The sequence below is a fragment of the Molossus molossus genome, unplaced genomic scaffold (genome assembly GCF_014108415.1).
Source record: "Molossus molossus isolate mMolMol1 unplaced genomic scaffold, mMolMol1.p scaffold_m16_p_9, whole genome shotgun sequence".
Classification (NCBI taxonomy): Eukaryota; Metazoa; Chordata; class Mammalia; order Chiroptera; family Molossidae; genus Molossus; species Molossus molossus.
The window spans coordinates 11,760,619-11,880,754 of record NW_023425403.1 but is presented as its reverse complement, the minus strand read 5'-3'; the positions used below and the strand labels follow the sequence as shown (position 1 = coordinate 11,880,754).

The window sequence follows — 120,136 nt, the reverse complement described above, 5'->3', positions numbered from 1 at the left end:
GCTACTCTTCCCTGCTTGAAATGCATGCGTTTGAAAGTTAAAGTCCTGGGCCAGAATGTTATAAACCACAGTAAATGTTAACACTTTGAGTTCCTTAAATTTTCTGTCACTTGGAATGATTACCAATATGGAAAAGATGTTTAATTTAGATTACAAAAATAAATTCTGGCTGGATATAAAATTATATTATTCACATACTTAATACGGAGCAAATTATCAGGACAATAGGAAACTGTCATGAATTGTTGAATCACCAAGATCAAATAAAGTGCACTTAGTTTAAAAGTAGAGTTTTATGAACAAGCATTATCACTTCTTTGTAACTGCCCTCCAGGTCATACAATAGAACATGAAATCATATTAGATGTACTCTTCTACATCTTTCTTAAACTCAACATTATTCCTGCAAAATGACTCTATATTGTAGTGTGCAGTATTTTTCATAGCTGTGTATTATTCCATTGTTTGACTATACCACAATTTATTATCCATTTCATGAGCAATTGTTGTTTCAGATGTCACCTATATATTTCATTTCATATATACACATATATAGCCTATTCTGTTTCTATGGAAAATCTTGACTAATAATAACCATTTTATTAAATTCATTCCTATTATTTGATGTTTTCGAGACTATCATAAGTCATATTTTTATATTTTATTGTCTATTGTTGTTAGTATGTAGAAATGCAAATGGATGTTTATGTTGACCTTGTATTCAATGAGCTTGCTAAAATCACATATTGATTTTTAAGTATATCTATAGACTATTTTGGATTTTCTACCTACACAATGATGTCTTTTGTGAAGAATGGATTGTCTTCTATCTTCCCAATTCTTATGACTCTCTCTATTTTAATCTGGCCCCACTGTGCTGGCTAGGACATGCTGCATGATGATGAAAAGCTTTGGTGGCTAGCAGAAACTTGTTGCATTGCTTCTGATCCTTGTGGGTATAGTTGAATATTACCTATAAGTGTGAAGTTTGCCATAGAGGATTTTTTTTTCCTTCTCTAAATACCCATAATCAAATGATAGTCATTCCCTTCTTTTCCTAGATTACTAGGAAATTTTATAATGAATGCATTTTTTTCAAGGACTTTTTCTCTGATTATTGGGAATATCATATGGTTGTTTTCTTTGACATCATCTGTTCATTGATTATTTTTCACATGGTAGCGCAAACTTGCATTCCTGACATAGATTTAATTTAAATGGTATTTATTACCCAATTCATAGCTAACTAATTTGATGTGCCACTGTCCTGAGTAGGAGTCTATTATCTGTGTTCAGAGATGAGACAGGCTTATAAATTCCTTTATTTTGTAATACCCTTATCAGTTTTTGTATAAAGTTTATGCTAGCCTTACAAAATGACTCTATTTCTTGAAAAACTTTTTAACTTCTTGTTATTGATGCGATTTTTTTCCCCTTAAATATTTGGGAGAATTAACCATGAAAGCCATCAGGACTTAGAGTTCTTTTTGAGAGGATTTTAATTATAGATTTAAGTCTCTAATAGATATAAACCTTTCCAGATTTTCTGTTCTTTGTCTGGTGATACATAATATGTTTCAAGGAGTTAAAGCATTTCATCTGAATTATCAAACCAAATTAGTCATAGTATATTGGTTACATTTTAACATCTGTAAGATCAGTAGTGATATGACCACTTTTATCCCTTGAAAAACTTCTCCGATTCGACTTCAAGGATTCCACATTCTCTTGATTTTGATTCTCCCTCACCAGTCATTATTTTCTCAGTCTGCTTTGCTACTTTCTTTTCACATCCCACACTTTTAGATGTTAAAAGGCTCAGAACTCTTTCCCCCTGCTTCTATACACTCACACCCTTTGTTATTTCATCCATTTCAGTACTTAAATACCATCTATATGTTTAAAATGTAGACTTCCAGTCTATACCTTTTCTCTAAATGCCAGGGGCAGATATCCAAACACCTCAACATCTCCACTTAGGCATCCAACAGGCATCTCAAGCTTAACATGCCCAGCATGCAGCTAAGTGGGCTCCTCTTGCATTCCTTTCAATTCAGTAAATGACTACACCATCTTTCCAAGTATTAAGCTAAGGCCTTGGAGCCAATATTGATTCTTTCTTTAGTTACATTTCACATCCAGTTCTACAACAAATCCCACTGACTTGACTTTCAAAACATATCCAAAGTCTCATGACTTTTTGGCTACATCACTATCATATGACTGAAACATTGTCTTGTGTCAGATTGCATCACTGTCCTCCAAACTGTCCAGTTGCTTCCTATTTCAGATAACTTTCTATTTCCAAGGTTTTCAAAGGGGATCTGAATCACTTCACTCCTATTATGTGTTTATCTCCTGTTATTTAGCCCCTTGCCAATTCCATTTTGTGTCCCTGTGGTCTCTTTGCTGTTCTTCAAACCTCCAGGTATGCTGCTGTTTTAGGCTTGTGTGTTTTTTCCTGTGTCTAGAATTCTCTCTTTCATATCTCCATGGCTTATCTTCTTTGTACCTTTGCTCAAATATTACCTCCACCATAAAGCCTTCCCTGACTCCTCTATCTAAAGTTGGAGCCCTGTTTAGGTTACTTCATAGCATTTATTGCTATCTAACCTTATATTATGTTTTTATTGATTTGTTTATTGTAAACAGTTACAATAAAAATACAGTACCTAAATGGTTTATGGTATTAAAAAATTGATTGTTTCCTCCACTAGACTCCGAGTTCTGTTAGGGCATTTATCTTGTTCAGTAAAAATGAACGGAATCTTAATATAACGTAAGTGCTTGATAAATATTCAATGAAATAATAAATCCATGATGGTCACCAGACAGAAATGTAATCTCCTGAAATAAAGATTAAATGGAGTATTCATAAAAGAAGTAAACCCCTCACAAACACAGATGGATAAATATTTTGAATTCATGGGGGAAAGTTTGCTATGTGGTTAGAAATAAATGAGTGAATAATATGTGTATTAAAAACTGTAGAGAGATATTTACACAAATTATATACAGATTGGGAACCTAAACAAGCTCTTATGAATGTACTACATTTTGAAAACTCTTTCAACACTTTATATTTTATTAAAAATTAAAGAATTAAAAATCCTGAACAATGATTTGAGGTCATAAGAAAACAATGACAATGAAAATATAATACCCAAATAATTTATATTATAAAAATGTACCTCTTAATTGGTATAGTAATTACATTCTAGTTCAGAATAACATCAAAATGGATACTTCTTCTTATGTTAAAATTTAAAAATTTAGCACTTTTTATGGTTTTTATATTATTTTTTAAATTCCTTCATTCCTTTGGTTTTGGATAAATTAACTGATATTTTATTAATGTTGTCACTAACCTTAATTTAAAAGTTGATCTCAGGAATAATTTAGTTTCCCTTTTTCAATTTTTAACAGACAAATTTTAAGATGACTCATCTATTAACAATTATTATAAAAATGCTGCCCTAATTTTTACCTACCAGTTCAAAAAGCACCATCCTTGATATAAGGATTATTTACTAACCTCTAAATTTCAATTAACCTATAAGTAAAACATTACCTTTAATACAGGTGTGAAAACGTGCACTGTGAGCAGGTTTTTTAAAGTCAGGGGCAGAACCAAGTCTTTCTGTTCTGTCTAAAATGGTACTTTATCGTCCAATTGAAAATATTTAGATGTGAATCAAGATCATTGCACTTGCTTCTAATTTCTTTAAGTATTTTTTATCAATAATATGTAAATAATAGGGTTTTTTTGTTGTTGCAAAACTCCAAAGCCAAATAAAATAAAGCTATGGTAAAATTTATCCAGTGGTTCTCTAGTAAAAAAAATAATAATTCATTCTGGATACTCTAATGTTAGAGTAGGATGCATAGCAATCCTTTTCTATTGAAGGATTGGGCTAATTAGGAAGAACTTAGATGGTTCTTGGAAACTGATATAAAATAGCCTGAACGGTTTTGGAAGAGCTGGGTGGATACAGAAATGGCACATTCAGCAGTAACTGTGGACCACAGAGCACCAAACGAGAGACCCTGAGGGACAGGGTCTCCAGACTGTTTACATGTCCAGAAATTCGTCACATTGGACAACTGTGAAATGAAGACTGATATTTTCTTCTTGAAAGTTTTTATAACTAATACTTAGGGACAGTTAGAAAATTATTTGTGCAGGTTGCTGAGCACTGGAGTTATGGAGCTGTGGCCTTCCAGAAAAGCCATCGACACAGTTTGTGTTCTCCTGTCTGCTTCCTAACATGTCCCATCACCACTGAAGTGACGTGGAGCATGTGAAGGAGAAAGTATCAGTCGGGGGCAAGGCTCTGAGGTCAATTCTGTTTTGTCACCCTGTGATCAAAAACAACACTAATTTCAGTCTCAACACACTTATTGTTTCTAGACATCTGTAAGTGGGCCACAGTCCTCTCTTCTTACAACCAGAAATATGCGTGAAAATAATTATATATATATATAGTTTTGGATTAATAAAAATTAAATCGGTAAAATATAATTCTGTGATGGAAATTATGTGCCCTGGCCAGTGTGGCTCAGCAGTTGGAGCATTGGCCTGTGGACCAGAGTCCTGGGTTCGGTTGCCGCTAGGGGCACGTACCAAAAAAAAAAGAAAAAAAAATATGCAAGTTGAGATCTGAGAAGATCGAAATGAGTCTAAGGATCTGAATCATGATAAAGAAAAACAGTGGGGGAAGGGAGGAAAAGAAATGACCCTAGAGCCTTGCTTCCAAGTGATCACGTCTCCTCGCATTCTTTATTCCACCGTGTATATTCATGTCAGGGAGGGACACATGCTCCGGAAAGAAATAGAGCCGGGCAAGAGAATAGGGGGAGGGAGCTGTTGCTGTAGAAAGAGGGCTCGGGAAGCTTTTATGTCCAGAGGTGACATCTGAGAAAAGACCAGGCTGTGATGAAATAAGGAAGATGCCGCTGGTGGACACTTCAACGGTAAACAATAGCGATGAAACCGTATGCGATATATTTTAATTATGTTTATATTCTTAATTAAAACCAATCAATTGATTTTAAAAATCAATAAACTGGGGAGACTGCTAAATAGACCACCTGAATTTGAACATGACAACTAGTAAAACAAAATTGGCTTGGGAGACTTAGCCATGGACATTCCTCAAAGAAGTTCATGACGAAAGCACTTTTTAAAAGGGTATGAAAAGTCAGCACAATGACCAGAGCAACCCACATTTTGGTTAGACTGGCATATTGCACCAAAGATGACTCCGCTATTTTCTAAAGGAAATAATATCTATTAGTGACTAGGATTCTGATGGAACGAGGCACACAAAATACAAAATGGCAAACTACTAAATATATAGTAAGTAGTGGGTGAGTACATACACTAATTGTGTGTGTGTGTGTGTGTGTGTGTGTGTGTGTGTATAATTGATCAAAGGATGGATTTTAAAACACATTAGATTCTTCTGAGCAAAGCCTGAAGAATCCATATAGGAATACTTCCAATAAAGAAGGCTGGTGAATTTGACTTGTATTCTGGTTACAATGCAAAGTGTTGAAAATTAAGTTGTTTATTTGTCTGCATTCTTCTCAGATAGTCTAATATCTCAGACTGTCAGACCAACAGACACATCGTATAATACTTGTTCTTCCATTCTTCGGGTGGTAAGTGGTGTACTGAGGCGCTGCGTGCTCCCGTAAAGTGCTGTCGTCTGGGGATGGAACATCAGGATGCTATCTGGAATCTCTTTCTTAAAGTCAAAGTTGTCCTCTGAAAAGCTTTAGGTGGATACTGAGAGCCTGAAACATCAATCAAAAGTAATTCTCATTAAAATATTAAAAATCCCAGTTCTCAAAAGGATTGTTTTGTCTACTCCACGCACATGATATTTTTTAGAAAAGAACAAAATATATTTTAATGTCTCTTTCACACAAAACAGAAAACAGTCACATACAAAAACTGCCCTTTGGGGTGCCAAGAAGGAAAGGCGCCCCTCCCCCACGAGGCCTAGGAGTTGGCCATGTGTCTGCCCTCCCAGAACCAGCGGGTTTGCAGGGACTTTCTCCCCAGATGTGGACCCCTAAGGCCAGCAAGTTGAGTAGCGAGCTCTGGGGGTAGAAGCAAAGTCAGCTGCCTCCCCACTATTGGGCACACCCCATCAACACCTCCTCTCTTTATTTTCAGCCACAAAAATAATACATTGATAAGTTAATAGCTCTAGATGCTTTTTGACTTGGAAGCAAAGGTAAGAAAGAGACCACAGGCTTGCTTGTCAGAGAAGAAAATAAACCCTTAGAAATCGAGAAACATCTCTTTTAGTGTACCCTCAGTTACTACTATAGAAATAAAAAATGGCCTCCGACCATCAGTACTAATTATTGTCACAAGTCTTTGAGAGGAGACTCCGCTGACTTAGTATTCGCAGAAAAATTGAGAGGGCAGAGTTCAAGCGAATTCAGACCCCAGTTCCGTCTTGGAACCTCCACTCTGGTGTGCCCCCGAGTTCCCTCTCTCAGCACCAGTCACAGAATCCCCTTCATCATCCTTCACTCCTTTCCTTCTCACACACCACGGGGTGTTCCTGCTGATCCTGTGGCTCAGGCCTCCTGGGGAGGGCTCTCTTCCCCTTTGCCCACCCCTCCCGCAGCCCTCACGAGCTTCCCCCCTAGCCTGCATCTTCCTTCAGGCGCCGACCAAAACGTCCTTGGTGCATCTCTGCCCTTAGCACACAGCTGGGCGCAGAGCAGGCGTTAGGACATCATGTCTTCATGAGCAGATGTGCCTGTCTCCTTTCCCCTGGACTGTCTGCAATGATGTTAAGAGCAATACCTGATAAGGTAGCATGGCTTTTAGAGACAAAACTGCTGTCGCTGACGATGACAGCTATACTGATGGGGGATGTATAAGAAAAAAAACAAACAAACAAACAATGAAAAGGTACAGCAGCCTAGAGCTATTCAGCAATGGAGAAAAATGCGAAAGGACTAAAGAATCTTCGACATCATTCTGCTACAGAACCGCAGAAGGGTTGATGTAAGCGGTGATGAACCTGTGTTGCCCCGATGCTTACATTTTGCTAAATTTATTTTAAAATTATAATATGTGAAGTATTTCCCTTAAAACAGCAAATTATCCTTTCCATTTCAGATTATCTGTAATACAAATGTTCATAATTTTTTACCAAACAGTGTCTGTCTGGCATTTAGCTAGGTCCACTCCATACATATTTCCAATACTCATTTTATCCATCCAGCCTGTTATAAAAGAAGAAACTGAGGCCCTAAGAGGTGAGGCAACCCAAAGACTGCTCAGCTCCTAGGTGGTAGAGTCAGGATGGAAAGCAAGCATTTGATGCTAGGGTGGAACATCTCATGACAATGCCATGTGGTCTCCTTGAACAAAAATGTTGGTCACAGTTTCAAAGTTAGAACTCATTGGCTTGAATTCAGAAACTTTATTCTTCAAGGAGTACACTCATCTGTAAAACTTTACATTTAAAAACATTAGAATATATGTATTAATTTTATTATGCATTTTTATAACTAGAGCTTCAGAGAGAATCCAAGATTAGGGTTTCATTTAGGAGAAAAGCATGAAACTCTACAGCTGAAAGAGACACTAACTTCTCATAAGACTTATAAGACAGCTTTTTTCTTTGTTATGAGGGTGAGGAGGGTCTGAGTTAATTAAAAGCATTTCCCTCTTTCCAACCAATAATAGCTTATCTTTGCAGATTTGCTCTTTAGAGAGATTTCCAAGGTCTGGTTATAGACGAAGAATTCTTGGTATTTCCTCTGACATGGTCAAAAACAATCCTATCAAGGTACGTAATCTTCCATCTCTCTTCCAAAACTTGAAACTTAATAAATTACATCATTTTATTTATATATGGAGAGCACTGACCTGTCAGAGAACCTTGACCTGTCCAGGTATGACCAGCAAATTCCATCAATGTCAATGAACCTTTTCGAGGCGTGTCTGACTGTTAGAAGAAAAATAAAATGAAAGATGAGTTTTATTGTTTGAGACTTTTTTTCCTTGTTTGACATTTAATCAAAAGTATATTTTTACATCTGATATTCTTTTGCGTGGTTTCAGGTGTATAGCATAATGGTCAGACAATCATATACTTTACTTTTCCCCGATATTTCCAGTACCCACCTGGCACCATAAATAGACATTACAATATCACTGACTACATTCCCTGTGCTGTATTGTGTATCCCCACGACTATTCTGGAACACCAATCTGTACTTCTCAATCCCTTCACCCTCTCCACCCAGCCTCCCAATCCTCCTCCCCTCTGGCAACCATCAATCTGTTTTCTGTATCTATGAGTCTGTTTCTGTTTTGTTTGTTTATTTTGTTCTTTAGATTCCACATGTAAGTGCAATTATGCTGTTTGTCTTTCTCTGATTGACTTACTTTACTTTGCTTAATACCCTCTAGGTCCATCCATGTTATTGCAAATGGTTAAGATTTCTTTGCTTTTTATGATATATATGTACCACACATTCTTTATCCATTCATCTACTGAGGGTGGATATCTTTTTTAAATATGTTTTTATTGATTTAAGAGAGAGAGGAAGGGAGAGGAGGAGAGAGAGAAACATCAGTCAGCCGCCTCCTGCAGGCCCCCTACTGAGGATCGAGCCCACAACCTGGGCACGTGCCCTGACTGGGGATAGAACTGACAATCTACGGGACAACACCCAACCAACTGAGCCACACTGGCCAGGGCATATAGTATACAGATAATTTATCATGGAGATGTACTTTTGTTTTTTTGTTTTTTTTTCACATCTTTATTGTTGGATGTAAAATGTATTACAGATGTTCCACATTTTTCCCCCATTGACCCCCTCCTCCCCACTCCCGCCCCCCTCCCACCTTTTCCCAAACTATTGTCCGTGTCCATTGGTTATGCATATAAGTTCTTTGGTTTATCTCTTCCCACCCCCCCCCAACCCCTTTCCCTTTGAGGTTTGTCAGTCTAGCAATGAATTTGTGCTTCTTAATCCCTTCACCTTTTTCGCCCATTCCCCCAACCCCCTCCCAACTGGCAACCAACAAAATGTTCTCTGTATCTATGAGAATGTTCCTGTTCTTCCTGTTCAGTTTGTTTGTAGATTCCATTGTTGATAGATATGTATTCATTGCCATTTTGTTTGTTCATACATTTTATCTTTTTCTTTAAAAAGACCCTTCATCATTTCATATAATAACAGTTTGGTAGTGATGAACTCCTTTAACTTTTTCTTGTCTGGGAAAGTTTTTATTTGTCCATCGATTCTAAATGACAGCTTTGCAGGATAGAGTAATTTTGGTTGTAGGTTCTTGGTTTTCATCACTCTGAATATTTCTTGCCACTCCCTTCGGACCTGCAAAGTTTCTTTTGAGAAATCAGCTGACAGCCTAATGGGAACTCCCTTGTAGGTAACTAGCTGCCTTTCTCTTGCTGCTTTTAAGATTCTCTCTTTGTCTTGAACCTTTTGCATTTTGATGATGATGTGTCTTGGTGTGGGCCTCTTGGGGTTCATCTTGTTTGGGACTCTCTGTGCTTCCTGGACTTGTATGTCTGTTTCCTTCACCAAGTTAGGAAAGTTTTCTGCCATTATTGTTTTAAACAGGTTTTCGATGTCTTGTTCTCTCTCTTCCATGGAGATGTACTTTTGAAACCTGTATGATCCTATCAGCCAATGTTACCCAAAAAAATTTAATAAAAAAAAAAAGAAAGCACGGTTAGCAGAGAACCTACCCGGAATGTATGGGTGGTGCTGGGCCTTGAAAACTGTTCCAGGGTTAGGGATCTTTCTCGAAGAGGCGATCGTTCAACACTATCAGGTATTGTACTTGACACACGGTTTTGGGCATGCCTTCCTCTGTACTGAGTGAAAGACACAATGTTCTTGTTTAAATGAAATTGAATCCTTAAAAAATAACAACAAAGAAGTCTAGATATGCTCACTCACTCATTTAGTCATTCATTCACTTGCTTATTTGAAAACTAATTTATGTATTGCTAAGTATAAGGTCTACTAAGCATAAATAACAAGATATCTTTTAATTATGCAATTGTATTATTTAGCCTGATAAAATGGTATTGTCCTAATAAGTAAATAGGAATTAAAAACCATAACCACATCAAATTCTTAACATTAAGTTACAATAAAAATTTAATTCTGCATCTGTGAAGCATCAGACTTTTTTAAAGGTGATATTTGCCTTCTCACATGATTTCATTCTCACCCTCAATATTCTAAGATTGAACATTGAAGCTCCGCCACTCTGGCCTCCTGGGAATGGGCTCTACAGCTGTGCTCAAGGAAGCAGGAAATGCAAGAGAAAATGTCGCCTCCTCATTGTTTGTTCTCTAAGCTGTTATCTCTAAGCCAGGGTCCTTCTGTGTTTTATAAAACAGACACAAGCTCCTTGTATCAGAGCAAAGTGCATGGCATTAGAAAATCCGGTTATGCACATCCCCGGCAGCACAGCTTCCCCAGACCTTATGGGATTGTATGGCTGGGTTGGGCTTGGGTGAGAAGATATTGCCTCCACATTACAGTAAATACGGTAAAGGCAACTGTGGGGGAAAAAAAAACAACAACAAAAAAAAACGAGAGCTGATAGAAATGGCAGGGAACTTGACTGAGCTCTTTATCTGTGCCAGTCATTATCTGACCTCTTACATTCATTTAATTCTTATAGCACTTCTTTGAGGTAGGAATCATGATTGCCCTTTCATAGATGATAAAATTATTTCATAGAGGCTCAGGGAGATTCATTTGTACCCAGTCATAGAGTTTGTGGGGCCAGATTCAAACACAGATCTGCCTGTCTCCTGACCTCAGCTTCATGCCATTTTCTTCAACACACCGTCCTGACCATTAGCTATTTCCTGGACACCTGAACTTTGATTTACTTCAAGCCATGTTTAGTTCACGAAACAGTGAATTAACCCTCCCACCCCCTGTAAATTCTCACAAGCCACTCACTTCCAGGAAGCAGATTATGGAGACGTTTTACGTTAATGATTTCATTTCAAAGTAGCAAGATTGCATGTTCTTTGTTTTCTCATTGACCATCTAAATGGTGCACTTAAATATAATGAAATCTATCTTACAGAAACAGGGCGAGGTCCGGGAAATGCCACGTTCTGCTCAGCAGGCTCGGAGCCTATGGGGGGCAGCCTGCCCCGGGAAGCCTGGGCTGGTGGGGCGGTCACGTGGTCGATGCCAGTTTGCCTGCAAACACAACAGGGGACTGAGCACCCAGGTGCAGAGACAGAGGACAGACCTGAGCTCTTCATCACGGTCTGCCTTCCCAGAGAAATGAGCTGAGTTTCAGGAAGACAGATGTGGGGAGGGGACTGGCCACCAGCTCTGGTCACCTTCTTGCTCAGCAATAGCTGTCAACCTGTATTCCTTGAGTGCCCAGTTATGCTAGCCATGGTGCAGAGCAGAGAGGTAATCGAACATCTAGTTCTAACCTTTAAGGAGTTTATAAATTACTGAAAACACATAAAGGAATTAGAGTACAATGCAATGGGGTTTATAACAACATGCTGTGGTATATGGTTCTGAATATAAAGCACGGTAGAAATTTAGGGAATAGAGTGATCATCGAAAGAAAAAATTAATTATAAATGTGCAGGGCCTGGATTCAGAAAGCTGTAAAACTTTTATGTATGGTCAAAAAAGGAGACACAAATATGTTCTTTCATGGGAAAATGTAATATCGTGAAAACGTCAGTTATTCCTACATTTTCAAAATTTAATACTACGAGGTCCATTGTGATGGTTTAAAAGACAATTGGGGACCAGATTGTATAGTTTATTTGTCAGGATAGGTGAGTAAATTTTAATTTAAAAGAAAGTAATGATGATAGGAGACTTTCCCTACCAGATGTTAACATTGAAAAATTCAATTGTCTGGTCCATGCTCAAAACTACAGAGAGATATTCTAGAAACAAATTTTAATTAATTTATTCATTAATAATGAAGTTATGAACATTAAAAAGGACCATTTGTTGACCTATCAAGTTTTAAAATGCACATACAACTTGAAGTTTGCAGCTGAAGGAAAAAAGATGGACTTGTGTATTATCAATGAGGCTATAAATTGGTAGAACCCTTCTGGGACGAACTTTGAAAAAATGTTGAAGGGTCTTAAACATATCCATAACCTTTAATCTGGTAGCGTTAGTTCTAGGACTGTAGCACCAGGAAGCAATTTGAACACATCCTTACTTAGATTTACATAAAATGATATTTACTGCACATTAAAATAATGGAAAATAGCCCGGCTGGTATGGCTCAGTGGTTGAGCTCTGACCCATGCACCAAGGGTCGCCAGTTCAATTCCTGGTCATGGCACATGCCCAGGTTGTGGGCCCAATCCCCAGTAGGGAGCATGCAGGAGGAGGCCATCAATGTTCTCTCTCATCAGTGTTTCTATCTCTCTCCCTCTCCCTTCCTCTCTCTCTAAAATCAATTAAGGAAAAAAAAAAAAAGGAAATATAGACAAAAAGTCTTGATAATAAAAAAATAATACATTATCACATACCCACATGATTATATTTTAGTCATTTAAATCATGCTTTCAAAAAATATCTACTAGTATAGAAAATATGAATACTGTCAAGTAAAACAGTATATAAAAGAGTGCCACATTCTACAATAGTAAGATAATTTAGTATTAGAAAAAAAGATAATGATAGGAAAAAATGGCAGCGGAGTGAATGGAAGCGACACAGACCATCTCCCAGGACCAAACTGGAATTACAACTAAAACACAGACAAATCGATGGGAAAAAGCAACAGAAAAGCAGCTTGTGAGGATCATATAACCAGGGACACTGACTCGATACTGGTAGGATTGCCGAGGCGCGAGAGAGGGGCTGGGAGCCCACAGACAGCAGTGGACTTAGCTGTGAGCAGCACCCTCAGGTTAAACACCCCAGCGGTTCCACAGCGCAGAGCTGGGACAGACGCTAAAATAACCACAGCCACTCACCTTGGGCTCGGGCAGAGGGAGGGCGGACTGGACTGGAACTGTGTGGGGACACTCGGGATTTGGAGGGGGTTCAGAGCTTTTGCTGAATTGTAGCCACGCAGTACAGTGGCCATATTGCTCCTTCCCAGGGCTCTGGAGAGAGACAGCGGCCCCTCCCTCGGAGATTCAACCCCATTCAGGTGGGCAATTGAAATGCAAATTGAGGCTAACTAACAACCAGCATCTGCCCCACCCTCAGAAAATCCCCTTATGCTGAGCACCTGAGGGGGATTTCATTCAACTGACAACACAAAACTCTTCAAGTAACTGCTACTGATAGCCTCCAGGCAAAAAGCTAGAGGATAACTGTACCATTCCTGGGCTAGCAACTGTAACCAGGAAAGTAAGACTTGACAGTGGTGTTTAATGTGGGTCCTCCCACGCGCATCCAAATCCAGGAGAGGGAGCCACAAACAGCAGAACACCAACACCCACAGGGAAAATTTGACAGGCTCCAAAGCCCACTGTGATAGCCAAAATGGTAAAACACAGAAACAAAAGTCAAATGAAAGAACAAGAGACCTCTACCAAAGATGAGATAAATGTGGAGCACTTAGGCAAATTAACAGAGCTAGATTCAGAGGCATGATCTTGAGGAATTGAGGAAGCTCAACAGCATGAGTAAGGACATAGAGATGTTGAAAATCAAGCAACTGGAAATTAAAAACCACCAAGAAGAAACGAAGAATGATACAGCAGAAATAAAAAACACATTGGAAGGTTTAAACAGCAGAGTAGAGGAAGATGAGGACCAGATCAGTGAATTAGAAGACAGGGTAGAAAAAATCAACCAATCAGAAAACCAAAGGAAAAAAATGATTAAAAAATAGGAGACAGCTTAAAAGAACTGTGGGACAACTGGAAACGTAATAATATTCGCATCATAGGAGTCCCTGAAGAAGAAGAAAATGAGCAAGGGTTAGAGAATATATTCAAAAAAATAGTGAGAGAAAACTTCCCTAATTTGGTGAAGGAAGAAGGCATTCAAGTTCAAAAGCACAGAGAGCCCCAATTAAGAAGAACCCAAACAGGCACACACCAAGACACATAATAATTAAAATGCCAAAAATTAAAGACAAAGAGAGAATCCTAAAAGCAGCAAGAGATAAGCAACAAGTTACCTACACAGGAACACCCATAAGGTTCTCAGCTGACTTCTCACAAGAAACACTACAGGCCACAAAGAAATGGAATAAAGTAATCAAGGACCTGAATCCAAGACTACTCTACCCAGCAAGGCTGTCTTTCAAAATAGAAGGTCAAATAAAGAGCTTCCCAGACCAAAAAAAAAAGGCTAAGGGAATACATTAACATTAAACCAGCACTGCAAGAAATGTTAAAAGGACTGCTGTAATTAGTAGAAGAAATAGGAAGAAAAATATAACCAAACTAAACAAAAATGGCAATAAATAAGTACATATCAATAATCACCTTAAATGCAAATGGACTGAATGCTCTGATAAAAAGACACAGAGTAGCTGATTGAATAAAAAAGCATGACTCATCTATATGTTGTTTACAAGAGACCCACCTCACAACAAAAGACTCACATAGGTTGAAAGTGAAGGGATAGAAAAAAATCTTCCAAGCAAATGGAAAGGAAAAAGAAGCTGGGGTAGCAATACTCATCTGATAAAATAGATTTCAAAATGAAGGTCATAACTAGAGACAAAGAAGGCCACTACATAATATTGAAAGGATCTATCCAACAGGAAAATATAACCTTGATAAACATATCTGCACCCAATATAGGAGCACCAAAATATATTAAAAAATCTTCTGGAGGACTTCAGAGGAGAAATTGACAGTAACACAATCATAGCAGGGGACTTCAACACCTCGTTGACATCATTGGATAGATTCTCTAGACAAAAAATTAGCAAGGAAACAGAGAATCTAAATGAAGCACTAGACCAAATGGATTTAATAGATATCTACAGAGAATTACACCCCAAAACGACAGAATACACATTCTTCTCAAGGGCACATGGGACATTCTCAAAGATAGACCACATGATAGGACACAAACTAAATCTCTACAAGTTCAAGAAGATTGAAATCATATGAAGCATCTTCTCAGATCACAATGGCATGAAACTAGAACTCAATTGCAACAAGAACATGCAAAGACATTTTAATACATACAGGCTAAATAGCATGTTATTAAACAATAATGGGTTACCATGGTGATCATGGAAGAAATTAAAAACTTCCTGGAAACCAGGAACACACAACGACACAAAATCTATGGGATGCCGCAAAAGCAGTTCTGAGAGGGAAGTTCAAAGCACTACAGGCCTACCTCAAGAAACAAGAAAAATTTCTAATTGACTGTCTAAACTCACAATTTAAAGAATTAGAAAAGGAAACCCGAGAGCAAGTAGAAGGAAGGAAATAGTAAAGATCAGAGCAGAAATAAATGACACAGAGGCCAAAGAAACAATTTAAAGGATCAATGAAACAAAGAGCTGGTTTGTCGACAAGATAAACAAGATTGATGGATACTTAGCTAGACTCACCAAGAAACAAAGACCCTCCCAGCAAACAAAAGCCCAGGCCCCGATGGCTTCACGGGGGAGTTTTACCAAACATTCAAAAAAGAACTAACACCAATTCTCCTCAAACTATTTCAAAAAATTCAAGAAGAAAAAAGACTTCCAAACTCGTTTTATGAGGCCAGCATAATTCTAATTCCAAAGCCAGAAAAAGACACTACAAAGAAAGAAAACTACAGGCCAATATCCCTGATTAATATAGATGCCACAATCCTCAACAAAATACTAGCAAATCGGATCCAGCAATACATCAAAAAAATTATTCACCATGACCAAGTGTGATTCACCCCAGGGATGCAAGGCTGGTACAGTATTGGCAAATCAATAAATGTGATACACTACATAAATAAAATGAAGAATAAAAACCACATTATCATATCAATAGATGCTGAAAAATCCTTTGACAAAATCCAGCATCCACTTCTGATGAAAATGCTCAGCAATGTGGGAATAGAGGGATCATATCTAGACATAATAAAGGCCATATATGGCCATAATAAAGGCCATAATAAAGACCTACAGCCAACATCATACTCAATGGGCAAAAACTAAAAACATTTCTCTTAAGAACAGGAACAAGATAGGGATGCCCATTTTTGCCACTCTTATTTAACATAGTACTGGAAGTCTTAGCCACAGCAATCAGACAGGAAGAAATAATAAAAGGGATCCAAATTGGAAAGGAGGAAGTGAAACTGCCATTATTTGCAGATGACATGATATTATACATAGAAAACCCTAAAGACTCCATCAAAAGTCTACTAGACTTAAAAAATGAATTTGGCAAAGTAGCAGGATACAAAATTAATGTCAAGAAATCGACGGCATTCTTATATACCAATGATGAACTCACAGAAAGAGAAACTAAGAAAACAATTCCATTTACCATCAAAGCAAAGAAAGTAAGATAACCAGGAATAAACTTAACCAAAGAAGTAAAGGACCTATTCACAGAAAACTACAGGTCATTGAAAAAAGAAATAGAGGAAGATGTAAAAAAGTGGAAGCACATACCTTGTTCATGGATTAGAAGAACTGACATCATTAATAGGTCCATATTACCCAAAGCAATCTATTGATTCAATGCAATCCCCATCAAGATACCAACGACATACTTCACAGAACTAGAACAAATACTTCAAAAGTTCATATCGAACCAAAAAAGACCCAGAATAGCCACAGCAATCTTGAAAAAGAAGGACAAAATAGGTGGGATCACAATACCAGATAACAGGTTATACTACAAAGCGACTTTAATCAAAACAGCCTGGTTCTGGCACAAGAACAGGCATATAGACCAGTGGAACAAAATAGAGAACCCAGAAATGGACCCAAGGCAATATGCTCAATTAAAATTTGATAAAGGTGGCAAGAACATACAGTGGAGTAAAGACAGCCTCTTTCATAAACGGTGTTGGGAATATTGGACAGGTACATGCAAAAAAATGAAACCAGACTGTCAACTTATACTATACACAAAAATAAACTTAAAATGGATAAAAGACTTAAATGTGACTCAGGAATCCATAAAAATCCTAGAAGAAACTGTAGGCAACAAAATTTCAGATATCATACACAGCAGAATTTTCACTGATACAACACCTAAGGCAACAGAAACAAAGGAGAAAATGAACACATGGGACTACATCAAACAAAAGCTTCTGCACAGCAAAAGAAGCAACCATCAAAGTGAAAAGGCAACCCACTGTATGGGAGAACATCATTGCCAATGATACATCAGATATTTTAATTTCCAAAATATATAGAGTACTCATACAACTCAACAAAAGGAAGACAAAGAACCCAATTAAAAAATGGGCAGAGGAGCTGAATAGACACCTCTCCAAACAGGGCATACAAACAGCCAAGAGACATATGAAGAAAATCTCAACATCACTAATCATCAGAGAGATGCAAATTAAAACAACAATGAGGTATCACCTCACACCTGTCAGAATGGCTGCCATCAACAACAAATCATCAAACAACAAGTGTTGGCGAGGGTATGGAGAAAAGGGGACTCTAGTACACTGCTGGTGGGAATGCAGACTGATGCAGCCACTTTGGAAAACAATATGGTGTTACCTCAAAAAATTAAAAATTGAACTTCCATCTGACCCAGTGATCCCATTTCTAGGAATATACTCTAAGAAGCCTGAAACACCAATCAGAAAGAGTACATGTACCCCCATGTTCGTAGCAGCACTATTTACAATAGCCAAGATCTGGAAAGAGCCCAAGTGTCCATCAGTAACGAGTGGATAAAAAGCTGTGGTACATATACACAATGGAGTACTATGCAGCTGTAAGAAAGAAAGATCTCTTATCCTTTGAGATAACATGGAGGGACCTGGAAAGCATTATCCTAAGTGAAACAAGCCAAGCAGAAAAAGACAAATACTACATATTCTCACTTATTTATGGAATATAATGAACATAACAGTATGAGGAATAGGGTAGACCCAGAAACATGGAAGTTTGGTATAGACTGACAACCCTCAGAAGAGGGGGTGGTCGGGGAAGGGAAGAGATAAATCACAGAACTTATATGCATGTATGTATAACTAATGGACATGAACAACAAAGCCGGGGATGGGGCGGGGAGGATGGGGAGGAGGGTGTCAACGGAGTAAAAAAGAAGAAACATCTGTAACAAAAATAAAATTAAAAACGAATAAATAAATAAATAGAAAAAAAGGTCATGGAAAGAAAAGAAATGAAGAAATGTAGCTACAGACAAAATTGGCAGGAAATCTACCAAGAGTTGTCATTTTTATATTTCTGCGTGTTGAGAATACAGGTGATCTTTGATTTCTACTCATATTTTTGGCATTGTCCTAATATTCCACATTGAACTTTTATTACGTTGATAATTAGGAAAAAAATGTTATTACAATCAAAGTGATGACAGAGCGTGAGAAATACCATGGAAGTGAGACTATGCACAGCTGGTGTGTCTGTGGGTCGGAGAGAAGACAAGGCTGACCAGAATCAAGGTGGGTGATGAGAAGTAATGGGAAACAGGTATGCATAATCAAAGACTGTGCTATTGGCCCCGACGGACAAACACTGGTTCTTGGTGGGACCAAAAAATAATCTTACTCTTGTAATGCATAAAAAAGTACAAAAACTGTAGAGTATACTTGTGGGATATTAAAAGTCCACAGGTCGGGGAGGAGTTAGGACAGAGTGTAAAAGGGCCCCTGAGCATGGCCATGATAAAAAAAATACTGGAAAACGTGTCTGCAGAAAGGGAGGAGCCAGAACAAAAAGGGACTGGATGGTGGGGATGTCCAAATTCATTTCAGTAGGAAATAGAAAAGGTTTTGAGAGTGGAGCCCAGGTAGGCTGGGAGGAAGGAGAGAGAACCCGTAGTGGGCTTCTGACATGAGAATGGATGAAGAATGGGTCCCAGGCATTCACGGTGAGAATGGCAGAGGGAGAAAGATCTTGAAAGAATTGACAGGGCAGACCCACATAAAGCTGGAGATTTCAGTTCCAAATTGTGAAAGGAACACTGACCTATCAAAAAGCTGAGAGTGGTGCTATGGAACGCATCAGGAAGGCGTCCAGTTACTGGTTAAGCAGTGGCAGGTGCTTCTGCCTCCCTCCCTTGCAGGGGAGCTTAGTAAACTCCTCCCTTGCTGCAGAAAGCCTGTGCGTGGAGGCCCAGGCGGTGACTCCAAAGTGAGACAGCACAGTGGGGGTGCTGATAAGTTATATACACAGTGGAGTAAACTGCTGAAATAAAATGCATGTGAAATACTCATATGTTAAATTTTCAATGTATGTTAATATTCAAATGCATAAAGTACTTCGAAAAGTGTCCGCAGAAATCTGATAGAGCATGTTTTGTCTGTAATAATCCACGGGCCCTAAGTGAGAAGGGTCTCTGTCCTTGTGCTATGACGAGCCAGCGAGACTATCAGAGACGCACGGCCGAATTGTAAGTGAGAGGAGCACTTTATTCACCGGCGGGCTGTGGGGGCATAGTTTCCCAAATCAACAGCCCCAAACATTCTTGCAGTTCGTTTATAAAGACTAAAACCACATCCTCTCGATGCCGCCTTGGCGTCATTAAGGGGAAACTGATACAGATAGGGGGCATGCGGAGCTGTTACAAAGGTCAGGGCAATCATTAATCTCTTTATTTTTATGATTTTTCTGGGTTTCCCAAGGTAATCATTCATCTCTTTATTATTAAGGTTCTGTTCCCTAAGGCCATGGTATTGAAATGAGTCAGGGTGTGTATGCGTAGCAACTGCTGGTCAGAATAGAGTTACTTAAGTTAAGTAGTCTAGTTCACTTGCTGATCTTTTATTTACCATGAGAAAAACAAGACTCACAGTTTTGTTCCCCTGAGAACCTCATTGCTGTCTACACTGGGGGTTTTCATTCTCTGTGCATCCGAAGTAAGAGAGGGCAGCCTCCTGTGCGCCTGTGTTCTCTTCGTAGGAGTGTGCAGTCCGGGGGTGTCTGGGATCCGTCCCAGACGGGAGCGCGCTGCAGAAATCGCGCTGGCCCCCGCACTCAGCGACTGGTCCTCCTGTTCATTCCTAGGGAAGGACATCAAGTTAATTACACAGACATGAGCTCTGCGGGAACAGGGGACATTTGCCCCAAACCAGACACTGTCCAGAACAGTGCCTGGCTCATAGAAGATACTCCTAACAGTTTGGTGAAAAAAATATACAGATTATCATTTCCGACTCAGTTGCCATTTCAATGAAGAATCATTGACAGGGAAACAAGATCCCAGTTTCCTACTGTTTATGAACACATGGTGTAGCTCATCAGATGAAGAATTCACAGCGGCAGTGCCTTTTCCTTCCCTGCCCCCACCTCCCAGTAATCCTTCGCGGTGGCTATCTGAATGGATGTTTCTATTCTCACACATTGGCTGGTCCTGCCCGAGGGTGATTCTCATCCTCTGGTGCCCTCCATAGTCTTGGTGCTCACGTGTAACCAGCACAGGGAGGAGACGGGGGGATTATTTCTTATACGTACTGTGTCCTATCTGCAAAATACGTAGGTCTCTGCTGAAGTGGTTTTGCTTGAATTGTCATCACACCGTTTAAATCACTATAAAAATTGTTGGAGAAGCGATGAATCTGAGAAAAGTAAAAACAGGGCAAGTTCACAAGCAAACACTCAGTGCCATTGCTGTCGCAAACGCCTGTCGAGAATGCCCCAGCAACAATGGCACGCTCAGCCTGGCTAATCTGAGGAGGACTTGACAAAGGATCTAATTAATAATGAACAGCTTTATTTCCCAAGTCCTGTGGGGACACACGCCCACACTCGGGCCTGGAGATGCATGAAGAAATGCCACCCACACGCTGGGACCTGGCAGTCAGGGGAGAGGCAAAATCAGGTCTCATTAGCTCAGCTCTCAATAGCTGCTGGACAAGAGAGCTAGCTAATGCAGCCAGGGTAACCCAGGGTGAGAAGAAATAGTGGACGTGGAGAAGCAGAGCAAAGGTCCCCAGCTCCTCACCAGTCAGCTTGCCCGGGACCTCTCCTTCCCTGTCGCTCACAGCGTCCCCCTTAGCTTCTCAGGAGCAGCAGCAAAGCCAGGGAAAATAGAAGCACTGAGGCCTCAGTCTGAACCCAGTTCTAACTGCTTCCTGGTTGGTGATCTTGGGAAGAGACTTTGGCGTTTCAAGTTCCTCATTTTTAAGTTGGGAATAATGACACCTACTTCAGAGAATTATTATGGGAATTAAATTGGACAACAATGGTGAAAGCATAACATGACGGCTCAATTATCAGTTCTTCATTCAATCCCTTGATATGTCCAACAAGGATTCAAAATTATCTTTAATCCTCGCCTGAGAGTTTCCATTTATCTTCAGATAGAGTGGGAGGGGAAGAGAAAGAGAGAGAAACATCTAGGTGAGAGAGACACATCGATTGGTTGCCTCCTGCATGGCCGTGACCAGGGCCTGGGACTGTACCGCCCTTGACCGGAATCAAAGCCAGGACTTTTGGTCTGTTGGCTGATGCTCTAACTGCTAAGCCAAACCAGCCAGGGCCAAAATAATATTTAGATCTAGAGAAACAAAATATCTGAAACTAGAATTCTAGTCTAGTTCAGGAATAGACATAACAACCACAGTCACATTTTCCTCATGTTGAATAAATCTAAAAAGAAATGTTAGAGGAACAAACTAAGACCTATTGTAATTACCACCAGAATGCTTTTACTATTTCAAAATACGTTCTATTAGTATTTATTTTGACTTTTAACTGTGTTGTCCGTTAATTTCCTTTTGGCATTTATCCAAAAGAAAACCTCAAAACAGATCTAGAAAACATTCTTTTAAAACCATAAAGGCTACAAAACCATAAAATATCTGTAAACAAAACTGCTTAGATATCAAGCAACATAAATAAACTTGAGAAATAGGAACATTTTTGAAATTTCCTATTTCTCAAGTTTATTTATGTTGCCTGATATTTAGCAGTTCTGCCTATGTTCCTTTTTATGCAATTCGCACTGCGTATTATTTTTAAAGTACATTTTCATAGATTTTTTTTTTTTTTTGAGAAAGAGAAAGGGAGAGAGAGATAGAAACATTGATGTGAGAGAGAAACATTCATCGGCTGCCTCCTGCCCTCCCCCCACTGGTGATGGAGCCTGCAGCCTGGGCATGTGTCCTGACTGGGAATCGAACTGGGACTTCTCAGTCCCTGGGACAACACTCAGTCCACTGAGCCACACCAGCTGGGCTGTACTGCATATTTTAATATGTAAAGTGGGAAATACTGTTGAACTCATCAGGGTAGTTTCAAGAGACCAAAAACGACAACAAGCCAGTAACAATTCCCAAAGTTTGTTTTGAACAGCAAAAACGAAGAAGACACACTGTAAAGCCTTTACACTGGAGAGTAAAGCGATCCTATTCGATATTTCTGTTTCAAACCACTGCTCGCGGAACTGCAGGCCCCGGTCAAACCCGAGTCCTTTCAACCTTACGAAGACCCTGTGATCTGCCGGGAGCATGCTTCTGCCTCTGCTAGCCCCTCTTTCTTTTTCAGCTCACCAGATCTTGCCTATTGTTTAAGACTTGGTTAAGGTCTTACTCTACTTTGTGAAGGGTAAGCTGTTTTGCCTTTGAGCCCTACATCATTTAGGAGCTAAAGGACATCTAATTATTATAATATAATGTAACACAATATATTATATAATATGATATGATGTATAACTAGCATCTAATTGTCATAGTAAAACTAACACTTATTGAGTGCCTGCTCTATGCCACACAACATCTTGTCTCCTTTCATTTTTACAGGTTCCTGCCTCATAAATCCCACAGATAATGAAACAGGTTTTGAGAGAAAGGGACTGATTAAAGATCACAAAGCTAATTAATCATGATGTCCGGCTCCAAACTTGTAGTCTCCACCCAAAGCTCGAGCTCCCGTCTCAATCCGTCTACGAGATTGCCTCATCTTGTGTGTGTGCATGTGTGTGCAGATTGTTTGGCGTGACTGTGCTCCCTCCAACTAAACGACGTGAGCTGTGAGACCGGGAGCCCCCTCTTAGCCCTCTGCTCTGCTACAAATGACGGGCCTTGCGAAACATCAGGTCCCAGCTCCTTGGCACCACTGAAGGTCTCCCATGAACGAGCTTTGCGTGCCACTAGGTCTTTGAGTAAGAACACAATTCAAAAACACTCTTTCTGAGTTAATTACCAGGTTCTGTGTTAGTAACTCTCACATATTTACATGATCACAATCCCTTGGACAACATATTATTATCCTCCTTCTGTAGATAAGGAAACTAAAGGTTAGAGAAGTTAAATCAACATGTCCAAAATAATTCCTCTTATAGTTCTCTGCATTCCAAATGCGCTGGACCAGCCACAGTGGCCCTGATGGGCTCAGTGTCCCTTCAACCCAAAGTCCAAGCCTCGTTTCCTAAGCTCCCGCCCCCACATCCGGTCTTTCATTCCTCTGTGCCTTTGCTGGGCCTGAAACGACCCACACAGACTTCCTACTCCCACAACAGCTGTTTTGCACACTGTTGACAGAATGTTCTACATCTGACTTATCTGATACTTCTTACTGGGTCAGGGGATAGGCATTCTCCATCTCCATGTCCTTCAAACACCTAACAGTTCACTTCATACAAACTCAAGACATGTTGAATGAACCTAATGTATACTCATTGACTGATCCTTTTACCACTTCAATGGGAGGAGAAAACACGTGTAACCTGCAGGATGGCTAGAAACGTTGAGGGGAACTTTTTTTCTTTTCAAAAATACGAAAACAGCTCCAAGCTGACAGGAAGCTTCAAACCGGAGTGTCCCCACTCTGTTAAAGAACATGGTGATTCTATTCAACTCCACGAAATAATTCCTTTTAAATATTAGTCTTACTGGCAAACAGACCTAAATACCTTAACAAAATGTAATCGTAGAGCAATCTTGACAAACCGAAGCCAAAGATATAAGAACTGAAGGAGAGAGAGAGAGACTGGGAAAAGCATTACCTGGGGGGAATTAAAATGAGAAGCCAGGGAGATGTTTCGAGTTTCTGAACTTCTCGATGGGGGAACACTGGACAGATCGGTGTTAACACGGGACATGAGAACATGTGGAGACTTAGTCTCAGCTACTTTCGCTCTTTCTTTCTGTTGTTTTCTTCCTGTGTCAACAGAAAATACAATATTATTAAGAAACATGTTATCTAATATATGCACTTAAAATTCACTGTCTGCCCAGCCAGTGTGGCTCAGTGGCTGAACATCAACCCATGCACCCAGAGGTCACCGGTTTGATTCCTGGTCAGGGCACATGCCCAGGTTGTGGGCCAGATGGTTGTGGGGGGCATGCAGGAGGCAGCCAATCGATGTTCTCTCTCCTCGATGTTTCTATCTCTCTCTCCTTCTCCTTTCCTCTCTCTCTAAAATCAATAAAGAAAAAAAATTAAAAAAAAATTCACTGTTCAACGAAAATCCTTGTTTTTGAGTTGCTGTGAGCCTGCTGTGGCCTCTAACCTTGCTATAGAGAGCAGAGGCCTCACAGAGCAACTGGCTGACACAGCCCTTTCCCGAGAGCAATAATGAAATGCCTACCGTTTCAGTGTTAGGCAATAAAAGAGGGATTATGTAGTGAAGCAAGAAAGATTCTTGGTATTTTATAATACCTGAACTAATCCCCTTGGTTGGAAAATAATAATATTTAAATTAGCATGACTATTACCTGCTGTACAAATTGATTACCTAACACTAGTCCCACCACGAACATTCCTATAATTTGCTTCTGCTCAATTTCAAGTTCTTCAGAAAACACTGTATAAGATTAAATAAAGTGATTATCACACTATTGATGTTTACATTTTACTTTACAAATAATGTCATAATTAAAAACCAATGTCCCATTATCAGAGATTAGTAGGTAAGGTTTGGTTTTGTTTTTCCACCACAATACATTTTTTAAAATATGACCTCTAGCTTCTTTCTTGTGTATTCTGTGGATTTTTTTTCAGAGTACACACATATTATTTTTACAACTCAAAAAGAACTTGTGAATAACGGCAGAAAATCCATTTCCTTCCCACCCTGATCGTGCCCTAGGTATGTCAGGCGGGGGCGAGGGGGGGGGGGGATGCGGAGAAACAAGGCCTTTTTTTCCTTTTCATTAGACCAAGTTCTATAAATAAGTACCTGTGAGTGTCGTTTCCCAGTTTTTCCTAATCAGCTCTTCCAATATCTCTACCGCGCTTGCCCAGATGTGATCGAATACGGCTGCAGCCACGGCGTCTTTGATGCAGTCGTGGGGGGACACAGGAGGAAGTCCCTGGTGACGCCGTGTCCTGCGATGGTGAGCTGATTTCTGGTCAAGGTGTTCATCGTCACTAAGAACAAAACCCATTCGTATTACTAAAAGAAGCAATGGTTACAGGTAAACAATGCCACCCATCTAACGTGCGTACATAGTGCACATTATATACATATAAACAAACATACATTCTTTTTAAAACACACTGTCATATTTTTACTGTACCAGTTTTCCATCACAATGCAAGTTTTTATTCTATAACATTTGTAACTTTTGTCTAAGAACCAAATACGCCTTTAGTGCAGAGACCGGACTGTCCCCTTTGCCCCCTGGGCTGCCAGGTGTCAGGCACCAGGAGCTCCTGGACACCAGGTCCACTGGTGGCCGGTCCGCGTTCACCAGCACAATTCTTACTTTCCATCTGTGCCGTGTTGTCAGAAAGAAAGGGAAACAACTCCTCTAGCACCAACATTTTCTGCTGGGAAACCTTCAGACTGTTGAGAACACATTACTCTCCAAAGGGTGGAAAACCTTCTGGATAAGTGAAATATACACAAAACACTAACTGGACATGTAACCAAAATAAATACCAAATACATTAATATTATTAAACTATTAAGTCAATAGCAAATAAAATTCTATTCACTCTTCCTTTCTGTCGAAAGCAAAATACTCTTCAATCTGTCCATCCACATCATAGACCTCTTCTTGCAAGGATGAACATGCCGGTAGGTCGGCCACCCCTGTGCAGTAGGGACCTGGCAGGGCCGGGGCTGCAAGCGTTACTGGGAGTATTTGAGAGCCAGAGATGCACAACCTACGGGAAAAACAGATTCTCCATGAGAGCTTGGAGGACGTCAAGAACACAATGTCTGCGTGACTATGGTAGGTCTTCAAATTATCCATAAAGCACAGAGCCCTAAATTGAAGAATTACTAAATATTACATTAAACAAAAGTCATATCCTTAGAAACAACATTTTTTAACGTTGATAAACATTTTAAGGGCTCCTTGAAAGCCTAAATTATTCTATGAGTTTGTATCCTTTTTGCTGTAATGAAAGGTTGTCATGGAACCATCCCAAATATGTGTGACTGGTATAGAGGGATTTATCAAAATCTGTTAGTGAACAAAAGAAAACGGATGGAGCTTTATTTCCGCTGCTGCTACTGCTTTGGGGCTTAGGATCCATCAGTTTTTATTTCACATCTAGCTTACCTTTCGGAGATACTTTGAAACAAAAGTTGAAAAGTTAACTCCCTTGATATCCGTGTTACACTCATCATCATCATCATCAACATCATCAATTTAGAATCAGAAACATCTTGTGAAAATAGTGCTCTGGACCTGCCCTTCGCTGAAACCTGAACTTCCAAAGTGGTGGAGCTGAGGCTCATGGCTGAGACAGACCTGAAAAAGTATAACTAAAATGCAATTAAAAATAGCTTTTGAAAGCAACTTGTAGAAACTTACTGTCTGATGTTGGTGCATTCACGGGCATCCAAGGAGGGTTCGTGAACTGCAGAACGAGGCTCCCTGTCTTGGAAGTGGCGGACCCCTTCATCAGTTGGCAGGATGATCTGTCTTCCTAATACTCTGGAAGGTTTTAAAAAAAAGAGAGAGAAAAGTAATAATTTTTAGTGGAAAAGGAGAAAATGTTTTTGCAATTTGTTGTTGTTGATGTTGTTAATCCTCACGGGAGGTTATTTTTTCCATTGATTTTTAGAGAGAGTGGAAGGGAGGGAGGGAGTAGGGGGGGGAGAGAGAGAGAGAGAAACATTGATGTGAGAGAGATGCACTGACTGGTTGCTTCCCAAATGTGCTCGCTTCAGACAGGAATGGAACCTGCAACCCAGGTACGTGCCCCTGACCAGGAATTAAACCGAGACCCTTGGGTGTGCGGGTTGACACTCTAACCACTGAGAACACTAGCCAGGGCCTGTTTTGCAAATTTAAAGGTCAAATAAAATACTATTTTGAAGAAATACATGTGACGCAATAAGCACTGTGGCGTCACAGAACATCTCTAGGCTTGAAGAGAGAGGACAGGCTGTTTCTTTGAAGGATGAAGTGATCTGAGGCGAAGCTCTCTGGCTCCGAGCCACTGATTACCTTTGTTAGACAGTGTGAGCAATAAAGAATAACAACAGTCACCCAGAGGTCAAGTCTATCAGATCCGTACATCTAGGGCAATGGTTTCAACCTTTTTCATCTCATGGCACACATAAACTAATTATTAAAATTCTGCGGCACACCAAAAAACACGTTTTCTGTAGATCTGACAAAAAATTGTAAGTATAATTTTGAATCATGCACACCGGACAGCTATGTTATGTTGGCTATTGTCATTTTTTTATTTGACACTCTAAAGTTGTTACAATCTAAGAGAAAAGAGGTCGGTGCCCCTGACGACATAGGAAGGTATTGCCACAAGGATGTTTAAAACATGCCATACTGTTCTGGCCGGTTTGGTCAGTGGTTAGTGTGTCAGCCTGCGGTCCAGAGAGACCCGGGTTTGGTTCCCACTAAGGGCACGTACCTCGGTTGCAGTTTGTCCCAGCCCTGGTTGGGTCGGGCAGGAGGCAGCCACTGAATATGTCCCCTTCATGTCCATGTTTCTCTCTCTCTCTTCCTCTCTCTCCCTCCCACTCTATCTGAACAAAAAAATGTCCTCGGGTGATTTTTAAAAATAAATAAATAAAACATGCTAAACCTTTGTAGTCAGGAGCACTGACCTCTTCCCCCTTAGACTGTCAAAGAAAAAAATGACAACAGCCAATACTGTATTGAACACAACAGCCATCAGTTGTGAATAGTTTTAAATTATACATTTTTTGTCAGATCGGCAAAAATCTAATACCTTTTTGATGTGCCGCAGAATTTTAGTAATTAGTTTATGTGTGCCCTGGAATGAAAAAAAGGTTTGAATCACTGATCCGGGGTAATGCTGGGCACAGAGAAGTTCTCTAGAAATGTTAACTGATAGCAACATAGTGAATAGAAATGTGTAGACTTGGCTTGTTCCCTGCAATCTTTTCTTTCCCATCTTTCCCTCCTTATATTTTTTATCTTATCTCTGAGTTAACAGGTCCGAGCTCCTGACATTTTAGTAGGTTCACAGGCCTAGAAAAGTAAGCACCCACAATTAATACCTAGTGGATATACTACATTCTCCAGGGCAGGAAGCTGATGAAGGACTAAAAGGAAAAGATAAAAACCTACTTAGTCAAGATTTTTCTAAAGGCGCCTTGTCGAGGTCACCAGGAGACCCACCATCTGTATGAAGACTCTCCTTCATCTCCCCAGATGTAATATAGGGGAACTTCGGGTAACCTATATGGAGTTTTCTCCGAAGTAGTTTGGCTGAGTAATTGACAGAAGAAAAGCTTCCCTTCATATTCAAACTATATTCTCCATCTTCGATGTAAACAACAACAAATGATCCTTCTTGCGTAAGGGACCTCGGGGCAGTGGTTAGGTTCCTCTATCCAGTCATTCAGCAAAGAATTACTCTGTCCCTCCCCACCGCCACCTGTGCCTGCTCCCGGCACTGAGGATACACATGTTGCTCACATACTGGAAAAGCTGACGTCTACCACTCTTGCACTTGTTATGCGTGGAATGCCTTTCCGAGCAATAAATGTGCTGCTCACTTCTGAAGATGCCCTTGAGTACTGGGTTGTCCCACTACTTCCTCAATGCCAGCCCAAAGCATGCGATTTCTCAGTCAAGGGCATGTGTTCTGGATACATTTTTTGACCAGGCAAGTGCTTCAGTTAAAATGTACTCATTATGTAAAGCAAGTCAGGAGCGTGCAGTTCCCAAACCCATTCTGGTGAATTACTAAGAACGACTTCCCTGCCCTGGCCGGTTTGGCTCAGCGGTTAGAGCGTCGGCCTGCGGTCCGGAGAGACCCGGGTTCGGTTCCCGCTAAGGGCGCGTACCTCGGTTGCAGTTTGTCCCCGGCCCTGGTCGGTCGTGCGGGTGGCAGCCACTCGATGTGTTCCTTTCACATCGATGTTTCTCTCTCTCTCTGTTCCTCTCTCTCCCTCCCACTCTACCTGAACAAAAAATGAAAAAATGTCCTCGGGTGAGGATAAAAACAAACAAACAAACAAATAAAAAAAAAAAAAAGAACGACCTCCCTACCTCAGGTGGACGGATCGTCCGGCCCACTCACTGCACTCAGCCATGAGGTTCTGGGTCTGAGGGCTCACTTTCCCCTCGAACAACATTTCCTCGACCTCCCAGAATAACTGCTGCACCTTCTGCGCACTGCTTTGGTCAAACTCCTACAAGAGAATTGCACATTGAGCTGTAAGACTGAGAAGCTGTAGAAAGATAGGCTCCATGGTCAATGGTATTCACATATTTAAAGCACCCGTTGTGACAGATAGAAACAAGTGGACGCTGTGGTCAGACACATCAGTGCTGCAATTTTCATTCTGACACACTGCATCTAACTCTGAACCTCAGTGATTTTAACTGTTAGGTAGAGATCACCTACCACCTGAGTTATGAGACATATTTGAGATTTTACATGGATATAGTTATCGGTACACATATCGGCACAGACTGATATAGATACTTAGACACACATAATTATGTATCTATGCACAAACACACGTGTATATATGCAGATCTATGTTTCCTCATGTGGCTGAGTGAGACACACCCTAAGCACATCTGCAAAATTCAAACTAATTTTTCTTTTTATTAAAAAAAAAAATATCTTTATAGTTGAAAGTATTACAGATGTCCCTCCTTCTTCCCCCATTGACACCCTCCTCCACAATCCCACTGTTATCTGTGTCCACTGGTTGTGCATATATGCATGTAAGTTTTCTGGTTTATCGCTCCCCCCCCCCCTTTCCCTTAGGGCTGTCAGTCTGTTCCCTACTTCCATGTCTCTGGATCTATTTTGTTTGTCTGCTTATTTTGTTCATTATATTCCACAAATAAGTGAGATCATGTGGTACAAACTTCTTTTTTTTTTTTATGACACCACTGAAAAGGAAAATTGATTTTATAGAAAGGGACATTTATATTCTTTCAATCAAGTAAAAAAAAAAAATCCGGAGGGGTGGTTATTAGGGTGAGGCCAGAGTATTAATTTTTCCTGCCTGACCTAAACAGGTTCTTGGACTGTGGCTGCAGTGAGATGTGGGTAAGAAAACCTTTCGACCTTTCTGTGCGTTCTCAGTGGTTGGGACGCAACAGTCCTACAGCCCTCAGTACCAACGAGGAGAACCTGAACATTACCACAACTGGGAGAACAAACACTGACCTGGCAGCCCCCCGGGCAAGAGCCCTGGTTGTCTTTTCTTCCAGGGATGTGTGAACCTGAAATCTAATCCACATCAAGGCAACAAAGTACATGTTCAGTCTGATGTACCTGATCCAAATGGTATACTCAGGTTGATTTTTATAGAATGCTATTCAATTTTTTCTGTGTGACTTCTTCCCTTCAGTTGATAATAAACTCGATACCCAGGTTGCAGGGGAGTTGAATTATCTTTTAAAATGAAAATAAGGAGAAAATTTATTTATAAATTTTAATATAAGCCATATAAATAATAATATATGCCTCTTAGGAGGGGACTGGGTAGTTGTGACCAGGAAGAGGGCTTACTTTCAATATTCTCTCTTTTGCATTTGGTTGCTTTTGTAAGTATTACCTATCAAAAAGTAAATAAAAGTGTTTGAAAGCAACTGTAGGTTCTGAAGTAATGTAATTCTGTCAACGAAGGTCAGAGTCTCTCTGGGTAATGACATGAAAACATGTAATCCTTTAGTAATCCCAGCATTTGGACTGGATGAAGCAACGATTCTCAGCCTTCTTCCCACCTGTATACTCATGAGCCAAGAGTGTGAGTAGGGGTGGCAGGGAGTGGGCGTGAAGTGAGGGCTGTTTATCAGAAATGAGAGTCACGTATATATTTGTGTGTGTGTGTGTGTGGTACATGCCCCTAGCAGGAACCGAACCCGGGACTCTGGTCCGCAGGCCAACGCTCAACTGCTGAGCCAAACTGGCCAGGGCAAGTCACGTATAATTTGATGAGTGATTCAGAGCTGACTGCCTTGCGGCGACCCCTCCCGCACTTGGAGATCACAGCTGTGAGACGTGTCCGTGACCCGCAGGAGCAAGAGGAGCCGGCAGAGCACGGCTTGTGGAGAGCAAAGGAAAACAGAACATAAGCAAAGAGCAGGAGTGGGAACACCAAGTGCTGTGGTGGAGGCCCCCGGCCACAAGGGCTTCGCAGAGGGCCGTGTCCCGGATTCTCAGGGGCTGAAGAGGCAGGAGCCCGGGCGACCCGCAGACGAAAAGCCCTCCCAGCTAGAAATCCCACTCCCGAAAAGAACAAATAAAGGGTTCAACTTAACAGTTTCCACAAGAGTTAGAAATTCTCTAATCATGGTGCTATTTTAGTTTATACGTCTCCCAAACGTTCCTCTTGCGTTCCCACGCTCAGCACAGTCCTGAATTTCCAGCCGTGGAGCTCCTACAAGCAGCTAAATGGAACACAGCGAGGGGGTGGGGCAAGCCGGGAAAACAAAGCTGTCAGTAGCAAAAACTTTGAATTATGGGAACATGAGTGATTTTGATTTTTCCTGCTATTTTCAAGTTCCTATGTGTGACTTGTAAATGATTTTACATGTATGGCTATGTATGTGTGTAATAGGTAATGCTTTTAAAATTGATAAAAAGACTTTTTTTTTTTTTTTTTTTTTTAAATAAGAAAGCAACTCTTCGCCATACATTGTAATCACGGGATTATCCAAAGTATTCTGAGACATACGTCATCTCTCCACGAGTAAACGGAGCTCCTCTCCGTAGACAAGCCAGTGGCCGAGCTCTGCGTCCCCGACCCACACCAAGAGCTGTGGGCTTCCGTGGGTGTAGAGTTTCCACTGGATGAAAGTGATGATGTGGACACACTGCAGGAACAAACACAAGTAACATAATGATATTTCCTGGGAAGAGGTTGGACTGGGAAGTGGCTTTACTTCCCCGAGCCATTTCCTCTTATTTCTTTAGGTATATTTGTCCATTTTACAGCCCATCAAATTTTTAAATATTTATGCAGTGTAACATTTCACTAATTTTAGTTTTATTGAAAATAAACCTGCTTTAAAATATGTTTTTTTCTTTTATTGATTTTTTTTTTTTTTTTTTTTTTTTAAGAGAGACAGGAAGGGAGAGAGAGAGAAACATCGATGATTGGTTAGCTGCCTCCTGCATGCCCCCCACTGGGGATTTGGCCCACAACCTGGGCATGTGCCCTGACCAGGAATCCAACCAGTGATCTCTTGGTGCATGGGTCAATGCTCAATCACTGAACCACACCGGCCGGGCTGCTCTTTTACTTTTAGAAATTCATGACCAGTCACAGATTTTGTTTCCCATATTCATTATCAGCATGTTTTGGTTTTGTAGTCAGAAGCATTTCACAGGTTAATTCTTACCAGGTATATTTATCAATGGCTTTCTGCACTTTTCTTGTAAAATGTGTAGGTAAAGGATCTTTACTTTTCACAGCAAAATTGTGTTTTCCAGATCCTTCTGACAGTCCTCTTCTGAAAAATAAAATAAAATATTAAAAGTCTCTCTAATGTAATAATGTAATTTTATTAAGGCTTTTGAAATTTCCTTTTGCATGAAGTTGATCCCTCCCTCCTGCCATGTCTCCCTAAATCCACACCTGTGGGCTCACACACCACATATCCTCAAGAACTGACTGAGACCCAGGACCTTATCATTTTTTTTAATCCTCATCCGAGGACATTTTTTGCATTTATCTTCAGATAGAGCAGGAGGGAGAGAAGGAGGAAGAGAGAGAGAGAAACATTGATGTGAGAGAGACACATTGAGTGGTTGCTACCCACACAACCCCAACCGGGGCCGGGGACAAACTGCAACCAAAGTATGTGCCCTTAGCAGGAACCGAACCTGGGACTCTCTGGTCCGTGGGCCGATGCTATAACCACTGAGCCAGACTGGCCAGGACCTGCTTTTATTTTCTTAGAATGAAGGTTGCCATCAACCTACATGCAACTTAATTTAAACTGGATGAAAACCGGCAACTTTTGGTGATTTAGACAGACTGGTAAACATTTCCCAGAACTCTGGACAGAGACAGCCTCACTTGCCATAAGACTGGGCAAATAAACATGACCTAGATTCAGGTCCTGACACCTGTCTCTTGAACAGGTGTCTTCGTGTTTCCCAAAGCCAATGAGCATTCCAGGAAATGAATCAATAATCCCATGTACTTCTGAAACACATCACATGCTCAAAATCACTAACCACATTAATTGGAATACTAAACAAAAGAAATTTCTAAATTTTGAATAAGGTTTGACACCGGCTGGTGAAGCCCAGTTAGTGTAAACCATTAAAAGACCATTTTGATGAACCTCCTAAAACATTTGTTACACTCAAGTCAAAATAGCTTCCTAATGTTTAACAGTACACAACCTCTATTTTTTATAGAAATATTTTCTCAAACAAGTAAGTTATGTTTATATTAATTTAAGATATGAGTGATTTGGAGGAGAGGGGAATGCTAATTTCCCTATTTCTAACAGGGACATCACTCTAGCATTCATGAAAATAAAACTGCTCTCGCTTCTGATTTTAACAGTACGTAATTTTCAACATTTGTATTTCTGAGTATAAATAGAGTTTTAAGAACTACTCATGTAAGAACAAATTCTGCCATTAGTTATGTAATTACAGGTACTCTTCAACAATGGGGATTTTAAAAACAAATTAACAGCTATAAACAGAGGGTTAGCAAGAATCTCTACCTTCAAAAAATGTCTTGTACAAAAGAGAATAGCATTATATGACTTTTTCTCTCCTTATTGCTTATATGTCTTAAGTATAGCCAAGCAATTCTTTGGATAAAGCTGTTGAAAGACGAGTACCAGAGAAAAGACTACAGACAAGCATTCATGCTAATAAAATGCTTAACCATTAGCCCTGTTCGGTTGTTTTAAAACAATCATTTACCATTTATAATTTATATATGACTCAATAATTCTTCAGATAAAGATAAAACACTTAAAACATAAAAGAGACAAAATTACATCAAACAGATCTGCTTTGGACATTAAGAAATATATACTGGTATATGAATTCATTGACTATTATTGAAAAATCATTTTAAACCTCAGGGTGGTGAATCCTATAAAACATTCCTTTATAATATCTTCGTAATAATGGTGATGGGTTCGACTCTTGCTCTGCCATTGACAGGGCTGTGCCTTGAGCAAGTAATTTCTCCTCTCCTGGCCTCAGTATCCACATCTGTGAAACAGTGACAACACTCTTAACTGCTTGGTACAGTTGTGAGACTAAATTAGATAAAGTGTGTGAAGTGTCTGCAAAATCAGTGCTGAATTTATGTGCTAGACTGGAGATCTTCAACTGGGGCACCGCAAGAATTTGTAAAACACGCAACACTTGACTATTAGTCAAAGCACTGACCTCTTTTACCTGCGATCGGCAAGTAAAAAAACGACAATAGCCCTGGCTGGTTTGGCTCAGCGGTTAGAGCGTAGGTCTGCGGTCCGGAGAGACCCGGGTTCGGTTCCCGCTAAGGGCATGTACCTCGGTTGCAGTTTGTCCCCGGCCCTGGTTGGTTGTGCGGGTGGCAGCCACTCGATGTGTTCCTTTCACATCGATGTTTCTCTCTCTCTCTCTCTCTCTGTTCCTCTCTCTCCCTCCCACTCTACCTGAACAAAAAATGGAAAGGTGTCCTCGGGTGAGGATTAAAAACAAACAAACAAACAAACAAAAAACAATAGCCAACACAACAAAGGCAGTCCAGTGTGAATAAATCAAAATCATACTGATTTTTTTTTGTCAGAGCAGCAAAATACGTATCTTTGTGTTGTGCTGCAGAATTTTAGTAATTAGTTTATGTGTGCCATGAGATGAAAAAGGTCGAACATTGTAGAGGTAGGTGTAGCAGGTTGATCTTGCTCACTGCTACTATTAGTAGCAAACGCTACCCCGTGAAGACTGTGTTCTCGAACCTCCCACAGCCCTTCTTCCTACATAGCTTTTTGTTTTGTTTTTATTTCTTTTAAAACTTTAAACATTTTCGATTACAGTTGATATTCAATATTATATTCATTTCAGGTATACAGCATGGCGGTTAGACATTTATGTACCTTACAGAGTGATCCCGGAGTGATCCCCCCAATCAGTCTAGTACCCACCCAGCACCATACATAGTTATTACAATATTATTGACTACATTCCCTATGCTGGTCCTTTTTTTTTTTTTAGGTGGGACTTTTTTGTACGTCTTAATCCATTTACCTTTTTCACCCAGTCCCCCAACCCACCTCCCATCTGGCAACCGTAAGTTTTTCTCTGCAGGAGGCTATTTCTGTCTGTCCATTTATTTATCTCTTTAGAGTACACATATAAGTGGAATCATATGGTATTTGTCTTTTGCTCTCTGACTTCTTTCACTTAGCATAGTACCCTCTAGGGCCGTCCATGTTGTCGTAAATGGTAGGATTTCACTCCTTTTTATGAACAAGTAATAAATATTCCATTATATATATACCACACCTTCTTCACTCAACTATGGATGGGCATTTAGGCTGCTTACAGCTTTTTCAATATTTAGCTTTTTAGTATGAAGATCTTGACACTTTATTAGTTTTCTTTATCTGTAGCACCTAAATCAACGCCTGTCACATAGAGATTTCTGTTTGTTGAAAAAAATCACCAGGCAGAGATTAAATTAGTGTCTCTAAAGAACAGATTTTTGCTCTATACTTACTCTGAAAATTCATGCTTACTTTACAAGATTATACTGTGACCAGACCCAAGAACATTCTCCAAATTCAAGACATTTCTGGAGAATCTTTTATCCTTTATAGAGAAAGAAAGTGCACAGCTCTTACAGTGGCTGATGTCTGAGAAAACAGAGACTCAACCGAATGGGGTCCCTGCCTCACCCTCTCTACTGCTCCTGCTCCCAGCGCCCCTTCTCCTTCTGGGCCACTTCAACATGCATACCCATTTGTTTGCTTTATTTCCAATGAAATAAGTTCTTCTTCCAGAAAATTCACCCTTTTTCTGATGGCCTGGGGGGTGGGTGGGAGGGAGTTCAAACTGAGAAGAAAATGATTTATAAAATGGAAGAACTAGTCTCTCTGTTCACATTACACCATATCCTCGCCAAGATGAACAGCCCTGCTGGCTTCAAAGTGTGGGGAGGACAGGTGACCCCCAAAATGCAGGGGTGGAAGGATTACTATAACATGGACGCCTTGAAACTACTTCTACACCATTTCTCCAACTTTGTCTTCTCTGCTCTTGCCCACTTCTTCAAAGTCTCTAGACTTCTGGGCAACTTCTTGAGCTTCAGACTTCAGTGTAATGACACATACACTTGACCATAGAATTCAGAAGAATTCTGACGAGGAACTTGAGCCCATCCACTCAATGACCTCCCAGTCACAAGGACGACAGGGAGAGAGCTGTCCCAGGACCCAGGCCATTTAACCTGCATGCCTTTCCATGAACCACAGGCCACCAACATTGAGAACGAAAACCAGAATCTATAAAAATGTACCTTTTCTTTTTCTTTTTGATTCTTTGGTTTCTCTGTCTTCCAACCATGCATTATTGTTCTGTTCTTTCATGCAAAATATTGGTCCTCTTTAATTCCCTGTAAATTATCAACTCCTATGTAAGCCATAAAGTCTAGGAAAGTATACACAACTTACAAGATGTGTCCTACAAATACAGTGGAGTCTTGGTTCTCAAACTTCATTTGTTCCAGAGGCTGTTTGAGAAGTGACTTGTTCAAAAACTGAATCATTTTACCCCCCACTAGAAATCATGTAAATTGAGTCAATCTCTTCCAGACCCCCAAACGATTCCCTATTTTAACCTTTCTTATATACAGTATATATCTAATGTACTGTTTAATCTATAAACAAACCCTTCTTTTCTTAAATTTATTGAGCCACCCCCTAATAGCCTTTAAAGAATCACTTTCAGTACTCGGTCCAGGGGTGCCTTTCCGGAGGTCAGTAGGGGGCCTCTTCACTTTTTCACATATCACTGCTTACAAAATGCTGTCACACTGCTTCCAAAATGCTGTCATCGAATCACCAACAGATTTTCTACCTCTTCAATTACCTGTGACCATTGTTTGGTGAACACTTTTACACCCCTAGCAACCTCAGCATGCTTGATGGCCTCTTTATGTTTAAAATTGTGCTAATCAGTCATTTCACCAGCAACAAAAGCTAAAACACACAACAATGTTCACAGCACAATTTCCTGAGATGTTAACAAGGAACAATCTCTCATTTGTGTGTGGCCTGAGGGATGCTCTTTGTCATGTTGATGTATCAGCAGGTTCAGACCTGTAAGTTTTGTTGGACAACCAAGACATTTTTCCTTGAACAACCTGGTCAAGAACTGGCTGTTCGAGATGGGTTTCACTTGAGTGTGGTGGAACATTAGCTTTTATTGCATATCACATAGACATATAACAACTGTATACTAGTTGCTTACATTTTAGAGATGAAAAAATTCGTCCTAGCCAGCACATCTAAGGCTGTTCACTTGGAAACAGGACCTAGTTTTTAGTGTAGACTTAAGTGCAACAACTGAACAATGTTGTATTGATTTGTTGCTGTATCAAAGTTAAGGCCGAGTCCCAATCTCCATGAATAACTCCTTTCTAGTTGTCAAGGAAATGACCAGACCATCTATTTTTACTTTGAAAAAGCTGCCCCTTGATAGCCCACAAATTTCTGTCCGTAAAAATTCAAGCATTCAGTAGTAATCACAGCTTTCGATTGGAATGTCTGCTTTCAAAGGCTGTCTGAAATGAGCACTGTACTCCGAACGCGCGGAAACGCAGGCTGCTCTTCTAGATGCAGTGGCCACCTGGAAGCTGCCCCTCCCTGCAGAGCACCGAGGCTGCCCTAGAAGTAAGCTAGGTCCAGGGATGGCCGAGAAGTCGCCTGGGATGTCAGGGACGCTTCTCAGAGGGCGTGAGCAACTTCACCTGGGAGGGCCCAATGCTGTCAGCACCAGAGACCTCAGGAATGGATGCAAAGAAACCGGCCAGATGGATTTCAGCTTTGCAGGCAGGAAAAACAAACAAACAAACAAACAAACAAACAAACAAACAAACAAACACCTCACCCACAAGACACAAACTGATGCCACGACCTAGAGTTCGCCCACCTCCCTTCCCAGATCAAGACTTACCCAATCACAATCAGCCCCAGGCCTGCGCTCGCGTCCCCGGGGCCGGGCCCTGCGCGTCCAGGCCCGGGCGCTGCGGGGCGCCGACACCCCTCGCGGGCGCCCTGCAGGCGGAGGGAGGCCGCGCGCCCGCGCGCCCCAGGGGCCTCGGCTCCCCGCGCGCCCCGCGCCGCGCCCCTGGCCCGGCTAAGCCCGCACATGCGGCCGAGTCGCGTCCGGGCACCGCGAGCCGCGGGCGGCGCGGCCCATGGGCGAGGCTTCTCTCCGGGCGCGCAGGGCTGCGTCCCCCGCCAGATCCGCAGGCCCCGCAAGGGCCAGATTTCCGTGCGGCCGGGCCCTTTGTCCCCTCCGCGCACGCTCTTGCCTCCGCCCGGTCACGGCGCCCTCCGCGGAGGTCGGGCTGGGCAGGAGGCGGGTCCCCAGCGCCCCCCTTCCCAAACCTGGCGCTCCCCGCCCCCTCCGCCTTCTTCCTGCCCTCTCCGCCGCTCTCTTTCCCGGGACCCTGGCCTCCGAAGAGCGCGGTTCCCCTTCCCGCAGCCAGCGGCCAGATTTCACATTCCGGTGACCGAGCTTTGGCCAAGGTCACTCAGCCTCTTGGCACCCGCCTCACCGCCCCCTCTTAGCCGTCAGTGAGCAAGGGTCAGGCCTTCCCACTTCTTCCCAGTGCTGGGGGAGGGGGGGGTGTGTCTGTCCAGACAGGTGTTTACTGCTCTTCCTTCTTTCACCTGGAATTTCTGAGACCTGGTCCATGCAAGATGCTCTTCCGATGCCCAGGAACGCTAGGCTTAATTATGCACCAAAGATCTGTTGTCTTTCCTATCTCCTCTCTACATATTCAAACAGATGCTTTATCCCGCACAGTCCAACAGCTTGTCCACAAACCAGAGAGCATGCCTGTGTTTCGGTTTAATAACATGCGCTTGTTTCAATCCTGGAGGCATACAGGTGTACCAGGACCAAGTCGTGGACGCTAGGTTGTGAGACAGCAGTACCACCCGGTCACCATTGTCATAACCAAGACAAAGAGCAGTGAGTTACCTGAGGTCAAGCACATTTCTAAAGCGCGGTGTAAAAGGTGGACAATACCTATGGCGTGCCTTTCCTCATTAAAAGAGTTTTAATAATTATAACTAATCACATGAAGCGGTGCACTGTTGGGCCTGCCCTCTGTAGCCATGGTACTTTGAGATGGGAGGCCTTTGAAATCTGAGCAGCTACCCCTCTTCCTGCTGCTCAGTGCCCTGCACTTACAGCGCTAACGCCGTCTGTTCCATGTAGTAGTCAAAACTGCTGTTCGCTTATTTTGAATCTCTTTTAAGGGACAATGCTATGATGATAAGAAACCACAACCAACAACCAATTATCTATTTCTTGAACTAAGGATGGTAGCATCCTCACCATGTTTACAAATGATCAGTAAGCCCTGGTCAGTTTGGCTCAGTGGTTAGAGTGTCGGCCCACGGACCAGAGAGTCCCGGGTTCGGTTCTCGCTAAGGGCATATACCTCGGTTGCAGTTTGGCCCCAGCCCTGGTTTGGGTCGTGTGGGTGGCAACCACTTTATGTGTCTCTCTCACATGGATGTTTCTCTCTCTCTCTCTCCCTCCTGCTCTATCTGAAGATAAATCCAAAGAATGTCCAAAAAATGTCCTCAGGTGAGGATAAAAACAAAAACAAATCCCAAATGGCCCTGGCCAGTTTGGCAGTTTTCTCAGTGGTTAGAGCATTGGCCTGTGGTCCAGAGAGACATGGGTTCGGTTCCCGCTAAGGGCATGTACCTCAGTTGCAGTTTGTCCCCGGCCCTGGCTGGGTTGTGCGGGTGGCAACCACTCGATGTGTCCCTTTCATGTTGATGTTTCTCTCTCTCTCCCGCCCCCCCCCCCCCCGACTCTATCTGAACAAAAAATGGAAAAATGTCCTCAGGTGAGGATTAAAAATCAAACAAACCCAAATGATCAGGTTACACATTCTAAAATGAATGAGATTTTAAATCCTGACAAATACATATGTGTACACATGCAGGGTCTGTGTGTATGTTGACCAGGAAAACTGATGGTATCTGAAGTAAGCACACACACCCCTGCTAATACTATTTGTATGTAAAGGAATCTGTGACGGAAACAAAGAAGAACATTATGATCCAAGCATATGGTAGCTGCTTTATGCATCCGCTATTTTGTTCAGTTGTTTAAAATCCAAACCTGGTAGATACTATTATCCAGTTTACTGATAAAAACACTGAAGGCAGAGGTCTCAAGTAACATGTTCAGGGTCACTCAACTAGGATGTGGCTTGGGTGTGTATGTCCTGGGTATCTATTACTGCATAATGCACCACCCCAAACTTAGTGGGTTAAAACAACTATCATTTTGTTATGCTCACAACCCACAGAATTCAGGAAGTCTTGCCTGGGTGACTCCTCTGCTCCATGTGGCATTGACTGGTTTAGGCAATGGTATTCAGCCGGACTCTGGGCTGGGCTGGGGGGTCCAGTAAGGCTCCACCCACCACATATCAGCACTTTGAGGTAAGGGGTTGGCTGGAGGTGGATATAGCTGGGCCTTTCTCCCATGTAGTCTCAAGATCTCCCCAAGTGTCTCTGCAGCAGGGTAGTCATAATTCCCACATGGCAGCTCAGGACTCTAAGAAACCAAAGCAGAAGCTGTCCGTTCTATTAAAGGCAGCGCCACCTCCATTGTACTCCATTATGGAAGCAGTCACAGACTCAGAGGGTTGGAAAATAGAACCTTGCTCTCAAGAGGAAGACCGTCAAAGAATTTGCAGACATTTTACTCTGCCATAGTCCACCTAAAATGTCATCATCTCAGTCATGTTCAAGTGAGAATGCAGAGGCTTCTGCTGGGGACATTTCCTCTGGACATGAAGACCTGTGAACTAAACTCGCTGGCAGCCCCCCCCCCCCCCAGGCCAAACAAGCAACGATGAGACAGAGACCAGATGACTGCAAGGGACGCCTGGGCACACAGCAGTCGCCGGTCTGCGGCTGTCTGTAATCTAAGCAGGCTCAGGTGGCCTTGGTTGGGACCCACTTCTGCTCTTTGGCTTCTTCCCAGCTCTTAGCTCTGCCTTCTGGGCTCTCGCTTCACCCTCTGAGTCATCTCCATGAACATGAAATGGTCCAGGTTTGCAACTGAGGATGCTCTCAGCCTGCTGCCTTCCTGAGAAGATCGGGAGGGGGGAAGCAACGTTGCTGTCCTTCTAGTCCCAGCTGGTAGTGCCTCCACCACTGCACCAATCTCATACACTTTGTGCTTTTCTTTAATTTATTTTTTATCCTCACCTGAGGATAAAGTGGGAGGGAGAGAGGGCGAAAGAGACAGAGAGAAACATTGATGAGTGGTCGCCACCCACACGACCCCAACCGGGGCCAAGGACAAACTGCAACCGAGGTATGTGCCCTTAGTGGGAACCGACCCTGGGACTCTCTGGTCCGCGGGCCGATGCTCTAACCACTGAGCAAACCAGCCAGGGTGTTTCCTTATTATATTTTTTCAGAGTTCACTCCATTAGTCCTAAGACATACTGACCTTTCTTTCTGGGACAGAAATAGATTTTATTCAATCCAATGTATCTGAAATATGATCATGTCAACATTTAATCATAAAAATGGTTGAGATATTTTAAATTACTACATATTTTAGACTTACCAGGCCTCCACAATCATGTGAGCTAATTTCTTAAAATAAATATTTTTTAAATTTCTCTACCTCTTTCTCTATGTCTACCTGTAAGAATATATCCCTCTATATAAATCTATAAGTAGGGTAAAGATGTTGATGTAGACATAGATATAAGATGTAGCCCGTTGGTTCTGTTTCTCTGGAGAACGCTGACAAATACACTGGTGAAACTGGAATAAATTACTGAGTTTAATTAATAATAATGGATCATTGTTGGTTCATTAATTGACAAATGTACTACAATATTATGAAATGATAATACGAAGCAACGTCTCTGCAAATTTAAAATTTTTCTAAAATAAAAAACTACTATTTAAAAATGCATTGATATGAACATAGGGGTACATATGTTCTTTCTGATTGGTGTTTCAGGCTTCTTAGTGTATATTCCTAGAAGTGGGATCACTGGGTCAAATGGAAGTTCGATTTTTAACTTTTTGAGGTAACACCATACTGTTTTCTATAGTGGCTGCACCAGTCTGCATTCCCACCAGCAGTGTACTAGAGTCCCCTTTTCTCCACACCCTCGCCAGAACTTGTTTGATGATTTGTTGATGGTGGCCATTCTGACAGGTGTGAAGTGATACCTCATTGTTGTTTTAATTTTCATCTCTTTGATGATTAGTGACATTGAGCATTTTTTCATATGTCTCTTGGCCATTTGTATATCCTGTTTGGAGCGGTGTTTCTTTAGGTCCTCTGCCCATTTTTAAATTGGGTTTTTTGTCTTCCTTTTGTTGAGTTGTGTGAGTACTCTCTATATATTGGAAATTAACCCCTTATCTGATGTATCATTGGCAATTATGCTCTCCCATACAGTGGAAAGGGCAATTATGTTCTCCTTTTCCATTTTGATGGTTGTTTCTTTTGCTGTGCAGAAGCTTTTTAGTTTGATGGAGCACTATTTACAATAGCTAAGATCTGGAAAGAGCCCAAGTGTCCATCAATAGACGAGTGGATAAAAAGCTGTGATACATACACACAATGGAGTACTATGCAGCTGTAAGAAAGAAAGATTTCTTTGAGACGACATGGAGGGACCTGGAAAGTATTATCCTAAGCAAAACAAATGAAGCAGAGAAAGACAAATACCACATGATCTCACTTATTTCTGGAATATAATGAACTAAACAAACTGATGAACAAAATAGACCCAGAGTCATAGAAGTAGGGTACAGACTGACAATCCTCAGAAGAGGGAGTGGTGGGTGAGGGAAGGGATAAACCACAGAACTTATCTGCATCTATGATAGACATAGACAACGAATCTGGAGACGGGGTGGGGGGGTGGGGAGGAGGATGTCACTGGGGGGAAAAGGAGAAACATCTGTAACAAAAATAAATTAATAAAAAAAAAATAAAAAATAAAGTGCAAGTGTACTTAAAAAAATAAAAAAAAAAAATGTATTGAACTCCTCTACACATTTAAATGCATTTTACAAGTTAGTAACTACTTTTCAAGAAGACCAATAAAACAATATCATGTTTTCTTATTTTAATGTGAATAGTATAATAATCTTAGAAAGTGCTAGGTAACCTTTGAAGTTCACAGCTTATGTGAAATTATAGAAAAATATAGAATATATGATTTAACATAAAAATAAAAAATATTACCTAGGTGGCAAAATTTATAAGGGCATTATTTTTAAATGATTACCACAGATTTCAATAGTTATATTTTATAAATAATATCATAAATTTGCTTTATGTGAAATTTTTCTGAGAACAGCCTGTGGAAAGCAAAATACAATTGTGTACTTGATCCGCTTCGGATTAGCACGTTTCTATGCAATACTGCTAGAATGCCGCTAGATGCTAACCTTTCCCGTCTTTTGCACTTTGAAAACAATGCCGGAGGATTCTCATGTTTGTTTTTGTAACAAAATTTAGGATTTACGTAGTGACAATTCATTGCAGTGCAGAGGTAGAATCCTGTTTAGATCAGAAATCACTTCTGCAGCGAGCAATACCGAGTGTATGCAGCCAACAGAAAGTGTCCCGGTGCTAACACGCACCTGGATGAGCGCTTGCGCACCTGCAGGCAAATAGGGTCCAGGCCTGCGTACCTTACTTCTCAACCTCACCGCAACCTGGAACGTGGCTGCTTTTGCAGAAAAGCAATATTAGGTAAATTACCAATATTAAGTAAAACTGGGTAAACAGTTTTATCCAGATCTGTCCAGTCTGACTTCAAAAGCATACTCCCCTTTTTAAAAATTGTTGACAGATTTACAGATGTCTCCCATGTTCTGTCTTTTTGCTCCCCTCCACCCGACCCCCGCCCACCCCAGGCCTTCCCCATACTCTTGTCTGTGTCCATGGGTTATGCATGTATGCATATATGTTCTTTGGTCCTTTTAAAGATTTATCTCAGATCTAATTTGCAGATTTCTGTTCAAGTTTCTTTTTCATAGGTGTTCTATGAACATCTATTATAGATATATCAAATACGTTCTCTAACAATATTCACTAACGTTTCTTTAATACTTGCCACATCCCAGGCTGTTTTAAACACTTGGTATATATGTTAGTGCGTTTAAGCTACACAATAATTCTTTGGAGGGGGGATACTGTTAGTACCACTCTGCAGATTTGTAAACGGAGGCACAAAGAAGCTGACGGTGTGGCAGAGCCACATTCTAGCCTGGTGACAAAGCTTCCACCTACTCCTGTGTAGGGCACCCCCTCCAACGCCCCCTGCAAATAACTCCGGGAAGCTAAAGCTCACTCCGTTTAACAAAGACTAAAACATAGTCTAAAAATTTAGAGGAATGCTATATCTAAAAAGAGCAGAAGGAAAAAATTATCAAATGTTTAGAATGAAAAGTAAAAAAGTAGAGTCCTAAGTAATCTATGAGGCCTAGGGCTTATATAAAATTTTAGAAGGATATAGAATTAGTATACCATTCAAAACAAAACACCTATATTGATTACTTAGAAATCTAACAACTTCAAACTGAGTACTGAAATCTATCAAGGACAATAACTATTAGGTAAGATCATACAAAGTTGCCAGTAGTATATTGTTTTGAACCAGAAAAACAGAAATTTTGTTTCAATCTTATACACTGGATAAATGGGTTCAATAGCATTTATTAATATCCAATATTTTTTCTTACTTTTAAGCATTTACTTTATGATACATTTACCAGTAGAAAGTGAAAGAAAGAGCAAATAACCCCCTAAAAAAGAACAATCCAAAAACTGTTTTATAAACATTTTTATAAAGAATTCATCAGGCTTTCATAAATATATTCTATGAAGAGTTCAATTTCCCAAACTGCAACATCAAAATAGTCAAATTTAATGCCCCCAAATGTTTTTTACTATTTGATTTTATTTATGTTTTTAATTAGTAGAGCAGAAAACTGAGACTTTGTAATAATTTTGTTTCAGTTTATTTTATGGGTTAAAGTTTACTAGGTCGGATATTATAAAAGCTATGCCAACTTTCTTTTCATTAGAGTTTGTGTGAACAAACATGTCATTCACAAATGTATATTCAACATTCCTGTATTCTTACATTTAAACTGTCTTCAATAAGCAATATAAAGTTGTTGCCTACAGTTTACATTCAGAGGGGATTACATTTGCCCCTACCAGACCTGGCTGGGGGCTTTAGCTATCCAAAGCACCCTAATCCAATCAAAATTAAGAAGATTGAAATCTGGGGTTCAGTCTCTGTTACACAGGTCTATTTCCATCGCATCCTAACTCCTGGGTGGTTTCTGTTTATTGTCTAGTTTTTCCAGATTCACTAATGCTTTTTGGTGAAAATAGGGTTGCATCTTGTTTTATGGTCAGTCTGAGACAAAAACAGAGGTTTCCAACAGGGACAAGTATGTGGATTAGAAGTGTATTTGGAACATGTGTGTGCACACACAATATGCTTGACTAGTTCAGCCCTCAAATTCTAAAACTAGAATTTATCTTGAGCAAGGTCATCTACTGTCACTATTTTGCATAAAAAGGTGGTTTCACAACAAAAGAAAATTGTCACATATTTGCTATTATATAATTCTTTGTAATCCCAGTGTGAGAAATTCATTAGTGATTAATTTAAAAATTGTCACTTTGATGAATCTTTAAAACAAATATCTCATTAGATTTTTTTAGATAATCAAAATTATATCATTTATGTTAGAAATCAACAAGCAAGAAAGATACAAATTGTTAAATGTTGTGTGAAAGAAATATGTTCATTGGATGAACATAAATATAAGAACCTGGCAAGGATTACAGTTGTCAATTTTTAATTACAAGGTGTTTTCTTTCTAAAGACTCCTTTAAGTGAAATGTCTAATTAAGAAAATTCCAATGTGCAGGTATATTCTTTCCCCTTGGAAGGGCCATTTCTAATTCCTTCTGCTTCATTTTTTTCTAGTAAGACATCTTTAACTCTTAAGTGCCTTACCAGAATGTATAAAATATTTGCTTTGCTATTAAATACATACAAAATAATTCATAATACACATATATATAATAAGCTAGAGTTGACAAAACTAATGCTTTATTCTAAAGAAGTCATGTTTTATATGATAAAAGTCATTTGTTATCTGTACTTCAAATTGGATAAAATTAAGCTTTAAATTTGGTCTTATCAGTATTAATAGGAATACTATTCTGAGGAAGTTACTTTTAGGTTATTTATTAACATGATTTTTATTTTTCAAACTTATTTTTATTTGGAAAGAGTCTAATTTCTTAAGAGTGGGTTTGTTACAGGAAAAATACCACCAACTACCTTAGAAGTAGATTTTAATTTTATTGATCATTTTAAACAATTTGTTAAAAATAAACACTTGGTTACACGTATTGTGTATGATATGCACAGATTGCTTACATTTCATTGTTATATTTTCCACATATTAGCCATGTGAAATTAGACAAATTCTTTATCTTTCTGGGTCTCAACTTTTTCATCCGTAGAATGAAAGTAATATCCCTACCTTGTACGTTTGTTCTGGGGACTCATGGTAATGTCTGTAGATGCAGCGTTTGCTACCTAGTAGATATGGAAACCAGTTCTTGTTTTAAACGCTAAGAACCTTAGATTTGTGCAATTATACATATCTGAGTACTGCTCGTGTCAGTCAGTGAAACACAATTACAAAAATATCAAATCTAGTAAGAAAAACAGAAGTCTGAGGTAGGTTTTTTCTTGAGACTATATCACCTCCTTCAAAATATACTTCATATACTAAAGTTAAAGTTCCTTGGGAATTATTTTTATTCATTAACTTGGCAACACACTTACTGTTTTTTTGTTTTGTTTTGTTTTAAAGGGGAAGGACTAATTTTATTCAATGTAGATTCTTATTTCAACTGAATTATAAAGAATCTTGCATGTACATGAATAGTTTCGAAAAATTCACTGTTTAATGTTAGGAATTTGCATTAAATGTTGCATTTTAAAATAAATCCCTATTTTAATCTTCTATGCATCCAGTGATATTCTCTGAAATAGAATTATTGGTATTAAAAGTCCGATGTAAATTGTGAGCTCCCTACATGGGGTTCGTTACTGGCATTATGATAAATTTAAGATGACAATCACCTAAGAAGAATATATATGTACATATCCATAGGAAGAGAACATTTTATTTAGTTCAGCTTAACCTTAATATCCTATTTATTAGTCAACAGTAGGGAAAGTCTTACTCGACAGTTTTTCTTGTCATTGCCGAAGGCCATCAGCTTCTTTCCCAAGTTCACAACTAGATATTTAATCATTCCAAAGGCTTCATTTCACTTTTATGCTTTCTTCAATATGGTGTCTTCACCGGCCACTTCCATCTCTCAAAAATAGAGAGGCAACTTTTGAATTTTTTCAATCTGTATTTAATAAATAGTATGTATTCATTTATTTAACAAGTAGCACATAGCATTTAATGAATTATGTTCTCTTTAATACATGTCTGCATTACGCCTAGTATTCCTAGCACTATAAAATGTTCAGATAATTTTTTGCTGCAAAGCAAAATTGTTGTCTATGGATTGTAAAGTTATTCATATCCAAAGGGATTTGGCTGTTGTTATGTGAAACAAATATGTACTGCAGTGGTGAGGGAAAAACAAGAGTTCTCTGGACGTGAAGGATGCATAGTAGACTATTTTTAAATGTTAGCTGGTCTATTTTCCCCAGTGTTTTCATTATCCTTGACCCTTCCCACATTGAATAATAAAAGGCTTTCTTTTTTTCTTATTGCTTCAGAAAACAGAGAATGTGATAGGTTTTTTACCCTTGATTTTTATATTGTCTTTTTAAAGCCTAAACTTACAAGATTGGTACTAATTTTTAACAAAGAAAAGGATTTAGAAGGAAACATCTATCTGGGAGTTTCTTCCCAACCCTCAGAAGGGAAACAGATTCCCCAGAATGGGGCGATGTTGTGGGCTTAGAATTTCTGCCTCTGGGAAAGGAAGTCTCAGCGAGATTAGGGAACGAGGATGTGTGACATGAGGGGCCACTACCAGGCGAAACAGTCCATCAAGGACACTGTGCCCTCGGAAGGCACCCGGCCAGGAGGTGGACTGGGGGCAGACACCCAGCCAGCCTTCACTTGATCCGCACCATGGGCAGGAACGGCCTCCTGCAGGAAGGGGCGTCTTTGCTCATTACCCTGGCTTTCAGCACCACGGAGTTCCTGCAGGATGTCCTCCAGGACACTGTGGTTCAGAGGCACAAACCTCAGACGTCAGGTGAGCTGGAGGTCCAGGTGCAGGCTGACCGAAAATGGACTTATAAGGTAGAGATCAGTTGGAACCTTGCTCTGATCCTTCAGTAGAGTTTGGGTAAGGTGACAGGATCCCAGAGGGAAAAGAAGGCTGTGGTGTGGGGTGGGGTGGTGAGGTGTGGAGTGGTGTGTGGTGTGGTATGGTGTGGGGTGGGGTGGGGTGGGGTGGGGTGGTGTGGAGTGGTGTGGAGTGGTGTGGTGTGGGGTGGGGTGGGGTGGGGTGGTGTGGTGTGGTGTGGAGTGATGTGGTGTGGTGAGGTGTGGAGTGGTGTTGTGTGGTGTGGTGAGGTGTGGTGTGGTGTGGTGTGGGGTGGTGTGGTGTGGTGTGATGTGGAGTGGTGTGGGGTGGTGTGGAGTGGTGTGGGGTGGGGTGGGGTGGTGTGGAGTGGTGTGGTGTGGAGTGGTGTGGTGTGGGGTGGTGTGGTGTGGGGTGGTGTGGTGTGGTGTGGGGTGGGGTGGGGTGGTGTGGAGTGGTGTGGTGTGGAGTGGTGTGGTGTGGGGTGGTGTGGTGTGGGGTGGTGTGGTGTGGAGTGGTGTGGTGTGGAGTGGTGTGGTGTGGTGTGGTGTGGGGTGGGGTGGGGTGGTGTGGAGTGGTGTGGTGTGGAGTGGTGTGGTGTGGTGTGGGGTGGTGTGGAGTGGTGTGGTGAGGTGTGGAGTGATGTGGTGAGGTGCGGTGTGGTGTGGAGTAGTGTGGAGTGGTGTGGGGTGGTGTGGTGTGGTGTGGTGTGGTGTGGTGTGGTGTGGTGTGGAGTAGTGTGGAGTGGTGTGGGGTGGTGTGGTGTGGAGTAGTGTGGAGTGGTGTGGGGTGGTGTGGTGTGGAGTGATGTGGTGTGGTGTGGTGTGGTGTGGTGTGGTGTGGTGTGGTGTGGAGTGATGTGGTGAGGTGCGGTGTGGTGTGGAGTAGTGTGGAGTGGTGTGGGGTGGTGTGGTGTGGTGTGGTGTGGTGTGGTGTGGGGTGGTGTGGAGTAGTGTGGAGTGGTGTGGGGTGGTGTGGTGTGGAGTAGTGTGGAGTGGTGTGGGGTGGTGTGGTGTGGAGTGATGTGGTGTGGTGTGGTGTGGTGTGGTGTGGTGTGGTGTGGTGTGGTGTGGAGTGATGTGGTGAGGTGCGGTGTGGTGTGGAGTAGTGTGGAGTGGTGTGGGGTGGTGTGGTGTGGTGTGATGTGGAGTGGTGTGGAGTGGTGTGGTATGGTGTGGGGTGGTGTGGTGTGGTGTGGTGAGGTGTGGAGTGGTGTGGTATGGTGTGGGGTGGGGTGGGGTGGTGTGGTGAAGTGTGGAGTGGTGTGGTGTGGTGTTGTGTGGAGTGGCGTGGCATGGTATGGTGTGGTACGGTGTGGACTGGCATCCTCCTGAATGTCCCATGATAGACAAGGTTGGTATGAGAGCAGCACACTGACCAGGGGTTCCCGTGAGGACCACAGAAGGAAGGAAGAGAGACCCCTGTCTTGCAGGGCCTGTGGAACGGTGTAAGGGACCTGGGCTATAGAGGAGGACGAGACGAGATTATGGGCACTTTAGTGCATCCAGCAAGGACAGAAGTTATCATAGAACAGGTGAGCTCCTTCCCCATCCCTGAATGTCCTGGTCCCAGAATGATGTGGAACCCTAAGATAAAGCTGGAAGAAATCCCTTCACAGAGTTTTTGTTTCTACTGCTGTGGCAGAATCTGGTTGTCACTGTCGCCAAGCTCTGTGATGCGCATCATCCCAACAGCGTTCTTTACCATCTTCATCCACAGGCCCAGCGCCCGCCATCTCTCTGTGCCCGCAACTCTTAGGCATTAATTTAATTCTTTAAAGCTCGGCCACGTTCGTGCTACTTCTCTACCTAAAACATGTAGTGGCTTTCCCAGTGCTAACTAAAGAGGGTGTGGCACCAGGTCCCTCCCCAGTTTTCTCCTAATCCCTCTTCAGGCGCGATGTTCCCAGCGAACTGAATTCCTTGATGACGCAGTGCTGCACCTCCATGCGTTTGCTCACACGGCTTTCGTCTCCTGGAACGTCCTTCCAAACCCCAAGTACCTATGTACCCCCATCAACGCATCCTTTACTACTCATCCTTCACCCCGCTTCTCTCCCTAATCTATAGACTTCTTCTCTCTTAAGTGTGTGCTCCTGTCATTTTTTTAAAAAAATTGCTGGCTGATTAATTTTAGAGAGAGAGGAAGAAAAAAAGAAACATCGATTGTTGTTCTACTTATTTATGCAATCGTTGGTTGATTATGGTATGTACCCTGACTGGGATCGAACCTGAAACCTTGGTGTATCGGAAGGACGCGCTAACCAACTGAGTCCCTGCCCTGGAATTTGTCTGAAGCTCCCTTGGCTCATCCATCCTGTTTTCCATGTTCTTTGCTGATAAGATTCACTTCCAGCTCTTTCTCTATTACTCAAAAAGCCCAGCTCCCTCTGGGTTTTAGATGGAATAACTAATTTTATACATACAGTTTGACAATTACTGTTTGGAAAATAATATATTTACCTTTCCCACAGGTACTGGCAATAAACTATATTGGATGCTAATTGTGGGTGATAAATACAAATATATTTAGAATAATGAGAATTATAAACTAATAGTAGTAGCTATTTATTGTATGGCTTATGTAACAGTCACTATAGAGAGAATTTTTTTTTATCTCTTTTGCTGTTTACAATATCTCTTTGAATGGGTATTATTATTAATTCTCATTTTGTGGGTGAGATAATAAGGCTTAAAGAGGTTAATTAAGGTACTCAGGGTGAATTCTTAATTGGTATTTTATTCTTTGTATTGTCAGAAAAATTATAAACTGGGATTTGAATCAATGTCAATCTGATTTCAAATCTATGCTCTAGAAACTGTACTAATTTTAATTAGGTATTACAATTTTAGAACTATAAAGAATTAAAATCTCATATCATAGGATTGTAGCTAAGAACCTGGCACATAGTAAATATTATACAGGTTAGCTATTACGTTAGAGAACATTCAAAATGTGCTCTTTAAATACCCTGCAGAACATATAACTATTACCTCAAATATAATTTTTGCCATCTTAAATATAATAAAAAAGTAAAGAAGATAAGACTGACACACCTCAGAGGGAAGAGGGGAGAGGAGAGGGAAGAAATAAATGAAGGAACTTATATGCATGTATGCATGTATGCATAACCAATGAACACAGACAATAGTGTGGGGAAGGCCCAGTTAGGGAAGAGGAGGGGGTCAATGAGGGGGAAATGATGGGACATCTGTAATACTTTCAATGATAAAAATAAATTTTAAAAAATCAATTGCAAAAGGTAGGAAGAACAAAATTGTTTTTCTAGGTTTAAGCAAATGTTAGCCGTGGACAACCAAGTCAAGTTTATTATTATTTTTAATGAAAATAATGGTCATCTGACTTTAATAGAAGGTAACAGCCATGACCACTGTGTACTAGCTCACCATTCGTCCCTGTGAAACACAGAGTCCCAGCAGAAAGCATTGCTAACTTTGGGAAAACTCCAAGATGACGAAACAAAAAGACCCGAGACAACAATTATTCCTAAAGAAAGGCATTTAAATTGCCTCTAGATTTTTAGAAGATTAGGAACCCGTGAGAATGGATTATATGAGAAAGAAAAGATTTTCATGCATTCATTTAATACATTTTATTAAATGTCTTTTCTGGGCCTGTGTTGCCTTAAGTGTCATAGAGCAGACAAAAGTCCGTAGTCTCAAATGGATATAAAGTATGATCTAAATCAAAGGATTACCGGGTAGAAATGGGCAGGAGGTACACAAAGGGTGAATTGTGTTGGTGTGTGATACTACTGATGATTCTTCATTTTTGCTAAAAATTAAAAATTAACATTTGGATCCCAGGGTGGCAGACATTTCTTCTAGGTACTGCACAGCAAACAGTGGTGATGCTAATTAAAGAAACTGTTATCTTCCGCAAGCTGTTCAGGAAGCATGATGGAAGATTATAGCATTCTTCATGTCTTCTCCCAAATAACTGAACTAAAAGATGTCATGTTTTACAGACATGTGATAAATGTAAATGAATTATTTTTTTCACCCTTGTCTTCACCTGGAATGTATGTATCCTTCAATGAAACAAGCTCTCAAATTTCATTTCTGAGCCAAGGAGCAGATAGTAATCATAGATCACTACGATTTAGGCACTCAAAATATTATTTTAATTAATTTTTGGAAGTCCCTGTGAGGAAAGTATTATCACTATCTCCATCTTATCATGGTGGGAGTCTACAGTTTGGAAAACTAAATAATTTGCCCAGAATTACAGGATAGCAAGTGGTTTGAGATTAGAAGAAACCAACTCTTCTGATTCCTGGTCCACAGGCATCGCTCCAACTCTAGGTTGCCCCAAGTAACCAATGAATTGAAAGATAAGACCCTGCATTCACTTTATTGCCAGCCAAGCTAACAAACCCTGCAGGCCATCACTGCAATATTTCCACGCCAACGTGACTCTAACAATGGAACTCACTCACTCAAAATAGCAGTAAGCATAGGCCAACAGTAATAACTTAGAAAAGATATAAATACTTCCTGACCACATGTTTACAATCTACCAACATTTCTATATTATATTGCAATTACCTTTTTGAAATTTAAAAATGTGTTTTATTTTATTTATTTTTAAATTTATCCTTATTGTTGAAAGTATTACAGATGTTCTTCCTTTTTTCTCCCCATTGAACCCCTCCTCCCAGCTCCCCTCCCCTCCCCCTGCCTTCACCACACTGCTGTCTGTGTCCATGGGTTATGCCTATATGCACACAAGTTATTTGTTTTATCTCTTCCTGCCCCCTCTCCCTTCCCTCTGAGGTTCCTCAGTCTGTTTCCTGCTTCCATGTCTCTGGACCTATTTTGTTTGACAGCTTATTTTGTTCATAAGATTCCACATATAAGTGAGATCATGTGATATTTGTCTTTCTCCGACTGGCTTATTTCGCTTAGTATAATGCTCTCCAGGTCTCTCCATGCTGCCTCAAATGGTAATTTCTATCTACTGACCAACCCTATCTATTGTTAGAAATTCTACTTCCAAAACAAACAGAGAATAAAACCTATTACAAGATAATGGTTGTGTGATTCAAACCTGAAGTGCAAATGGAGGTAGCAAAGAGGGATGGCTGAGATGGAAAAGCAGTGTAAACGAGGTACAAAGTACAGATGAACCACATGGCAGGTGAGGGTGAAGGTACTGGATCACATATCGGGGTGCAGGAGAGGGGGGTAAAGAAGGCAACTCAATATCCTCCACTTCTGGTTCAGGTGTGAGCAGCCAGCGTGCCCTGCGGAATGAAAGGGTAAACCCATTTCCACGGCCGTTCCTTTGTCACAGATCAAAACTCATGCTGCTATATAGCACCTTAGTGAAAGGGGAAAAAAGACTCTGAATTGAAAGTTTGCATGTTAGCCCCCTCCCCCAAATTAACTTCACTGTTTTTAGTTTTAACAAAGGCCATCATGATCAGGCCCAATGTAAAATGCACAAGCTTTCTTCAAAAAAGTATAGACTGTGAAGGAGGGTTTTGCTTTGTAACTGAGTGTAATGGTCTTAAAATTAGACTAATGTTTCTCAAGAATCTGTTCACATTTCTGTACATGTTGACACATCCTCTCTGCCTACACTTTTTTCTTCCTGCTCCTACTTTGTTTTTTACGTAAGTATATTTCGTATACAATATTATATTAGCTACATTAGTTTCAAGTGTACACTTTAGTGAATCGACATTTTTATACCTTACAATGTGATCTAGTAATATCTGTCACCATGCTACTTATGATAATATTATTGACTATATTTCCCTTCCCTTTTCCCGTCCATCCCCCATCTCCTCCCTTCTTGTACCGTTGTTCTGTTCTGTTTCTCAGCCTGTTTTTGCTTTGTTTTTTCTTCACTTTTTGTTGTTGTTTTAAAATGCCACATATAAGTAAAACCATATGGTAATTGTCTTTCTCTGTCTGACTTATTTCACTTAGTATAATACCTGCTAGGCTCATCCATAACCCTAAGATTTATATGAAATCACAAAAGACCACAAATAGCCAAAGCAACCTTGAGACAGAAGGACCAAGTTGGAGGTGTCCTGCTTCTACCCCTACTTTAACCACCATCGTTCTCCAGGTCTCTGGGCTTTAGAAACTAAATACACTATTTTAATATTAATCAAGCAGGCTAATAAATTATCTGCAAACTGGTAGATGAGGTGGTAGTTGTATGATTTAAATCCATTGTTTAATGATGTTTGTATACTCAACATTATAAATAGTCACCCCAGAAATCCAAGAGGGGAAAAATACTCTTCAAGATGCAAAAGGTCTGTAGTATTAAAGGAAAAACCACCTTAATATTTCCTTCCTTTCCCCTTTGTACACTTTATAATTTAAAAAAGGAATAAGATATGAAAGAAGAGGAATATGGCTATTTGTGCATGCAAACAAACAAACAAACAAACAAACAAACAAACAAACAAACTGGTATACTCAGAAAGCTTTCTGATGTCCTACAGAGAGTACAAATTTATTACCAGGAAATTCCTTGAATGTACATATCTGTGCTTATTATTTCTCATAGCAATTATCTACAATTCAATGACTCCACTTTTAGTAAAATCGATACATTTGCTAATGCAAAATAGCCACTTGTGTCAGTAATGCCAAATACAGTATTATTTAAAAAGCATCTGTTAAAAATGTGTAGACAATACAAACATAGACAACACAAAGATGCTCAAGCATGTAAACCAACACTAGTTCTTTCACTCACCACATTTATGGGCTTCAGGGCCTGTTTGTAAAAAGCACTAAGACTAGTTTACGATCAGTGTGTAGATCTGTTTGCTCATAAAACATTGATTGCATAAATGTTAAGGACCAGTAGCCAATAACAAAGGTCTAATTCCTTATGCACACGAATTTTAGCCACTTATCCAAATGCAACTGACTTTCCTTAGGAAAAAAAAAGTCGGTTGATTCATGTATTTTATACTGCACTATTTTAAATGAAAAGAAACAACTTACTTAACTGTATTTTAGCACTAAGATGAATGCCATACAGTTGTTTAAAAATGTAATTATTTAAATTGTGAATGGGTCAGAATCAGCCTTAATGCAAAAGTTCTCTAGTTAATTTATTTTTAGTGAAGGGGTGTGTGTGTGTGTGGGGGGGGGGTTCGCCTTCTGTATTAGCAGGACTGACTATTGTTTCTTCACTAGTTTATAAGGCAGAATCTCCATTCGGAATGGGCCCTTCTGGTCTGCTTTTCATCATTCACTATTGTAGAATTCAGAAAGCTGAATATTTTTGTACCCACTTAACTGTTCATTAAAAAAATAAAATTCACTTTAATTTTAAAATGCACATTTTATAAGAATGTTTTCATTACTGCTTTTGGTGGTGAAAAGATGTGTGTGCCTGTATGTGTGTATTTTGAGAGAAATGCCCCCCCATTCCCAGTGAAAAGTCAAAGGTTGGAGCACCTCGAGGCACTTTGCAAGAAGTCAGGAGCTCTGTGGTACACATCAGACGTGTCCTGAGCGTTACAAACTCCCTTGGTGTCGGATGCTGTTATACATATGTAAATTAACTAATGTCACACCAAGAAAAGTCATCCAATTTGGGATCAGAATTGGGGCTGACCCTTGAAAAGCAGGGAGGTACCATTTCTTACCATCGAAGCTGCCCACGTGTGTATTCAGTTACCCTGCACACCTACCATAGTCAGCATTAGAGACAGGGACCCGAGGCTCCCTTCACAGTCCTAGAGAAAACCAGACTCTCAACAGTATGTCAACGCTCAGCTGAAGAGAGACACGATTCTGCCCTGTTTCCTTCAAGCCCCCTTCATCTGCATGCCTGCTCCCCCGTGAACAGCAGAGAAGTGTGTCTCCGAGAGAGCTGAGCAAAAGCCTGTCACAGCGGGTTGGAAGAGAACAGAAAGGCATGACATCGAGACCCAGGAAACGGGCAAGGAGGGTGCCCAGGGGAGTTGGTGGAAGTGAATGCAAACAGCACAGTTTTCTAACGGGCGCCTGGCGAGGCGGCTGCTGCAGGCGGAGAGACAGGGGTCTCAGGGACAGACAGACAGGAGGGGGCCCTGCTGCTACTCACGCGTCTCCGCCCTCCGAGTCGCTGTCTGAGGCCCACTCCTCACCGATGTCTGGCAGGGTGGAGAACAGGGTCTTGGGGCCAGGCCCGGGGGGCATCCCAGCGCTGGGCTCTCGGTCTCCGGGGCCAGGCAGGCAGGGGTTTCGTGGGCTCGAGGTTAAACTGCTGCTGCCGGTGGCGCCCCCGATCGACGGCAGCGCGGCCCAGACCCCGCCAGGGCCCCGGGGTGGCCGCGCCAGCGCCAGCAGGTGGGCGGGGGAGCCCGCGGTGCTGCCACCACCACCGGAGGGGGGCAGGGGCAGGGCCTGGGGCTGGGGCTGGACTTTAGTTGCTCCGGGACTACTGGGCAGGGAGAAGGGGATCCCCACTGCTGGCGGCGCGCGGCGCGCGATCCGGGGGTGGGAGGCGGCGAGCAGAGGCTGGAGCGCGGCCGGCGCCCCGGGCGAGGTGGAGCGGGAGCCGGGCTCCGCGGCGGGGAGCAGGGCCGGGGCGGGGGCCGTGCTAAGTGCTGTGCCCGCCGGCCCTGCGGCGGCAGCGCCTTCCGATTTGCTGGAGGAGGCGACCGACGGGGGCGCCGTCGAGGTCTTGAAGATTTTGGCAAAGAGAGAGCCAAGGTCCAACACAGCGACCTTCATGTCCCAGCCTTGGAAATGCGGTCCCGCTGCTGCTGGGACCTCAAGACCGCAGGGAGCCGGGCTTGGGGTCCATCCGCCGCGCTCCTAGGGGTCCGGAGGCGGCGCCAGACGGCGGCGGGGGTCCGGGGGGCCCAGTGTGCCGCGGGGCCCGGGGCCTCTGGCGCGCTCCCCACGCAGGGAAACGTCCCGGGCGCTCAGCTCCGTACCCTGGAGACGGACCTTCCCGAAGCCCAGTGACCCGCAAGCGCCCAGGCTGCGGGGCCACCACCGCCCTCCGCACGCAGTGTCCCTCTGCCCTGGTGCCCTGCGACCCCAGAGCCGGGGTGCAGAGGCTGCCGCCCACCGCGGCCCAGGTGGGGACTGGGGCCTCGCCCGCGGAGACACCCCGACGGCCCCCGGGACCCAGCGGCGGTTGCTAAGCTAACAAAGCCCTGCCTAGCTCTCTGCTAATTGGGCCGACTGCAGCTCCCGCCGCTCGGGGCTGGGTCCACCATGGATACCCCGGCTCCCTCCTTGATTCCTGCCTTAAAGGAACACTGTCCAATTTCGCCATCACCCTTAGGGCTTCACCAGACTCGCCAAGCTCTGTGCTGAGGGCCAGGAATTTGAAGAGTTCGGGGAAAGATAACTCTGCTTCAAAAAGTCCCGGAACATATCTAGTCTGACAAGACCAAATGCCAGGGTCAGGGAGGTGGCCTGCTCGCCCACAGGGGGGAAGGTTGGTAAAAAAACAACAACGGAACAAACAACAACAAAAACACGTGTATTCAGGTGAGGGGGCTTGAAACAGCAGTGCCCACTCCTCCCACTTCAGAGCCCTGTTCAAAGTGTGTCACTAAAGATGACATAGCAGAACACCCACCAGCTTGACAATAAGATTGAGCTCTGACAGCTAAATGAGTAAAAATCCCCATGCAACGTGTGCGTTTAACCTATCAGAGTGGAACAAGAGATTTGACAACTAAAATGTCTGAGAACTCAAACTATAATCAGATTGATTAGATATAAACTCAAAGCAGATAGGAGGAGAGGGAAGCGTTTCTTATTGAGTGGAATATATCTCATTTTGCTAAATCTGAAGGATTCATACATGTGAAAGATGAGTGTGAGGATCCGCAGGAGTGTGGGGTCAATTCTGAGCAAGATTAAAAAATAAGATACAGGCAGGGTTTATCCATTCATGTTCAGGAGGTATTTTCTGATTTGGGACAGGGAAAGGAAATGAATAAGCCTAGTAGTGAATAAATAACCTGACATTCGTGAGTCTATACATTAGTCTTTTGGCAAGTTATCAAACTGGATTCTGAGCCACAGTAAATTTCCACTGTAATGCCGAATTTTGTATTGTATCTCAAACACACCTGTACTGGGCACTTTTCTACTTCAAGATCGTGCTAAGCACTGAGATGTAAAAGAAGGGATGTTCTCTTCCCACAGAGAGGCCTAATCAGCTTTCTGTCACTTGCTAAGTGTCAGGTGAGTGCCCCAGGAAACAAGTGCAGTTGGTGGCAGCCATCGTAGTCAGCAGTACCGTAGGGAAGAACACTTGTGTGCTTAAGAGAGATGAGAGGCAAGGTCAGGCTGCGCAGGGCCTTGGATGTTGAAAGAGGGAAGAACATACAGTTGTCAGCATGTAAAGTACCAGCACACAGTGAAGAATCAAAATGAGAGAAAGAGGAAGTAAGTAACAGACATCTGAGCAGCAACGGAAACTAGAGGCAGAGATCTCAGGGCTAGAGCAAGGAAGCGGTGTCAACTTTGTATGATTCAAGGACACCAGAACCCTCCACATCTCTCATTGTTCCCCTTTCATAGCATCTCATCTGGTAGCCTTAGCGGTATACGAGGTCAGAACATTGGACTATTCATACAGCCCTCATTCAAGATTGCAAAGTTGTGTCCTAAAGGTTGTTTTTATAAGGACCTTGCTTCTGATTCATAGAATAATTAAATCCTCAATATATCAGGTTACTCTCCATGCAAATAGAATCATTTCTAGATTATGCACTTTCAGTATTTAAACTGTAAATCATCGGATTGATTCTGGGCTCCTACAGCTGACCAGCCTTTCAGGATGGAGCCCCATTAACCTGACTCATAAAATACGGATGCATAAACCCCAACTCAGATCTGTTAACTAATAATGACATAAGTGCAGACTTGTCCTCTGCTCTTTCCCTATGAGAGGAATTCCTGTTATGACCAAAGTAAGTTGAAAAATTGTTAGGTGAGCTTAGAATCCAGCAAGGAGAGTGTGTCATGGTTCACATGTAAGGGACATTTACAATAAAACAACTCTTCATGAACCATGGGGCGTTCACCTACCTGTCTTTGGCTGTCTAGTTTTAGATATTTCTAGGCTTCCATTACTAACCACTTCCCTTCTGTGCACATGCTATTTTTTATATGGAGACTGATAAAGTAGCTACAGATAATCTGCAAACTCTTCCAGATCCTGACCTTGAAAACATTCTCTCTCTAAGGTGTGTTTACATATATCCTATCTGTTATGGGTTGGATTGTGTCCCTCAAAAATCTATGTTGAAGCCCCAACCCCCAGTTCTTGGGATGTGACCTTATTTGGAAATAGGGTCTTTGTAGATGTAATCAAGTTAAAACAAGTTCATTAGCATGGGCCCTAATCCAATATGACTGCTATACTCTTAAGAGAGATGTTTGAACACAAACACACAGGGAGAGCCCCAGGTGATGACAGAGGCAACAAGACAAGAGCTTGGAGTGATGTCAAGCACTGACGACCACCACCAGAGGTAGGAGGAGGCAAGGAAGGTTCTGTCCCAGGTTTTAGAGAGACCATGGTTCTGCTGCCATCTGACATCAGAATTCTAGTTTTCAGAACTGTGACAGAACAAATTTCTGTTGTTTGAAGCCATCCAGTTTGTGGCACTTGGTGATGGCAGCCCTAGGAAACTAATATACTTTTGGAGTATTCATTCGTTGCTGGGGTACTTCATAATTATGGTACTTGCTGGTACCTTTATGAAAACTTCAGTGGGTGCATTTTTGTAAAAAGCTGGCTATAAATTAAAATAATAATTGTAATCGTTTCAAATTCCAGGGAGGATGACAGGAATCCTGAAAAGACAGGAGAAGAAGCATTATTGTCAGTTAAGGCTGTGAATATAGCATTCTGGCCAGCCAGCCTCATGTGCCAGGTACAATGAATGAATGATTGATCCTTTTGTTTGACAGTCCTTTGAAAATGAGCTATTATTGCAAACATGGTAAACGATTCTTAGCAAGATGCTAGGTCTTTTATGTCCATTGTTCATCCATCAACAGTCTTTCAGAGACACTTGGATGCCACCAGGTTTCCCTGTTAATTACCAGTAGCATGGCATTCTCATAACATGAGCCCCACGTGAGGTGCCGTAGCATCTCACTCAGGTAGAATAAGGAAATGAAAGTAAATGCAGTAAGTCATTGTTTCTAACTGTAACCGTGTTAATGTTAGATAAATTTATTAGACATGTCAAAGCAGTGTTTTGTGTGATAGAATTCTTCTGCCCATATCAATTAATTAACAATTTGAAGAATTGATTTTCTAATGTGTACAATAATGCTTGGCTGCACCATTGAGAAAGTGCTAGAAACGTATGACCATGTTGCTATGACAAAATGGTATGTTTTGGAAACCTGGAAGTTAAAATAAATAACCTGAGTAATTAACCTGTTTAAGAATTTAAATTGCCTCACTTAGCATGATACTAAGGCCTGAACTCATACAGAAAAATACTGTCAAGTTTGATTATACAAATTTAAAACTTTTGAACAATAAAATACATTTGTTGATTTAACAAGTATTTACTATGTACCACAGTGGAGACAGTACAGTCTGGTGGACTGTGGAGTTGAACTCTCTAGGTTCATATTGTCTCTGCCACCACCCCACACCGGGACTCTCTGTCCCTTTATGGTTCCTGTCTCAAATAACGGAACTTTGCGAGAGTCACATTAACACCTGCTTAGTAACTCTTACAGAGGGAACAGAGCCTGGCATAGGGTAAGCTCTCAGGAGATGTTAGTGTATATGGAGCCAATCATTGAATAACCTGAAAAAAGAAATCTGGAAGGAAATGAGAGCTACATTTATATCCAAGTTTATTGTTTTTGTACCATTTAAATGTTTTCAATGATCAACAACAATAAAGGAAAACAAACATCAAAATCTCAAAAACCTCAAGCAAGTTTTCTTGATATGTGATTAAAGGCTGTGGGTTCTACCAAGCGAAAAATACAGAACAAGAACTTGAAACTGATCAAAAAGCAACTTTAGATGGCAGAAATGGTAACTAGACCACGACTGAATCTACTGGGTGTGGCAGCAGATGTCCTGTGGTGAGAAAATCAGAACCAGACCCATGAGGTTTGTCAGGTGTTCTCAGCTGCACCAACAGTAGCCTGAGCATCTGAGATGCTTGACTAGTCCACAGTAAGCTGGTTCTGGGATCGGAGCTATGAACTACCGGCGTCTTCAGGGACTCAAGACCTTTCTCTCTTTTTGTTCACTCACTGTCAGGATGTTATACCTTTTCCTGGAGGCCCTAAGATGGCACGCTGAGCACCAACCATCTCCTCTGATAACTACATTCAGGGCAAGAAGAGGTACAGCGTACTCTCTTGCTTTTCCTCTCATTAAGGGACCCAATACTTTGCAGAATTTAAGTTAAATTTGCAGGCTGTCATTAGCTAGAACTAGATTAAAAGTTCTTCCCTAAACTAATCATCAGCAAAGGGGAAATAAGAGTTTTCATGCCTTTTCATCATAGTGCACCTCCTAGGGCTTGAGAAAGGGTCTGCCCTCCCTGAACACGCTGCCATCTGAACAAAATCAGGCTCCATCTATCAAGAGAGAAGAAGTGGGCGTGTTTGTGGGGTGGTGTAGAGAGCTGCGAGGGGTAGTTTGACTCTGTTATTATCAAGTCCGAAGGGCAGCTCCCAGTTAACAGCTCGCACTGTGCACACAGATGTGACTCATTCACCGAGCATTTCTTCACGATTTGAAAGGCTGTCATTGAAGAGGAAGTAATATGCCTTCTCAAACTCAACCTCTTCATATTCCCAGATGACATATGACAGCCAATGTCAATATCACACAGTATTTTGGTAGTTTTAAAGTTTAGACTCAAGTCAGACTGCATGGGTTCAACTCATGCCTCCAGTAAGTGGCAGAGATAGGACATTGGGCAAATGAACCATGTGCTACAGTTTCCTAATCTGTAAAATGAAGGCAATAATAGTACCCTATGTGGTTGTGAGGATTTAAAGAATTAATACATGGAAAGACTTAAAAGTGTGACTGATGCATAGTACATGCTCCATTGGGTGTTAATAATAAAAATAATAATAATAATAACCATGCCTGAAAAATTGGCAAATGTTAATAAAACTCTTCTGTATGCTTTTTTAGTCTGGTTAGAAAGTGTGTAACTTGTCAAATGGTGTGTCTTTCCCTGGCTACAGAACTGTGTCACAGTGGAGACATCAATGGCTTTGTAGCCAAGCCAATTTGGACTTGAATTTTGCACATTCTTGCTGTTTGATTTCACACAAGTCACTTGGCATCTGTAATATCCTTTTCTTGCAAAATTGTTATGAATATTAAATACTATAATGCATAAAGTAAGTAGTAGGTAATAAATATTTGCTTTAAAAGTTCACCAGTCGAGCCCTGGCTGGTTTGGTTCAGCGGTTAGAGTGTCGGCCTGCAGTCCAGAGAGACCCGGGTTTGGTTCCTGATAAGGGCACGTACCTCAGTTGCAGTTTGTCCCCGGCCCTGGTTGGGTCATGTGGGTGGCAACCACTTGATGTGTCTCTTTCATGTCCATGTTTCGCTCTCTCTCTCTCCCTCTCCCACTCTATCTGAACAAAATATAGATAAATGTCCTCAGGTGAGGATAAAAAAAAAAAAGCTTACCAGTTGATTTGTCAAAATAGTGGTGGCACAGTGGTAAAGAGATTACTGTCCATTCAGAAGTCCACTGGATATGAGTCTAGTTAAATGTTCCTCAGAGTGACCTCTACAGATTCCCTCTAGCAGAGTCATCTGGGGTGACTGTCAAAATGCAGGGCTGTGCCAAACTTTGTGACTCAAAGTTTCATCAGAAAGCCAGGATCTACATTTCAGCAAGTTACCAGGTGAGTGTTCAGCTCACTAAAGTTTTGAACCTGTTTGTCCAGTTTTTAACATGCAGGGGTCCCTGTCAGCCCAGCACTGCTTATTTGCCCAATAGGAGTGTGCCCATCTTTGCATTAAATGGTTGTGGAGTGTAGGGGGCTCCTCTTACTCTGCCCCCCACTCGTGTTTGACAGCAGTGTGCTCTGTGTGACCTAGATGCAAAGCACTTCAAATTTCCCTAGCCTTGGGTTTCCTCTAGTGAAACCCCCCTAGGGGTTAAGGAGCGCATTCTTGCCTTTCTGAGCCTGTCCCCATCTCTTGGCTCGGAGACCTTCCCCATACCTTGTCCTATGTATCCCTTCCATCTGACTGTTCCTGAGTTAGGTCCTTTCATAACAAATGAGTAATCTAGTGAGTAAAATGTGTCTCTGAGTTCTGTGAGCTGTTTTAGCAAATTAATCAAACCCAAGGAGGCGGTCTGTCAGAAACACAGGTGACAACCTGGACTTGGGACTGGGGTCCGAAGGGGGCATTCTTGTAGGACTGAGTCCTGAACCTCAGGATCTGACATTCTCCAGGTGGATAGCGGAAGATTTGAGTTGAGTTGTAGGACACTCAGCTGGTGTTGGAGAATTGATTGCTTGGTGTTACAGGAACCCCACCCGAACCATGACCCCATGTCAAAATTGGTTCTAGAATTTTGTAGGGGTTAATTTCCAATATACATAAAGAAATCAATAGCAAAAACAAAAACAAACTAACAACAATGAAACCTGGGCTAAGAGTCCAGCCAGTGTGGCTCAGTGGATTGAGTGTCCTCCCATGGACTGAGAGGTCCTGGTTTGATTCCTGGTCAGGGTACATGCCCGGGTTTTGGTCTCGATCCCCAGTAGGGGGCGTGCAGGAGGCAGCTGATTGATGTTTCTCTCACATAGATGTTTCTCGCTCTCTCTCCCTTCCTCTCTCTAAAAAAATCAATAAAAGCATATTTTTTTAAATACATGAAGAACTTGAATAGATATACATATATTTTTTCTATTCTTTTCTTCCTTTATTTTCTTATTTTTATTCATTATTATTTTTAATTAATATATTTTTGTTATAGATGCTTCTCCTTTTTCTCCCATTGACACCCTCCTCCCAATCCCATCCCCCCACCCCCATCCCCAGCATCGTTGTCTATGTTCATGGTCACACATACATGCATATAAGTTCTTTGGTTTATCTCTTCCCTCCCCCATCCCTTTCTTCTGAGGTTTGTCAGTCTTTACCCTACTCCTGTGTCTCTGGGTCTGTTTTGTTCATCAGCTTGTTTTGTTCATTATATTCCACAAATAAGTGAGATCATGTGATGTTTGTCTTTCTCTGATTGGCTTGATTCGCTTAGAATAAAGGACATACAAATGGTCAAGAGACATAGGAAGAAATGCTCAATGTCATTAATCATCAGAGAAGATGCAAATTAAAACAACAATGAGGTATCACCTCACACCTGTCAGAATGGCCGCCATCAACAAATCATCAAACAACAAGTGCTGGTGAGGATGTGGAGAAAAGGGGACTCTAGTACAATGCTGGTAGGAATGCAGACTTGTGTAGCCACCATGGAAAACAATATGGTGTTTCCTCAAAAAATTAAAAATTGAACTGCCATTTGACCCAATGATCCCACTTCTGGGACTATGCCCTAAGAAGCCTGAAACACCAATCAGGAAGAATATATGTACCCCCATGTTCATAGCAGCACTATTTACAATCGCTAAGATCTGGAAACGGCCCAAGTGTCCACCAATAGACGAGTGGATAAAAAAGCTGTGGTACATTTACTCAATGGAATACTATGCAGCTGTAAGAAAGAAAGATCTCTTATCCTTTGAGACGATATGGATATATATATATATATATATATATATATATATATGTCTGCAAAGTGCACTTGAAATATTTCACTCAACCACATCTTAGCTAGCTATGGGATTCCTGTGTCTCGGGGTGATTTTGATAGTGTTCACAAGTACAATGTTCTTCCCTTGTAAGCAAGTTAAGAAGTGATGCCTAGACTTGGAATAAAGCCTTTTCCCCACTTGGCCCACTGCCTTTCCCCCTCTTCTCTCCAAACGAATACGTTCTGATGCTTGCAACTCAGGAGCCGTACACATGCTCAGTGACTCTGCAGTCAAGTGTGGACCTGACAAGATCAACTAAGAATAGAATGAACGTTTTTAAGAGGGATTTTATTTTATTTTATTTTATTTTATTTGGTATGTACCCCTAGCGGAAACCGAACCCAGGACTCTGGTCCACAGGCTGACGCTCCAACTGCTGAGCCAAGCCCGCCAGGGCAAGAGGGTTTTTAAAAAATGTTTGTGTCTTTCTGCTATGCATGCCTCCGCACTGGTGTATAATTCAGGGAGAACAGGAGGGGGAAAAAGCAGTTGAAGGCAGATAAAAAGAGAAATAAGAGGGATTGAAGGAAGATAGAATATACTCTGTAACTGGTGAGTCTCCTTAAAGTGGGAAGTATGCCCCCAGGCAACCCCCGGACTTTGTTCAGAAGTACAGTGCTCAAAGCATACCACACAGAGATGAACAAGAACTCCAGTTTTCTAACCACAGCCCTAGCCCATCCCTTTAATACCTTCCCCTCTCACACACTCTGCTGTGACGTTCAGAATGGCCACAGGCTCCCTAGGAAGTGTGCATGTATTGGTGGTGTAAGGAGGGGTTCACTCTCTTCTGGGCGAGGATCGATGTTGTGCGCACACACACTTAGGGCCAGAGGCTGCCCTAGGGGTAGAGATGGGTTCCATCAGAACAGGCTGCAGAATCACTGAACTGCCAGGCTGGGACGTCGGGACATCATCATGGAAGTCTTGAGTGGCCCTCTGCTTCTGACCACTGTTTGTAGGTAACAGGGTGTCTCTGAGGAAGGACAATCTCTCCTGACTGAGTGTTTATCCCAGACAAGACTGCGTTACACCAAAATAACCCAAACAGGTCAGCCCTGGAAACCCTCTTGCAGTGAGGGGTTGTCTGCAGCAAACAGAGTGAGAAGTCACATGGCCGAGGCTAAGCCCCTCCCACCAGGGTTTGTCCAGATTCCTGCACCAGCAAGTGGCTCTCAGGGCTGGCTGCACCCTCTTCAAACTCTGCGGGCACTCTCATGTTTAGGAGACCGAGCCCTTCCATCCACGAAGACTTGGCGCAGGGTGAAGGGCTAACTAGCTCACCCGAAGGAGGAGGTATGTTTGGGAAGGCTGTAAGTTTCAAGGCTTAGGTCAGGATGGGTCAAGGGTTAGTCTTTTTGTAAGAGAAGTCAATGCTTAACCCAACCCTTGAAGCTGCAAAATTTAGCCCCGTGAAAAATAAAATAAAATAAATAAAGGATACTGGAGAGCAGTGAAAACAGAACCATGCTCACCCGTAGCTGGAGAGTGAAATGAGAAGGCGTTGGGGAGCCCGCAGGTGGGCGGGCGGCTGGCGTTCAGGAGGTGTTCTTCACTTAACCCCGGCGTCACTCAGTCAGCACTGCTCACCTGGGTCAGGCACCGCGTGCATGTGACGGGATGGCTGGAGCTGAGCAAGCGGAACACAGGCACGGGCACCCTGAAGCTCAGAGTGTCAGCGGAGGCGCTAAGCGGGGACCCGGAGCTCCAGCACCTCTGCTACAGGGAGTACTGCCATGTCTTTGGAACAGGTGCCGCGGAGTGGGAGGAGGCTGGAGGGAAGCATGGAGCATCCTCATTCTATTTTGTTTGTTTTCTCTCCCAGAAACAGAATGACATTTCTGGGTGGTAAAAATATATTTTCACAAAAATCAAATATGTTTATTTCCTCTCCGTGTCCATGGCCACAACATCAACCCGACATTTTCTGTTCAACAATCGAGAGGGGAGCAGGATGACGACAAACTGTGAATTCTAAGGTGGGCAAAGGTGTGAAAACAAATCTCTCAGCAAGTATAAGGAGAACTAGAATAACTAAGTTTATCTGAAGTGCTTCCAAAAGTGTGCAGTTTAGCAGGATGTTAACAAGTGTTACATGATAAGACGGGTCCGATCACCGAATTAGTTCAGAAGATGCCTCAGCAAGAACAAGCTAAGCACCTTTGTGCAAGCAGAATGCCTTAGCTTTGCAACATCCCGAAATGCATCGTGTATTTGAGGGGAGGAGACAGTTTTCAGTGCTTCTCACATTTATTTGGCAGAGGCCCCTTTACCAGATGTTATCTTGCAGGACAAGTGACAAACACTGAGCAGTACAATGTAGAGCAATATTGGAAGGTAAGCGGAGAGACTGGGTGGAGTTATGGTCATGGAAAGCTTTGAATTTGTTTTATTAGATGCCAGCAGTCACTGGAAGAATTTGTGCGGGAGGTGGCTGACCAGAGCTCTGCCCAGCCAATGCGTCGGGCTGTGAGGGAAGATTCTGGATCTCTGAAGAAGCAACAGAAACATCCCATGAATGAAACAGCCAACAACCGAGCATTATACTGCTGAGGACCTGGGGGCCTGATGTGCCTGTGTGGGGTGAGTCGAGTCTCCGCTGCCCTCAGGGCCCTTCCTGCCTCCGTGCTCTGGACTCTCGAAGTTCAGGAGCTGCTGGGCCGTGGGCTAGCAGGGGGAAGGGCAGGTGGGGTCCGCAGGAGACCGGAGCCAGCTCCCCCGGCAGCACTGTGGCCAACGCAGGCCTTGCTGGGGACCCGCGGGCCTGCTCACCGGCAAGAGTTTGGGCTTTGTCGTTGCTCCTGGACAGGCTGCGCGACCCTTTGTAGAGCTAATCGTGTCTGGAAAGCTCTACGATAAGCCTGAGGTTTCCTCCAAATGGCTGGACTTTTTATAGAGAGCTCTGAGAGAAAGAAGGCTAACATGGGCTCCTGCTTGTACCCTACCGAGTGCAGCTTATGCAACAAACCAGGTCCGCGTGTCTCGTGTGGGGGATGTAAACTGCTCGGCTGCCCCGCTCCCCTCCTCGGGAAACGTATCCTGCCCATGTGGTTCCAGGGGGTGCAGCCAACCCCAGGACTCCACGCCCATGGTCCCAAGCATGGGCACACGCCTCACGCTGGGCCCGTCACAGGAAAGAGGGACAGTCCCTTGTGGATGTGCAGTGGGAACCTGAGAGATCCCGGCACCCACGCTTCCAGAAGCGCAACCGAGGACACCCCCCCCCCCCCGGGAGGGGCAGATGCACCGTGTGGTGGTGTTTGAGCCCCGGTTCCCCTTCTCCCAGGGAGCTAATTTTATCCCTGCCCAGCTGCCAGCTTGTAGACCACACACATTCTCCCCTTTCGTCTGCACATCTTTGCGTTTCTGTCACTCGCGTCCGAGTGTTCACCCACGTAAAGAACATCTCTGCAGCCCTGGATGGTTTGTCTCAGCGGTCAGAGCGTCGGCCCTCGGACCAATGACTCACGGGTTCGATTCCGGTCAAGGTATGTACCTCGGTTCCAGTTTGTCCCCAGCCCTGGTCAGGTTCATGCGGGAGGCAACCAGTCAAAGTGTTTCTCTAACATCAATATTTCCCTTCCTCCCTCCCTCTCTCTCTATCTGAAGATAAATAGAAAAATGTCCTCGGGTGAGAATTTTAAAAAATTATATATATATATATAAAATATTATAAAATATTATATATATATATATATATATATATATATATATATATATCACCACCGAGATCTCTCCACTCAGGACCCGGGCACCCATTCTTCCAGGGTTTAACTCCTAAATGGCTCGCAGTGGAACCCCTTTCTTGGAATTGCTTTCGGACAAAGCTTTTTGCTCAAGGTCACGTTTCTTCTCTGGGACTGCCTGTATCCAGTGAATGCTTAATGTGAAATCCAGTGGTCCAGTCCCTTTGCCCAGATTTGTGTCAATTCTGTGTGGTCGTTTCGGTTCCAGAGCTCCCCGTGGGGTCTGGTAAGGCCTCGGGTACATCTGCAATGACACCACGCCTCATCAGTGTCTGTCTTCCCAATCCAGCTTATTTCTCTCCCTGTAAATCAGGGCCCTGCCCCAGACCTGACGCATGGAAATCTCCATCCCGGAATCTATTTCTTGGGGAGCAGACTTAAGATAAACTGGCTGCCCCCAAATTCTCACACAGAACTGGCAAAGTTCCACCACTGAAAAGTCCCATGACTCCTGCCCGATATACACCATGGGTTGTTTGCTGAACCAGTGGAGAGAAAAGTCACATAACCTCACATTTCTCCCTTGACAGGAAGACAGAGCAAGGCTAGAGAGAGTGGCCAGAGCTAGGAACGGCTAATGTATCAGTTTACCTGGTGTAATTAGCAACTAATGATCAAGTGATGGTTTCATTATTTTAATACAAATTTATAATTTTATAGGAAAAAAATGCCTCAAATGCCCTTCTGTTATGTGAAAATAGTCATGCTGTTTCGACTATGAAGTTATAAGTCACGCTCTCCCATTTAATTAGTTGTCACATAAAGCTAAGTCATAGATCCAAGGAGGGAATTTTATTATAATTTCTAGTTTTGCCAATTGAAAACTATGAAGTCACTGTTTCAAAATACCTTACCCCTTAAGTCAGAATTTCTCTGCCGCACTTTCTGCAATATGGTCCAGCGTATGTACTGTCTCCCAACACCAAGTTCATGTCTCTCCCTATCTCCCATCCTACTATTTATTCTGCCATCGGAACCCTCACTCCCAATGCCTACCCACCTTTTAAAGATCTGATCCTCTTCCATGAAGTCTTCTTGCCCAGGTCCATCTTTCATAATCCCTTCCTACCCCAATTCTTGTTGCCTCATTTCCTATCCTTTGTACTCCACACTGTTTAGCACAGGGTTAGGCACAGGTAGCTGCTCCGTGAATACTATTAATTTAACAGCATTATTAATATATAACTTACTTACCATAAAATTCACCCGTTTTAAGTATATGATTCAATGATTTTTAAACAAATATGTTTTCTTTATTGATTTCAGAGAGAGAGGAAGGGAGAGGGAGAGAGATAGAAACATCGATGAGAGAGAATATCAATTGGCTGCCTCCTGCATGCCCCCCACTAGGGATCGGGCTCACAACCTGGGCATGTGCCCTGACCGGGACTCAAACCAGCAACCTCCTGGTGCATGAGCTGACACCCAACCACTGAGCCACACCGGCCGGGCTCAATGATTTTTTTAAGTGAACTTACATAGTTGTGCAATCATTAACACAATGCAATTTTAAAACATTTTATCACCCCCAGAAGATTCTCAATCCTAGGCCCAGATAACCACTTATCTACTTTCTGTCTCTTTAGAGTGCAATAAATATGTTTAAGCACCTGATTTGGAACCTCTTTACATTTCTTAATGGTCGCCATCATTTACTATAGAGTCCCTTTTACACATAATTTAAGGTAGACATTTCAATAATTAGACATCGTTAAATAAATGTCATTGAATCCCCCCTCCTTACTAACAAATTGATTGTACCTACTACTTGTTACAATCTAAAAGGTGTCATTTGTAGTTAAAAACCTAAATACCTAGTTATTTTCAACTCAACGTTGTTGATTCAGCTGGGTTTTGGTTTGAAAGTGAAAAGCAGGAAGAAGAAGCTGGAGTGAACAGATTACATGATTAATTATGTGATCACCCCGACAGCATCCAAAGAATTCAGTTAACTGGTGGAAATTAAATAGGTCAGACAAACATTCTTTTCTGCACACCTCTGTCTTGAACCCCAGGGAGGAGGACTTCTCCTGAGGATAATTACGCAGGATGCTTTGCAGCGGTTGCTTTCTGTGTCTGTCAAACACAAGGCAAGGCTTACACCGTTGATTTGTTTTACCTATGTTCAGTTCAACAGGTCATCCCTTGTGTATCTGGACTTCTTAAATATTAAGTAATTTCTTTCTTATTTATTTTAAAATATTTTTGTCTTTATTGATTATAGAGAGAGAGGAAAGGAGAGGGAGAGAGATAGAAACATCGATGAGGGAGAACATTGATTGGCAGCCTCCTGCATGCCCACCACTGGGGATTTGGCCCAAAACCAGGGCATGTGCAGTGACCTGGAATTGAACTGGCGACCTCTTGGTACATGGGTTGATGCTCAACCACTGAGCCACACCAGCCAGGCTTAAGCAATCTATTAGTTTGTTTGTTTGTTTGTTTATTTATTTATTTATTTATTTATTTATTTTTATTACAGATGTTTCTCCTTTTTTCCCCCATTGACACCCTCCTCCCCATCCCACCAATCCAGTTCCCAGCTTTGTTGTCCATGTCCATCGGTTATGTGTACATCAATGGAAGTTCTTTGGTTTATCTTTTCCCTTCTCCCACCACCCCCCTTCTGAGGGTTGTCTGTACCCTACTTCCACGTCTCTGGGTCTACACTAATCCTCAGACTGTTATGTTCATTATATTCTACAAATAAGTGAGATCATGTGATATTTGTCTTTCTCTGCTTGGCTTGTTTCACTTAGGATAATACTTTCCAGGTCCCTCCATGTTATCTCAAAGGATAAGAGATCTTTCTGTCTTACAGCTGCATAGTACTCCATTGTGTACATGTACCACAGCTTTTTTATCCACTCACCCACTGATGGACACTTGGGCTGTTTCCAGATGTTAGCTATTGTAAATAGTGCTGTTATAAACATGGGGGTACATATATTCTTTCTCATTGCTGTTTCAGGCTTCTTAGGGTATATTTCAAGAAGTGGGATCACTGGGTCAAATGGCAATTCAATTTTTAACTTTTTGAGGTAACACCATAGTGTTTTCCATAGTGGCTGCAACAGTCTGCATTCCCACCAGCAGTGTATTAGAGCTTCCTTTTCTCCACACCCTCGCCAACACTTGTTGTTTGATGATTTGTTGATGGCGGCCATTCTGACAGGTGTGAAGTGATACCTCATTGTTGTTTTAATTGGCGTCTCTTTGATGATTAGTGATATTGAGCATTTCTTCATATGTCTCTTAGCCATTTGTATGTTCTGTTTGGAGAGGTGTTTCTTTAGGTCCTCTGCCCATTTTTTAATTGGGTTCTTTGTCTTCCTTTTGTTGAGTTGTATGAGTACTCTATTTATTTTGGAAATTAACCCCTTATCTGATGTATCATTGGTGATTATGCTCTCCCATACAGTGGGTTCCCTTTCCATTTTGATGGTTGTTTCTTTTGCTGTGCAGAAGTTCTTTAGTTTGATGTAGTCCCATGTGTTCATGTTTTCCTTTGTTTCTGTTGCCTTAGGTGATATATCAGTGGAAATTCTGCCACATATGATGTCTAAAATTTTGTTGCCTACAGTTTCTTCTAGGATTTTTATGAATTCACAGGTCACATTTAAGTCTTTTATCCATTTTGAGTTTATTTCTGTGTATGGTGTAAGTTGATGGTCTAGTTTCATTTTTTTTGCATGTAGCTGTCCAATTTTCCCAGCACCATTTATTAAAGAGGTTGTCTTTTACTCCATTGTATGCTCTTGCTCCTTTGTCAAATATTAATTGAGCATAATGTCCTGGGTCAATTTCTGGGTTCTCTGTTCTGTTCCAGTGGTCTATATGCCTGTTCTTGTGCCAGTACTAGGCTGTTTTGATTACAGTAGCTTTGTAGTATAACCTGATATCCCGTAATGTGATCCCTACTTACTCTGTCCTTTTTTTTCAAGATTGCTGTGGCTATTTGGGGTCTTTTTTGGTTTGATATGAACTTTTGAAGTATTTGTTCTAGTTCTGTGAAGTATGAAGTTGGTATTTTGATGGGGATTGCATTGAATCTATAGATTGCTTTGTGTAATATGGACATTTTAATGATGTTAATTCTTCCAATCCATGAACAGGGTATGTGCTTCCACTTTTTTATGTCTTCCTCTGTTTCGTTTTTTCAATGTCCTGTAGTTTTTGGCAAATAGGTCTTTTACATCTTTGGTTAAGTTTATTCGTAGGTATCTTAATTTTTTTGCTACAATGGTAAATTGGATTACTTTTTTAGTTTCTCGTTCTGTGAGTTCATCATTGGTGTATAAGAATGTCATCAATTTCTTGACATTAATTTTGTATCCTGCTACTTTGCCAAATTCATTTATTAAGTCTAGTAGATTTTTGATGGAGTCTTTAGGGTTTTCTATGTATAATATTATGTCATTTGTGAATAATGACAGTTTCATTTCCTCCTTTCCAATTTGGATCCCTTTTATTTTTTTCTTCCTGTCTTATTGCTGTGGCTAAGACTTCTACTACTGTGTTAAACAAGAGTGGCGAAAGTGGGCATCCCTGTCTTGTTCCCGTTGTTAAAGGAAATGCTTTTAGTTTTTGCCCATTAAGTATGATGTTGGCTGTAGGTCTTTTATATATGGCCTTTATTATGTTGAGATATGATCCCTCCATTCCCACATTGCTCAGTGTTTTTTATCAGAAATGGGTGCTGGATTTTGTCGAATGCTTTTTCAGCATGTATTGATATGATTATGTGGTTTTTATTCTTCATATTGTACCAGCCTTGCATCCCTGGGATGAATCACACTTGGTCATGGTGAATAATTTTTTTTGATGTATTGTTGGATCCGATTTGCTGGTATTTTGTTGAGGATTTTGGCATCTATGTTCATCAGGGATATTGGCCTGTAGTTTTCTTTCTTTGTAGTGTCTTTTTCTGGTTTTGGAATTAGAATTATGCTGGCCTACTTAAACAAGTTTGGAAGTCTTCCTTCTTCTTGAATTTTTTGAAATAGTTTGAGGAGAATGGGTGTTAGTTCTTCTTTAAATGTTTGGTAAAACGTCCCTGTGAAGCCGTCAGGGCCTGTGGTTTTGTTTGCTGGGAGAGTCTTGATTACAGCTTCAATTTCCTTAGTTGTTATTGGACTGTTCAATTTTTCTATCTCTTCCTGGTCCAGTCTTGGGAGACTCTGTGTTTCTAGAAATTTGTCCATTTTGCATAGATTGTTGAATTTGTTGCCATATAATTGTTCATAGTATTTGTTAACAACCCTTTGTATTTCTGTGGTGTCAGCTGTTATTTCTCTTCTTTCATTTCTGATTTTGTGTATTTGGGTTCTCTCTCTTTTGGTTCTTGGTGAATCTAGCTAAGGGTCCATCAATCTTATTTATCTTTTCAAAAAACCAGCTCTTTATTTCATTGATCCTTTGAATTTTTTTTTGGTCTCTATGTCATTTATTTCTGCTCTGATCGTTCCTATTTCCTTCCTTCTACTTGCTCTGGGGTTTTCTTTTTTGTTTGCTTTCTAGTTCTTTAAGATGTGGGGTTAGATAGTCTATGAGTAATTTTTCTTGTTTCTTGAAGTAGGCCTATAGTGCTATGTACTTTCTTCTCAGACTGCTTTCACTGCATCTCATAGATTTTGTATTGTTGTGTGTTCATTTTCATTGGTTTCCAGGAAGTTTTTAATTTCTTCCTTGATCTCCTCGATAACTCATTCATTGTGTAATAACATGCTATTTAGCCTCCATGTGTTTAAATGTCTTTGCATGTTCTTGTTGCAATTGATTTCTAATTTCATGCCATTGTGATCTGAAAAGATGCTTGATATGATTTAAATCTTCTTCAACTTGTAGAGGCTTAGTTTGTGTCCTAACATGTGGTCTCTCTTTTAGAATGTCCCTTGTGCATTTGAGAAGAAATGTAACTTCTGTAGTTTTGGGGTGTAATTCTTTGTCGATAACTATTAAATCCATTTGGTCTAGTGCTTCATTTAAGATATGTGTTTCCTTGCTAATTTTTGTCTAGAGGATCTATCCAGTGATGTTAATGGGGTGTTAAGGTCCCCTGCTATGATTGTGTTGCTGTCAATTTCTCCTTTGAAGTCCTCCAGAAGATTTTTAATATATTTTGTTGCTCTTACGTTGGGTGCATATATGTTTATCAAGGTTATATCTTCCTGTTGGACAAATCTTTTCAATATTATGCAGTGGCCTTCTTTGTCTCTAGTTATGGCCTTCATTTTGAAATCTATTTTATCAGATATGAGTATTGCTACCCTAGCTTTTATTTCCTTTCTCTTTGCTTGGAAGATTTTTTTCCATCCCTTCACTCTCAACCTATGTGAGTCTTTTGTTGTGAGATGGGTCTCTTGTAAACAACATATGAGTCATGCTTTCTTATTCAGTCAGCTACTCTATGTCTTTTTATCAGAGTATTTCCATTTACATTTAAGGTGATTATTGATATGTACATATTTATTGCCATTTTTGTTTAGTGGGGTTATATTTTTCTTCCTATTTTTTCTACTAATTACAACAGTCCTTTTAACATTTCTTGCAGTGCTGGTTTGGTGCTAATGTATTCCCTTAGCCTTTTTTTTTTTTGTCTGGGAAGTTCTTTCTTTGACTTCTATTTTGAATGATAGCCTTGCTGGGTAGAGTAGTCTTGGATTCAGATTTTCATGACCTTGATTACTTCATTCCATTTCCTTCTGGCCTGTAGTGTTTTTGTTGAGAAGTCAGCTGATAACCTTATGGAGTTCCTCTGTAGGTAACTTGTTGCTTATCTCTTGCTGCCTTTAGGATTCTCTTTGTCTTTAATTTTTGGCATTTTAATTACTATGTGTCTTGGTGTGTGCCTGTTTGGGTTTTTCTTAATTGGGGCTCTCTGTGCTTCTTGAACTTGAATGCCTTCTTTCTTCACCAAATTAGGGAAGTTTTCTGTCAGTATTTTTTTGAATATATTCTCTAACATTTGCTCATTTTTTTCTTCTTCCGGAACTCCTATGACATGAATATTATTACATGTCCAGTTGTCTCACAGTTCTCTTAAACTGTCTTCTTGTTTTTTAATTGTTTTTTTCTTTTGGTTTTCTGATTGGTTGATTTTTTTGTACCCTGTCTTCTAATTCACTGATCCGGTCCTCAGTTTTCTCTACTCTACTCTTTAGTCCTTCCAATGTGTTCTTTATTTCTGCTATGTCACTCTTCATTTCTTCTTAATTTTGGTTTTTAATTTCCAATTGGTTGATTTTCAATGTTTCTCTATGTCTTTACTCATGGTGTGTTGATGTCCTTACACATGCTGTTGAGCTTCCTCAAAATCATGGCTCTGAATTCTACATCTGATAACTTGCTTAACTGCATTTCATTTATCTGATCTTTGGTAGAGGTCTCTTGTTTTTTAATTTGGAATTTGTTTCTTTGTTTCACCATTTTGGCTATATCAGTGGGTTTTGGAGCCTGGCAGATTTACCCTGTGGGTGTTGGTGTTCTACTGTTTTGGGCTCCCTCTACTGGGTTTGGATGAATGTGGTAGGACCCATGTTAAACACCACTGTCAATTCTTACTTTCCTGGGTAGAGTTGCAAGCCAAGGAAAGGTTCAGTTAACCTCTAGCTTTTTGCCTGGAGGCTATTAGTCATGCTTACTTGAAGAGCCTTGGGTTCTCATTTGAATGAAAAACTCCCTCAGGTGTTTAGCATAAGGGGATTTTCCAAGGGTGGGGCAGATGCTGGTTATTAATGAGTATCAATTTGCATTTCAATGGCCTACAGGGTGGGGTTGAATCTGCGAGGGAGGGGCTGCCGCCTCTACCCAAAGCCCTGCGAAGGAGTAAGATGACCATTGTCTTGCGTAGTTGCAACTGAGCAAAAGCTTTGAGCACCCTCCAAATCCCGAGTATCCCCATACAGTTCCAGTGCTCCACCCTCCCTCTGCTGAAGCCCAGTGTGAGTGGTTGTAGCTAATTTAGTGCTCTGTCTTGCCTTTCTGTGCTGTGGAGTGGGCTTGGGACTTTAACCCCGAGGGTGGGCGCTGATCACAAGTAAGACTGCTGCTGTCCGTGGGTTCCCAGCCCCCCTCTTGTGCCTCCACAATCCTACCAGGATTGATTCAGTGTCCCTGATTATATGGTCTTCACAAGTTGCTTTTCCCTAATGATTTGTCTTTATTTTATTTGTAAATCAAGTTTGGTCCTGGAAAATGGTCTGTGTAGCTTCCATTCATTCCACCACCATTTTGGAATCCTCCTTAAGCAATTTTTTTAAAGATTACATTTAAACTGAATTTTAACTGTGGCCATTTGATTTTCCACCTCATAAGCAAATACAGAAGCACATAAAAGCAAAGTTACCTCCTGCCCTGCTTTTCACAAATTGATGAGCTATTGATTCATTCATAATATAATGTTTCTAGAAATATTATACTTTAATGAAGTTGAGAACATTGATACATTACAATGTGCATCAAGAAGAAAAAAGTAGCTGTTCTTTTTATTTTATGCTGCCAAAATAAATCTTAAGAAAAAAATTCTAAAACAAATATCTCACACATACATGTTCTGTCGTGGGATGGCAGAATTTTTCAGAATCGTCAGTTCAGTGGATATTACCTTTTGCAGGATTATGTGAATTTAACCCTGAGAATATTGAACTACTTAAATCACAGTTCCAAAATGTCTCTAATGCTCCCTAAGTTCAACAAATGAGTGCCTTACCTATACAAATCAGCTCAGCATTATGATCTCAACTGTCTTAATTTGAATACCAGAATAATAAAGATTTTAAAGAGCTATTAATGTTTATTTCAAATAATTAGAACAAAAATAAAACAAAATAATCATAAGGGTTAATTTACACATATCATATTATTTTGTGGTAAAATAATATGATCTATGTGAAGGTATTATATCATAATCATCATCACTAATTACATGAGAATATTTAAGATTTTGTTTGTCATCAAGATCATGAGTCAAAGAATCCCCGAGGGACCAAGAGATTTGGCCGGGCCCCCTCCTGAGTCCGTGAGCAGCAAAGGACAATATTTTGTTTCCACAAAACCAATCTACTAATTAGCCTCCAAGAAGCAAGCCTTTCTGCAATGTTTTAAGTAAGGTAATTATTTCGTCTAACATCTCCTATGGCAGAAATTCAAATATTAAGGAAATATAAGTATTCATTAAACCATTTATTTTATTACATAATCAAAAGGATTAGCAAATGTTTCATTAGCAAATAAGTCTGTATATTACAATGGTATTTAAAATAATAAATTAATACTGGGATAGGCACTATTAACATACAAGCTTTTCAATTGGAAAAATACTAAATTAAACTTCTAAAAATGTGGGTATGTATTTTACTCTTTTATATTTGAAATACCATTGTGCCCATTAAAACAATTACTTTTTATTCTGAGTGCATCCAAAACAATAAGACAACAACAACACAGAACAGATATAACTATTACAAATCCTCATATAACTCCTACTTCACTTAAATGAGGAAGATATAAAAAAAATTATTTTATTAATTTATTTTTGTTACAGATATTTCTCCTTTTTCCCCATTGATACTCTCTTCCCGATCCCCACACCCCACCTCACCCCATCCCCAGCATTGTTATCTATGTCCATGGTTATACATACATGCATATAAGTTCTTTGGTTTATCTCTTCCCTCCCCCTGTCCCCCTCTTCTGAGGTTTGTCAGTCTGTACTCTACTTCTATGTCTCTGGGTCTATTTTGTTCATCAGTTTGTTTTATTCGTTATATTCCACAAATAAGTGACAGCATGTGATATTTGTCTTTCTCTGATTGGCTTGTTTCACTTAGGATAATACTCTTCAGGAAATGAGGAATGTTTTAAAGTTTTCTGAAGTATTTATTGGCCTCAGTAACCAATTATATATATTCATTAGTAGAAGATATTCCTATATGTTTCTTTTGGGTCAAATTAAGTCAATTGGTATTCAAAGACCTGAAATAAGGAGATACATTTCCATAGAAAAGAGAGAATTGTGATCTGATATTCTCACCCATAAAATATAAATAGATTTATATTATTTTCAAGTAAAACTTAAATTCACCATGAAACTTTTTAAATTAGGAAAGTTACTCCTTTGTTACTTTGGCATTTACATAAATTTAATGTACTGAATTTCTAGATCCAAGTGCTACTTGCAACTTATGATGAAAGGCATGTTTTCGTTCTTTCTGAACTGGCCAGTTCAAGATACAGCGAGATTTAAACATTCCTCTTCGCAAACAGAGTGCGTGGTTCAGTTTATAATCCGGAATCTCCTCCAGGAAGATCAAGATGATGGAGTCCAGATTTTGTTCAATAGCTTTCTGGACTGCTTGATGTACCTTGAATCTAAGTAAAACAAAACAAAACATTGAATTGCATTATATATCAATATACAGTTTTCAATAGCCAAAGCTCTAAAACCTAAAATTCCCCTTAGAAGTTACTTTAATCTGGCACTAAAAGATTATATTTTTCCATAATTTTAGTTTTAAAATTCTTTGAATAAAGTGTTGGTAATATTTAAAAGCTCAATTTCAAAACAAGTATATACTTCAAAAGTCACAATGTTCACCTACCTTTTGCATAATGAATCTTTTAATAGATTCTGTGTTATAACAAAAATTGTTTTTCTGCTCCTTTTGATGCTATCAACAATTGCTTCAAGTTCAAGGACACCTGCCGGAAAGTCCCTTTCTTCCAGACAAAATCTGAGCGTTTGATCTTCTTCTTCCATTGGGGAGAAATTTTCCCAGACCCAATCCCTGTCTTCATAAGCATGAATTATGTATGCCGCATAATCAAACTGTTCTGGCTGTTTATCCATTTCCTTGAAACCAAGAGCCTGATGCACTAAAACATTCCAATAAAAAGATATCCTCCAGCCTTCAAAATGGATGAACAGTACAATAAAGGTAAAAATCAATAGGACACTAGTATTTATAATGCAAAGGAGTTTAAAGGGGGCACTGTCTTTGCAGGGTGATATATCAAAAAGCATTACTGGAAAACCATGATATTGGGGTGGGGTATTGCAGAGGTAATGGCTTGGTAGCTCTGAGATGTTGGTATGGGTACTATTGATCCAATTAACAAACCAGGCAATACTTTCACATGTGCAATCAAATGGATTGAAGCTCATGTCTAAATAACTCAGGTTCTTGAAAGCAGGCCCGAAAACATTCTTCTCAACGGATGTTATAAGATTCTTTTGAAGGCTCAATGACTTTAGAGACCCTTGATTATCAAAGACAGATGATGGAAGTATGTTTAAATTATTCAATCCTAAACTGACACCCTTTAACTGAAATAAGTCCTTGAAGGCCTCTACTGGGATCTCATCAAAGCCGTTAGATTCTAGATTAAGGAAGTGCAGGTGAGAAAGACCCTTTAGAAAATGCACAGGACCACCAGGATTTGCCTGCTTCCAGAGCCGAGCTAAGTTGTTATGCTGCAAATCCAGAATTTCCAGTTTCTCCAGACCCTCCAACAGGTCATCGTTTATGTTGGCTAAGTTGTTGTTGCTCAGATCGAGAATGGTCAAGTTACGAAGAGGGAGAAGAGGTGAAGGCGAGCTATCCACGTTTTTAAGGGCCACCCGTCGGAGCATCAGTTGTCGAAGGCTTGGAACCAAGGCAAAAGAGTTGCTGGTCAGTTGTAGGTATCTGTTGTAGGAAAGGTAGATTTCCACAATGTTTTCGAGACCTCTCCATTCCTCACCGGTGAGTTCTTGCCCAATTTCATTAATGCCGAGGTCAAGCACCTTTAGGTGGCCCAACCAGGAAAAAGCACCACTCTCTATTTTTGAGATTTTATTTTTGGTTAGGTTGAGCACAAGTAAAGGAGAACGAGCAAGAGATACAAATGTCTCATTTGCTAAAGTTCGCAAACTGGAGAAGGAGTTGGACAGACTTAGATACTGCAGCTGTACGAGTCCTGTGAATGTGTCGCTTTTTATGCCTGGAAGGTTGTTATCGTCCATGTTAAGATACTCCAGATGTGTCAGCCACTGAAAAGAAAAATCATCGATCTTCGGAAGCAAAGCACGGGAATTGCTTTGTTTAGTGAAAGAATTTCTCAAATTCAGATATCTCACATTGAAAAGCCCATAAAAGGAGCGAGAAGACAAATGTCCTATATTATTATACTCCAGGAAGAGATATTCTAGATGTGGAAGCCAAGCAAAGGAGTCATTACCGATGACACTTAAGGTGTTAGAGGAAAGATTGAGCACGGTGAGGTTTGTCTGCTTCAGTCCAGCGAAAGTCATATTGCTTGTTCGGTACAGCTGGGTTTTGCCCAGGGAGAGAGTCTGAATGCTTGTGTTTGACAATTCCAGGCAAAGGTTCTCTGTGAGACTGGGACCCAGCTGGGCATCGTTCAGAGAGAGACCAAATAATTGTCCAATAGCGTGAAAACACCCTGGAGAGAACTAAGAGTGGAGGGGAAAAGAGGTTAATAACCACAACATAGTAGAGTTCGTATGACCTTTGCAAAGCTTAAACACAGTCCATTAGTGCAATCCCTTTGCCTACTCACCACCTTCTCTGGGTTTTCTGTCCATCCCTCCCAGGCACAGCTCCTTACTCCGTGCCTGCGCCACCGCTGCCCCGCCCCAGGCCCTCCCCGCCCTGGCCACAGCCTCACTTCTACAAGCATCCGAGTCTCAGCTTGGAAGTCACTCCTGGCGTCTTCCCTGACCTCTGAGTCTAGGTTGTCCCTGGTACCTGTACTTTACCGCCTGGCTACAGCTGTATTAATAAACTACCGGTAAAGTCACCCTGGGGACAGAGCTTGCTTCCACCTTGGAGACCACTGTTTTCAGTGAACATTCTGGAAGGAATGACTGAATTTTATTTTCTAAATAGAAACGCCCACTTCCCCTTCGGTAACTCTGGGTTCTAACGACCCTCTTTGTCTTTGCACCGTAGTTTTCTCCTGACTCGTTCCTGACATGCTTTCCAGCTTCCTTCTGCTCGGCCCACGCCCTGGCCGGAAGCCTCGGCTGCTCTGGGACGGCGAGGGAAGGGGTGAGCACAAGGGGGCAGGGAGGAGCCCAGGGAGGGCAGCAGCCGGTCCCTGCCGGTCACCCTGCGAGTGCCCCGCGGCCCTGAGTCCTACACTGTCCGAAAAGACAGAAATACAGAAGAAAGCATGCTTCGTTGCAAGTCAAGTGGGTTAATCTGCAAAGCAGGAAATTAGTAAACTAATTACGATAAATTTACATGGTAGGATTATTTTGCAGTAACTAAAATTAAGTGTTTGAATTCTTCGCAATGCCATGGAGCCTGTCCATGAAATAATGTTACTTTTAAATGGCAGGATACACTGTCATCCTCAAAGACCTGATGTGACAGCACGAGATGAGCATGTTTCTGGTCTCACGCTGCCAGGAACTAGCTCTGTCTCCAGATGGTCACCTGTGAGACCTTGAACAAGTCTCTTCATCTTTCTTCATCTCAGTTACTCTTGTGTGTGAAATGATGAGAGGAATAAGTTGGCTAGGGGACTGCGTAAAAATATAAATAACTTGTCACAGTGCCTGACACATGGTTAAGTACTCTATGAATTTAAGCGGCTGGATGATGATGATTATCATTATCATTATTATTTTTTTGGGGAAAAAGCTGGAGATAAACATACCCAACTGTCAGCATTGGCTGTCTCTGCATTGTGGGTTTTGGATGATTTTTATTTCCCCCCTCATTATTTATATATTTTATAAGATTTCTACAATAAATGCTCTAAACAGAAATGCTGTTCAACAATTAACACAAGTAGCTTGCATAAAATATTTAATCATTATCTCTAGAATACTGTGTATACTCTTTTTATGTCTGAAAATTAATACAGCTTTAGAAAATCTGATTTGATTTAGGATTTCCAATGTTCTCAGCCTGGAAAGAATAAAATACAGACACATCTGTATATGAAAATAGTTCATGAGTTGAAGGATCCCCAAAGAGAAGGTTCGTTGGGGTGTGCTCCACCCTAGGAAGGCTTCGGAATCATCTCATGCTAGTTACTTATTAACCACTTACATGCCAGACACGGCTACATTCTTTACCACACAGTCCTGTTGAAGTAGTGTCTATTATTACACCAACTTCAAACCTGGGGGACTGCAGCAGAGAGAACGTGAATGGTTTGCCTGATTGCACCAGTAATAAGAAGAGACAGAGCCCAGACAGGGAGGCCACTAACTCAACCTAACCCTGTGATCTTAACCTTCCTAAGTTAATTCTTTCAGAGATTCTGTATGATACATGGTATTAGTTCTGCTTTACATGTGACGAAATTAAGACCCAAAGAGGTTAAGTTCTCCAAGGTCAAAGCACTGGTCTGTAATGAAACATGGAATTCAGTCCACTTCTGACAGCGGAGCCCCAGCTCCTAATTGCTACCCAACTCCCTTTCCTGTGCGGATGACATCGCTGGCCAAGCGGTCAGTGTAAAATATTTCGGGAAACATGGTAAAGGTTCCACCTCTTTCTGAGGGGATTTTAGATCCCCATCCCTGTGGCCCAGTTAGGGACCGCCCACACGTAAAGATGGAACACAAGGTAACTTTACCTTACTCTTACCTCTTTAATTTGATTTGAAGACAACTCTAATTTTGTTAAAGAAGAATTGCCCAGGAAATCAAGTTCTTCACGTCTTAGTACCTGAATTTTATTATTTGATAATAGAAGCTCTTGGAGATTTTCCAGTTGGGGCTGAGTTCCTAATTTAGTAGATGATAAACCATTATGCGATAGATCTAATTTGATTAAAGCCTAAGAGGAAAAAAATACGTATATTAGTTAGAGTCTTGCCATCAAATGTCATTCCTCTAAATGTATGTAAACCTTAGACATAACTCAACAGCAAAATGTCACCTCTATTATTCTATAGAAAATTGACAGTAGGAGCAGTAAAAGTCTTCGTTGTGATTGAAAATATTATTGTTGCAGGGATTTAGTTTTCTTACATCAAGAATCACTTTATTTCCTCTACCAAAATAAAAGGGCTTGAGCTTACTTATTTATGATACAAGGAATTGTCATGATAAGCATGCATTTACTTATTTATCTATTAATAAACACTTATTTATGATGTAAGAAATAGTCACAGGAAATATCAAACGTGTCATACATATCAGCCTTGAAACTAAATAACAGGTAAAAAGCAATATTTTTTCTTTAAAAGCATGAGTAGAACATTGTCATCCATGAAACTGTAAAAAGATTTTTATATTGAGAAAGATCGATTGCTATGTAAACTTGGCATCATGGCTAGTAGAGATTATTAATTTTTTTTTTTTTTTTTGGTACGTGCCCCTAGTGGGAACCGAACCCTGAGACTTTCTAGTCTGCAGGCCAACGCTCCAACCGCTGAGCCAAATCGGCTAGGACAAGATTATTAATTTTTGTTTGCTTGTTTCGTAAGGGTTGTGGGATGTTCTTTTACCCTGTGCTGTTTTTGAACATGTAAGCTTCCAACGCAAGTAAAAGGTAAGGAAAAGTTGATACATGTTAGGGCAAAATCTTATATCTATTAAAAAGAATAAGACTTTTATGTATGTTTTTAAAATAATAATAACATTTTTTCCAATGATTACTGTAACCTGATTTTGAGGTCTTTGCGTCCAAAGACATTTTGTCTACATCAGAATCTAAGAAGACACAAGAAAGAATTTCAAATAGCTTCCAAGCAAATCATTTAATAAATGTTTCTAAGTGTATTTAAATATGTATGCTGCTCTTGGCATCTGAGGTCAAGAAATGACCGGTTTGTTATAAGCCCATAAGACAAAACAAAACAAAACAAAGAGTTTTGAAAATGGCTCTGGTTTAGGAAAAGCCCTTAGTAACTGCCTCAGATCTAGAAAGAATAAATACAAGGTGGGGCGATGGTAGGTTCACAGCTTTGGTAGGGTATGTGAAACTGCTTATTGTTATATTATATATTAATTATTGTATTATTTTCCATATGAACAACTGTAAACCTGCTTTAGCCTCATCCTGTACATTTTTCATAGGCTTAAAATTCAAGCAAAGTACTGAAAGGAAAAATATAAGTAGTCATTGGAAAAGCAATCTTGTGAGGAGGATTCTAAAATCAAGAGTAGGCAACTTTTAGTTGAACAATTTATGTATCCATGCGTTAAATTTATTTAAGTCGGAATTTGGACTAGCCTTTTTTTTTTTTTTTTCATTATTTCAGGTACAAAATCAACAGCGTTAGGAGGTTATTTGCTGGGCTCCTTATTGAATGTTTCGACTCATCTCTGGTCTCTACCTCTTGTTATCTAAAAAAAAACGTTCTGTTTCTAAGGGGAGGAATCGAGAGAGGCAGAGTTTTCTAAAATTAAGATGGAAATTGATTTAAGATGGTATTTTTCTCTTTGGAAAACATTTTCCATCATAATGGCAATATTTGTGTGTGGCTCCCCTCATCCCCCCAACGTGGGTAGATCAGATTTCTCACTCTTCACCTGGATATCCAAATATTAAGTCTAAAGATGAATGCGTGACTTGAAAACATAACATTAGATAACATATTTTTCCTTTTGTATATGGAAATAAACATTTTCATCTTACCTTCAGGCTTTTAAAGGGATTACTTTGCACTGCATGGATTAAGTTGTACCTAAGATGGAGTTCAGTCAAATTCAGGCAGAAGATAAAGGTCTTATCAGAAAGTTGATAGAGTTCGTTGTGTTGGAGGTTCAAAATTTCCAACAAGGGCAGTTTCTGGCACAGCTCTGGATCCAATTTGGAGATGGAGTTATATCCTCCATCCAGGACAGTAAGTTGGCTGTATCTTGTAAAATTGGCAGGCGGTAATTTTCTCAGTTGATTATGGGTCAGATTCAACACTGTTATGTTTGCTGGGAGGTCATCGGGTATTTGAGTCAACTTCAGATGACTGCAGTCAGCGACTTCATGCCTAACAGCACATTTGTTGGTAGAAGACGTACACAATATCCAGAAGGGCAACAGTCCCAGGAAGCTGGGGATGTGATACAGCAGACTCCGGCTCATGATTCTGCTCTATAACAGAAACATTAACAAGCAATACACAACATTGATAACATATGTTTCCACATGCATTGGTACATTCTTTGTAAAATATCTAACCAAATGTGACTACGCACGTGTTTTTTCTTGTTTGGTTTGCGTGTTTGTTTGTTTTACTATAACTCTTATGATATACAAGTATGCATTCTACAAGTAGTACATCATATGGAAATAATTCAAGCAGCACAGAACGTACAAAATGGAATACACGAACCCCTCTTCATACTTTACCTCCACCCCAGTGGCAATGATCTAAGGTAACCTCTTGACAGTTTCTATTTTTAATGTTCCTAAATAATATGTTGGTGCAACTGTTTCTTCATTTACTGACTTGAAGTACTTTCTTCCCACTATAAGGATAACAAACTATTTCGTCATCATCTTCATAATTTTTCTTTCATTACTTTTAATCTGTTGTTACAATTATAATTTTAAAGACAATACTTAAAACTCTAGTTATTGATCAACTAACTTTAGACAAAAATCTCTTCACTTTTCACCTTGTGATACAGGAAATGTACACCCCTGTGTTTGCTATACACTTCTTCTTTCCTTGCATTTCCTACAATATTGTGTGACATTGTCAAGATATAAAATGTCAGCATTAATCCTAAAACTTGGTCTAGATCAATTTATAAAATCTAAAGTCAGTCAATAACATTTACAACTTTATGATTATATAAATGAACATTCACTGTAGAACCAGTAATACTTAGAGAAACAGTCCTTAGGAGAACAGACCCCAGAATTACACCCTTTGCGTTCTGATCCTGGCTCTTCCCCTTCGTAGCCTCTAGCAAGTTAATTCATGTTTCAGGCCTTGGTTTTCTCGTGTTGTAAGTAGAGGTAATTAGAGTAGCTCCTCCTTAGCTTGTTATGATGGTTAAAGAGACCAGTCTCCCAGAATCTGGAACAAAGCAGTATTTAATGTTATTACTACTATTATCAATCAGCATAATAATCCATGATTGCCAAAGTGATCATTGTAACTAGTTCCTATTTTGTACATTTTTTACTTTATAAAGAAAAATTTCTGCAAAACAGAATAATGTCATATGATAATCACAGCTCATAATTAAACAAGAGGGAAATAGTAGAAGGATCATGCATTTAAAATAATTGAAATTCAAGGAAGTGTATGGATGGTTAGAAAGACTCAAGAAGCTCCTGGATATAAACTTAGCTTTTTGTATCAGGACTTACAGTGACATAACTTTAAATGTTACCTATTATAGTTTTAATAGGTGTAGAACAGTACACAAATCATGAATGTACAGCGTGTTGAATTTTCACGAAGTGAGCGTGTCTGTATATTCACCACTCAGATCAAGAAAGAGCGAGCACCTTGAACCCCTCTCTTGCACCCTCCCCCAGTCACACCCCCTCCTTCCCAGAGACAAGCATTTCCCAATTTCTTACACAAGATATGAATGTGCCCTCTTGCGTTTTATACATCAATGGAATCGCATACGACGTATCATTTTATGTTTGTTTCACTCCACATCAGGTTTGTGAGATTCATCTACAAATGTCCTGCAGCAACATTTATTCATTTTTATTGCTTAGAATAATCCATTCATGCAGAAAATGGCTGTACCACCATTACATCCCCTCCCCCCAACATTTCTAATGAAAAACCCTAAACAACCGCACCATTCGAAGAATTTTGGAATGATCACTATTGTGTTATCATATATCTACCCATCTATCCATCCTCTATTCGTCAGCTCACCAGTAGTACTGCAACATCGGTACCCTTCCCTGTAAAGAGTGTGAATTGCTACCTTCAGTTCAATATTTCTTTTTTTTTAAATTTTTTTAATCCCCATTGACACCCTCCTCCCCATCCCCCCCACTCAGTCCCCAGCTTTGTTGTCCATGTCCATTGGTTATGTATACATGCATATAAGTTCTATGGTTTATCTCTTTCCTCCCCCTCTCATCTGAGGGTTGTCAGTCTGTCCTACTTCTATGTCTGTGGGTCTACCCTGTTCCTCAGACTGTTATATTCATTATATTGCACAAATAAGTGAGATCATGTGATATTTGTTTTTCTGTTTGGCTTGGTTTGCTTATGATAATACGCTCCAGGTCCCTCCATATTGTCTCAAAGGATAAGAGATCTTTCTGTCTTACAGCTCCATAGTACTCCATTGTGTACATGTACCACAGCTTTTTTATCCATTCATCTACTGATGGACAGTTGGGATGTTTCCAGATCTTAGCTATTGTAAATAGTACTGCTACAAACATGGGGATACATATATACTTTCTGATTGGTGTTTCAGGCTTCTTAGGGTATATTCCTAGAAGTGGGATCACTGGGTCAAATGGCAATTCAATTTTTAATTTTTTGAGGTAACACCGTAGTGTTTTCCATAGTGGCTACAACAGTCTGCATTCCCACCAGCAGTGTACTAGAGTCCCCTTTTCTCCACACCCTCGCCAACACTTGTTTGATGATTTGTTGATGGCGGCCATTCTGACAGGTGTGAAATGATACCTCATTGTTGTTTTAATTAGCATCTCTCTGATGATTAGTAATGTTGAGCATTTCTTTATATGTCTCTTAGCCATTTGTATATCCTGTTTAGAGAGGTGTTTATTTAGTTCTTCTGCCTGTTTTTTTTGTTTGTTTGTTTTTTTTTGGTACTTGCCCCTAGCGGGAACCGAACCCAAGACTCTCTGGTCTGCAGGCTGACACTCCAACTGCTGAGACTAACTGGCCAGGGCAACTCCTCTGCCCATTTGTTACTTGGGTTCTTTGTCTTCCTTTTGTTGAGCTGTATGAGCACTCTATATAGTTTGGAAATTAACCCCTATCTGATGCGTCATTGGCAGTGATGCTGACCCATACAGTGGGTTCCCTTTCCATTCAGCTCTCTGAGGCTCTCCCAAACCTCCCCCCACAGCCCTACCAGGGTACCGCCTCTGTTCACAAACTCATGTACAGTTCCCATGATAAGTTCTTCTCCTTGTCTAGGTGACTTTTACCTTTTCTGCACAGGCTATAGATAGAGACAGAATTTCAACCCTGCCTCGGTATCAGTGGGGGATTAGTTCAAGGACTCCACCCCCAGAAATACCAAAATCCACGGGTGCTCAAGTCCCTGATATAAGGTGATGTAGTATTTGCATATAACCTATGCACATCCTCCCATATACTTTAAATCATCTCTAGGTTGCAATAATATCTAAAACAACATAAATGCTGTGTAAATAGTTGTTATACAGCATTGGTTAGGAAATATTGACCAGAAAAGAAGGCCAGTCCATGTTCAGGACAGATGCAGCCATGGAGGGCTTAACTACACAGGAAAGGTAGACAACAGTGTAACCTTTTTCCCCTAATATTTTTCATCTGTGATTGGTTGAATCCACAGGTGCAGACCCTCTGGCTAAGGGCTCGCCGTACCGAGAGGAACAAATTTGTTAACAAAACATATCCCTGAAGGACTGGAAGATATTCCCGGATCTGAAGGTACACTCCATCAAATGCTAGGAAGGGTAAGTGAAAAAGGAAAAACACACAAAGAGAAACTTACGAAATGTAAGAATTATGACCATTCACACACACACACACATACCCTCAAACCATCTCAGAAAAACATATGATCAATTACTTCCAAAAGAAAGATCCTCATTGATAGAAAACTTTTCATCAGCCACTAGAATACAATAGTGACAAGCTTTCAAAATGTTCAGGGAAAATTATTTGGAACCTAAAATTTCACTTCCAGCTGAACAATTAAAGATTAGGAGGGGGAATATTTTGAGAAATACAAAGACTCAGTAAATGTGTAATTGTATAACCAATGTGAAAAAAGTTACTCTAGAATGTTCATCAGTGAAACAAACAAACAAACAAAAATAGAGGATGAAATGAGAGTGAAGAATAAGTTGTTGTTAAATGAAACATAATAAGAGCAAAAAAAAAAAAAAAAAAGCTAAAAAGAAAGAAAGAGAAACAGAGTCACTGGGCCTCACAGTTCTGCAAAGCCTTTTCAGGGTGCATAGCATCCCATTTCTTTGCCCAAGCTGGTGCCAGCATTGCACAGTGGTGAGGACGTAGAGTCTGGAGCCGGGCTGCTTAGAGTTACCACCAGCTACAGTTTGGCTTATACAGCTTGGTTTGTAAACTTCACGTTTTCCCCCCTAAATTTTTACAAATACACTGTATGCAGACACAGACCAACACCAAGTCATATTGTCAAGTTGGAGGGAGCTTCCTGCTGATTCTGCTTCTATCCGACTTAACCCCCATGTGCCCATGCTCATTTCTGATCCTCTCGTACATCTGAATGTCTTTCCACTTTGCTCGGCATAACTTGTTTCTTTATTAAGCCAAAGAAAGCCATATTCTCACTCCTAGGAACAGCTGAGATTTTCTCCTTTTCAAACACATTATCATCACATGCCAGCTCCTGTCTCCTCTCCAGCCAAGAAGACTGAGAAAGAGAGATAAAGTCTTTTAAGCTCCAGGGCTCTGTAATCTTTAAGACAAAGTTGTTTTTTGAAGGCTGTTGCAAAACGATTTTGGTAGCTACCCTCATGTACTTGCCAGGTACAGAACTAGACAAAGGAAACAAACCCCTTTTTAAAATGACTGCATCAAATGTTTTACTCCTGTTCATTAGAAATGTGCTATTATTTGTACTGAGTTATGCTACACTGCTTCCCATACCTACACCTTCTGCCTTTTCTTTCCTGCTCCCAGGTGAATGACTGACTCGATTTCAAGCACCAGATCAGAGAGCAGCCAGAGAAAGCATGCTAAAACCACCCTGCATTCTTGCTTCACCCCGTGTGAGAGATCCCATCCCAACAGGAATGTGAAATCTATACCTTCACGTGCTCTGAGGACAGCTGACCATTCCTCTTGTCATCAGTCCGAATCCAGTCCTGTTCACCAGGAAGGTGGCAAGTTTACTGCAATCTCGAAAGTGAAACTGAACTTTAAACAAACAAAAAAGCCTTTTCTAGTTGGTGCATTCTAAGAAGGGCAAAGGAAACAAAATACAATCTCAGCAGGAGGCATTGTAAATAGCTTCTAAAGACCGCCGCCTTTTTGCTTCTTCAGGTACAGTCCCTGGTCTCATTGAAAGGGTCAGATTTCGCAGGGAAGGTGAAGAGCGGGACTTCCCCCAGCGTGGGCAGGGCCAGTTCTCAGGAGTTAATGAATATCTAACTGAGTGAATTCTTCTATTATTAGCCAGAGGCTGATGCAAACCTCACAATTGAATGGTGTGTCATCAGAGGGACAGAAAAAACACTCAGTTCCCAATCAAAGCTAATTACTTCCATTTCTCTGCTCTCCCTTTCTCTTTTTGGCAGCACTGTAAGTGAAATAAATGCAGAAGCTAACCCTTTGGTTAGGGAAGAGACCAAGTTTCACAAAAGAGGAGCTGACGCAGCCAGGACCACCTTTCCGTCAGGATTTGTGGGGGACATTCCCTTACTGACTTCAACTAGTTCAAGGAATGTGCTTGTGACTAAATAACCACATTTTTATTGTTACAATATAAGATTGTAACTATAATGATATCATAGTAAAATATAACAATTGGCAGGGACTAATCCAACTCCTTAGTCTGAGTAATGAGGAAAATGAAACCTAATTAGGTGAGGGATTTGTGTAAGGACTTACCACAAGTTGCCAAGATGCATTATACAAACAAGTAAAGTAGTAAAACGGCCCGGGACAGTTGAAACATGTCACTAGCTTGACTTGATTGCATAATTAAAAGCAAGAAATAAATTTGTGTCAGGGTGTAAAATGCCCACTCCTGGGCCCCAGACTTAGTTATTGGGTATTTAAAAAGGTCAATATCATGCACAGGTTTAATTTAGAGCAACTCTTAAGAACTTTTTGAATAAACCTTTATTAATGGGAATGACGACATTGGAACAAGCAAACCTGCCGGTGTTAGCATGAAGCCAAAGCAAGACTACATCTTTTCATCCTTAAAACTTCTCACGAGTTTATAATGTGATGAATGTATCATGGACCAAGACAAATAGTTAAATTTACTGCAGGGCATTAGATAAACAGTCCTTTTGAACCGTGTTCATGGGTCTCCTTTCCCAGCCACCATTCAAAAAGGACATTGTCTTGCTCTGTGGCATCTGAAATTCTAGAAGGCATTTTTTTCTTTCTGAACTCTTTCCCTAAAGTAAAAATACAGTTCCTCTTACCAGTGTCGTTTGCATTTCTGCTCTGTAAGCTACAAATGCTTTAAATTAAACTCAAGCAAACTGCAAACAGCAAGAACATTAGCGAAAGCAGGAAGGACACTACACTGTGCCCTCTCGGCCACCTGCTGCTGATGTCTGCTGAGCCACACTGAACTCCGACCTCCCCTCCGCAAACCAGACCGACATTTAACGCACAGGTTTTCTGCCCTGACCTGAACTTTTATTTATTGAAACGAATTTCTTTTTGTAATTTCACAAGGTAGCTGAAAAGTGGCGATAACTTCCTACAGTCAGTCTGCGAAGTGGGTTAGTGTGAATGTTGACATTCTCACGCTGTGGCTAAAGGGTCCTCAAATCCTATGCCTTGAATTTGACATTTGGTTATTAAAATAAAAAATAAAATTCTAGACCCAACTTCACTATCATCCTCCACTTGAAACATCCTAATTGAATTCGAATGAACGGATGTCCACTGGACACCCAGTGAATGCAGACAGATGGCGAAACCATTAAGTAATCATGCTCCACACAAGGAAGTTCAAAGTATCAAAACAACCACAGGTTTCTCGTGCCGCGGGAAAGTAGTGTTCCTTTGAAACCTTTCATAAGCCAAAATGGTACAGAGAGAAGAAACAATTATCATTAATTCAACATGGCAACATGTTTGAGCATTCCCAGACCCAAAACATAACCTACCAAATCACACCGAATAACACCTAAAGTCTAAAATAACACTAATATAGTAAAAGTGGGAGCCATATATTAAATACACAACCTGGCCCTGGCTGGTTTGGCTCAGGGGTTAGAGCATCGGCCTGCATCGGAGTGTCCTGGGTTCGGTTCCTGCTAAGGGCACGTACCTCGGTTGCAGTTTGTCCCCAACCCCAGTTGGGGTCGTGTGGGTGGCGACCACTCCATGTGTCTCTCTCACGTCGATGTTTCTCTCTCTCCCTTCATCCCTCTCTCCCTCCCACTCTATCTGAAGATAGTTAGTTCCAAGAATGTCCTCGGGTGAGGATTAAATAAATAAACAAACAAACAAATAAATAAATAAATATACAACCTGTATAAAGTAGAAATAATGTATATACAGTGTTGTTTTACTTATTGAAAATGCTGATTGAGCCCTGACCAGTTTGGCTCCGCGGTTGGAGCGTTGGCCTGCGGACCAGAGAGTCCCGGGTTCAGTTTCCGCTAGGGGCATGTACCAAAAAAAAAAAAAAAATGCTGATTGATTTTTCCTTAAGTAAAAGATAACTTAATGGAACATCATGATTTATATACCCATCAATCCACCTGACTGATAGGCTTTTCATTTTGTCCACTACTGGATGCCAAGTAAAAGAGACCACTTTACTATTAGCAGGACCAATAGAAATTTCGGCAAGAATGTCCTCGGGTGAGGATTAAATAAACAAACAAACAAATAAACAAATAAATAAATACACAACCTGTATAAAGTAGAAATAATGTATATACAGTGTTGTTTTCTCTCTGGACATAGGCAAGCCTAACACACATACGGTCTTTATTTTGTTTACCATGATTAAGTCGCTTAATTACATCCCGTTTTGCACTAAATGTGACACCCTTACAAACTTCTGTAGGTTTTTCCGATACTTAAAGACATATCTTGCTAATGATGCCCCAAATGAAGTTAGATAACGCACAGATGCTCACAGACGCAGCTCTGGAGGCTGCTTGCTTAGATGCTGAGTGGAGTTCCGGGGACAGGAGCTTGGGGGGCCACTCTGGCTGCTTGGGGTGAATGCGGCCTCAATGACGGCTGCAAAACAGCTGAATGCTGTGTTTACTTTTCACCTCTTTCCCTAAAAGAAAAAATCCCCTTCAGACTTTTTACACTTAGAGAAAACAGGCAGTAATATGGGTCATTCATAAAAGCAAAGCGGCTGAATGAAAACTTTCCAAAAGCAGGCATACCTGTAATAACTTACTGTAATGACACTGAGCAGGACATTAGTGAGAATTAATGCTCAGGAAGACTGATCTCCATTCTGCAATATAAATTCTGAATCAACTGGGGAAATGAAAAAGAAGGCCCAGATTGGAAGGTTTGGGTAATTGATTTGACTACACTTTTTTTTTTTATCACCTAAGAGGAAGCTTGCCTGTATCGTGGGGTGATTTATAATTAGAATATGAGAACCAGTCCTTAAAAAGTGAGAAGTAAAAGTGGAATAAATGTGGGGAGGGGGAAGTTTTACTATGAAAAAGATTTGGAGATAAAATACATAAACCTAATGAAATTCAGAAAGCTCCAATATAGAGTTTACAGTCTCTCTAAAATGCTAGTCTTATTCTTTATTTACATGGAAATAGGCCTATATAAGAGTTGAATGTATACTTTAACATCATCAAAAGAAATGTTGACATTGTTTTTCTTTAAGTTACCTGTTTCTTGCCTGGCCAGTGTGGCTCAGTGGATTGAGCGTCGTCCCATGGACTGAGAGGTCCCGGTTCAATTCCCAGTCAGGGCACGTGCCCGGGTTGTGGGCTTGATCCCCAGTAGCCTCTGGGGCATGCAGGAGGCAGCTGATGAATGTTTCTCTCTCACATCAGTGTTTCTATCTTTCTCCCTTCCTCTCTCTCTAAAAAATCAATAAAATATATTTTTTTTTAAAAAAAAGAGAAGAAAAAAATTATCTGTTTTTTTTTCTTTAATTTATCTTCATTGTTGAAAGTATTACAGATGTCCCTCCTTTTCTCCCCATTAACTCCTCTTCCCTGCTCCTGCCCTCCTACCCCAGCCTACACCATTCTATTGTCTGTCCATTGGTTATGCATATATGCATTAAATTACCTATTTCTGTTGTTTGTCCAAATTTCTACTTGGTTTTAATTGATTTGTAAGAGCTTTTTAGAATATTATAAAAATTAATTTTGACCCAAATATATTGCAAATTTTTTTTGCCTGATATGTTGTCTGAATTTGATTTTTTAAAGTGATTGATGTTTTTTTTTTCCTTTATTGATTTCAGAGAGAGAGGAAGAGAGATAGAAACATCGATGAGAGAGAACATCGATTGGCTGCCTCCTGCACGCCCCCCACTGGGGACCTGGCCCACAACCCGGGCATGTGCCCTGATCAGGAATCCAACCAGTGGCCTCTTGGTGCATGGGTCGATGCTCAACCACTGAGCCACACCGGCCAGGCTAAGTGATTGTTTTAACTACACAAAAGTTCCTCAAGGGAATGATATCAACAGACTAGGAACCTTCGAGGCCTTGTTCCACAGCAGTATGAAAAAACAAGAAACTGGCAGAAATAGCCTGATAGTTGCTCTGGAAAACAACCAAAGGTTTACAGTAACCGAGTGAATGCACCATGAAAAAATATATATGAGACTTCACGGCGTTTTTATTCATGTTCGCACTGCCCTGTCTTCAGCTCAGTGCACCCTTCATTTGGTAGATACAGCTGCTTTATTCTTAGTCATCTCCCATGAACTGAAGACTGCAGAGTAACCTTTATTGGCCACACTCTAACCTCTCTGGGGCTTCCTAAAAAACTGGCTTCTATCTCATAGAACTTGGGTCTCAGGCAAGGAGGAAAGCAGCAGCCACTGCATGTGAAAGTTTCAAGAAGATCATATGCACACAGACACCTGGGACAAAAAGGGATTATAGGTGAGAACCTACAGCAGAACATCTTAAGGCCTTGAAGAGAAGCTGGAATGAGACTGGGATAGGAAGACATTCAAAACCAGCCATGTATATGGGCAAACTGAGAAAGCCACATACAAGCCCAGGCTAGAGGCATTCTTAGAAAAGACCTGAGGGGACCGTAAGCTTCCAGCTCAGAACACTCCCAGCCAATCAATGAAGTACTGACTCATCACAGAGCCAGTTTGCAAAGACTGGCAGAGGTGGCTATTTTTCCAAATGCCCCATTTCTAACAAAACATTATAACCTTACAAGAAAGAAAAAGAAAATATGGTCTGTTCAGAGCAATAATATAAATCTCCAGTTTCTGTCCATGAGGAAGCACAGACATTAGATTTACTAGACAAAGATTTTAAACAAGCTTTTTAAAATATTCTCCAAGAGTTCAGCAAAAGCACAAAGAACTAAAAGAAACCAGGAAAATAATAAATGAACAAAATGAGAATATTAGCAGAAAGAAATTATAAAGAGAAACCAAGTAGAAATTTGAAAGGTGAAAGATACAACTGAATTGAAATTTCTTCCAGATGAATTTAATATCATCTAAACAGACAGAAGAAAAAAATTTAAACAGACAGAAGAAAAAAATCAATGAACTTAAAGACAAGACAATTGAAATTATTGAGTCTAAGGAGCAAAGGGAAAAAAAAAACACACATAAAACAGAGCCTATGAGATTTATGGGGCCCTATAAAGCATATTAATATATGCATTGTGGAAGATCCAGAAGGACAAAAAAGAGAAAAAGGGCCAGAAATATTATTTAAATAATGGCCAAAATGTTCCCAAATTTGAGCAAAAGCATGAATGTACAAATCCAAGAAGCTCAATGAATTGCAAGTGGGATAAACCCAAAGAAATGATATTGGACTTTCATCTTACATTATATACAGAAATTAACTCAAAGTGGATCAAAGACTTAAACATGATATAAATATATAAAATATAATAATTAGGTAAATGTAAATCAAACTCACAATAAAAGAATAGTTTATGCCATTAGGATGGTTATTGTTAAAAATATTATTTAAAAATACAAAGCATAATGTATCAGCAAGGACGTGGAGATATTGGAATCCACATACATTGCTAATGGGAATGTAAAATAGTGCAACCACTGTGGAAAACAATATGGTGTTCCTCAACAAAGTAAACATAGAATTATCCTGTGATCCAGCAATTCCTCTCCTAGTTATATGGAAGAATTGCAAAGAATTGAAAGCAAAACTTGAACAGATACTTGTACACAATGTTCACAACAGTATTATTGACAATAACCAAAAAATGGGAACAACTCATTTGTCCATGGATCAGTAAATGGATAAACAAAATGTGCTTATATCCATACAATGAAATATTATTATACATTAAAAAGGAAGGAAATTCTGACACATGCTGCAACATGGATGAAACTTGAAAACATGCTAAGTGAAATAAGCCAGTCACAAAAGGATGGATGTTGTATGATTTCACTTATTGACTGGAATAGTAGAGACAGAGAGCAGAATCCAGTTCACCAGCATCCGAGAAGCAGAGGTGAATAGAGTAAATGGTTATGGAGTTTCAGTTTGAGATGATGAAACAGTGGTGATGGTTGCACCCCAACAATAGGAATATACTGAATGCTACTAAATTGTTTTCTTAAAAATGGTTACGTTAGTCAATTTTATGCTGTGTGTATTTACCTCAGTTTTTTAAAAATATGGAAAACATTAAATAATGGCGCTTCAGTTGGAATGGTAACCATGCAGCCAGAATTAAGGCCACATTATTAGATGTTTTAGGGTATAGTCTTCAAATTTCCTTGTTACTCACATGCACTTGGAAACTCATTTGCTCACTCTGGGATTCATTTTGTAAGAATATCATGCTTAGTTTTTTTCAATAAAATTGCTATGTTCCAATGATAAAAAAAGATATTTTACTGCATGTAAGTTCTAAAATCTGATTCCAAAACTATTGAGCAAGGTAGATTCAGTATTATAAATAGAATGAAGTTTAGAGCTAATCAAACCTGAATTCAAACTATGCTCAGCCACTTACTAGCTTTATCACCTTTGGCAAATTATTTAATCTTTCTAACCATGAATTTCCTCCTCTGTCAATTAGAGACAATGTAAGCAACTGTCAGAATTGCTGTGAGGTTTAGGGACAATTAAAATAAATGCTTGGCACATGGGATGTACTCAATACATTATAGCTGTGTTTACTATTAAGATAAATCAAGTAATTCTTGTAAGAAAACCAGAGAGGCAATGCCCTTGAGTTTTGAACGCTCAAAACGAATTGTGTACAATAGCTTCCTAGCATGTAAGAAGAATGGCATCAGATTGACAATGGTGTTTCTCAAGGAGTAGGCATGAGGCAGTCTTGGAAAATAACACCTGATTTTATCTGTAAAGTACCATCTGGTGGCACTCAGATACTGTTACAATCAGATGCCTGTGTGTTTCAGGCACACCACCAGCACATCAAAAGGGGAGACTGGGTGAGGAGCTATAATTGAAAAAGACTTTTTTGAAGATATTAAGAGACTTTAAAATGTATGTTTTAAAAATAAGGGTATGCTTTTAAGATTGCTGTAACACAGTTATTGTTCAGTCTTCATCCAAAATGTGATACCAATGACCACATTATATTCCTACCAAATAGTTCTGGAGAGTGCTTACTTTCAGAGAGCATCAAGGATGCTTGAACTCTGACGCTTTGACAGATGGAAGATAGAATGTTGCTGGTCGAGGAATCTTTAAAATATTCAAGGGGAAAAAATGTAAGCAGAAGCTCTTTTACCCATCAACATCATCAACTATAAAGAGCAAAAACTATTATCAGCATGTGAGAACTTAGGGAATATTGTTCACATGAACCCTTCCTAAGAAATCTACTAAGGAAGTGAGATTCAGACAACCAATATAACTAGAAATAATCATCAACACACAAGCTAGTGTGACCATTAAATAGAGTTACTGTAGAAATAATACTAACTGAAGGTTAAAGGGGAAAGAATATAGTTTGCAATGCTCTAATGCTATAGCTCTAGTACTTGCCATCTGTGAAATGGACATATATAACTGTCTTTTTTAAAGGAAGATTTTTTGTTGAAACCTTGAAAAAAATAAACTGCTCCTTGGATAAATTTAATAATCAACTTCATAATTCTTTTTTAAATATATCACCAGTCTTTTAGCCTTGATTTCAGTCCTTCAAACGCTATCAGTGACATTCTAAACTAAATATCCATTTATAAAGAAATCAATTTTCCTTCAGAATATTCACTGAGATTCTCTCTATTGACCATTTTCCAACATTTTGTATACACAGAGAAGTTGAAAAAATTGAACAATGAACACCCCAAAACCTCACTACTTCGCTTCTACAATGAACATTTTAGTATATTTACTTGATCACATAACATTTCATCTATTTATTACCCTATTAACCTATCTTATTCTTGATGCATTTCAAAGTAAGTTTCAGACATCAGTAAGCTTCACCCCTAAAGCATTCAGAAGGCAAATCATTAACTAGAGTTTAATATTTGTTTGTAGTTTCTTTTAGATATTTACATACAATGAAATATACAAATCTTATTTATCGCTCACTGTGAATAAATGCAAACCACCATCAAGATATAGAATGTTAGGCCAAACCAGTGTGGCTCAGTGGCTTGAACCTCCTTTCATGGACTGAGAGGTCCTAGTTCGATTCCTGGTCAGGGCACATGCCCGGGTTGTGGGTTCGATCCCCAATAGGGGGCGTGCAGGAGGCAGCTGATCAATGTTTCTCACATAGATGTTTCTATCTCTCTCTGCCTTCCTCTCTCTCTAAAATATCAATAAAAAACATATTTTAAAAAATTTATTTAATTAATTAATTTTTGTTACAGATGTTTCTCCTTTTCCCCCCACTGATTCTCCCCACCCCCTCCCTCCCCTCCCTGTCCTTAGCTTTGTTGTCCATGTCCATTGTTCATGCGTACATGCATATAAGTTCTGTGGTTTAATCTCCCCCCTCCCCCTCTTCTTGGGATTGTCAGTCTGTACCCTACTTCCACATCTCTGGGACTACCCCATTCCTCAGACTGTTATGTTCATTATATTCCACAAATAAGTGAGATCATGTGATATTTGTCTTTCTCTGTTTGGCTTGTTTCACTTAGGATAATACTTTTTAGGTCCCTCCATGTCGAGTCAAAGGATAAGAGATCTTTCTTTCTTACAGCTGCATAGTACTCCATTGTGTACATGTACCACAGCTTTTTTATCCACTCACCCACTGATGGACACTTGGGCTGTTTCCAGATCTTAGCTATTGTAAATAGTGCTGCTATGAACATGGGGGTACATATATTCTTTCTGATTGGTGTTTCAGGCTTCTTAGGGTATATTCCTAGAAGTGGGATCACGGGGTCAAATGGAAGTTCAATTTTTAATTTTTTGAGGTAACACCATATTGTTTTCTGTAGTGGCTGCACCAGTCTGCATTCCCACCAGCAGTGTATTAGAGTCCCCTTTTCTCCACACCCTCACCAACACTTGTTGTTTGATGATTTGTTGATGGTGGCCATTCTGACAGGTGTGAGGTGATACCTCATTGTTGTTTTAATTTGCATCTCTCTGATGCTTAGTGACGTTGAACATTTCTTCATATAATAAAAAACATATTTAATAATAAAAAAAGATATAGAATATTATTACTTTGACCCCAGGAAGTTTTCTTTTACTCATTTGCAGTTGATTGCAGCCTTACATGTCCCCTCCTGGAGGCACCCGGTGTTCTGATTTTCTGTCACCGGGGAGAAGTTCTATTCTGTCTCCAGAATTCCCAGCAAGTGGAATCATGCGCTATGTGGTTTCTTTCACTTACTACAATGTTTTTGAGATTCATTCATGTTATTGAGTGTATCTATTGTTTTTACATCTTCTTATTGCTGAGTGGTGTTTCACAGCGTATCCATGTTTCTGTGGATGGTCATCTGTCTTATTTCTAGGTTTTGCTGATGGTGAGTAAAAGCTGTTAGGAAAATTTTAGGGATATGTCGTTTTGTGACATGGGCTTTCATTTTTCTTACGTAAATACGTAGGCATGGAATTGCTGGTAGGTATAGCTTCACTCTTATAAGAAAATGCCAATCTTTTTGCTAAAGCAGTCAAACGATTCTACACTCCCACCAAAACCTGACGAGCTCCGACTGTTCTGCATCTTTGACCAGACGTGTATTGTCTGCATAGTAGCTGTGCTGGCTCATTGCACAAAGGTCTCATTGTGGTTTTAATTTGCATTTCCCTGATGACTAATCTTGCTGAGCTCTTTTCCCTGTGACCACAAGTAAGTCTTTTTAAATAAAGCATCTGCTCAAATATTTTCCTCATTTATGGTTTATGCGGCAGCCACAGCAGACCCTCCTGGGTGCCTCTCATCCTAGACTCTGAGGAGAGACAGACGCTGGTCCTTTAGCCTCGTGCCCAGGCGGCCCATGGGGCCCTTCCAGAAAGCACCTCTGAACTCTGTTGGCCTAATGCGTTCCTCCTGAAGCACCTCTGTGCCGCCAGAACCGTCCCGGTGCTACACGTGCTGGACCTTCGGCTTTGGGCCGAGTGAATGGATGTCCAGCCAGATCCCTTCAGTTCTGTCCAGGAACCCTGGAGAATAAAGAAATAAGCCCGTTTTTCCTTTCATGCTGACTTGAATTTAGCAACGATGTTCTCTTTAAAGTAGGAGCAAAATGAACGGTAATGTTCAAGAAGAGGTAGGTGAGGGTCAGCGTTTCCCAGGGTGAGCGCCCCGCTGGGGAGCTTGACTTCCACACGCAGCCCCTGGGGGCTGTGAGGGATCAAGGGGCATGTCATTCCGAGAAGCAACACTAGATGGAGCAAGGAGATCAGCTTGTTTTACATTTATGTCCTGAAATTCTACAGGCTGGCAAAACAAAATTTCGTTTTAAAATTAGGTGACTGTTTTTTTTAATTTTTCAATTACAGTTGAAATTCAGTATTATTTTATATTAGTTACAGGTGTACATCATAATGGTTAGACACCATAATTTACAAAGTGATCCCCGCCATGAGTCTGGTACCCACCTGACACCCTATAACAATGTTATTGACTATATTCCCGATGCTGTATTTTACATCCCCATGACTATTATATAACTAACGATTTGTACTTTTTTTGTTGTCATTGTTAATCCTCACCCTGAGGATATTTTTTCATTGCCTTTTTAGATAGAGTGGAAGGGAGGAAGAGAGAGAGAGAGAGAGAGAGACAGAGAGAGAGAGAGAGAGAGAGAGAGAAAGAGAGAGAGAGACCTTGATGTGAGAAAGACATATCGACTGGCTGCCTCCCAAACGACCCCAGACCTGGTACATGCTTTTGACAGGGAATCAAACCTGTGACCCTTTGGTCCATGAGCCTATGCCTACCTGCTAAGCCACATCAGCCAGGGCAATTTGTACTTCTAATCCCTTCATCTTAATCACCCCGTCACCAACGCTCTCCCATCTAGCAACCCTCAGTTTGTTCTCTGTATCTATGAGTCTGTTTTCCTTTTGTTTGTTCATTTGTTTTGTTCTTTAGATTCCACCTATAAAAGAAATCATATGGTAGCTGTCTTTCCCTGTCTGACTTATTTTACTTAGCATAACACCCTCTAGGTCTGTCCGTGCTGTTGCAGATGGTAAGATTTCATTGTTTATGGCTAAGTAACATTTCATTGTATATATGTGCCACAGCTCCTTTATCCAATCATCTATCGATGGGCACTTGGGTTGCTTCCATATCTTGGTTGTTATAAATAATGCAGATTAAATGGGATAATTAGATTATATTACAGTCACCTTCTTAATCTAAAAAGTTTGTAATTCTTGGTCACGACCAGTTTATCCCTTTATGCTTCTTCCCTCTGTTTCCTTTATTTTACCTCTCACACAACCTTCTACAACGTTTATTCTAATAAACGCGTGTTGAGTCGATGAATGGATTGCTAAGTGGATGAAAGACTAGCTCCCTTAACCTACTCCATCTATATCTACCACTTCTTTTCTCTTTTCTGCTCCCCACTCCACCTGCTACCTCCCATCGTATTTTGTCCTTATCGTTTACCCAAGCCCCTGTTTGAATGCCTCCATTTGAAGTCAATTCATTAGTGTAATATTTTGCTCTCCATTTGCTTTCTTGCTGTGTCGTTTTCATTGCTAGTGTTTTGTATTTTGGTTTCCACTTTTATCTCTGCCTTATGTGCATTCAATTACTGTTCACTGAAATAGATTGACTAAGATGTTTATGGAAATGGCAGAATTTTTCATCTCAGCTTGCAAATAAAATTTGATTTGTGGACAAAAAAGGGGTTCTTTGGAAAGTAACTTTACAGGGTGATCTGATCATAAATTCCTATCTGGGCAGGTCCTGGTAGGTAGTCCTGCCCAAGGTCTATATAACTTCTATAGTAAAATATTTATCTTTGCCTTAAGCAAACCCTGTCCATTGTTCTTGTGCATTTAGGTTAACACACATTTGAAATGCCTCTTTTCAGACCCCTCATAAGTGTAACCATGCTCAAGAGAGCATATAATTTTTTGTTTGCTTTTTTATGAATTTATTTTTGTTACAGATGTTTCTCCTTTTTTCCCCATAGACACCCTCCTCCCTATCCTCCCACCCCATCCCCAGCTTTGTTGTCCATGTCCTTTGGTTATGCATACAAGCATATACGTTCTGTGGTTTATCTCCCTCCCCCCCCCCCCCGCACCTCTTCTTCTGCGGATTGCCAATCTGTACCCTACTTCCACATCTCCGGCTCTACCCTGTTCCTCAGACTGTTATGTTCATTATATTCCACAAATAAGTGAGATCATGTGATATTTGTCTTTCTCTGCTTGGCTTGTTTTGCTTAGGATAATACTCTCCAGGTCCTTCCATGTTGTCTCAAAGGATAAGAGATCTTTCTTTTTTACAGCTGCATAGTACTTCGCTGTGTATATGTACCACAGTTTTTTTTATCTACTTGCCTACTGATGGACACTTGGGCTGTTTCCAGATTTTAGCTATTGTAAATATACCCTAAGAAGCCTAAAACACCAATCAGAAAGAATATATGTACCCCCATGTTTATAGCAGCACTATTTATAATCACTAAGGTCTGAAGAACATATAATCTTAACTCTCCTGTAATTCAATCCTTCCTTGCATTCTCTCACCTCCACTAATCTTCCTTAATTTCAAGTGTATAAAAGAAGCTGTGAAATTATTATTCTCCAGAGCATTTGAGATCTTACTTCCCGTCAATTGTCAGTTTGGGTTCAAATAAACTCAACAAAAATTCTCTATAGGTTTGGACATTGCTTATGTTGACAGAAAATACATTTCAAAAACATTGTGCTCATTATAAACCATCACTCATATGAAGGGAGATGAGGACAAGGAACCTTCTTCCACCATCCTTGCCCTCTGTCATGAATATTGTCATATTTCATATGGAAAAGAGTCTGAGGCTTGTTAAGTTGACCAAAGTATACAGGAGGGAAGGTCATAAGGAAGAACCTCTGCTGAAAAAAAGAAAACGCATGCAAAAAACTGATAGTTACCAAGAAGTGCAGTGCAATTTGATGACTTTGCTGCGCATTTGTCTGCTTGTTCATTGCTGCTTGCCGTTGAAATACACAAACTTGCCAAATCAATCACTTGAGAGCAGAATGTCCCCATGCCGAGGTTTCTCCATGGCACCAAAACATTTCCTGTTCTCCCTGGGCAGCCAGATAAGAGCAAACATGCCTCCTCTGTTCTCCAGTAGCAGCCTGAGGTGGCGGCCTGGACGAGAGTCCCTGCCCTCACCCTTCCAGGGCGGGGCTGGGTGACTGTCCCCTGCCTGCCCTTGATTTCTACCCCTTCCTGGTGAAGGAAAACGGAAGGCCAAGGGGCAGAGGGGCGGGCGATGCCCACAGAACAAGGAAGTTGAGTGCACAGAGCACTGACTTCTCACGCTGACCCGGAGAAAGACCCCTGCTCCCCGAAAGCCACATCCCTTCCCTCCTCAGTAACCCCCCTTCTGGCTACTATTCAACCGTGGCAGGTCCCTTCTCAGGCTTTAGCCTCCTTTAAACTGTACGAGGAGAATAAAAAAGTGCACCCTAAGACCTTGGATTTTTTTTCCTTCCTGTTCTGTTGCCAGTGAATCGGTTTGCAAAGCCAGCTGGCAGCGTTCCAGGAATGTGTTGGATGCCTGGTGGGGACACACGGAGCCCTTGCAGGCTGACCAGGCACTTCCAAACATGGTGCTGGCCACGCCTGCCCTTCTAGGGCAGTGACCTGCCAAGACACGTGTTTTCGAACAGTTTCTCTCTGCCTTGTGGGGCGGTCGTGCACATTCTAATAGTTCCACGTGCATTTTAAGCAAGGGAATGAGATCATACATCATCTCCATTTTCTGTGCACTTGCCTCCTGGGGATCTCGGAGGGTTGAAGGGACGTGTTGTGCCTGCACCTACAAGTATTTTTTCCCAGAAAGAATAATCATTTTTGGTTTTGTTTTGGTTCAGTTCTCAGATGGGTCTGCTGAGTTATTCAACAACATGCACAGAGTGCCATCTATATACTAGAGAGAGCACAAAGAAAGCAAGGTGGACAGGGTCCCTGGCATGAGTGGACTTCCAAATGAATGGGGTAGAGGGAAACACTAAGAAAATAAAAATAAATAAACAACCATGTGTGTTTCACCTTGTTCTCAGTGCTCTGGCACTACTAAGGTGATGTTAGGGTATCTACTTGTGTGGAAGGTGCATTAGATATTATGGACTGGCTTTTTCTATTCCTAGTCCAACCCGCTTATAGGATCCCATCCTGAACTACAGTTAGGTGCATGGTGGAATTGCAGAAAGAAAAAGTTCCCCCCAAATAAAGAATTAAAATGATGCTTTCCAGAATCCCTTGCATCTAGGGCCTGACTGTGGCCCTGTGTGAGAAACATGCAGGAAATGAGCTACACGAGGCTGTGGGCATTTGTGAGGAGATAAGATTTTGGTAAGTTTGGTGACAGAAGCCTTAGATTGGTCCAGACTGCTCAGACAGAAGCTCCACAGTTGCAGCTGGTGGCAGCGAGACTTCCACGGAGACACGTCGATGGTGTAGTGTTTCACCCAGCGGCCGCCCCTGACGGTAAAGCTTCCAAGAGCCCTGGGCAGGGGAGATTTTCTCACCTCTTTCCCTGTGGTTACATTTGTTTGTTTTGTATCCAGTTTGGGATCCTACACCAGAGCCTTTTCCAATCCCTTCTCAAGGACAACAGATCTGCTTCTACTCAAAAGCAATGCCCCTTGGTCAGGGACTGTTTCCTGCCCAGCACACAGTGGGGAGCTGTGGGAAGAAGACGGGGAGTGAGTGTAGTCGCCTGCCTGGGGCTCCCAGGCTTTCTAACTCGTCCCCAGCCTGCCCTGGGCCTTTGAGAACTTGTCAGTCTCTTAGCAATTTCCTTCCCACCCGTTGGGTGGCAGTTGTTTTCCTCTTGTGCTCTGCCAGAGGCGACATGGCCTGTGTCACCCGCTCCCCTCCACGGACTTGTCACTTTTCAGAATCGAGTTCACCCAGATGCCTTACAACCTCAGCTCTCCGGGGTGCTCAGAAACAGTCAGCATTTCGTAGGTGGCCCGGCTCTCCCTCATTGCCAAGGAGGGAGTGGCTACCGAGACCCTAAATGGGAGCAGGAGTCTCTGTTTCTGTTTAAAACTCCAACACTGGGCCCTGGAGTTGGAGGCTGTCTCTGGCAAGTGATCACAGCACCCACGCTGTTAAAAGCTTCAGATGCGACACGGGTGTTCGTTCACCGAGCGCTTCTGAAGTGTCTACATTTGCACCTCACTGTACGAAGAGCTGAGGACACAAAGACCAGTGAGCCCAACCTCTGTCCTGCAGAGGCTCAGGCTCCAGAGTGACCCCACACGACGGAGGCCTGCAGGGCCGTGTGGTGGACACACTGGGCATCGCAGGTCTGGGTCCACAGAACCCGGGCACTGACGAGGCACCACTATGGAAGCCGTCTCTGGAATTCTGAGTAAGCGTTTTCCAGACAGAAATGGTGAGGAGACCCCCACGCCAAGTGCTCCTTCAGTTCCTCACGTACTAATGATTTCCTGGCAGGGTCGCCAAGGCCAGATCCCTTTCTGAGGTGGAGCAGGTGCACCCAGTCTCAGCACCGGAGCCCTGTGCCCTGTGCCCTCCAGCCGAACCCGGCCCTTCCGCCCGCTCAGCTGGTCCAGGCAGACAGGACCGTCAGGCCTCGGGGAGACCGCATCTGCCCACAACCGGTGTTGTTTTTCCTTAAGTTTGACAGCGATAGCTAAGGGGCTGGCTTTCACACCGGCCTTCTTCATATTGTGATGGACCTTTAGATTCGGTCTGCTGTGAGTGGTGGATATCTGGGAGTTAGTGTGACTGCTCCTCTGAAAAGAAAGTGGTGCTCTGCAGGGTCAGAGGGCTCCTATCTGGGCCCCTGGGCCCAGCCAGGACAGGACAGGATGTGAGGGCCGAGGCAGGAATAGTGACACCGCATAGGGACTCACAAAGTCAGACGCCCGAAGGAGCCTGTGACGTAGGCCAGTATTTCATGCTCGATCTGGAAGCTGAGGTCGGCTGGGTTCACGCAGAGTGTTAGCCGAGTCGAAGATGTCAACTCTCAGGCATGTGAGCGCCGTGACGAGTCTGTGGACAAAGCCAAGATCAGAAGCTGGTGACACAGACGAGGGCAGGCACAGAGAGCAGGACGGGAGCTGGGTCGCCAGGGGATCTCGGAAGGCAGGTGTGGCGGGGTGTCCCCGAAGCTGTCCAGACTCGGCCTGTTGTTCCACCTCCACTGGCCTTCAAATTCCATTCCTGAAGGTCGTGCACAGTGCCCACGCGGGACAGGGCATCGCTTCAAACACAGAACACGGAGCAAGCAAGTGCCGCCAAGGAGCACGGGCGTCCGTGTGCTGCAGGGCTTACTGTGAAATAGGAAACTAGACGGTACACTCTGGAAGGCAACTTCGGAAGTTATAAAAATGTATAATAAAAGCACAAACCATAGTATTCTCAGAAATAGAGAAAAAGATTTCAGCAGTGAAAAAAACTTCCTTTTCTTTAACTACTGCCTACTAAAACAAGTTGACAAGGAGAGAATCAAAGAGAGTGAACAGTCGGTCCCGTGGGAGATCCCACAGGTTGGCACAGCACCCGCTGGTACATCGACGTCCTCGGGTCCCCCCGAGCAGCGTCGGGGTGCCGAACCCCGCACTGTAAGATTAACGAACTCCGCATGCAGATGAAACAGCTGGCCCGGTCTTCATGGTCTCAGCAACCCTTTGACTCCCCTTGTCATTTTGAACTTGTAATTAAGTATGAAACTGAAATAGTCGTCAACATTCGCCAGACATGACCTTCAACATCTTGAGGGTCATTATCAAGGGCCCCTCCCCCCAAATTACTTTAACTAATTGTCTAGGTTATTGGAAATGTTCCTTCCTATTTCATCTCCCAGCACAGGGCATAAGAATATATTTCCTCTTGTTTTGTTTCTGAGTCGTCTGTGATTTCACCGAGAATCGCTATCTGATGAGGGTGGACATACAATTATCAGCAGATGATATAACTTACCCAGTTATAACTTACCCAAGTACTGTTACCCAGTTAACCTTAACAGAGCGAAAAATTCAGCCGTCCAGGCAGTTATTTGTGATCATCCACTTGCTTGTAGTTCAGGGAACTGGAAGTGGTTTAAAGCAGGATCAGTTATATTTAGTAGGAATCATCACGCTGACTTAGGGCTAACTCTCTCCTCTGTCCACTCCTGTCCACACTGAGCATGTGCAGCTTATCATGACAGTGGCACAAAGGCCCAAGACTGAGTGGATGCCCCGGAAATGTGAGTTATACAATTCTTAAAGAACATCCCGACGAGCTCATCTTAGAAGGGTTGGGACACAGATCTTCCCAAGTTTAAAGTCACCAATAAAACATCTTCACGGTGAGACTTTCACCAGTAGGCAATGGCATAAAATAGAAATTATTGTTTATTACTTGTGTGTGTGTTTGTATTCATTATTATGTTGTGGGTCTAGGTAAAACATAGGATTGAATTAAAGAGCTTTTTTTAAATGAGAACAGATAAACATGGATTTTCTCAATAAAAACATTTGTTCAGTTTTACTTTTAAACCGTTTTCATATACTTTTACTTGGTCCTCATCCTAAGTCTCTGAGGACAAGGAGATGCTATTTCCCCACATTTAACTGATGAAGATGACATACATATTTCATGGAGGTAGAAACCTCGTGAATTTGCCATTCGAGAAGCTGAGTTATGAATAGAATGGGTCATGACTCACTGCCCCAAGCAGCTGTCATTACCCAGACAAGTCAGACAAAACCAGGATTATTTGGGTCTGGATTTTATACATAAAATTGTATCAAGTGTATCAATTGTTTCCTTCACTTTGGTAGCAGTAGATTGCTCTGGGAATCACTGACAGTCTCTGGGAGAAAAATAGAAAATAAAAACAAGCTTCTCTATTTCCAGGTCTGACTTTTGACCACTAGAGCGCAGTGTTGAGCTCTACAGGGCTTGCCCAGGACCTGTTCTGAGAGAAAACACGGGCCTGCCAGCAACCTATCCCACACCTTCACTAGGGTGCACCTAGGCCATAAATGCCAAATGCTTTGAATCTCCAGTTCCAGCTGTTTGCCAGCCCTAAGCACTAACAGACCATTGGCCTCCTTACCGGGTCGTGCAGTTTGGATAGAGAGAGGGAAACAATCTCTCTTTTCATTAACCACGCTCTGCAGCGGGGCTCCAGCTAAGTCTTTAAACCTTAGTTGTCTCTCCCTAAGTGTTAAGGGATCATTGAGTAACTGTTATCATAAGCTCATAGATTTTTAGCTTGATTCATTTCCTAGAGAAAGAAAAACAGTGAATGCATTGCTTTGAGTATATGAATTGGTATAAAAAATTATAAAGGACAGAGGAGAAGAGAAAAAATCCTCTGCTCTTGTGATTAACTACTACATAATATCATAACAACAGTGTCTGGTGACAGGTGGGTACTAGATTTATCGATGTGATCACGGCATAAGGTATATAAATGTCTGATCACTATGTTGTACATTTAAAACTAATAAAATATTGTGTTGACTATATTAAGAAATGAAATGTAAAATCTACTGTATGAAAATATACAGTGCACGACGTTGAGTCCAGTGTGCCTTCCCTGATGTTCAAACCGTGTCCACGGGTGTGTGTAGGTGGAAAGATATTTCCGGTGATTGCGTGAAATCGAACATTTCCAGGAGGATGTGAAAATAGCCTGTAAGTGTTTTTACTGTAGAAAATCGTGACCCCTGACTTTGTCTGGCTTCACGGCCAATATGATCTGTGCTCCTCACGCTGCTGCTGCAGATGAGTGACAACTGCTGATCTATGAAACGTCCGCCCCAAAACGAGGCCGCACGTGGCCACACGCCCTCTGTCACGGGAGACCTCACACTCCCATGCTGGGTGTCAGCGTGTCGTTCTCCTGAAGTTTCTGTCCTGAGGACTTGTATTCCTCTGGCAAGTGCCTTCTGTCCACTGCCTTGTGTTTTAAGTGATGATTGATGACTCATTTGTTTATTTTTTTAATTGCCTATACCTTTTCATTAATTTTAACAATAAGAATTCATGAGTATATAAATAACTAAAAGTAACAAAACATTACATATGGACTAAAATTCCCTTTGAAACCACTTCCAGTTCTCACTCTTCCATCACTTATTACCCTAATTCTTACTCATTTTTTTATTTATTTTATTTTTGTTACAGATGTTTCTCCTTTTTTCCCCTTTAATACCTTCCTCCCCACCCCCCACCCATTCTCGGCTTTGTTGTCCGTGTCCATTGGATATGTGTACATGTATACAAGACCTGCTGACTCCTTTAAAGTTCAATCAGGATGGACTACAAGTTCCCTCCTCAGCTCTGAGCTGTGTACTAAAATATATGTACGCGTGACATCGGTGTCTCCAGAGCTGACCGGTCTGTGAGTTCCTCCGACAGCCCACTCACGACACTGACCTGGGGGGCTGGTCTTCACTTCTTCCCGCAGATACACTTCAGGCAGCCCCTTCCCACAAGGCCCTCTGCTTTGATCAGCTGTTCCTGGGGATTCTTGGGGTGTCTCAGAAATACCCTCCATGTTCGGACTCGCACATCCACTCCTGCTCATGTCTGTTACCCTCAAATCCCTAAGAAGCCAAGACCTCCTATAGCTTCCCTCCGTGTCACAGAAGAGGAGCTGGGGCCCGGGGGCCCGAGCTGCTGACCCTCCCTGGGGTCTTCAGTAAACCAGGGATGTCCTCTCCCACAACCTCTCTCTACACATTTCTATGGATCCAGTTTGAGGGGCCAACAAAGAAATAAAAGCTGAACTCCCCTCATCTCTCTTTGTACCCATGTGTCCGTGACAGCGCCCCTCACACTCCTTCAGCTGCAAACCTTTCTCAAATCAACCCACACCCTCCTCCCCGCTGGTCATCTCAGCCCCCCGGTTCCCCCAGGGCCCTGTGCTGAGCTTCTCTACGACGAGCAGGCACCAGGAGGGTCCGCCATGGGCGGTGCTCACCCCCGGTTCCTCCTGCTCCTGCAGCTCAGCACATCCATTGTACGCAGCAGACGCTGAGATCATGTTTGGTGAGGGTGGTGAGGATCAGTCTGGGCATTTGCCTTGATTTTAGGGGTCACTCGACCTGTCATCTGGTTAATGAGCATTCTGGCAAACGCTCAGATACCATTTAGTATCTTGACACAGAAGTCATTGCTGTGTGGATTGTACAGCACAATCCATCCTTACCTATGTCTAATGATTTCGTGTTGATAACCCTATCTCCCAAATGCGACATGAAGCTCTCAAGGTCAGGGGCTTGATCTATGTATCTCTTTTTTTCTCTTATCCCTGTTGTCTGCCTGCCCAGAATCTCCATCTCAACTACCCAAGTTCCAACCACCACCTCTCCGTGGTGTGTCCAGCTCACCCAACAAGTTTCCTGTCCCCACCAACCCTCCCAAAGTTTGTACTTTGATTGCCACCAGCCCCCCCACCCCCCGAAAATAAAGGTGCTTTTGTCTGTTTTGTTCACTGCCGTAGCCTCTGTGCCTACGCATGTTCCTGGCACATGTCCACACTCAGTGAGTATGTGATGAATAAATGAATAAATCAGTCATTTAGCACAGCATCCCTGAGCAGGCAGTTAAGAAATACTTGTTTATTTGCATTAACACAGCCATGTTTTCATCAATTCAGGAAAACGTCAAGGACACCTTCTGGGCGGTGCCCCCAGAGCCTGAGGAACCCCACCAATTGTTCAGATCTCTAGAGACTGTTTAAATGGGACTGTCTTGGGTAATACAAGAAGAAAAGAGTGCTTTGATATGAAGACTTGGGGGCTGGAATCATGGAAGGCTCTGGAACTAGCTCAGCTTCTAGGATGGTCACTTCAGGATTTCAGAACAATTTGCAGAGCAATGTTCTTTCAGGATCATCAAGCATCCAAACTGAAGCTATTTTACAAATGCAGAGAAGCCTACAGGGGGATCTCTGTAACCAAAAAAAAAAAAATCATTGGTAACATGTTATGATTGTGATTAGCAAAGCACTGTGTTACAAAATATGGAGAGTGTTTAGTGAGGTAATACTTTGCAATATTGTTCCTAATAGTTCTCTTTTTTCTTCTAATTTGGGAAACTAGATACACATTTTCCATTGCCCCAAATGTTACTTAACACTGCAGAATTCAGGTGTACTAACTATGTCTTTTTTTCTGTTTCTTCCAGTTGGACATAACATCCGAATACTTATTCATCTCATCACTGGACGTGTGTCCCCTTTTCGTTTTGGGCGTTTTGATGCCGTGCATCTGGGGCGTTGCTAACCCTGAAGACAACTCCCTTGACCTTTCAAAAATCTCATCTTTTAAAAGCAAACCAATCGCTGCAAAGCCCACACCCCCAACCATCTCCTTTATTGGGTCCTCAAAGTTAGGGCCTCTATCCCCTTGCCCTAATTATCCCAGAGACTAGCAGACAGTTCAGATTAGAGCCTGTGGAAATCATTCAAACTAGACAATCCTAGACCTCCTCCCCGCCTTGCCCTCCCGCCCCTGACATGCCCCTGCGGGGCCTCTGTGTTGTGGTGTGCCCCTCTCCTGGGAACTGAGGACGTGACTCTCTCCCCATGGCAATCTCTTCCTGCTCTGTAGCTGTGGGCCTGGCATAGGAACGGACAACTACTGCACGAACAGCACAGTAGGTTTGAAAGGACGGAAGCTCTGTAAGTTGGAGGAGAGGAAAAGAGACGAGCCGTAGACGATAACAAAGGTGCAGACTCAGGAGGGCCCCAACTCACCTCCACTCAGCCATTCCCTGGGCTCAGCCTGCACGAGAAGCTGAACAGATCGAGGGGCAGGTTTGGGAACCAAAGCCAAGACCAGACTTGATCCTACTTCCTCTCTGGATTTCTAATACTTGGTGACTATTAGAATATTCTAATACATTCAGAAATGTCCCTAATTAGGCACAAAATTTCTTTAAGGTGCTCTTAATTTACAGATGAGAAAAAGGAAATTCAAAAAGATTACGATCACTCAGTCATTCAACTGATGGCCTTGACTGATAATGACAATGTCTGTCCTTCGAGAGTTGCCCATGTAGTTGCTATCGTGTTTTATCCACTCAGCCGCACAGAACAGTTCATGGCGAAAAATCTAAGCCATGGACCTAAACCTGCACAGCTTGGGCCTAATTGTGATTCTGCTCCTTAGTGGCAAAATATTTCATCCCTCTGTAGGTCAGGAGTCAACGTCATCAAGGCCTATATTTCTATTTTATTTAGTTTTTACATTTGTCTTTCAAAATCATTAAGGCAATAGATTCACAAAGTTAGAAAAAATTCCCCTTGAAGTCTTATCAGTGCCCAGGCTGCTTTTCTCTGCCATCACTCTGCTCCCCAGGGCTATCACTCCTCACTTTTACAGACGGAACTTCCAAACAGGAAGCAAGATGTTCGTGCTGGTATCAGGTTCAGACAGTACCTATTAGCTCACCGTTGCAGACGAGAGGATTTAGCCCCTAGACGGGATGAGCCGTCTAATGCCAACTACGTCCCGCACAGCCCCCCTCCTCCGTCATAATCGGTGTCTATCACTCATCAATCCTATAAGCACTGTTTCTATTGCCATGACTCAGGACCTTTGGTTTATTGCAGAAATAAGTCATGTACTGTGATTACATTTCTTTCTCACAAAGTGGTTTTTCTTCTAGGAATTATCCATAATCCTTCTCTGTTTTCTTTACCTCCATGGTACTTATGGCTTCCCCACATCCGGTGTATTGTCTTTTACATTCTTAGTTATATATTTTCCTGTCATCTCTTTGGGACAGGGTAGAGGTGCCCTGCACACAGCGGACGAGCCTGTACAAGAAAGCGCATTCGAACGTGAAATGAACAGAGCTGTTACCAATAGATGCTTGAGAACAACAGCAATATGTGTGGCCTCCCGAGAGGACAGAGAGGAGGAGACGGGGGGCAGGCAGGGCGGCATTTGGCTGGGCGCCGTGAGCCCCCAGATGGCAAGGTGGTGAGGGTGATTCTAAGAGGAGGGGTGGTGAGGTGAGCTGAAGTGATAGTGAGGGGAACTCGCGGAAACAAACAAAAGACAGTCTTCTTCCAGTTGCCGAGTGAGCTGAAACGGTCATGAAGTAGTTGGACGAGGTCAGTACCTGTTGTCTCACCTGTGATGACTCAAACTCGAAGTAATGAGAATAGTTTGAAGGCGAATGTTCAGGTTAACTGATTTTTCTACTTAACACAGGGTAGCCAGACAATCCGTCATCACTACTTCCTTGTTAGAAATAGTTTTTAAGTAGACTTCTTTCCATAATAACATCATATGCAGAGAGTGACTCATTCATATTTGGATGCTATGATGGTGTTTCACGAGCATCCACCTGGAGAGTGACTGTGGTCAGAGAAATGAACGTGGGGGAAATAGCTCCGGGGGGGAGGTCTACAGTCTTGTCCTTACGTGACCTATGCAGCGGAAGGTGACATTGACTAAGGCACTGTATTTTAGTCTGTACTGTTTTGCCTCTAAATAAGAGGATGGGACAGACACTCAGATCTTTAACAGGCTGTTACTCTTCAGCAGTTTCTACTTAGAATGTGGGATAGATCTGAAGGACAGGTTTGGGGAGCCAGAACCTGAGTATGTAAGAGGAAGGGATTTTTAGGTGCTGACCAAATCAGCTTTTAATCTATACCAATATCTAACCCCAGTCATGACCACTTGAAATGGACTCTATGGGGGGCTGGGGCACAGACATCTGTAGGGTTGAAGCTATCCAGACGATTGTGATGCATAGTAAAGACGGGGAGTCGCTGGTGTGTGTGTATGTCCAGGGTAGGACCAGGCTCAGCATTTTCTGAAAGTCACAGGTGAGTCAGTATGAGACCAATGTTGAAACCCCAGACCCCAGCTGTTACTGAACCGGGGCCCCTAACTGCCCATAGCAGCCAGTCCCGGGGCCCATAAAGGGAGGTTAAGCTGTGCTGAACTTTTTACAGGATTGTCCTTTATCATGACTCACTTTGATGGCTCTCGGCTCTCATCTGTGGCGCTGCCCCTCAAGCCCAAGTTACTGATTGTGGAAGGATGTGGCAAAGTCTGGATATCCACTAATTTTTTCAGTTCTAATGCCTTGATTCTGTATGTATCACATGTTACATTTGCCAAATTAAGTGCATTAGGCTCAATTATAGCTGGGTAGATGATTAGGGAGATGTTCTTTTAAGACCGTGAGTATAAATATGATTGTCCACATACAGCAGAGGATGCTTAAAGGTAGCTGGCACTGTGAAGCATGTAAAGGGAAAGAAAGAAAGTACAGAGTGTTCTATGAGAAGACTGAAAAATATGATAAATGAAACACAGATGGAAAACTTGTGATATGTGTTCTCACTGAATCCAATTATTGGAGGGGTACTTAATGTTAAGCTGGCGCTAGCAAAACAGAAGGGTAAGAATGCTGATCTCAGAGAACAATGCACTGTAAGACTTTGAAAACACAGGAAAAAAAATCATTCCTTGTCAATCCATCAACTAACTGCTTACAAGAAGGCATTCTGAAGACAGCTATAGGGAGAGCAAACTTCTTCAGGAATGGCTAACAGGATACTTAACATAGGTGTAAGGTATTACCAAGGAGAGAGTGATGATTCTCTAACAATGGCATCACAAAGACACGTTCTGCTGTATACTGACATGGAACAAAACCTAGAATATAAATAGATGGGAGGGGGTTGGGAGAATGGGTGAAAAAGGTGAAGGGATTAAGAAGTACAAATTCATTGCTAGACTGACAAACCTCAAAGGGAAAGGGGTTGGAGGGGGGTGGGTGGGAAGAAATAAACCAAAGAACTTATATGCATAACCAATGGACACAGACAATAGTGTGGGAAGAGGCAGGAGGGGGGCAGGAGTGGGGAGGAGGGGGTCAATGGGGGAAAATGTGGAACGTCTGTAATACATTCTACATTCAACAATGAAGATTTAAAAAAATAAAATAAATAAAAATAAATAAATAGATAGTAAGCAGAATTTGAACAAGAAAAAACAATGAGGAACCCTAACCAAATAAAAATGGAGATTAATTGCTTAATTAAAGGAATAAAGATTGTTTCTAGTTTCTTAATCTGGAGAAATTAAACATTTAAATAAAAACTGTTATTAGATTCTATTGCTATTTATGACTTATACAGAAATAAATTATACAGCAAATTGAAGATAGTTCTTATTCCATAGTGTGGCTTTGACCTTCATACTGCGACAGGGAGCATAGAGCAATGGGTCAAGGTCATTGCAGGTATTGTTCATGTGACACATCAGGACCAGGTAAACCTTCAGGACCACTAGTTTCAGTTCTAGTAGATGCAGCGGATGACCCATGAAATCAGCTTCTGTTGCAGAAATTTCCACGGTCAGTTCTACTCACTTCAAGTGTTATCTATCTCCCATTAGATTTTTTTCTAAGTGAGAACCTACCTAAATTATTCACTTGATTTGTGTGTGTTTTAAGTACTAAACATAATCACAGGTGAATGTTACAGTTTATATCACTAACATCCAAGATAAGTCTTAGTCTCGGATAATTTCTGTAGCCACAAACAGGGAAATCTATGTAGTAACGCATGCACGGTCATATTCTTGATCACCCACGGGCACCCATAAGACGTACCAGAAGTAGGGGTATGGCTCGCACGAAAATATTTCTTTCAAAGCTGCTCTTACAAAAGGGAGAGAATCTTGCGTCATCCTCAGGGTTTTTGTTCCAATATGTAGATCCTTAAAATCGCTTGGAGAATTGAGCGGAAATGTCTTCCCCACAGCGGTGCCTTCTCCACGAGAACTTGGCAGGAGCTGTTCAGAAACAGGTTCTTACATCACAGGTGTCTCACAAGCGACAGGAGAACCACACTGGACTGGAAGTGAGGACAGGAAGGGATGCCGAAGAGCAGAGAAAATGCTTAGGTAAGTACTGGAATTCCTTGGACATGAAATAAATAGTCAAGACATTTTGTGGGCTCATTTACAGAGGAGGGATGAAAGCTACTACCTGTCTTTATTATTTAATAAAGACAATTAGACTTGTTATTAGGCATAAAATCTCAGTATGGTTTTCCACTTGTATCTCTTTATTATAGCATTATTTAACTTTTCAAAAATAAATAAATAAATGGATTTTGGGGGGGGGGGTCAGGAGAAATTTTGTTCTACTCATAGCCTATAACTTAGATTATATATTACAATTTATTTATTTGAAGTTGAAATTCAGTAGAGATGCCATTTTCAGATTCATGATGGAGGTGGAGGCAGAGAACCTTGCCCCTCTGTGACCTTCAAAGGAACCCAGATGGATCAGACCACAGCAGCCTCCCTGATACCATAAGCAGCTTTACCCAAAGTACAGCTCTGAGGGCCAGGCTGGAGTCTAGCCCCTTCACCCTCAGAACCGTGGCTGTACAAGCTTCAAAGGAAGGGAGTTCTGTTTCTTAGGTCAGGGAGCACTGTCATTTATCAAAATACTCAAGGTCAGCACCTAAATAACACCTGGTGGCCCCAAGCCAGGATTCTAAACAGACACACTTGTTATGGATAGTAAAACATGGATTTCATGAAAACAAATTAGTGTATCTTCTTAGTAATGTCTGCTCCTCACAATCCAGCTATTACTCACAGGTTCATTAATAAGTAGTAACTGCCTGGGCTGGTGTGGCTCTGTGGTTGAGCATTGACCCCTGCACCAAGAGGTTGCCGGTTCGATTCCCGGTCAGGGCACATGCCCAGGTTGTGGCCCTGATCCCCAGTGGGGGGCATGCAGGAGGCGGCCAGTCGATGTTCTTTCTCATCAATGTTTCTATCTCTCTCTCCCTCTCCCTTTCTCTCTCTGTAAAATCAATAAACAAAAAAATTATTAAAAAAAGAGAAAAAAAGCAGTGACTGTTCTGGGAAGAGAGTTTGGAGAAAAATCAAGAAGCAAGAAAAAAAAAATCAATGAGAAAGAAGTGAAAAGAAGGTGTTAAGCCTGGTGTCCAAGATGTGGGCTTCCTTCTAAGGCTATTTCTCTCAACCCGGTGGTCAGATGTCTCACCTCCCAGGTTACATTATAGCAGCTCAGCAACCTCGTAGGAAAGAGAGCTCCTGTTCTCTCCAGTAGTTCAATAAGCGTCTGTGGTCAACTCCCCTTCCAACAGCTTGGCCATGTGACCACCTTGGTGCAGTCACTGCAGCCAGAGGTTTGGAATATGTCCATGGTCCAGACCATGTTTAGCTCCCACATCTCAGCCGGGGGATTGCATCAGGAACCCCCAGACCAGCGGGGCCGAGGAGAGAGGAATGTCCTGGTTTGCCCAAAGAAAATCAGGACGCTGGTATGAAAGGAAGGTGACTGAATGAGCAGCTGAAACAACAGATCTTTTCAAGCCAACTTGAATCTATCTTTCAGTCATTGAGAAGACACTCTGTTCAGGGGGGTTGAATTGAGACTCACGTCATCCACGATTAATCACACTCGTTTGCTTCTGTACACTTAACAGAAAACCCAAAACATCTCATAAATCACCGCATAGTATTTTGTTTTCTACAGTTAGACATAAGGCAGACGTCATAGGCCAAAGGCACTATTACAATGCCGTAAATAACTAAACGAAAACGTCAACATATTTGTTTGGAACTGTGAACGAACTGACTGATGTACAGAATAAAGGGGGAAAAATTAGGGCTTTTATGGGCATGAACAAAAGTGGTTGAGAAATGACTCCTGGAGTTTTACACGTCAGTGGAAACGAAACAGCTTTGTACGTTTTAAACATAAGCCATCGCCAGGAACCTAAGACGTCAGAACGTGCCTTCAGTGCTTGATGGGCAAAATTACGCTAAAATTCACCCCTAGAGGTTCTGCGGAAT

At 41.4% G+C, this 120,136-nt stretch overlaps 2 protein-coding genes across 3 annotated transcripts; both read right to left on the bottom strand.

Moving 5' to 3' along the window:
- Positions 1–5,405: 5,405 nt before the first annotated feature.
- On the bottom strand, positions 5,406–57,831 carry FAM149A (family with sequence similarity 149 member A). Of its 2 annotated transcripts, none has more exons than XM_036250104.1 (14): positions 57,200–57,831; positions 32,869–32,979; positions 32,202–32,340; positions 29,551–29,693; positions 26,875–26,997; positions 26,048–26,218; positions 25,287–25,477; positions 24,111–24,265; positions 20,618–20,721; positions 19,957–20,166; positions 11,124–11,244; positions 9,759–9,887; positions 7,904–7,982; positions 5,406–5,799 (listed from the first exon to the last, which is right to left on the bottom strand). In XM_036250104.1, exons 1-14 carry the CDS (start codon positions 57,829–57,831, stop codon positions 5,726–5,728), a joined length of 2,382 nt encoding a protein of 793 aa, XP_036105997.1. In that variant the 3' UTR covers positions 5,406–5,725. The 2 variants fall into 2 exon arrangements, with proteins under 2 accessions (XP_036105997.1, XP_036105998.1); XM_036250105.1 differs by lacking the exon at positions 57,200–57,831 and adding an exon at positions 38,663–38,702.
- Positions 57,832–79,601: 21,770 nt separating this feature from the next.
- Positions 79,602–91,671, bottom strand: TLR3 (toll like receptor 3). The gene is made up of 7 exons (XM_036249909.1): positions 91,592–91,671; positions 88,166–88,279; positions 87,488–87,653; positions 86,267–86,719; positions 84,269–84,460; positions 80,264–82,116; positions 79,602–80,033 (listed from the first exon to the last, which is right to left on the bottom strand). The coding sequence occupies exons 4-7, from the start codon at positions 86,708–86,710 to the stop codon at positions 79,805–79,807; spliced, it is 2,718 nt and encodes a 905-aa protein (XP_036105802.1). The 5' UTR covers positions 86,711–86,719; positions 87,488–87,653; positions 88,166–88,279; positions 91,592–91,671; the 3' UTR covers positions 79,602–79,804.
- Positions 91,672–120,136: the final 28,465 nt, after the last annotated feature.

Excerpts from the sequence above, each read along its gene's own strand:
- TLR3 (XM_036249909.1), bottom strand. The coding sequence starts at position 86,710 with ATGAGCCGGAGTCTGCTGTATCACATCCCCAGCTTCCTGGGACTGTTG. Across the intron at positions 84,461-86,266 it reads ATCCCTTTAAAAGCCTGAAG|GCTTTAATCAAATTAGATCT; the intron begins GTAAGATGAAAA and ends TTTTCCTCTTAG. Across the intron at positions 82,117-84,268 it reads CTTCAAATCAAATTAAAGAG|TTCTCTCCAGGGTGTTTTCA; the intron begins GTAAGAGTAAGG and ends CTCCACTCTTAG.
- FAM149A (XM_036250104.1), bottom strand. The coding sequence starts at position 57,831 with ATGAAGGTCGCTGTGTTGGACCTTGGCTCTCTCTTTGCCAAAATCTTC. Across the intron at positions 32,980-57,199 it reads GACTCGGAGGGCGGAGACGC|AAGAGGACTGTCAGAAGGAT; the intron begins GTGAGTAGCAGC and ends TTTATTTTTCAG. Across the intron at positions 25,478-26,047 it reads GCTTTCGACAGAAAGGAAGA|TGACGATGAACACCTTGACC; the intron begins GTGAATAGAATT and ends TTTTGTTCTTAG.